Here is a 112,271-nt window from a genome sequence, read left to right as displayed (position 1 = left end):
CAAAGCAAAAACATTCACTGGTGACCTGTATCAAAAGAAGTGTGGATGTCTACAGATCTGCAATAACTACAATTTTGTCAGGTGGTGTTAATTTGACTCAGCCAATCCATAAGAAGTTTTTTTGTTTTGTTTTGTTTTGTTTTGTTTTGTTTTGTTTTGTTTTTTTCTGTCTCCAAATAGCCAAAGTTAGCCAAAAACCTGGCCTTTGCAGGTTCCCATTAAATATCTTTGATCCAATCCTGGATGTTACAGGGGATCATATAATCCCTCATCCCCACATGCAAGTAGATAGGGTGTACTTCCTGCCATTTCACCAAGATTCCTTTTTCTTAGTGCCATGCCTTAAAAATAAATATATAAATAAATAAATCACTCTTCCTTGCTCCCTTCTCTGGTCTTTCTGCTGATTTTTCTTTCAGACATGCAGCTGCCACAAGGCAGCCAGGAAGATTCCTGTATTTTATGATCTCTTATGTCTCTCACCTTTACTTACAGTGGCTGTAGTTGTTTCAGTACCTTGTTACATAAAGAAGCTTACTGAATTCTTTTTTCCTTTCTTAGACTTCAGTGGCCATGAAGAAATAACCAAAGCCTTTTGTTTAGCTGAACTAATTACATTATCTTTCCATTGTGGAATAGTCAGAAGAAGGTAATAGTGATGTTGTCACCTAAGTACCTACAAGTATTTGTTCATACGTGCCAGAAGCCTAGCTCAATTATGGCCTTATATACCATGAGCAGCTTCACCATGTTTCCTTGGGGAAAAAAAATAGAACACCAATTTCCAATTTGTCTCGGAGATATTTTCCTGGCATCAATTTTGCTATTTAAGGCCAAACATTGTGGACTGCTACTAGAAGACAGGTGGAGCATCATCTTTCATCTTTTTAATTAAATTTGCTGTGGGGAAAAAAAAAAAAAAAAAAAACTGTCATCTTACCATATTCAATTTTTTTTTTATGGTTGGTAATCACTGGACTTCAACTGAAGAGCTGAAAAAGCTAATGAATTATTTCAGAGAATAGTATAGAGTCTTTCTTAAACTTGTTTTTAAAGGACAGTTATTAGCAACTTGTTTTATATGGTCTTACAGAGCAGCAGCATCAGAAAGCCCACAGAATTTAAGCCTCCAGGTGATAGATCACATTACTGAGGAAGGAACTAACAGACTTCTCTTCCGCTCCTTTGGCATGACTTACCTTTGCCTACTACTTAACTAGGTCATGCCTGGGATATTTTGGGGAATCTTCCTATTAGAAAATTACACTGAAGGGGAATTTAAAGAAGAGCAATTAAAATAATTAAGGAGATTGAGGGGTTGATTTACGAGACAAGATCAAAAGGGCTAGAATATTAAAACAGGCTTCACCAATACTGTGGAGATTGGATGACATCATAGTGTTAAGATTAGCACAGGCTATATGGAAAGAGTTTATTCAGTGTAAGGTTACATGCACATTTTGAAGCCCGTAGAGACTGCAAAAGCAAGTGCAACATGGAAAAAAAACGGTCATGCACCAGTATTTGCCCAGTTATGGAATGCTTTGTTCTGAATAGCAATGGCAGAGGCCCTACCCTTTGCAGGGAGTTTTGATAGATAAGCTAAGGCACATCGGCTGAAGAGAACAATCTTGCAGTGGAAAAAAGCTGGGACAAAGACCTTAAATTGTATGCAATAATCTGCACTAGAGGTGCATTTTAGCCTGCATCGCCAGGTTCATCGCCAGCTGAAACACCCAAGTTTTTAAAGCAGAACGTAATATTATTTTTAATCACAGACTACCAGTTCATCTTCCCTGGCTACATCCACCTGTGTTCATTGGTCTGAAAATATTTCACCTACAACTACCACAACCTCAAGTTCACTTCAGGAATTTAACTATAATTATGAGGTTAAACAACTTCTTCATCATAGACAGCAAAGAAATAGCCTCTAAAAAAAACTTTTTCCTCATGTTGTTTGACATAGTTCACATTTTTTTTTTGTTAGTGCTTCTTTTCTCTCCCCAGACCTGATTCTTTATATTCAAAATAACATTAATCAATTCGTGCTAAGCAGAGTAATTCATACAGTACAATTAAATAAGCAGCATAACATGCTAGTGTGTAGCTCCATGCTGAAGTGACTGTTAGAAAGTAGTAACAAAATGGGAAAAGCAGGGACTAGAAACAAAAAGAAACTTAGAGTTTGATGCAGACTTCTAGAAACAGTTTAATTGCTTTCACTATTTTTGTCGATTTTTACCCCAAACTTTACACCAAAAACAAAACAAAATGAAAAAAAAAAAAAAAAAACACTGCCACAGCTCTAGTTATTTAGTATTTGCTTGTAATTGATAGAAGTAACAGTAAATTTGCAAGAGTGCGGGATGGAAAATAGAAACTAGATGGACACTTCCTTTTACAAAAGCACAACGGGGAAAAAAGGGTCTTGTAAGTTTGTGTCTGTTCTTAGAAAATGGCTTGAGGTAAGAATTATGATGAATGATGAAGTTCACCTCTTAGCAAAACGGTGTGTCTTATTATAAAGACAAATCAATGCTTTCAGGAGGTGAACATCTCTTTAATATGGCTAAGAAAACTAGAACTTACTATTCTAATGAATTTTCTTCTTTCATTTGTATTTCTACTCTTGTGTCTGAGCATGTTACTGTTTACTAAAACAAATAAAATTTATCTCCCTCTTCTTGGATGCTCACAATCAAATATGTAGACTTGCTAGGGCATTGCTCTAGACTTAAAAGGAAAGAAAAAAAAAAGCAAACTATTTCTTTCAAACTAAATTGAGGTACTGCAGAGCCTACATCTTACTAGAAACCATGAAAAAAAAAAAAAAAAGAAGAAGAAGAGTTTCTAATTTGAAAAACAAGTATGAGTTGAACTAGGAAACACATTCAAGTAGATTACAAGATGAGTAAAGATTTATCTTATTTTATTTTATTTTTTAAGTTATACAAACAAGAACATTGTAGTCAAATTATATCATAGGACGTAAGGCACCTCATAGAATAAGAGAACAATTTCAGGAAGTTTTCACAAATTCAGATAAGAGTTAATTGCTTAAATGAATGCTACCATAAATTGTAGCACCTATTATACTCTGCCTTTTGAGAACCCTTTCCTGGAGACCAGCCAGAGTGCTGTATTTGGACCCTTACGGTGGGATTTCCGTTGATCCAGACTCCAGTCTTTAGGGCAGAGACCGCTCACTTTGGAGGTGAGACCTCACATTCAGCAGCCCCACAGTCCTGGTCATCCTGCACACCTCTGTCTTCAGGGACACCTGGCCTGAGTTAGCACTGTGACGGTGTGCTCCCCTTGCTTCCCCCCCTCCTTTCAGTCTGCCTGCCTCACCCAAAGACCTTGCTCAGCATCTGAGGGATAATTGCAAAGCCTTTTCAGTGGCCACAACGCTGGTTATTGTCTGGCTCAGAACAGACACTGGAGGAACTAACAGGAGAGACTAATGTTTAAACATCTTGCTCAACAGCCAAGGGCTAATTTGAGCAACGCGCCCACCAAGATCGGCTTGTAAACAGTATAACCATAAGTCAGTCATCTTGCCCCATAAATAGCAAGCAGCCCAAGAGCCCTTTGAGCTCTCCTGACAAAACAGCAGGCTGCACGCCAGGATCTCTCTCCTGGGTCAGGATGGCTCTCAAGGTTACTTCCTTGTATTGAGGGGATTCTTATCGCTGCAGTCGGCATGTGTAATAGCATGCTAACACATTGTAATGGCGCTTTCTGATCACACTTTATAATCTTAGATAACTAAAAGATTTGTGTAATGTATCTAATCCTATAGGCATAACCCACTAAGTCTGGGATTGGGACAGAATCCCATCATATCTAGACTCCCTCCTCAGAGTCAGAGCATCAACAGAAACTCCACTCCGATTCTCATTATTCAACAAGAGGGTCTCCTTGGTGATAAGCCTTTAGGTCAGGATTAGGGTAGAATCCAGTCATATCTAGACTCCTCAGAGTTTGGAATGGGAAAAGGAGCTCCATCCTAAACTTCATGACTAATGACACTGTCAACCCTGCCTAGCGTAGTATGCAATGTCTTTTATGTAGTGTCTTTATATCATATTTAATTTCTTTTATTTATTGTCTTTATGAAGTATATAATGCCTTTTAAGTAGTGTGTGATTAAATGTATCAACCAGTTATAATCAGGCTTACCTTACCATCATCAAACCTTTAAGTCATGTAACCTTCATTAAATCATTATTCTATATCAATAAACTATATTGCTGTCTTCTGAATGAAGTGCATATTATTTCCATCCACAGCAAATCAGTGTAGTCAGCAGGATACAAATACAAAAGTGTGGAGTGAACCCAAGTCCCAACTTCTCAGAAGAACGGGCTCATGACAAAATGCTGAGTACCTGTTCAGAAGCTACATATCAGGCAAGGGAGAACAGAGCTAGAAAGGAGCAGAATATAAAGGGAGGAAGAGAAGGAAGGAAAATAACTGAGTTCTTACTGTCTTTAAGAATTGAACAGTTAAAGGAGGAAAAAGAAAAAGAAAAAGAAAAAGAAAAAGAAAAAGAAAAAGAAAAAGAAAAAGAAAAAGAAAAAGAAAAAGAAAAAAAGAAAAAGAAAAAGAAAAAGAAAAAGAAAAAGAAAAAGAAAAAGAAAAAGAAAAAGAAAAAGAAAAAGAAAAAGAAAAAGAAAAAAAGAAAAAAAAAATTTGGAAAAAAAGACATACAGATCAAGAAATTAATAGTATCCCCTAAGGAGTGGGATGGAGACATCTGGGTGTGTCCTGATGATAGCAAGCCAGAAAAAGATGACACTTCGTTCCCCTCAGATCCTCCTGAATATGAATCATGATTGATTCATCTTAGAACAGCTGGAAGGGACCTTAAAGATCGCCTGGTTCCAACCCTGCTGCCATGGGCAGGGATGCCACCCACTAGATCAAGTTGCCCAGGGCGTTGTCCAACCTGGTCTTGAACACCTCCAGGGATGGACATCCACAGCCTTTCTGGGTAACTTCTCCCAGTGCCTCACCACTCCCTGAGTGAAGAATTTCCTCCTAACATCTAATCTAAAACTCCCCTCTTTTAGTTTGAAACCATTCCCCCTTGTCCTATCATTATCTGATTGAGCAAAAAGTTGCTCTCCATGTCCAGGCTGTTGAGTCTCCTCGAACTAGTTGGGGGTGCACTCAGTCCCACTGTCATTGTCATTGATAAAGGTGTTAAACAGTACTAGAAGCTAGTACCCATTGTTAAAACAGAAAGAACTGAGGGATCTCAGGGTGGTGCTCTGCAACATATTATGCAAACCACCCCTGGGATCCATTGCAATTGGCAAATCTACAAGAAAAATATAGCAGACAACCAAGCAAAACTGGGTCTAAATACTCATGGCAAGTCTGGCTAAGTGGTGGTGACCAAATAATGCTAAGTGAGGATGAAGCAAATGGCTGCAGGCTCAGGAGTTGTCTTACATTTAGGACTCAACCCAATAGATGTGCCCCGTTCTCTCACCAGCCTAGTAGCTTATTAGGCTGGGGGAATAGACACCAGGGAGCAAAGAAAACCCTCCATAATCCCCATTAAATCTTTTAGTGAGCTCTACAGCCATCACAAAAGCTGCTTGCATACAAGCCACACATGAACGAGGAACCCATAGTTTCCCACTGTCTGCTACTGTAAATTTTACAATACTAAAACCACTGATTAGAGGAGCCCCAGCAATTCTTAAACCCTATATAGTTGCAAAACAGGATAAAACATGAAGTGATGGAATATAATGAAAAAGAAGGTAGTAAGCCTCCCAAGCAGCTCCCTACATGGGAAGTATTAATACGTGGCATTGTTAACTACAGCCGTGAAATGGGCTGGGACAATGTGCCAGCTGAAAACTGAAATCAGAAGCCGCAGGGAGGAGATCATAAAGTAAGACCCGTGAAACAAGGAACAGAAAATAAATTAAAGGAAAATAAATGTAAACCTATGCAAAGAGAATTTAAAAAATGGAGAGATGAATTGTGGAGAAAAGCATTATCCCTAGGCATTCACAGAGCTGCTATTGATGATCAGCTTACTGGCATTATCTTGAGTCTCATTGTAGCACTCCAGAAATGAGGTAACAATGAAAGGAAGAAGCATATGGAAAACAACCCCTCTCTTTACCCCAGGAAGTACTTGCAAGGCCTGAAGTAAGAACAAGTACTGCCCAGAAGGTATCAGGCCTGCCTATAAATATATTATATATATATAAAATTACATCTATATATACATATACATAAAATTACATAAGTATAAAATTCCAATTGGTCCTTAAGAACCAATTGACAAAGACTTTTTAATGAATAAGGAAGCACAAATGTTAATGTTAACACAACCAAGATGCCAAGAAGCTGAGCATGCAATTCACAGGACAAACAGTTAAGGTTCTCTATGTAATCTCTATATCAATAAACCTTATTGCTGCTTCTCTCTTCCGAGTGAAATGCATATTATTTCTATCTGCAACAAGTACACTTAGTAACTGCGGTTCAAGCTTGACATACTAACAAATTATTTTGATAACACTGAGAAGCAGCCATGGAGCTTCCTCACCTTTGCCTCCTCACCAGCATCCTCCTTGTCAGTAGATTCTACCTTAGCCCAAGGTCCAGCCTCTCACCCACACATAATATGTATTTTTTTTTTCCTAACTCCCCAAATGCCACAGGCCTGACACAGCTTCTTTCCATGTTTCTCTTGACTATACAATAAAATTCACCAGAATCCCAGCTAATATTTCTTCCCTCCCCAAACCAAACACAAGGAAGGGCTGGATGAACACTGCTTTTCCAGCAGTCTTGCCCCCAAACCATCACATGTCACAGCAAAATGGGATCAAGCTTTTCCTTAAGATGTGTCATCTCTCAGAACTGCCACATCCTATAACCAGTCCCTTTTGTAGTTTGAAAATAGACCCTGAGAAACCTTTTTATAACTTCTATCAGATGACATCCCCCACTCTGTCTGCATCCCCTGTCATCAGCTGATCCATAGTCAGCTCATCAAGTGATCCCAACTCCACATCAGATGATCGCTATCTCGGACAGCAATAAAAGGGCTTTCTTGACTTGTCCACCTTCTTCATCCTGTCTGTCACATATTCTAGATATAGTTCTTCTGACATCAGGAGGGCTTGCTAATGCTAGTCTTCCTCTATGACCTAAGTTACATTTGATAGCTGCATCAGTTAAAGTATCTTAACCTCTCCAAGCTGGTGACTTGTAGACCCAGCTATCTGTGGTTCACAGGCAAAAAGAACACAGAAGAAAAATGGATTCTGATTCCTGGTTTCCTTGCATGTAAAGCTCATGGCAAGCTCAGGGGAGGGCAGCAAAGCAGTGCTAAGGGTGGCTCTGTGTGCTACAGCTGCAACCTTAGGATAGTCCTCTACTGGTTTCCATCAGTGATAAAGTAATTTTTCTATTACTGAAAGCTAGTTCCTTCAGTTCTGTTCTGGCTTGCATTTCCTAATAATTACAGTCACAAAACCAGTAATGCTGTTTTCCTAATCCAGCCAAGTCACATCTTGTCTACCATTTTATCATTTCCTATTTTGTGCAGGTAACTTTAGTGAGAGGTTAGCTCCTGGTTTGCAAAATAACACACTGAACAGGTAAATCCCCTACGGTTTTTGTCACAGCACTCTGTGGTGAAGGACATTCCCATTTCTTTTGATCTAGATGAGCAGCTACAGCTGAAATGATGTAAAAATGAAATCAGACTAATGAAATCTTAAAATAATAATAGGGAGAGAAAGTTTCTTGACAGCTTTTATACCTTTAAAAACTAAATTACAGGAAAGTATGCATAACTTGATAATTTGTAACCCGAGCCTTGTATAATATGAGGGAAATATTATTTTTTTCAGATCAAAATGTTTATAAGGAAGGGAGTCCTGCACAAAGAATGGGTGACAGATTGATTAAAATAGGAATTATTTGTTCATCCACAGCCAGCACAGGAGGCAGTAAAATAGATGACCAAAAGAGAGATAGATTTTAAGAAAAGGGCAGTGGAAAATGTATTTTACCTGCAACAGAGACCAGTAACACTTACTTTATATACATGTTGTACAATACTGTTTCTCAGAAAGTTGTTCCTTCTAGTTATGCTTTCTAATTCCTTTTGGAGTGGTGATGCCTCAATGAGATTTTGCAGATGACTCCAGCTGAGTGGTGCAGTTGATACAGCATAAGGAAGAGATGCCATCCAAAGGGACCTGGACAGGCTGGAGAAGTGGGCCTATGTGAACCTAATAAGGTTCAACAAGGCCAAGTGCAAGGTGCTGCACCTGGGTCAGGGCAATCCCAGACATGAGGACAGACTGGGGGAAGAACTCACTGAGAGCAGCTCTGCAAAGAAGGACTTAGGGGTTCTGGTAGACAAAAAGCTTGACATGAACCAGCAGTGAGCACTTGCAGCCCAGAAGGCCAACTGCAGCAACAGAGGAGTGACCAGCAGGTTGAGGGAGGTGATTGTCCTCCTCTGCTCTGTCCTCATGAGGCCTCACCTGGAGTCTTGCATCGAGGCCTGGGTTCCCAGCACAAGAAGGATGTGGGGCTGTTAGAGGGGGTCCAGAGGAGGGTCACAAAGATGATCAGAGGGCTGGAGAACCTCTCCTATGAAGAAAGGCTGAGAGAGCTGAGAATGTTCAACCTAAAGAAGAGGAGGCTTCATTGAAGCTTTTCAGTACTTAAAGAGGGCTTATAAAAAACATGGAGAACAACTTTTTCTTGGTCAGATAATGATAGGACAAGGGGGAATGGTTTTAAACTAAAAGAGGGGAGGTTTAGATAACATTTTAGGAGGAAATTCTTCACTGTGAGGGTGGTGAGACACTGGAACAGGTTGCCCAGAGAAGCTGTGGGTGCCTCATCCCTGGAAGTGTTCAAGGCCAGATTGGACAAGGCCCTGAGGAACCTGATGACATGGGTGGTGTCCCTGCCTATGGCAGTGGGGTTGACACCAGGTGATCTTTAAGGTCCCCTCCAACCCAAACCATTCTGTGATTCTATGAAGTGCAGTCTGTAAGAAATGCTGGTAAATGATAATGTGCATTTTTTTTTATCATATCTGTGTTATGCACTGGATTTGGGGCTCTAGGTGTGAACAGCTGTTGCCACCAAAGACAGACTTACTGCTGATTTCAAGAGAGACAGAATTTCAGTCTTTGCCTGGTGCCCTGCAGGCAGGATTAAAGTTATACTCTTTTACGTGGCCATCTGACTTTCTAGGCAGAAGTGTACATAACTGCATTCAAAATATAAGACCAGGGAGAATGAACAAAGAGCTCAAGTACACATTGACAAATCATACTAGCTACAATTACAGCACATGCACACTGTCATAGCTCTATGAGGGGTATTAGTGTGTGTTCACTAGATCAGGTTTTTGATTATTAGCAGAAGTATTACCATCTTGCCTGTCACACTTTTGATTGCAAGTGCAATATAAGTTCTAAGTGACAATATGGTCTCTTCCTCAAAGTGATCTCGAGACTAAAGATACCTGCCTAAAAGACTAAAGGAGTAGTGCAGGAAGGCTGTTCCACATTAGAGTCTCCTGTGAGCTCTGTGAGTGAAGATCATCATTGTAGAGATTTTCAGGTGTCTACAGAGCAGAAGTCTATATTGGATCTGGTTGTCTTGACTGCCTTCACAGTCAGCAGAGCCATTTTTAAGATCAGATTCATCTCATCCTGCATCAGATATCTAAAACAGACCAAATTGTGGTATTCTTCTCTCTATTCACAGTTCAGGTGAATGCCAGTCCAGACACTGCTCTTCACAGGCTAAATTTATTTCCTTCTATTCCAAGATATTATTAACATGAAATAAGTATTGCCATGTGAGAGGCTAGAGCAATGATGATTTAAAAGTTTTCTCCTTAGCAGAAACTTTTTGCACAAACTTCTCCATTCACTTTCTATTGCAAATGAGAAACAGCATGTGCTTAGGAAAGAGAGATGACTTTTCCAAGGGAAAAACAATACAGTAAGATAATACCAATCAACTCAGAAGGCCATGATCTCAGTCTCTTGGCTGCCAGACCATTTTTGAGTTTATTAAAGGCATCACAGAAAGAAGTTGGAAGAACTATGGTTATTCACAGGCAGGTCCTCTAAGATGTTGCCAGGTAGCATCTAATTATAAATCTGTGTTTTTAAATACGAGGTAATTAAATCAAAAGATAGAGTCAGCAATATAATTGAAAGTGAATGATCTATATCTCACCTAAATAGTTTCACAATTAGAGCTACAATGAATTGACCAAATTTGGAGAAACACAGAGAAATGTAGTTAATCTTCCAAAATGTACATTAAAAGATACTAAACTTATTAATAAAGTAAAAGATGAAAGTAGAAGGTGTTTTGTTGTCTGATATCAAAATTCACCAGAACCCAATAAAGTAATAGTTTGCACTAATTAAGCAAAATGGCTTTTGGAATTAACATAAAAACATTCTGCCTAAAACAGCCTGTTGTCTTCAACATCAGAAAACTTATGTGTTCTTGCAACCTAGAAGTTTGTCAAATAACATGTCATTGATTGTGGTGTTTGGTCCCTGCTGGTGCATTTAATAAAATGTCTCAGTTGAAACTTTAAGAGAATGATCCTGTCTTCTAATTAGAGAGGAGAGTCAGATCAATGCTTAATTCTTAAACTGCTACTGATTATTCCACCTTGGATAATTTAGAGTCTTTCTGACACGTGGTGTTAATTACTTTCTTCCTCTACTAGTTTGTAAACCCATGAGGACACAAGCTGTTTCAATAGTGACTATAAAAAAAATACTAATTCAACAGCTAACTGTAAATTTCACTTGTGAAGAATATATTTGATAGTCCACCTGAATTTTCTATACTTGCCCTATATTATCTGAACAATTTCTCAGACATTCTATATGATATTCTCCTGTCAGTTAACCACTATGTTAAAAAATCTTTTTTTTTTTCCATTTTTTTTTTCACCATTCTGACATTTAATTTTTAACTGAAAGAACTTCTGCAGAACACAGAATGGCATGTGTAGCTATTTTTAATGACTGAGTAGTTTTTCAAAGGAGAACAAGAAGTTTGCTTAGAGGTTTTGACTGCAGCATTAATATAACGAATACAGTGCTGTCAATGTTAACCTAAAATACGAGAAAATCAGAAAATTAACCCGATAGGAATGCTTACCATATGCAAAGTTCAAACACAACATACTTTGGGTTTGCATTGTTTTTTGTTTTGTTTTGTTTTTGCTTCAGCTTCAAAATTCTGGAAGGCTTTCTTCAAAGAGATGAGAAACAAGCAACATTGTCAAATACTTAAAGGGATTTCCAATAGAAACTGCAGCCACACTATGCTGACAATGCCCGAGTAGAATTTTCAAAGGCAGGAATTCTAGGCTGAAAACAATGAGAGAAATGTAGACTTCAACATAGAGAAAGAACAAAATAATTTCTTATACAAAAATCAAACCATTGTTGATTTCCTCTGTCCGGACATAGTTAAAAGATAAAAACTTGTTTGATGAATTGTATGCCAAAGTACAGGCAATGAAGATGTCAGTTGCTTTAATAAACAAAGGTGTAGGATTGCTCAGCTATGTAAAGGAAGGGTAATTCTACAGTTTTGTAATTTAATAACTTCAAATATCTCACATGATAGCATGCAATTGTATTTTCTTTTTTAAGGTTATTAATTTAGACTCTTCCTTTGTGTGTGTATGAATCCTGAAAAGAGCACGTAGCTATTTTATTTCCCGTAAGCCCTCAAGTCCAGCTTTACCAGCATGACATGCAAAATTACAAATGTACAGGAACGGATAATCTTATAATTTCTGGTGTGGAAACATCTCGATTTTTCAGTTGTACTTGACAAAGAGGTTGCTTTTATTTTTAAAGCAAATGGCAGGCATCAGAAATAAATTAGGTTGGTCTGGCTCCTGTGTTTTGTTGGAATTGTTACTGTGCCGGGTTTCAGTTGTAAGACAGAAAGAATGTTATTGGTTCACACCTGCAGGGAATTAGAAATCGTGGTTAGTTTTGCCTTCTGATCTAGGCAGTGATACAGTGGCATTGAGTTTGTACTCTGATGAATTCAAGAAACAAGCTGCTCTGTTCTGAATGCTCACTTTTTCCTTACTTCTTTTTCTGCTTTGCCTTGTTTTAAAGGTCTACATCTGTCACAGTCTACAATACTGGCTCTCGTTATGCCTAAAGAGCTCAGGTTGGTGTCTCGCCAAATCCACACAATGCCAGAAGACATTGATTTGAAAAGACATTAGAGGCAGCTGAACTGAAACTTCTGGATTATATTTCCCTCTTGATTCCTATTTTAAAGTATACACTATTGTACTTCTCTTCATCACATACTCACACTAATATAGCCCCATGCAACAATAAACAGGAGCAAACTGCCAGCCTTTAACTTCTACTGTTTGCTTAGGAAGTGTGTGGGAGCTAATCTGAAGGAGTATTAATTCATTTTCTGACCAAATGTATGATGAATGATAGATTTTGCAATGAAAGTGGTTCAGGAAAAGGCAAGATGCATTCTCTCTGTAATAGCCATGTTTGACTATGTCAAACAAAGCCACATAACTTAACTCTAGCCTATATATTAAACAGATTTTTTGGAACAAAACTATGCAGTTGCCCGACTCCATTCTTTTAGAAACCTTTTCCACAGATTTCATTGCACTCTGACATCACTGTGCTATGCCACTGCAAGCTGATGACAAGAGGAGCCCAGGGCTTTCCTGGAAGATGAGACCAATTGTCCTCTGCGTTATGGGCAGCCAATGCAGCCAGGCCTTCCCCAGCTCCAGCCCTGTAGGAGGGCAGGAACAGCTTGCCACTCTGCTTTCCCATGTGCTGCCTTGCGTTGACACAATTCAGCAGGATTAAAGGACCTGGCCCTAAAAGACAAAAGAAAAAAAAAAAAGAAAAAAAAAAAAAAAAAAAAGCTTTTCCTGTTATAAAGTGAGCATGAACAATGGCATCAGTGCCTCATGCCTGTCTGATCTGCAGAGAAGCTATCCATGGCAGCACTTTCTGATGGTGTTGAAACACGTGTCATAGGGGAAAGCAGGGAGGATCCGCAGCAGAGTTGCAGGGGAAGCCAAGGCTGTCAGAAGAAATACTAGCAGGCACCTTACTCTTTAAGTATTCAGCTCCTCCAAAAATGCAGTCTGGTCAACCTTCCTACTCCTGGATCTTTCCTGCCAGTTGCGAGACCGCGTCATTATGATTTTGCACGGTGAACCTAAGGCAGTGTCTTTCTTAAATTTCTTGACAAGTCTATTATTACTAAGCATATAGGACTGTTTAAACTACTGACCACTTGGCAACAAAGTGGCTTTGTTTTGAATGAGTTTTATTGTTCTTTCATGGACAGTGCAAAGCTAAAATTACATTTTTTTAAAGTTTGCATGTGCTTTGTTCAAAACAGAAAAGATACTTTTTGATGGGGAAGAGCCCCTGCTTTTGTGCTTGTAGACAACATTTCTAGTCAAATTTATGTTGTTAGTAGCATTAGCTTGAGGCATACTTCTGGTAGTAAGCCTCATTTCTACCTTCATAATAATTCATGAAGCCTAACTCTTAGGGACTGGTTTCTGGAAACAAATGTCAGTGAATGTGTTATTTACAGACTAGTCCTGTTCATACAAAACACATCGTGCATGGCATATTTCATTGCCTGGATTATATGCAGGCTGTTTGAATGGTGACCCCAAGTAACACATTTACAGTATATCCTTCTGTAGATTGCAGCTGTTCAGAGTTCTATTTATAAGTTGTTTAGAAGTTAGATGTCTTGTAAATGTTGCTGTCCATGAAAGCAAGAGTTCCCACTTCAAAAGTAATACAGACATGTACACATTTATTCACAATCCAGACTCTGGACTGTTTTTATCAATCCTAGAAACCCACTAAATCAATGACATTTTCTCTCTTCATCTAGCTTGCAGTCAAGCCCACAATCACATTTCCTGAGTGCCTTGAATGTTTAATCAGTAAACACTTCAGGGAAATATTCAACTGCAAACAAAAATCTATCATTATGGGCATGTCATAAACACACAGGGAAATTCCTACTTAATTTTCTAAAATTACTTGCTTACACAACTAAATATGTGGGATTAAACTGACTTTAAGAAAACATAAACTGAGAAGCAATAAGATGCATACATATTGTTTTGGCCCTGTGCTTCTTCTGTAGGATTTGCAAAGATGTTATCATGCAGCATTTTGGTCATGGCAGGATTGAACTGGAAATTGCTTGAGAAGAGGTGTTGGTTTGGTAAAAGGTTGCTATAAAACCTAAGGTCATGTTTCAAGCTGCTTGAAATAACATCTGTTAAAAACAAGTCACACACCTGTGGTGTAAATACAAAAGTGCTAGCTAACAAGAGGGAGGTGAAAAGACAAAATAAGATGAGGTACCTCTGCATGAAGGAAAAGCAATGGAAATCTGTATGACCTTTCTTTAATCCTTATACACCTTCTGCAGTTCCAAGCCCCAGTCATCTCTCCCATTTCTCCTTTGAATATCGTGTCTTTTCAGGTCCATTCTCCTTTCTTCTGCACAATCACCATTTCACATGTTTACTGACTGGAGACCTCCTTCTTTAATGCTCTCCCATTTATTTTCTCTCCACCATCTTGGCTTTTCATGTGCCATATGCTCTTCCAGTCCTGCTTCTGTCTGTAGCTCTTTGATACCTAATTCACCTTATTATCTTTTGTTCATCTGAGCATCTTGAATCGTTATTTAGAAATCAGTGGAGCTATCTTGATTTTCCTATACAAACTTCAGTCACTTGCCAAGCTGGTTTGTGTGATGCACTGTTTGTTCTCAGATCTTTTTCCTTTCTTCTCCTTTTCCCAAGCCACACTTCATTTTTTTTTAATTTTAATTTTAATTTTTTTTTTTGGTACCAACCATTTGCATCCCTCCTGCTGCTAGTCCTTTTTCATCCCAGCAATTTGATTTCCCTGCTGTTTGCAACCTCTTTTTCCAGCTTTGCCTGCACTCTTGCTGACTTATTGACTGAATCAGTTTTCAAAATGTGTAACTGCTGTTTGGGTTTGGACTATGTGACAGAGAACATGTTTAAGAGGTAGCATCTCTTTTCCAGAAGCCTCTCTTTCCAGTGCACACCACTCTCAAACCATCCTTGCTCCATTACCTGGAGGGCCCACTCTCCAAACTGAGTTACACCCTCACATTGGAAGAAAGCCTTTCTCCCTGGAGAATTTACAGTCCAAATACGGCAATAAAAGGATCGGCAAAACATTATTGCTCCTGTATTACAGTTCTCTGAGCTGAGAGTTTAATTCAGACCTTGTAAAACGTAGTGTCAGTTGTTAATGGTAGAACTACTCTATTGTATGGACTCTCATCTCAGTGGTTCTCCTAGAAGCCAAACCAAGTCTGGGTGGATAAGGAGATTTTCTCAACATCTACCATAGCTATTCTGCATCAAAGTTAAGGTGCTGCTGTTTTTGGTGGTGGTTGCATTGCAGTCTTTACTGTGAAGTGTAATCAACCCGGAGAAACTGGTTCAAGAGCGTTAAAACAGGCTGCTGTTATTTCAGCTGTCCAGGAAGCTGATGGTAACAATATGGTCAGTGCCCTTATTGGCAACCTTTCTCAGGTTTTCCATCCTTTTTCATTTTCCTTTCAGGGAGTAGTAAATCCCAGACATTCACAGATATAAACAGAAAAGTGAATATGTAGTAAGGAAAGTTTCTGGTGTGCAAGTTGACTCTTTTTAAAGGCCCTGATTTTCTGCTGTGTTGTGTTGGAAAAGTAAATCCTTTAGAATGAAAACCTTAGAAACTTCTCCGGATTCAACGGTCACTTCCCAGAATCTTGACCAAATCTTTATATGATGCATCTAATGCTTATTCACTGCAAAATCTCCTTCTTCCTAAAGCAAATAACCTTTCAAGACAAATCCAGTTTTTACTCTAGCATCCCAAATATTCTCTAGGGAGGTAAAGCATTAAGGAATGTATAGTATTAAAATATATATACTGGTATATATAAGCTGCTGATAAACCCCAATCGGAAGTGCAGCTGTTCAAATAGATGCCACATCTGGCAAACTAAGCATATTTAGTCAGGGAGTCATAATTCTGTAAACACTCTGTCAAAAAAATATCCTCACAGTCATATCTTTTACAGAGATATAAAGAACAGAAAGGTCGACAAGTAAAACTCCTAAAAATCAAAACACACAGATGCCTTCCCTCTCCTTTCCTTCCTCCCTGACTTCAGGGGTTGCTGATAAATTCTCACTTTTTTATTAAAAAAAAAAAAAAAAAAGTGTTTTTACTGACTAAACAAAGCCAGTCAGATACTAATAACTCTGTGAAGTGGTTCAGGATTTGTTAGTGAGATGATGAAGTCAAGATGGGGAGGTGGAGGCGTTGCTGGAAAAGGCAGGAGGTAGAAGAAATACAGGTTGTGAATTCAGTGTCAAACTTGTAATGAATGTGGTAGTGGTAATCCGTGTTGGCAGGGAAGATGTATTTCTGAGTGGCTTTCCCTTTCACAGTCATGATCTTTGCAGAAAGATGGCTAAAAGGCTTGTGCGCTGTTCTGTAGACAATAACCCAACTATTCACAACTACAACAGAGTTGTAGAATGTGGAGAGTGGCCATTTGATGCCACACTTTTAACAAAGAGTCCTTGTCTTTAGGCATACATTTCATTTATTTCTAAATCTATCCTAGCTATGTTGATTTCTAAACCACTACCTTCATCACCAATATTTTTAAGCATTATTGTCTACTTTTCTGGGTCATTTTGTTGCATTTTTTACCTTAAGAATAAAAGAGACTGATAATGCCAGATACCTAGCAATTTTAAGTTGCTCATCATCGTGTTTCAGTGGTCTTAATGACATATATAAAATTTAATATTCTTTTGCTAGACAGAAGTATTTCAAATCAGGAATGATTCAGATACTTACCATTTTTAGAACATGTTCTAAAATGTTCTGTAGAGGAATGTGGTGTGCATGAATGAAGACCTTTTGAGTAAGGCAATCAGGCACAAACCAGTGATTATTTATGTGAACATCTATTCATTCACACGCCACAGACCACAGAAGAAATAAGACAGGCTAATACTCATTGGTTCCAAGTTGTTTGTATAGTTTTAGTGGGTAGTATTTTATCCCATTATACTACATACTACTGGTCTGGGTGCTGTGAGCAGTCACATTTGTTAATGTATTCTTTTTTTCAGCATCACAGCAGAGCAGGCTGCACCTGGGCTGTGTATTCAGGGTGCATCTATAGTATGTTGGGTGAGAAGCATTCCCACATGATTGCTCCTCAGATGGCTTATCTATGGTGGCATCTCTTTCTCTATTGGCTGCAGAGGGAGGAGAAGATGACTATCCAAATGCCTAAAGCAAGTGACTCAAGCCAGGTGCGGGTGAATCCCTGAATTCTTCTCTTGTTGCAGCACCCTGTTCAGAAGACCAGTAGCCCTGAAAACTTGCTAGAGTCCAAAGCAGAGAAAACTGCTTTGATTGCTTCATCCTCATGCTTCAAGATTAAATAACTTTTACAAATGTGCTTAGAAGTACAAACCAATGTTTTATAGCATGCAAAGTAAGGGGTTTTGCCAAACTGTTTAACTAAAGCAAGGAAAAACCTCCGCTTCAGTCTGCAGATAGAGGAAGCAGGAAAGAAAAGTGTTTTCCTGCCTTTATAGGTCCCATTTTGTCACTGTTCTTTAGTCTGTTAGTCACCTTATTCCACCATTACTTTACATTGCACTTCATGTAGGGACTGAATGTTTCCCACTGACTTCAGTGTAACCAGATCATCCCTGAGCATGGATGGAAGAAAGGAGCCCTTTTTATTTTCAAATTGATAACAGTCCTACTACTCATGCATAATTTGGTTAAACTTTCATGTGAGCATCATAGTCAGGGCTTACTTCACAGGTTCGGTTTGATTTGGACCTACAATCCTCTGATAGCAGGTATAATTGGCTTACTGCACTGTCGGATTTCACAGCAAAGCATTCCAAAGCCTGGGATGCACCAGCAGAAATTTCTAATTTCAGATGCCTGACTGGTTAATTATTTAGGCTGTTCTTAAGACAGATGGTTTTCCTTATGGCTGGAGAACAGCAAGTTTTTATCAGCACTGAACTTGCCACAATTTCGTCTCACTGATACATCAAGGTCAAACATTTAGAGTAGCTGAAGCCCATCTCAAAGCTCCTTTGTTCATATATTCCATATCCAAAGCAAAACCTTCTCTAAGCTGTGAACAAAGTTTAATTTATGGTATTTTAAAGGTAGAAAAAGTATCTCAGCGGACATTGGAAAAAAGCAAAATGGCTAATCAAATATTAAAGACCTTTTATTCTTTAAAATAATAGCAATCCTTTTATTTTAAATCACAATATCTTTTCAACATTCCAACAAGCTCATTCTTATGTGGCCCATACGTATCTTTAGAGGAAGCTTCCCCACACACGCTGCTGTGTGATATTAGAAGTAAAGGCCCTGGATACCAAACTCTGTATGCTCCAAAACAAATACAGCAAAGATTAAAAAGCAAGCAACAACCAAAAACCACACTGAATTTAAAACATTCCAGAAAACATCCTGGCTCTGTCCTTGAGCCAAGACCTCAAATTCACCTATGGTTTTATACAAACAGTCTGGACAGTAGGTCATCGGATAGTCATTGGATTGTGTCCAGAGTGTTTTCCTAGGAACATATCCTGTTCCTACCTGTGTAGACAGCATTTAAAAACGTGGATGTAACCACTGCTGCATTTTGTGGGATGCTCAATTTAAAGCTTCCCCACTGAAGCCAACTGCTTGATTGAGCCTCTGAGGTGAGAGGAGTGGTGTGCTTCTCAGCATGGCTGGGGCTGGCAAGGAGCTCTGGAGGCCACCTGCTCCAAACCCTGCCCAAGCAGGGACACCCAGAGCAGACTGCCCAGGGCAGCTATCTCCAAGGATGGGGACTCCACCACCTCTCCCTCACCAGTGCAGTCAAGAAGTGCCTCCTGCTTCACCCTCAACCCCTAGCCTCAGCATGAGGGTTCCACCTCAGGGCAAGCAAGGTCCTCACCGTAGGGCCTAGTGAGCTCCACTGGTCTACCTCTCTCTTTTCTACCTCCCTCTGTTCCAGGTCATAGAAACATAGAACCATGGAATCATCAAGGTTAGAACAGACCTTCAAGGTCACACAGGGTTTGTGCAGCACCACAGACTGCCCAGCTGGAGGCTTTCAAGCCCTAGGCCCACATATAGCTGCTGAACCACTTCTCTTCACTGCAAGTTCTTATTTGTCGATATGACGAAGCCATTTCAGTTTTCTTCCCTGCGGCTACAGCCTATGTATTTCACAGCTTTCTAAGGCCACCAACAATCATTATTTTTATCTAAGCTGATGATAAGTTCAGGTCAGCAAAAGTTAACTGAATGCTTATCAAATTAGCATCTGTTTGTATATGGAAATCTATGGCAGAAGAGATTTGTTTTGCATTTCAAAGCACCCTTTTGATCTAGAAGTAGGCCTTCATTTAAGGGACAAATTTTTATTATTTGCTTATTAGTTTGCAATTAATAATAAAAATCATTTTTAAAACCCTTATGATCACTCGTTTCCTGGATTCTTTTCTTGCTATTTTACCTCATTATATAACAAATTTGGTTTCATGATTTTCCCTTCTTAATCAGCTATATTCACTTTTTAGCTTTTTTCCCCTGTACCTATGATGAATAAAGCTCACCAAACCTGGACTCCCAATCTGGCTGCAGCATTAATGTCTTCAACTACACTGCACAGCTGTAAAAGCTCATGCAAATAACTTGCATTGAACTAGCATTTGACTTAGGATGGAGTACAGGAGAGGAACTGAAAGAATCACATATATGCAAACAGAGTAATTTATCACATTTACTATCGCACATGCTAAAAGTAACCTCCTTCTAAGTAACCCTGTAAGTGAAAGCTGAGATGTTTTCTTCAGAACTGCTTTTGGTATTTTCATGTCAAGATACAAAATGGAGGTTAAAAAGATTGTGCAGCTCCTAGTTAGGTGAAGTCTCAAGTTAACAATGGGCTTCTGCACATCTATGAAAAAATACTGGTTGGTAATATGCCAAAGCGTTCACAACTATTTCAGTGATATTTTAACTTCTGCCTCAGTTGCATTTAATTGTAGTTAAAGTGGTCTGTAGAGGCCAGTTAGGTTAAGTACTGAAGTACTCTCTCTAGTTTGAAGACAAATGCTGAAGATATATGCCTAACTCATCCATATCACTCCAGTAAATGAAATGGAGAATTTTGTCTACTTCCAAAAAGCATAGTATGCGTGTTTTATTCTGTTTTGTGTGTTTCTACCTTCAACAGCATTAAGCATAATAAATGCCCCACAGAATATTTACAGGGAATAAACTCAGACATCTAATGAAGAACAGTAAATGGTCGTCGTAAAAAAAAAAAAACTTAAAAAAAAAAAAAAAAAGTTTGTTGGTAATAAAAGAGGTAAGTACTGAGGAATGTGTGGTTTGCAATGCATGTTCACAATCTGACTTTGCTGATTTTGCAGCAGCGATAGAGATACAGGTGGTTTGGCCATGTTTATGCTAGCTATTCAAATAGCTGCAGGAATGGAAACAAAGCCAATGGGCAAAACATTATAAAAGTGGATTATTTTTTCTTAGTAACTGCATCTGTGAGGTCAAGTCATATAGGAGAAGGAATGGGGAAACAAAATGAAAGTTCTGACTTCACACACAAGCTACTGGAAGTGTGATCAGGCCTGATCCGTGCACAGCAAGCAGGGCACTGTCTTGCCAATATAAATGCCCTGAACTGCCGTATGAAAGTACAGACTTTCATTCTGTCTCTGATCTTATTTTGTGTAGAGTAACTATCAGCAATGGAAGTTTGTCAGTGTTATTTGAAGTTTAGCTCTAAAAATGCTTGATACCACACTCTATATGTGCTCTTTCTGATCCGGATTCTGTAAATGAACAAACAACCTCTCTCTTCTACACCTGTTCCCAAATTTTATCCCATTCCTAACTGAATCTCCACCTCTTCGGATCTGCAAGGGAGAAAAAGAAGCCAGGTGCACCACTGTGGCACTTGGATCATCATATTCCCCCTTGAGCAGCCTTGTCTCCACCTGGTGCCTCTCCATTGCCTCCCATAAATCTGTGCACTTCTGCTACCATCACTCCATACCCGGAGAAACATGGTATTCCTTTTGAAATAAACCTTTTTTTTTTTTTTTTTTTTTAAATGTAGTACTCATTGCAGTACTTGTATTCATTTCTACTGCTTCCAGTCCTAAGGTCCAGACCAGGAAGAGAGGGTGTGTTACCTGCTGCCATAACTTTTATAAAGAGTTATTCTGTGCGAAACCAGAAAGCTTGGATGTACTTTTATGCCGAATAAAACTCACCCCAAAAGCCCTATATTCCACTTTAATTCATGAGACAAAAAGAAATTCTAGGGAAGAGTAAGAGTTGATTTGTTGCCCACATGTAAGTATCTGGCATGATAGGAAATGCCCTCAGGTAGTCCCTCCTAGTATCCAGCTGCTGGTCCAGAATGTCTTTGATCTCCAGCAGAGCCTCATCTGCCAGCCCCATGGGTAGGTTTCAGAAGCCCTAAGACCTAAACCAACATAAGGCAAATGGAGACAAGCGGGGGATGTGTTTCAAAACTTAAACATTGTTCCAAGTCAAATTACTAACCTAAGGACACCTTAGGATATCTCATACCACATTAGATGCCTGTGTGGGTAACTGCAGCAAATGCAGAAGGTTTAGAGGAATTTATGCTTAAAAAATAAATGAATAAATAAATAGTCAGGTAATATTTTAACAGAGATCGTCACAGAGCTATGAAATGGACAAAGACACAGAGACTTTCCCAATATAATAGCAAGTAAAAAGGGTTGCAATTAATAAATGAGAAGTTTTCCTTTATTGTTTAAATGATTCCTTTCAGGGGAAATGAAAAAGTATGTACAACCATATATTTTCAAGAATGCCAGAAGTGGTGGTCAGATAGATGGTACTCAGCCACCACTACATTTGCAAACAACAAGAAAAAAAGGCAGATGCCAATAATTAATCAAAAATATAGAAAATGAGTTGCATAATTTGTAGGTACATCCAACTGTATTTCAACAACACTGCTGCCTTAGAAGTATCAAAGTAAGCACCAGATCCCACATCTGTTTGAGTTGAGTGACAAAGAAATTATTAGAGGCCTGAGTGACTCTGCTGCTTATGCTTCATGAATATTGTAGACTCTTAGTTTACCATAAAATTAGAATGAAATCTTAAATTGCACCACTTCATTGCGTAGTTCAAATCAAACGGTCACAAAAATCTTAAGATTTAAATGAGTTCACTGCATACAAACCTTATAAAGATGTTTAGGAATGTTTCTGTTTGGTAATTCAAATTGGCATACTCAGCAAAGCAAAGCCAGCAATGAGACACATTAATACAGTATACCTTTTTAAATGTTACCCTTAAATTATATGAGTGATTAAGTCATAATTCCTCATGACAACATGAGCATATTACTGACTTTTTTAGTCTAGACTACAGAACATACATAATTAGAATAAGGGATAACATTTTCCAAAACCAACTGAAAAATTTCAGGACCCTCTTAGAAGCTTAATGAAAATAAATAAATAAACTATTGTCTCTACCATATTATTTCATAAATATGAAAGCCATCTCCTCATGCAAGGATTCAGAAGAATGCTTGCATGCAGACCTACCTGGGAAATTCTCCCAATTTGTCTGTGGTCTGTGCTTTGTGCCTACTTCTCACAGTAATCTTTTATCTGGAAACAAAGCCATGCTTGCTGAAACAGCTCTGCTGGTATAAAGTAACAGCTTGTCCAATAAGCAACAAAGGACAATTTAGTTCTCAGTGCAAATAACCTGGATAACTTTAGATGAGTTTGCTCAAGAAACGTAGCAATAAAGCCTCATTCTCAAATGAGGCTAAACAGTCTGGTTACACCATACTAACAGCCACAAATTGCATCTAGATACTTAAGGAAAATTGTTTAGAACTACCTAGAATATATGCCCAGCTTTGTGCTGGCCTGTACACACACATTAAAGGTTGTAACACGTAGCATCATTTTGATGTCATTCAACAATCCAAACTTTAAGTTCCTCCCATAGCAGGAACTTAACACCTGGAGAAGTGGTTTCACTTACCTTGACTGTGGAATCCCATGGCAAATATTTCACTGCAAAATACGCCAACAAAGTCCACAATGCCAAAAGAGATTCACACATGAGATACTCCAAGAAGGTTGTGCTCCTGTAAGGCAGTCACTATGTACCTTTGTCACATTACAGTGACTGCTTTGACTACTACTTTGCTCAGGAACAGCATGTAGGTGTCTGTCTGGATGTACTTCTATTATAAATCAAACAATTACTGTGATAAGCTGGTAAATAAGAGAAAGCAATTTGTCAGTTATTATTAATTTTAGGAGGTGGTCAGATAATAAAAAGGGTAGTGGTAAGCTTGTAGGCACCTAGATAGATGATATAAATTACATATGAGGAGTGTGAGAAAACGAGATGGAATACAGTAATTGCCATAAACACAGGATTATGTCATTTTACCCTATTTTTAAAAACAGATTTAAACACATGAACAATCAAACAATGAATTTATTTGCAGGATATATTTATCATACATAGAAAACAATTCTTATTGTTTGGTTGATTAAATAGAGAAAAAGAGCACAACAAAAACACAATACATTATTCAAAGCGTTCCATATATTTGTTAACTGACATTTTCAAAATGAAGCTTTTTTCCCCCCTACCCCCTTTTTTCTTTTTAAAAAAACATGATCGTGAACAATACATAGTGGTAACAAACAGTCTAGAAATCTAACATTCCACAGCTGTGAGTCAGTGTGAAAAATAAGGCTACGTAGAGGGGAAAAAAAAAAAAAAAAGAATTTCAAAACAATACATATTCTATTGACAGGCTTCAGATAAGATTATCCAAGCAAATAAAATCTAAACATTAAATTATATAAGGAAAAGAGGAATTAAAATACTAACAATATTCCAACTTGGGAAGGACAAAATCAGATTTCTCCTACGATGGTTTGGAAATAGACTTTGAACTTTCAAACTACTAAGTGAAGGCCAGTTATGGTATGCCACAAAACAAATCCAGGATAAACACCTACAAGTGAGAAATATCCAAGTCCTTTTTAATATGTAAACTACAACTACCCCAACCACTTGTTCAGTACACATTCATCAGTGGAACAACAAAGTTAAAAAAAAAAAAAAAAAAAAAAAAACTTGGAGCATCTCCTTGAACGATTCAGTGAAGGGCTGGAAAATCTATCTGCATGCTCTTAAATGTTAATTACAAGTTCTTTTCACATTTCATGCTAATGTAAATGGAATGACTGGAATTGCAGTGTCATATCCTGCTCTTTGTCCCTATCTTTTCACACTAGGTCAGCAGTGTGAAGGTTTCATAAAGCTGCCATAAACTGAGGTTCTTCACTCCCTTAGTCCTTGCCATCTGCTCTTCAAATGATCATAGTGGATGAATCCAAGGAACATGAAGGATTCCCAGAGCTTCTGTTTGCTGGCAGTCCCTAGTACAATGCTCCACACATGCTTCATTGATATAGCATATGTACCACAGGTACATACAGCTACATTAAACAACATTTGTATGTAGCATTACATGCAGTTCAGGATAAAAAGGGTATAAAAACTTCTAATACTACATCTTACCTGAGTTAGATTGAGCTTCCTTACTCACAAGGTCACAAGAACAAAGATAACGCAAGACAAAAGCTGTGGGAACTGATCTGAATGCAAGTGTACACAATATGTATTCTACAAAGAACTATGGATTTCCAGAGTTAAAATCACAATTTCTAAAAACAATTAAATACTGTCTAGGCTACATAAACCTTCCAACCCCTTCTTCATCTGTCATTTCTTTTGTCATAAATAATATACAGATACAAATGCAGATCTTTCAGATAGAAAGAAGATAAACAGAATTTATTAAAAAAAAAAAAATCAAATCTATTTGTTACAGGGCACCCTTTGTCATCCTGTAAAGTGTATAGGAAACTACTGGGAAACTTGGATTGAACAAAAATCTATCTTGTAGCAAGGTATTCAAGAAAGCTGGAACACCCAGGCTGCCATGGGAAGGTTTCACCAGTATACTCTACACAGTCTCACTCATCCCAGTTACCATACAAAATTAGCAAAACCAGCAGCATTTAGATTGATAGATTCTGAAGTCAACCTCTTTTAAGTGCCCTGGAAATCTTTGTTTACTGTGCCTATAGCTGAGGCCTCTCAGAAGGCAGGAAATGTATTCTGAACATCAGCGGAACAGGACTCATGCAGCTGTGGTTACATTATGTCCATTCCACATCTTCTAATAAGAAATCCCTATAGATCGGTTACAGGAGGAGAACACAGCTGCGATTTTAAAATGTAGAGAAAGCCAAGGAATTCATACAGTGAAAGAAAAATGCCAACACTGCAGAATATAGAGGACTGCCAGAAGTTATCCCTAAAAAAGCTGCAATATAGGCTGTGGCTGTGTATGTATATATGTATATGTACACACACACACTCATATATACCTGTGTGTGTGTATATAGATGTATATGTACGTATATACACACAAAAAAATCAGAATCATCACACTGATAAATGTCAGTACAGTTGGTTGTTTCATTCTAAATTCAAAAGGATGAGTTAATAGATTTTTTCACTCTGACTCATAAGCTAGCAGATTAGTCAGTCTAAAGTTATCTGCAATTTTTCTAGATGTAGTCTCTTTCATTTAACATGTAATGAATCAAGCTGGCTTTCATTTCCTAAATTAACAATGACCGTGTAACATCATACATGCTAAGTTACCCATTATCACATCACATCATGCATTATCAGAACATGCTATGGAAGTCTTTGCTGATATAAAAAAACTATAAAACAAACAAATCAGAACAAGTGACTACACTTAAGGAATTCTGACAATTATCAAGTAAAAGCATACAACACTTCCTAATGTTACACATTATTTTTTCCATCTGATACAGATTTAAAAAGCATAGTATATACATATATAGTAGTATCAATGCAATCTTTTAAGAGCACTCTGTTTTACACTTCAGTCATTATCCTCTATAATGACATTGATAGATTCTGTATTAAAGAATAAGGTATATTCTGAGGGGCTAATTAGAATGAGAATTGAAAATATTTTATTTTTAAGGAAAGATTTCTTTTTAATTTTTACAAAAATATAAATAGAAGAAACATCGTAAATATCCCAGAGTAAAAATCAAAACCACACAAAAACATTCTGTGCCCTTCTGTAAAACAAAACAGCAATAAAACTCCCAATAACTAGATGTAAGCAAAAAACAGCACTTGTTTATCGGAATATAAAATGGAAAATATAAAAAATAAAATGGAACCACTGAAACCAACAACTTTTTCTGCAGAGAGTGGTCCAACTTAACTATTCCTGTTGCCCACAGGTAATCCAAGATATGTGCTGGGTCACCCTTCATACGAAGTGATGCCAGTTTGCTTAAAGCCTTGATTCAAAGCACCTATATGTACATAAACCCTTATTCAGTAGAATTCCAGTATATGGAGAAATGGACCCATGAATATTTTTAAACCTTTATAGTACTACCTCTACCATAGATGTTATCTAGGGTCTTTACAGTGTGCTAACTTGTCTGTTTTGGTGAAGCCATGACCAATGTGTCTTCTCCACTCTTGTTTTGATTATGAGGTCAAACACAGATTGAAGTTTTATTTAGCATAAGTGACTTTCTGTGATTATGTGAAGTAAAATAAATTCTTTTGGTAAAACATTAAATTTGGTAGCACATTAAATAACGAGGAACAACCTGCCAGCTTCTGTATAGTAGCTGTATCTTGTGTATGTTATTTATTTATTTTTTTCCCCATTGTCAGGAGGAGTACAATGTTAAACAGATTGTCCCAAGCAGCTGGAGTCAACATGAATATATAAAGCATCTAACTTGAAAAGTTTTCCACAGAGCACTTTTTAAATCATCCTAGATGCATTTGTTGTTCCTTTAGAGAGTAAGACAGCACTGCAACTCTGATACATAAATAGTAGCTTTTTTGAAAAGTAAATAACCTCTCTTACTAACTTGCACTTAAACTCCTAAAGTGCAAATTAATTTTGTGCACCATCAACTGGACAAGACGCAGAGGCAGAGGAAAGTGGCACGGTGCCTGGAAAGGAAGAGCTCAGATTAGTAAGTAGTTACTTAGGTGAGCGAACAGATTTCTAGAGCATCCATTCAGAGCCAAGCTTTGAGTAAGAACCAGGCCAGGCCGCTCATGTCACTGCTGTCCAAGGAGAGAGGGAAGAACAGCATATCAGAATGGGTACTCTGAAACTTCTGCAAGTTAGTAAGAGCGATGATGAGCTGACCTATACTATACCATGTGACTCCTGAAGAAAGAGATGCCTGTTGGCAGTGTCTGCTAGTTTATTTTTCCTTTCTTGCACTTTGTGACTTTTAATAGTCCCCACAGGGAAGCACTCCTGCTTGATTGGCTGAAGGATTTACTCTACTCTCTCTTACCAGGATCTGTGCTGAGAAGCCTGGGTTGAAATGATTGAAACTCAGAGGCACAGGCCTGCCACCCCACAGAGGCGAACTTCAGAAAGCTGAGCCTCTGACAGCACTGGAGAGAAGTAAACTAACACAGCAACAAACTAGCAAGTACGTCTCTCATTACTGTTTGTGTCATCTTAAGAGAACAGAATACATCTTAAGTAAGTGTGAAGGCTCCTGTGCAAAAATACAGTAATGCATCAGTGGCCAAATGCAAACATCGGAGTTAGGAATCCATGCAGCAGCACCAGGAATAGCACCCAACCCCGCTGTTGAAATTACCCAGGCTTCTACCTCTACTGCCAAGAGAATCTGTTTTAGATGATTGCGAATTGGCCATGATCAACCCAGTCATGAAGCACCAGTTTCATGGCTCTTTGCAGGCCTGTATCCATTAGCTTAGCTTCTACCTTCTTGAATGGAAAGGCCACCTCATTAAAGGAACTCTGAGCTGCTGCAGCTCCTGGTGGGAGCATTATACAGTTTACAAGTTGCAGAGTATTTTTCAAAGTTTCCCTGATTCAATTACACAGGATTCCAAACCAGAGCTTTTTCTTTTTTTCTTTAAAGCGTATAATCATATTGAGACTATTACAGACTTAAAGGGTCTCAGAATAAGTCAGACATACTTCAGTCAGCAAAACACTGGTCATTCTTCCATTGTTCTTTTAAAAACAAGTACAAGGTCCATATTAAGTTCAGAAAGCAAAGCCAAATCTTAAAGTAGATTCACAATCATATCAGAATCGTTTAGAGGAAGAATATGAGACCAGCTTCAACTAAGCTTCTTCAATTATAATGAATCTTCTATAAACTAAAAAATCTTCTATGAACTTATTATTATGAATTATAATGAAAACAAACCTTTGAAAGACAGAGACATGTCAGTGAGTTACTGGGCATATTGCATGCACAGAATCAGAAGATGGACACTGTAAGAACAGGCTTCACTTTTAACTGTAAACAGGTATAACAGTATTATTTTTTGAGTACATGAACCAGTACATTTACCACTTAGCAATAACTGTGCACAGCATTTTTCAGCACTCAGAAATTAAGTTTCATTTATTGTCTCACTATTGCTGAGAAATATTGACTTGAAATATTTCAATATTTCAATATTGAAACTTGAAATATGGACTTGAGATATTGAAAATATCTTCAGCCGTGTGTAGTAATATACAACCGAATGTGTAAGAAACATGTGGGCTTTGTTATCCTCCCACATACCTCATTCTCAACAGACATTGGCACTTCCAATCTACATCCTGAGGAGGCTTCGTCTTTTGGCCAGCTGAAAAGATACTAATCCATATGGCCTGTCTCCCCTCGTTAACACATGGTAATCATTTGCTTAGCTTTACACCATTTTGAGATGAGACTTAGGGGCTTCCTAGAGTGCAGTCTGCTACAACATCAGATCAAAATACAGAACAAAGACAATAAAGATTATGCTGACTGAAAAATGATCAGAGGCCATACATATTTTTTTTTTAATTGTTCAGATTATAAAATAAAACCTAAGTGTATTTTTCCTCCCACTTTACAAATGTTTGAGGCCAAATAATTCCCTTATTCTGAGATTTAAGTTAATAAATTAGGCTTCTTTCTGTGAAGCTTTAAAATGCAACTTCTCTAAAATTAGTGCAGTGCTTAAAGAGTACACAAGATTCATACTGCTTTTTCTTAGTCTTCCTATGATGACAGACACAACGTTGTACAGATTTAAGTTACAACAGCGGCGACCAGTGATTTTCTTTCAGTGTCATTTTAAGGGAATCATTTCAATCTCTGTACGAACATGTTTTAAAAGGCAATGGATTCATTCTCTCCGTGTACTGTGAGAATTGATGGATAACCAATGCTCTATCGTGCTGTCACCATCCAAAGTCCCAGTGCAACATTGGCAGCCAGAAGTGTACTACCAGAAAGCAAAATTAAAAAGCCAACAAGCTCTCTCTTTTGTTTTTCTACAATCAAGGAGCTCAGAGTGGCTTCCAGGAAAGAATTTAATATCCATTGGCCATCCAAAGCAAAGCAGGGTACAGCATTGATAACTGCCAATGCTCCTGACAGTGAAATTAGGTATCTGATTGACATTAGTTAAGGATCAAGAATAAAATCCAAGAAAATATAAATCCAAATTTAATATAAAATGTACCTCTTATTTCTAGTATGCAGAGAGAAACATGAGGGTTATTTTTAGGTGCCATTCTGTTTCATATAAATTATATATAATATAACCATAACATAAATGCCCACAGAACTGCCCTTATGGGTTCATTTACTTTAAAGTAATAAAAAAGCACTAGCATTTGATACTTTAACAATCTGTGCTCTTCATAACTCAGATAAAAGCAGGAGACAGCAAAACCACAATTAATACTGCCCATCTTCCTCCCTTGCCTCATGCGGTTTTGGAGCAAGGTTACAGCTCTGACACTACACCTGAAGTAAGAAGGTATTCTAGACCTATGACCTAAGTATGCAATAATGATTAGAAATATTTTCCAAACACTCCCTTACTGGTGTAGGCACACAGCTAAAATATGATTTGATATCTGGCCTCTTCTCCTACTTACCTGTTAGCCAGGAAGTGGAGTGCATTTCTGTGCGTGCATGTGCATGTGAGAATGAGACAAAGGTAGATCATTTCTATTGCTAGTAAAGCCTTGCAAACATTACTACTTACCTTCATCCTATACCGGCTGGACAAAAAGACACGATTCAGAAAGAAGCTGGACTAGTGTGAACCTTGGCATGTTCACAGAAAAGGGAAGTTTATAGGTAGCATCTTTACTATACTTTTATGGACAAATCTACTTAACTGTATTTTAACTACCCATAAACATTTCAGTTTCTAAGGTTAAGGGTCTTAGATTAGCCATATACAAGACCAAGTATATATATGATCTCACTCATTAATAAACACATTTAAATGCATTATCGTCCTAGCTTTTGAATAGGACAAGTTGTCTCTTGAAGATAAAAACACACAAAAACAAAACAAGCAAAAACAAACTACAACAACAACAGCAAATAAGAATGGAAGTGAACATCCACACACTGTTATTTAGTTCAGCATAACGGCTCAGAAACGGTGTTAATAAAACTCTAACATATCAAAGCTAGCAGTAACATTTGTCCTGCCATAAATTCAGGATTACTTTGACTTTCTTGTCAGAGCTGCTAAAAATCACCATCAAGAAAGAGTTTTTTTTTTTTTTTTTTTTTGTCAAAAAAAGATGACCAAAAATATCCTGCTAAGCACAAGGAAGTGGGAGATTTCATTCCTGGCTTGGCACATGGACAATAATCAATGCAGAGATGGGATAAAGATGTCAAAACTCTACAGAAATGTTTTTGAGCATCCTGTCTAAAATGATATCCAACTGAAATTTTGCTGGCTCACTAAATTCTAAACAGTCTCCTTCTTGTCTTAAAAGAACAAACGTACTTCAAAGGATACTTGCAAAATGTCTCTATCACCACAGGCAGATCGATGCTTAGAAAGTTATGTCGTGGTACAAAACTGCTGAGACTTACTGAAATGAAAACATAAAGGTAACAAAAAAAATCAATAGCTGTTGCAGAAATATAATATTACGAATTCGAGTTTTTTATTTTACAGAAAAAAAAACCAACACATTTTATATGACAGCTCTTCAAGCATGAATAGCCAATCTGAATATGGTTTTGCTTGGCTTGTTTTCAAAAGACACAGTGCAGCCATTAAATCTCTCTTAAACATGCTAACATAGTAAAATCATACCACAAAATACAACTAGTATGATTTTAGTAAATGTAGATGTATATTTTCAGAGACAACTGGACATCTGTAGTCATAAAGACCATATGGTGTAATTCAAGTCCTTTCCCAAAAAAAATCATATAAAATGAGATTATAGTTACCAGGCTTTTTCAACATATGTTGTCCACATGTATACATTCATACTGTGGGTGCACATGTGTACTTTCTCCCAGGGCCCCTGATTTTTTCTCTTGCACTACCTACAGAAGATTACTATATTCTGAAGTTTAGCTCATGTTGCATGGAAAGGGGACAAATAGGGAGGAGAACACCAGAGTAACTCTAAGAAAGCAAAGGCTGGGAAATGATACACAGGTACATTACACTTCTTAACACCAGTTAGCCAGTAGTTAAACAGCCTCTTTTACCTTCAGATGATACCTTAGGTGACACCAAGATGTAACTTACTGCAACAAAAAAGCCTGGGAGATGAGACTTAGTACCCTTTGTATAAATAAATACCTTCCTTCTGCACTGGGAGACTGAACTGTCAACTCCACATGACCTTGGAACACTCTTTGGTACTGTAACTTCTTTGAAGGTATAGATGAAATTTCAGCTGACCACATGTCAAATGTTTATGAGAGACTTTATCCTTAAAGAAAACTAAGTTAGCTTGAGATCTCCCATCCTGTTACTACAGGGATGCTCTACCTGGGTTGTCTGAGTCTGTCAGCTTCAGGGACTGTTTGAAACCCTTAGTTCTGTGATAACTGAAAGAGAGGCTCCTTTCCTACCATAAAGCTCCACTCCGAGCATGGTAGACTCTTATCCCCAGAGTAAAGAGGCTCAGGTAATTTCAGGTAGAATCAGAAAATCACCTTAAGAACGAGCTTGAACAGCAAATGCAGTAGTCGCTCTGTCCCTGAAGAACAACTTTGAACAGAGTTGAGGCAAGCCACAACGGTTTGAATTTTCCCTGCTTACATGAGGAAAAAAAATACATCCATAAGAAATACCGTTTCCTCAGAGATACATGAAAGCAAGAGTTCAAAGAACAGATTGACTAGAGTACTGAGCAGAAGAGTTACAATCCTACTCTAACAGTAACATCCCTTGGGAAAGGAACAGATTAACCTACCCGCTCAGAAATTCTAAAAACATAGGCTAAGAGAACATTGGAAATTGCAGCATTAATACGTAACACACCATTATTGCTGCTTCATGTATCTTTGTTAGCAGATCAGATTTCTTCAGGTTCAATGAATTGAAGAACAACAGAACAGAGGAGAAAGAACACTTCCAAAGGAACATGAGTCTAAGAACTGGTCCGCTCAGCTGCATTAATGTTACTTCTGTTTTTTGAGGCCCTTGTGATGAATAATCACAAAAGTGAAACAGTACAGCAAGTAAGCATACGGTGGGAAGGAGAAACATGGAAAGCAAGGGGTCCCAAAAATAAGAGTGGTTTTGGTGTGGCAACACAACAAGCACAGAAATTCCCAATACCAGAAGTGCCTCAGCAAGACTAAGATAGTTTGAAAACCATGTTCTCTCTTACCTTAGCTGAAGAAAGACCTTTAATTTAGGGGTCTGAGAGCAAATAAGTAAGTCTGTTGGACTACTGAGTGAAGAACATACAGTCAGAAATCCTGGGCACAATCCAGCTCAGAAAGCCAGAGGCATCGAAGTCAAATGATATCCAAGACAAACAACTCATTAAGCTGAAGGTTGGTATCAGAACATCTGATCAAACATCTTGTTCATGAGCTAAAACAGCAAAATGGCTGAGACAGCCATTGTATTCAAAGATTTCAAAAGACATACACTGCAATATATTGTAATTGCAAAACCTGATTGCTTCTTGACAAACACCTAATGGCTACTAACAAGTCACCATTCCGAAGCTGTGCCTACATTCAGAATTGTTCACCGATCTCCCTCCCTCTTTGATACGACAAACTACCTGTCCCTAAGAGCCTCCAGACCTGGATCAAAACTCCAAACCTGGCTGCTGAAGCAATCTCTCCAAAGCACCACAAAACTCTTCAGGAAGTTGCTGGAATGCTGTCTAGACTCTGAAATATGAGGCAATGAATCTAGTGGCTGTAATGGATCAAACCTAATGGCACAAGGCAAGCCTGTCCTTTGAGGGATAAGGATTATAGAAATAATGTTCTTCATACATGTCTTCAAAAGACACTGCTGACAAGAGGTGAACAGCAATGAAGCTGAGTGAGAGAAAACAGTCATTGTTTTCCCCACTCAAAGTGAATAATTCTTTGACCTGGAATTAACATTTACTTTGTTGGCTAATGCTAGATGGCATTTGCAAATATGAAGAAGAGTGCACATCAGACACAATTTTAATCAGAAGGGTTGATAAAATGATTTAGTGACTAGGTTGACCAACAAGATTTTTAAAATCTCTTAACGGAGGAAAAGACAACATATGCTACGGAGGAGAAAGAAAGTATGGCATGAGACATTTCTGTATGGTCTCCAGAAGAAAACGAACAGACCTTTTACATTTGGATAGAAAGAATTACTGTCCTCAACAATAACGGGAAACAAGTGTTAAAAGAATAAGAAACCTGACTCTGCCAGACAGACCTTCATCAGAGATTATGACTCTTGACCAATAAACTCCCCAGAGCCAGAAAGTGCCTTTTTTGGGAAAGATTTTGATAAAACAGAGATAGGATGCTGGTCCAGTTTTGTACTAGGTAAGTTCCATCTCTTTTCATGAAGAAAATCTTGCAACTTTTTGATCCCTCTTCTGATAGATGATGGAGGTACAGTAACATTGAGGGATATGATCTTCCCTCAAAGAGTGTGAATTCCAAATGTGAATGTTAGTCACCAGATTTTCCCAACCACTTACGAAAGGAAGTCAAGATTTTGCAATACTAGAAATTGCATGAAGGAATAATAATAAAAACTGACAACCAAAAAAAAATCAAAATAACTAAGAAATACTGCAAAGTTGCATAACAGTAATAACAGGGCACTCCATTTCAACCTTACATATATTCTGTCCAACATAAGGAGAGCTTCTAGAGTATAACAGGCCTGTAGTGAGAAAAGTCTGAAAGTCTTGAGTAATACCACATGAATTAAACCCACAGTATGAATTTACATTAGAATACATTAGAGACTTTTCACAGAGAGGATGCCAATTAAAAAGATTAATCAATGTGTCCATACTTAACAATGTACATTCCTAATCATTTCTTCTGCTTCAGTTTCAGTCATATCTCCAGCAGTGTAATTTCATTTAGTAGTGTGATTCTTTACTGTTATTTTAGACAGAAAACAAGAGCTAAATATAGATGTTAATCCACATTAACAAAAATCATTTTTGATATAATATTTTACTTCAGGGACTAACAGATTCAGAAAATCTCAAACAGTTAGTCGCACAGCCTATTTCTTATAAATAGCTAATATGTGTGTGTATCTATCTATATTTTAAATATCGTATCCTGAAATTGGCTTCAAATGAAAATATGAAATAATCTCTGTTCCTCCATAAACCAGGACTACCGTGGCAGCAATGTAAGCCTAAGCAGAAAATAATACATGCATAAACCTAGAACGTTTTTCAAACATAACTTAAGTGGCACTACTAGAGCAAGTACACACTCGTGCAACTCCCTTGTCAGGTTGCATGATAAATGTAGCGCTTCTCTAAAAAGTAATGTTTCCTGCAAGCAGGAAGGCTATGAAAAAGAATAAGGCATTATTTCCATTTATTTCTATTTCAAAATTCACATAGTAGAGAAAAAATATTTTCTCTTTTTTAATATATATATAGTTACCACATTCTGATTGTCACATCTGAAAAAAAAAAATAAAAAAAAAATCTGCTAGCCCCAACCCAGTATTGTACAGTGCAAAGTAAGTCTGAAATACATCAAAGTTGTTTCACTGGAATGCAAGGAACACTGCAGCTGGACTACCGGCTGCCCAGGCCAGGCTCCTGTAACTAACTTTAGCTCTGGTGTTTTTCCAAGGGGAACATAGAGCATTAGTTGCATGTCAGCAAATTCTGTAATAAAGTCAGCTTTTAGCTTTCAAACTAACACATTTGTTATGCAGTTCCCAGGGTACAGTAAATCATTTTAAAATTATATCCCTGCATATATGCTTTTATTTATTTATTTTCACACAGTGATCTCTTAATTTAGAACTACCTCTCTAGATAAATCCAATAATATTATTTCCTCATTTCTAAAGGAATGACAGACAGGTCTGACTGCTTTGCAGAATTACCACGTAGTAGGAAACACTGACTAAAATTCCAACATACTGAAAAAGAGAACAGTATCAATTGTTCTTGAATACCTAGAGTTTGTATTGTTAAGCTAGAGGGCTGAGAAAAGGAACTTAAAACAAGTATTGAAACAAATACTATTCTTACAAATTATTCTTGCATATGGAATAGATGTCACCAAATATAGAACCGTGTGTTAATATCACACAGTTGACCAATGTTTTTGTTCCTGAATGGCAAAAGGGCAGAAATAACAAGTAAAGAAATCCTGTTTTGCACTTATAAATGGCCTTATGGTGCAAAGAAGTACAAATAGATAACCTGATTTTTCAAGGAGTATCAAAATAAGACCAGCACAGAAAGATAAAGATTGGCAGATTAACAAAAGATATGTTTATGCAAGAACACTAGAGGATTTACACAACCAGATTTCATCACTGTTTCTAAAGCTCTTTTGTACTAAATTCCAATGCTAATTCAGAAAAGCATAATGCCTTGCTAAAGAGGTACTTCAGGATGCCTGAAGCAAAACCTCTCCCTGTGAGGTACAGCTGTCTGAGTAACAGACAAGTTCTTTACAGAAAGGGACAGTATGTTAACACTTAATACTTTTTTAAGCCCTTCTGAAGCTCATTTTCACCCTGCCACTCAAGCTACTAAGTAGGCATGAAGACAAGTTTGTTAATTCTTCCTGTACTTGCTCCAAAAGAATTACTTTTTCCTTGTATATCTGACTCAAGGATAAAATTTTGTCTAAAGGAAAGCCATAATCCATTTCAAAATAAGGAATTAAACTGCTATATGCTATTTAATTTAGGGCACTTAAAAAAAAAATTTTGGAAAAAACTATGTTGCGATTGTACTTGTGGTTTAGTAGTCATGGGAATCTGTCATAGGTACTTGGATATTAGGAGTGATTTAAGCAGTTGTGCTAATACTACAGGAAAGGCGTTGGAGCAAGATGCCCTGGAGATTTTGCAACAGCATTTTGAGAAGTGTATGTGTTAGCAAAATGCAGGTGCCTGTTTCCCATGACTAAGCTGAATGGTATCTTTTATAGAAACAGCCCTTTTATACTTTTCTGAATAAACAACTATCTCATATCACATATTGTTTCTATTACCTTTGTAACTCATTGCACTGTGCACATTTCATTTTAGGCCTGAGTAGTCCATGTCTCTCCACTGGCTGTAACAAGAAATGGATTCTGCATTAAATAAGTTAACTGATGAGTGCTCCAAGACCTTGTTCAAGCAGCCAGGAAAAGTAAACCATATTAGAACTTTTTTGTTGGACTGCTTTAATAAGTAATACGAACCTGTGTACTGTAGGTGCATAGGGTGTCCTACAAACAGCATGTCAATATGGGGTGGATGTTTTACCCTGATTAACCTTGTTTGATTTTCTAAAGAAGGAGTCACACAAAAGCTTGGAACAAAGTCCTTCTGGCAGTCCATGTTGGTTCGACAAACTTTGCTGGCCTCGATAACTTTTCGTGCTGGTAGACAGGCATACTGCAAAGGGTGTTTAAAAAGATTGTCAAATGTAAAGGTATTTTCCAACAGATCAGAAATAAAAGTACTATTCATTCCTTTTTAAAGCAAAGATCTCACTGATACGTTACTAGCCCACAAGGAGCTGGAATCTGATTATTTTTTTCCAGATCCTACGGAACCTCTACCTGATATACATTCAACCTGTCATTCCATTTTTAGTGGAATGTAGAAAAGATAGTGCATGTACCACAATAAAAGGTAACTTTTTAAAGAGCTACAGACACACACAACAAGTGTTACAAGGCATCTATATGTATGTCAGTGATTTCTAATAAACAGGGCCTTCATCAACGTACAACTGACTTACCTGTTTAAGAAATTTCAGCTTTCATTGATTAGGCTGAAGATCAGGTTGCTTTCATCGCTCAGGAAAGCAATCAACCACTCTGCGCTGACTGAGTGGTTGTGAAATGACCATTTTGAACTGGACAAATACAGCATCTGGTGCAGTGCTACGTCCCAGGTCCTACCTATGTAACACTCATTCACTCTCTGCAGGCTGAAAGACCAGATCTTTCTTGCTCCCCACAGGCCAAGCAGAGAACAGCATAAAGGAACAGGAAATTGTTTTCCCCCTCGTGTCTCTCGTAAAAGTTCCATGACAATTTTCCTTTTGTTCTTAAACACGAGCAAGGAAAGTTCTTCATCTGTTGTTTGCCTTAGGAAAGACAAAAGAGGATCTTCTTGCTTCTTAGCCTGACAGTTATGCTGCCTGATAGCTGCATGGGTGTCATACACTCCATTAACCTCAATACAAGATCTTCTATTCTAATTAGTGGGAGGGGGCACATTTTCAAATATTGCTGTGTAACACTGCATAAACTATTTAAAATAATTGTCCAAAAACTCACAGCCATGCCAAGGACATTTGAAGGTCACAGGCTTCTGGATGCTTTTATTTCTTCACTGTTCCTAAGTACCAGCTATGAGCTTAAGAATGTCAAAGCTCAGTAGGGCAGTGTTTATTAAACCTTGCTGAGCTCCAGGATGTTACCAGCCACTGTCATATTTCAAATGGACTGCTGGTCTGTGCTCAGTTTTCAGTGACTAAATACCACAAACTGGAGGTACCACAAATTGCTTTTTTTGTTCGTTTGTTAGGAGTATTTGTTACAGAGAATCTGTAACTATAGCAGATGTAGTAACAGAAGTTTCTATTTCTTTAGGTATCTATCCTATAGGTTAAAACAGTAACAAACTGGCACGTGTAGAAAAGTTTACACAGTTCAAACTTGTGCTCTTTGTTCTTCTAAACAGAACTATTAAAAATACTCCATCACTGTCAATACAGATCATGTGTTTTAAGAAACATTTGTATATTTTCCATGAGTGTAACACACAATCCTACTCTGTAACTTTGTATGTTTCTACATGCTAAAGAAAACCAGTGTGGTGAAAAAGGAATCCAATAGAGGCTTTACTGAAAAAAAAAAAAAAAAAAAAAATGGCATTCTCTAGGAACTTGTCTTGCATGGTTTAAGTTTTATCTAGTGAGCAGCACAGCACTGCTGACTTCACAAAAAATAACTGAACAGATAATCCGGTACTTTACTTTGCTTGTAATGTTCGTTACCTTTAAAGATTGAAATAAGGGAATTAAGCCATTTTAATGTCTTCTGAAAAGTGTTTTTTTTTTTTTTTTCCTCACCAATATTCTGCATCAAATAGTGAAGATGAGGAAAGTATCTTTCTGCCTAAAGAATGAGGGGTATAAAATCTTCTCTGGTTCTTCCAGAGACTCCTTGACTAATCATGGGAAAAATTATAACTAATATTTTGGCTTGTAAGCTGTAAATGGGAAAAGTAATGTACATACTAACCTTTAATACAAACTGTAGATATTCTTAAGCACTTGAGCATGCTGCATAAATGTTGGTAAATATTTCTAGTTTAATTTAAACAACTTCATATTTACCAAACAGCATTAGCACTTTAAGTAACTTACCAGATGGCTGTCCAAGCTATTGCTGTATGAAAAGCAAATGTCAGTGAGGCTGTTGTTACTACAACATTCAACTGTGCCGTCGAGTCTTCTATAAACTAAAGAACATAGGCATAGATAAAAAGAATGATATTATAGCATAGTAACTTCCTGAATTAGTCTCTGAATAAAAGAGACCAACCATTCTGTAGCTTTCAAGAATTACAGTGATTCACAGACTCTACTTGTGGTTCAGTCAGAACTAGAAATAAACTTCACCACTTAAAGAACACAGATTTCAAGCATGTCACATGCTGATTTCTTCATCTTTACAATCTCCTTGAGATCTGGCAGATCTATTACTTCCATGTTATGAGCATTATGAATTACAAAAAAAAAATAATTGGCTGTTGCCTCCAACTGCATTAAGCGCTAGCATAGAAATTTCCTGTTGTACTGACTTCACTGGCTGACTATTGAGATAACTAAGACTGAAGATGTCCTCTTTGAAACACAAAAGCCTTTACAGGATTCAGTTTTTGAAAGATTTCCAAGCACTGGAAGCTGCAGCAGTGAATAAATGATGTTTTAAAACCCAGTGAAGTAGTGCGGTGCAGAATCCTTCTATGGATACTGTTAGTTAATACAACCTAGCTCACTCTACAGCAACAGCTTTTTAAAACAAACAAACAAAAGAACAATTCAAACCAACAGTCACTGTAAGAATCTGTGTCATGGCAATATTGCAGTACCTTCCTTCGTTAGATCATGCTTGACATACTGGTTGCTGATTTATCACTGCATAAACTGCAGTCCACTAACATGGAGCTTTATGCCTGGGGCTTACAGGTGTAAGCACTGTGCCATATAATCCTTCCTTCAAGTACCCTAAAGCAGCCAACATATATTTTTGAATAGTGAATGACCATGAAATTAGTTCCCTTATGAACTGCACTGAAATTTTTTTTTATTTTTTTTTTTAATTTCAAGAAGATCCCCGGGGCATTGTTTTTTTTTGTCTAGCTTCATACTCAAATATTTTATTCTCCATTTATTTTATTGTCAAGTAGATAAGGTCCATTTGCTATATATATTTTTATTGATACTCTGCATTTATGTTAGTTGTTAACTGTCAAGATTTTGACAAATAACAGCTGCTAGAGATTGAAAAGAGTCATTTAATTTCAGAGGAATATTTCTCACTGCTGGAGGCTTATGGCTCTGAAAATGTAGGCAGACTGGTCTGATTAGAATGCAGCAGTGGGACAATGGGCTGCTAACACAATACAGCAAACCAAGCTTGGATGAAACATTAAGTCTCCTGTACTAAGTCCCTGGTATTCCAATCTAAATAGGACTGGTTCAGTTGCAGAATATGAAGTTTTATTACCTATGACTCTGAAATTACATATCAGAGAACAGCAGAATCTCAGAATATACAGCTATGGCATCTAAGAATAGGTTCTTACTTGCCATCCCAGCCCAGCTGTAAACATTTCCAGAGTTGCCCTCATTTTCAGAAGGATTATCCAAACTCTTAAATATCTAAAAGGCTCTTACCCATACTCCACTAGCTTCCAGTTTAAGTATTTATCTTAGTTCCAGCTATAAGATTACTTTCCTTACATATTAAAAAAAATCAAAATACTACCTTTTCAGTCTCACATGACAACTATAATGCATCAAAAATATAAGTATTTGAGCTGCCTGACCCATCTGTCCTAGTATAATGAAAAAACTGCATTGTCAATTTTCAAGCTCCAAGAATCATATAGGTTTTGCTAAGCTGCAGTCCCTTAGCTTTGGAATTCAGTCTCCATGGATGCTTGCATGAACCAAACTCTGGAAAGCTGTAGGGCATGTTGCAAGACATTCAGCCAATTTAACTTGACTGTTCATTTTTGTTCTACTTAATTTTTGTTTATTGTTATAGCTTAGTTCACTTTTTTTTTGTTGTTTCTCAGGGGTAAGTTGTTACAACAACAGCACTCTAATGTATAAATGAAAACAGAAGGAAACAGACTGATTTCTAGAAGCAATATGTGCGGTCCAGACAAAGCTAAGTTAACTGGCAAAGACATTGTGAAGTTGAAGAAGCAAACGAAACATAAAACCTCTTTAGTGAGAAACATCACAAGAAGTGGCCATAATAAAGCACATCATTGAGTTAAGCCACACAATTTGTAATGTCACACTAATCAAAGCAGTAAGGTGATGTGTGAATTTACAGCTGCAAAAGATCACTGACTTGATCCATGGAACTGAACTAAAAATAGAGAAGATAACTGTATTACTGCTAATAACCAAGTTATACAATATCTAAAAGAGGCAAGTTCCATTACTCGGATCATACAGAATATTTGTATAGGATGACTGGAAGACAAGAGAACTTCTATCCATCCCTTCCCCGCCTTTTATTTCACAAATAAGGAATGGCATATTGGTCACTGCTTAAGAGAAGACAGCAGACTCAACTTAATGAGAAGTCTGCCCCACTAACAAATCCTAAGTCCAAAGTAGTCTATAAGATGTGATAAAATTATAACAAATAACAAAGAGAGCACCTAAAATCATACCTCTAGCTGGAAAGCTTAATTGTTGTAGGGTGGCTGTATTTATACAGTAGCCAATCTGTGACTTCTGTGAAATATCTCCCAGACACGAATTCCAGTCTTCTACAGTATAGATTGGGCAGTCCTGTAGATTAGTGACAATATCCCCCACAAAGAGACCTCTTGGTCCATTGGCAGGAGAATCCTGAGAAGAAACACTGAGGTCAGTCATGTTGCTATAGTTGAAACTATAAGAATCTGCTTACAGTTGAATGGATGTTGAACATCCATGAAATGTTTAGGTTAGGACATTATTTTCAGAGAAACAGAAAAATTTAGGCTCCACTAGAAGTGATTATTTTCACTGATGATCAGAGTATCACAAAAAAAAAAACATACTCCATGAAGAATAATTTATTTAGTGCATAAAGGGAAAAAAAAAAAGGGCAAGTTTCCAAGCGTTTTCAAGGGACCTCGTCAAATCTGAGCAATTATTTTCATACAAGGTGATGTGTTTTTTCCTATCATTTCAAATTGAAGAAACATGAATTAGTACCCTAAACGTTCCAACAAAGCAGGGTGTACCTAGACTGTCGTAAGTATAAAGCACAGTAAATGTCATTCTTTTCCTGAGTTATAGCAGTTTGGTTTTAAACCCAAGAAAGACTGAGACCTTTCAGCTCTGCTCTTCTTCAACAGTTCCATATTTGATTAAGTTGGAAAAAAATCACTCCTTTCCAGAAACTCAGTCTACTTCTGCTTTGCTTCCAGCTGACCAAAGATGCATGAAAATCAAAATAATCTTTAACATTAAAAACAGATAGCAATAAGCTAGAGTTATAAGGCACATTTGAGTAGATTTACCTGGTGCCAGCACTAAACAAACCAAATAAAATCAAAAACAAATGAACAAAACAACCCCACAGAAATAAGCCTGCAAAGTTATCTCAAATATCTAAATAGTCTTATACTATGCTTAATAGTCTGTAATTATTCATGCCATGTCCATTCATTTACTACCACTAAAAAACATGACATCGAGAAGGCAACTTCAAGCAGACAAAAAGCGCAATATATTAGATTTTGAAGAGTGCTGCACTGACCAAATTTAATTGCGAAAATAAGAGACTCACGTACATTTCAAATCACAAACCATATAATATGAAATCAGTAAAGAACTTTTCTTACCTCTGTTACCTCTGTGACAAGTGCCCCAACACCCGTGTAATAGAAAGGGAAAAGAATGGCTGGCAGCAGAAACAAAACCATGAAACTTGCAACACCAAGAACAAAATTATGCCACACTCCTAAAAAGAAAAGGAAAAAGGTTTCTAAATAAAACATTAATATTAATAATAAAAAGGTATTTTTTGAAATGCAGGATTTTACAGTTAACTTCTAATTAACTTTTCTGAAATAATTACTATAAGAATGGATGAAAAATTAATTCACGGCAGAGCACCCTGAAGAAAATATGAGTCAATTTTAATCAATTTTAAGCTACAGCTTCTATCCACACAATTGTCAAGAACCATAAATATTAAAAAACTAGTGGAAAGAAAATGTATTACTTGTCACCTTCTACCCCAACAAACTGTCGAATTGAAGAATCTTAATAAACGGGCTTGTATATGAATGCTTTTTTTTTCTGTTTGTCAGTAAGAAGCTTAAACTTTAGTTGACATTCAATACTTTTTCATAGTTATTCCTGTTGTATCAATAATTACTTGTATATATGCCAAACAAGATTAGAAAATTATTTGAAAAATGGCTTCTTTTACAAGATAATCAGGAAAACCACACCATGAAACTAAGTTCACCAATCAGCAATTCCTAACATTATTTTTGCCAATGTATTTCTAATGGCAATCTTTACAGTATGCTGCTCTCCACAGGATGAAACAAACCTCTGTCATAAGGCAGGCTTGCTTTCCTTCAACATCTAGTACTATACAATTTTTTTCATTCCTTCTGTGCTCTTGGACAACCGTTTTGTATGACCTATGCAGGAAAACTTTTCAGTGTCCAAGACTCCTTATTTCCTTCTCACAGTGCTTCATCTTGTTAAGATGGTTTGATTCAATTCTATATTTACAGTACACTTACAGGACAGGAACTGAAATAAATGTATTTAAAAACATATTAAGCCTATCTTTCTTGCACTGTATACAATACAGCAGTCATAACCCATGACAGACTCTTATTTCCTCTGCTTATCTTTACATGCCACCCAGTCTTTTACATTTCTGATGCTGTAGAAATGAGAAACATTTTTAAAGTGCTTTAAATAAGAGTTTGTTGCTGTTTCCACTAATAGATACTCCTTCAAGTGATTTCTCTTTCTGTAAGTTTTTAATCGTATCTCACTGAAAGATAATTAGATAAAGAAAATTGAATGCTGAAAAACTTTATCTCACGCAAACGCATGCATGCGCACACAAACACAACAGAAGTATTAAGTAAATATTTGAACTTAAGTGTTTGAACCTTTTTATCTTAAAAATAAACTTTATTTTTTCTCCAGCTTAACAAAGTATACAAATCTAAGACAGAAACAAAATTGCCTTGCAACATTGTTGCCACTAGAGAGTGTAAGCTGGAGGGAAAAAAATAAATAAATAAAAAAGAAGTGATGGAACTGCTGGAGGGTGACAAAAATGCACTCTAATAGCTAGGAAAACATGGGCCTTAATACAATAATCTACACAATTTGCTGTGTGGAATACAGCAGGAAAGTCTAAAATAGAAAGGCTTGAAATTCATCCCAGGTGATCCCTAGAGAAATAAACAGCCTTGAAATGAGAATACCTATTGAGGCACACTGATGAGTATACCATCCATTTCATTTTGCTAGAACAGCCTCATCCTTGGAAACTTAATTCTTTATATTTAAAAAGGCACACTTCACACAGCCCTTAAAACACCTCAAAATATGCTTTGAAAATCTTTAGCTCTTTTTTCTGTTAAAGACAAAACATTTTGAAATAAATTATCTGAAAAATAATCTCAAAAATAACATATATATTTAAATTAATTATAAGCAAGGGCTGCACAGAAGCACGTTTTAGTTATTAGGTATGCAATGAAGGCTAGAAATATCACAAGTCTCATTCGCTATTCTTGAACTCATGATGCCATCTGCTGTACAACAAATATACTGTTTAAACTTCAGAGTACAGGTGGACTATAAAAGGAATATTTAGTGTGGTTCTCTATTCTAGTTCTTTTAGTTCTTTCGTGTAGCTACAGTAAAAAATCTAAAAATTTGCCCTGTAAATTAAGATCTTCAGAAGACTGAAGACCTGATAATTGGTTCATTCAACTGCTCTAGCAAAAAAATAAATGAGTACAGTTTAACAAATATCACATTTTATTGACATCAAACATCCTTGTAATAAACTACACATAGCACTAGCTATAAAAACCTGCATGTATTTGTTATACCAAATTGATCACAAGCCATTAACGCTAAAGAGCCTTGCAAAGTGCTTGTTCCTACCTTCCATTCCCTATGTCAGGTTTCCCCAAAATTATTATAGGTGTTTACTTGTCATCAAAGCCATGATAGCAATTCTTTTTTATTGCAGCTTATAAACTCATTTTTCTAGATCATTTCCCAGGAATGTAAGTAAACAACTCATTTTGAAAATTACGTCTTCTCTTCTGGTTTTGTTCACACTAGCTGAAAATGGAAATTAACTAATTTGAGAAAAAGGGCTTCATAAAAGTTAGCCTACTGCAGCAAATGATTTTGGTACATTACGGTATTTGGAATATAGATACCTTTACTTACCTAGCATTTACCTTCATTTACCTGATCTATGAAAACCTGAAAATAAGCTTTGCTAAATGCTTCTGTATGCCCAGTCTAAAATACTCTTTATAATTTCTCTTTATAAACAGTGTTACCACATACACAGTACTGCAGGCTGGCTGCTTTCTGCTGCCCCCTGCAACAGAAAATTGTCAGAATCAAGAACTAAACAAAAATGATATTTTTTCTGCCTTTATTTCCATAGGTTGGGAAGCCCCTTTTTCTCTAGAAGTCAATAATACAAGCAAACGAGGAAGCATAACACAGTCTCAGTCTAGCTTTGCACAGCAGTTGAGCTCTGCTTCACAATAGCCAAGGAATTTTTAGTACAAAAAGCATTAAATCAAAACCACTTGGAAGTTTATTTGGAGCTGTAAGCTGCAATTCTCTTTGGATGTTTGTGATTTATCTTTTATTTCCTTCTGATAGCATTGTCAAAATACAGTCACCTACATAACAACGTAACTCAGACTTTTTTGACAGTCGTTCAAGCTATTGTTGAAAATCACATAATAGATTGCTCCTATTGCAGAAGATGGTAGTGGTCGCTCAAGGGTATTCACCTGTGACAGCAAGTCATGTTCTCATACAACCAGTCTTCTGGCTGAGTATTTATTTATTTATTTATTTATTTTTTTGTGCTCCAATGTTTTACTATTTAAGCCATATGATATGCAAAGAAAGTTAAAGGAACTTCTGCACCTGAGCTGATATAAGAGCTTATAATAATGGGAAAAGGTGGTCAGAAACCACGTTTTTTCCCAACCATATGAACAACTATTCTGAGCTTGATTGAGGACAAAACATTTTTCAAGTCAGGAAATTCATATTAATTTATGTTCCTAGAAACAGAATTATCTCCCCCAGAAGACAGCACAATATGGACAGTGATCAAAACGATTTTCTGACATCACAATTCATGTTCAGAGCAGAAGGATCACCTTTAGGTGAAGAGAAGCTTTTATGCTTCTTCATTTTAAACCTTCAATACTCTATCAAGGATTTATAAATGATACCTGTAGAATAGCTGGACTTGAGTTGGATTTAAGTTGGACTTGATGATCCTTACGGGTCCCTTCCAACTCGGGATATTCTATTATTCTATGATAATAAGTAACTGTGCTAAGGAGAGATTTAATAAGAGCACAAACTATTACCTGCACAAAATATCCTTAATTGCTGTACTGGTGATATCAGCTGCAAGTGGGTTGTGAAGAGGTCCACAAATGCTCCAGGATAGACAATGAAGATAAAAATCCCAAATCCATTAAATCGTACTTGTTCTCTTAAAAAAAAAAAGAAAAGAAAAATGAAGAGCAGTTATTGCACACAACAAATGAAAAACTGGGAGGTTTTGCATAGTACACATTTTGGACTATGAGAATAATTAAAATTACACTTATCAAACCAACTTATTCCTCCTAACATGAAGGATGGAAAGATAATTAAACTAGAGGATATTTTCTCCTGTAATTGCCACTTTTAAACAACATGCATTTATGAGGCTGGTAAAAAACAAATGCTCAACTTCGACTTCTTTTCTGCCTCCTGGCAATAACACATGAAATATTAAAAAAAAAAAAAAAAAAAAAAAAAAAGTAAATTTGCTTTCAAGTAATATTTATTTTAGCATATATTTTAACATTTGGGGAGTCTATTAGGTAAAAAATGGCAACCTTTATTATTGAATTTCAAAATAGTCCATGAAAAATAATCTGGAAAAGCAATGCCTTTCCTTTAACAGGAATGCTTAGAGATTTCTGGAATTTATCATTTCTCTCTTTGTCCTAAGTGAAATTCAGAGTAAATTGTGAACGTACAAAAACGAGGGAAATGTCATCTGAAAGTCAATAGGGTAAAAGGACAAATGCTATTTAAATATGTTAGTAGCTGACACTGTCATACAGATAACAGTTTCAGAGTTTTCACAATTGCTTTTAAAGGGCACTTTTTGGAATATCTATGTGAAGACTTTACGAAGCTAGATATTTCAGAAGGGACTTGTAAAGGCATGACAATCACGTTTCAAGCCAATTATTGCAAACAAATCAGCTAATCTCATATCTTTTCTGTGACAGTACACTGGGCAAAGCATTATATTTAGTCACTTTTCATACAATCCCAGCTGCAAGAATGAAGCACATATACAATAAAAGGAGACAAAAAATTATGAGAAGACATAAAATTACACAAAACAAATCAGAACAAAGTAATACATGAATTCTCTGCAGGTAACTCATAAAAACTGCCCTTACTAAAGATTAGTAAGGGTAATCTCCTGCCCATGCCAGATTTCATGACTTGGGTAGAAGGGATAAAGAGAAGGAGAAAAAGGCTTTTTTGATACAAGCCTTGACAAAGCTAAGGCTTGAGTATTTTACACTTTTGTAGTTCATAGCCAATACTACCTTGAACTGAAGCTGGTGAAAGTATGTAGGGAGTCAAAATGATGTACCATAAAATATTATTATTATATACAGTAGTCATACAATTCTCCCATAGCACTGCTATTTAGTAAAGCCTGAGGATGGACCTTGATAGCACTATAGACCCAATCTGTACTAGGAGAAAAACAAAAACATAAAAACACAACACAACAAAAGGACAAGGAGAAAACAGCAGCAGTAAGTTGCTGTAAACGGAAAAAAAAAATTATCTCCCAAATTTTAATGGATAGTAATTTTACAATGGACAATCCAATTTTTTTTTCTCCTTGAAATAGATGGGAATCAATTTTTAACAAAAACATAACCCAAAGCTGAATATTCAGAGCCACTGCCCCAGATCTTGAGTGAAAGTATCATACCACTAAGGTATAAGAATTATTAATTCTGGTTAAAAACAGCTCCATAGTTACTCCTGGATTCTCTGCAGTTAGCCAGCAGCACATGAAGGCACTGTAAGAGAAAGGAAATTTTCTTGTCTCTTCCTGTCATGGGATGAGCAAGAGCAAAGAGCTTCATCCTTCACAAAAAAAAACCCCACTGGATATTACAGAAACCAAGCTTAAAGACAAACAGAGTATATGAAACACACAGGGTCCCACATCACTCCTTTGACTGAGAACTTTCATTGCTATAAAACAGGTTGTAACAGGTCCAAATGCAGTCACGACTTCTTATTCTCAAGAAAATTAGTGAAACAACTTAGGGCTTCATGCCCATGGGACAAATAATGCCTATGATGTCCCCAGAAAATGTGGAGGACACCTGAATATCAGTTCTGATAACCACCACTTAACCCTCTTATGGTGGAGTGTCGTTTAACAGTAATTGACTAATCATCAAATAACATCTTTGTGAAATAATCATCACAGTTAACAGTGACATTAAGAAATTCATCTGTGATCAAAATTAACACATCTCTGACATTAACAAGGGCAAATCATATCTGACTGAGTTACTGCTGTTCACATGCTACTCATGAGCTGTGTTTAAACAAACTAATTTAAAATCTATTTTAAAGTACCATTCTACAATAGCATGCAGGTCCTCTTCAAATGCCACAGCTTCAGAAATGAAATTACTGTATGAAAAACAAGATCAATTATGAGCAGAATTACTAAACCTGATGCAGCGTGGCATATTTACAAAGCAAAAGTCTTGTCTCATGATCAGTAGAATAGGCACTGTATTAAAACTCTGTCCTTTCTTGTACATCCTTCCAGACTTAAAATCTAAGGAAGCTGCTATGAAATACAGAATAAACAGACTCTCTAGATAAACTGAAGAAATGCTAACAATGTTCACCTGTAATTGGAATATTAGTCTTTCTTGGCACATAGTAAGAGAAAAGTAGTTTGTATTACCGAATAGCTGCCACCCCATGGCCGACTTCGTGTATCACACCACTGATGAGGATTGCAGAGAAGAAATAGGTCAGCTGGCTGACAGGCAAATTTACACCAGGCACCTGTTCATGTGGGCATGACAACAAAACAAAACACACTAGGAAACCAAGAGGTACAAAGACAAATCATCCTGCCTCTAACCTTGCTGCTCTCACTCAGCTTTCTCAGCCCACCAACACAGCAGGAGCCACACACACAGCACTACTGGTTTGTACCTCTTCTCTCTGTTTAGTCAATCTAGTTTAAAATACACTGAATATATATTCTTTTGTTGAAGGTTGAAAAGCTCTGTAGGTGAAAAAGCCTTCTCCCTCCCCTCCTCAGTCCCCACAACCATGACAGAGCGTGCCCTACTCTATATTAAGTTCCAGAAGTTTATAAAAAAAATAAAGACTTCAGCTAAAATGAGACAGGTTTGGCACTGTGAGCAATAGTTTACAATATCCTGTAGATATTGTATGCGGTTATTGAGATCTTTGAGACCTACCCTTCAAAAAAAAAAAAAAGTAATACATTTAAAACTGGAATTGTCAGTGTCTCTTCTCTCTTTCACCTTCTTGTCTCTTTCACGTGACACCACCCCAAATTGAAAAGATCAAAAAAAAAAAAAAGAGTAACTTCTGTCTATTGTTCAAGCTTTGGCAGTCTGCATATGGCAAATTAACACTAAAAAAAGCACTTGCAATGAAGATGTTATTTTAATTGATGTAGGACATAACATGCAGCCCCCCAGTTCTTCCTGTGGCTGTGGATTCCCACCGTTCCCAAGCTCTTCTCTGCACTAGTTATGAGATAACAGCTCCTTCCAGCCAGGCTCCAAAGCCAGTCAGGAGGAAGCCTCCCCTCTTTCCATGGGACAGGGATGAGGACTGCTCAATTCCCACCTTCTCTCAGCTGCTGTGGCTGCAGTAGGAAGACGTGCTGCTGACTCAGGCACAGTTGCCCTGTCTGCCCTGCTGCTCCCCACGCTCCTGGCATGGAGCACCCCAGGGCTAACAGCTGCTGTGCACATGGCATGAATTGTGATCCAACGGCAGAAAAGAGATGCGATGGGCAAACATTTCTGACCTGCCTGTAAGACCCTCTAAAAACGACCTCATGTGACACAAAAGGCTGCAGCTCCTGGCTGCTGTTCTCCAGGCATCAGATCCAACTGAACAGACCCTATCTAACCCTACCTTCATTGAGTCCTGCCTGTTCCTCAATTATGTGCATTCAGCTATCCATGAAGAACTCTGCAACAGCTTGATGAGACAATCTAGCTAAAATCCTTTGGAGAACTGTCTTCACTAGTGTTACACTGAATCATTTCACAACAAACGTTCAGTGTGACCATGACCAAGATATTTATCTTAACTGGCATGATTGTGCCTCACTGCATGAGGACAGCTGCTCTTCACTCATGAGGCTTCCATTGCTGGCGTTGAAGCATTAGCTGGTGGCACTACTGGATCAGTTAACTGGCATTCTCAGTGGTTCTTTGCTCCAGGAGCATGGGAGGACAGACAGCTATAGCAAAAGTTCCTATTGCAATACCACCGTGACTGTATCACATTAGAAAACAACACTGAGTGCTTTCCCATATCATGTCAAAGAAGCTAGGTTAAGATACACCTAAAGAGGGAGCTAAGTCTTGTGAAGAATTCACGCAGTATTTTGTTAACAAGCATTGTCACCTCATATTTCACAGTCTTCTGGAAATGCCTTTAGTAAAAAAAAAAAAAGGTCCTTTCCTAAAAACTGATCTGTTTCTTGCCCACTTTTGCTAATAGACAACCAACACAAGGGGAGGAAGCTAAAGAAAAACAACCCAGTTATCTACAGATGGGTACATTGGATAAAAATGGCTGAATAAAAAAAAAAAAAAAAAAAAAAAAAAAGGATGGGTCCAAAAATCTAAATCAATAAAACATAAGTGTAACTCCCTTTCTCCAAAGAGGAAGGATAAAGGCTAAGCAGATTTATGTCAAAGGCTGGCTAAAACACAGTTAAAAATTAAAATAAAATAAAAATAATAATAATAAAAAAACCACTCCTCCAAGGCAGTCAATTAATTATTAAATATATTGATGTCTGATTTAAATGATTAGAAGGTCCTCCTCACTTCTTCTTCACTTCTTTGCAACCACACGTGGGTCACTTTTAGTGCCAACTTACGCTACCACATTCCGGTCAATAGAATACTCAAACTCTTTGAAGGCAGAATTACAGAACTGTGATGGTTGAGAAACAAAACAAAAGGAAAAGAACCACACAGGTCACCTTAGGAGAAGTAACCTTATCTCCTTACATGACATTACATTATCTGTATACAATCTATCTTTTTCAGTACTGATCTCTGCTCTTGGTTTGAGAGTGCAGTAATTCTGCCAATGAGCAGTCATTGCGGAATCCATTCCACACTGAAACTGTTAGTACTTCTGCTTTCATAGTTCAGACCAGATTACTTGCTAAAGCTCATCTTCACTTTGCTCACCTTTTATTTATGTCACTTTTGCAGAAGAGCAGAGCATTGCAAACGACTACTTTACTTTGGCATCACAAAAGTGGATGGATTCATGCAGTGATCTCAAAAAATGAAAATATAAGAGAGCTATATCTTATTCTGGAATGCAAGACACATGTGCTTAACACAGACCCTGTTGGCAGGTAAGAAGTTTTCAGTCCCATGTTCAATTTGTGCTCTACTAGACACACAGCATACCACCAAGACTTCCCACTCTCTCCTGCCTGCTTCTGGAGATAATTCAGGAGCAGGCCGTGGACCAAGTGACTACAGTGGCAGTACCAGCAGTTCTCTCCCAGGTTACCACTTTTGCCAACACATACTGCATTTGCTGCATTCACCCTACATGTGTGAAACAAATCCAAACCATCCCAAATACACTGAGTTTATAATGCATGCTAACGATCAGGCTGCTCACGTTCATGCAATTTATTTAAGTCTAGTGGCATACGGTCAGTTTAGCACTTATGGGAAGGTCTGTCAAGGCAGCACACAATTCCCAACTGCTGTTTGCTAGACTAGCTGAGCAATACAATAGAGCAAAATGGTTGGGTACCACTGCTCTAAGCCATATGGTAGAAGGCAGAGCAATCTTATAGGACTTTTTGCTTTCCTGGAAAATGACCACACATTCTAGCCAGACAGCATTCTTGGTGAAATAAGGTTAGCTAGGAACCTTTCCAGGTTAAACCTGTTGTAAGGGTAATGTTACTTCTATTACTGCCTTATGTATTTTGATGCAAGATATAATGACAGTACTTGCAATCTTTCCTATTCTATAAACTACATTTCTTCCTAAAACAACACAATCTATTGTCCAGCATCAGAAATCAATTAAATAAATTATTAGGCCTTTGACTAGATACTGCCAGAAACAGAACACTCAATTTCACACTGTAAATTAGGCAGAGGTCCTTGAACAATCCAACAACACGCGATCTCCTCACTAATGAATCTTTGTTTCCACAATCACACAAAGCTCTTTCCATTTCTCTCCTTCTCCGCTGATGTTTTGTATTGTAATAAATGAGACCTCTTCTCTTCCTACGGTTTTTCATTTTGCAGATTTCAAGGCCATCACTGGCTGTACACTGCACAGCTCAGAGAAAGTAAATTCTTATTGCTGTTTTGTATTCTTAGTACTGTGATAATTTAAGACCTTTCAAAATTACCAACTAGTTCTCACTTCTGAGAATATTTAATATAAATTCTTTCACATATTTGCAATCATTTATCTTCCTCTCTCTTTACTACCTCCACCCTCCATTTTTAAGGCTGGTAACAAACCAGCAACGTTTTATTTAAACTAATATTAGCAATTAGGTTATTCTTGCATGGGAGGATTTAAGTATCATATATCCCATTAAGAAGTTGGTTAGTATCCGTTCACAGCCCTCAAATGAAGACCTGAGGAGAGAACACTTACCACAACTTGCAGCATACGATCATTCTGGGCTTTTGGTGCCTCAGTTAGCATCTGTGTCAGCGTCTGCATCAGTGTCTTTCCAAGAAGAATAACAGAGCCAAACATGGCAACTATACCAAACACCATTCCCATGCTGAACCTGCAAAGACAGGCAAATAGTTCAGCAATACATAGGCACAGGAAGCTCGTGCATATTTTCTGGATATTTAACTTCGCACATAAAGCTCATAGGGCAAAACTTACCAAGGGCCACTACTATTAATTCATCAACAAGGAAGTACCTAAATATGAGCTAAAGGAAACAATGACACTAATAACATATAGTAGTAACGTATTTAATAATACATAATATTTTCCTTGTTTAGTGTTTGACATCCAAATCACATCCCGATTCATCTTCGAATATTTTTATGCTGTTCTTATGCATTCTATTTTTTATTCAGTTACCCAACACATGTAACTTGCCATTAGCTATGAATAAAAACATAACTTTACAATGTATAATTTACCATGTTGCACCGCACCATCACATATTTAGAAATCTGGATCAAGTGATGGGGTGGCATACATATTTATATAAGCTTTTTCAATAAATTTTGCATCTTCCTCACCAGCAATAAAAAGTGCTAAAGAACAATAAATGAGACTCAAACTTCTTTAAAGAAGAAAAATTAAAAGGTACAAATGCAAGACCAGATGAAAATCGATTACTTAAAACACATTCTTCTTCTCACCCATTCACATTTCATTAAATCAGTGTGAAAAATCATTTCAATTTACTTTAGTTCACCTAATGGTGAATAAAAATTCACCATTATTATTATTATTATTTTACACAATTCAATAGTTGAAGGATGTGATAAAGTCTATTTTCTAGCTGCAACATTTCAATTTACTACCAGTCCTTCTTCCTCTCACAATCACGTACTTGTTCTCTTACCATCCTTAATAAGGCTCACTGGAAATTAGCAATTTTATTTTAAGCAATATGCACTTGTAATGCTAATTAAAGAGACCGATGGAAACATTATACTGTAATAAATTATACACATTAAAAAATTGTGATTGATACAGAACTACTTAAAAGCAAAGTAAAACCATTAGATACTAGAGAAACCAATATGAAGCAGACTTCTCTTTCACAATTATCTCACTAATGGTAGCAATACAGGAAATGAAAAGAAATTCAAGCCTTACTTATTTTTATTTTCAGAGTGGATATAAAACAACACTAGGGAGGCAATTCACCAATAATTTTCTGAATCAGTCCAAAAGCATCTATATTAAACACCCACCTTATTTACCCGTTACCAGCAGTCTGTGCAATCTTCGCAAGGAAAGGTGCAGGCAGGTAAAAGACAGAGCTAGAGCAATGTCCTTCTGAGTAGGTACAGTTGCTGAATGTCTGGGAAATCATTGGCAGCAGGGGCACAACTGTCTCTGGATAATTTGTAAACTCTAGTGATCAGGGGAAAGCTTGGTGTACAGTAATGGGCAGATCTGGGATATGAGAAGCTGCTTTCAGATCTACCTCTATAGAGTACTATATGTAATAGCTTTATACTTAAGACCTATGAATAGCTCAAACCACAGGTAAAAATACAGTTTATAGATGTCTTGTTTTACAGCATCCCCATATGTAATCTAGCTGTAGATTTTTTAGCAGAGGGCATAGAATTATGCTGGCACAATACCTTTACAGCAACCCTGTTTGGTTGGTTTTATCCTTAGCCTATAGAAATAACCACATCTAGGCATTCCACTTGTAAGGATGAAAAGCACAGATGTGGTGATAGTTGCTGCCTCTGTATTTGACAGAAAAGAAAAATCATGAATTTATACCATAAATAGAGAAATCTGGGTTTCCATCTCCCCCAGTTGTAGAACTGGTGGTTGAAGAGAGCTGTTTGCCATCGCATGTGAAAAGGAGAGATGCTCAAGCCATAGGTCAGCAACCAGTCTTCATAAGATGCCTTCAAAGAGCTGGATGACTGCAAAACAATGGAAAGTTAGTTTAACCCAAAACTTTCAGGAAGATTCTGTATCATGTGACCAAGCAGCAAATCAGACTCATTTATATAAAGACAGATGTATAACTTCAAGTACATGTCCTGTGCATTATTTATATTTTGATATATAGGTGTGACCTGTAATACAAAAAGGCTACACCACTGTTATGACGCAAATCACAAGTTTAGGATTTGAAGAGAGATCAGCCATCCAGTGTTATTTGGCAATTGCAACCTTGTATCATCTTTCCTAGCGTTAAATCACTTTCCGTAATTTTTACCTGCCTGGTCAGAAGGCTAAGGTATAAAGTGTTGATGGTATTTTTCTATGTGCAATTACATTTTAGTAAACGTAAAAGTTAAAAGATTTTAAAACTGCAACAAAGTAAAACACAATCTGTTGGCTTTCATTTGGCATTGGCTTGTTTCTAACATTGGTGAGATGTGGAGCAGAAACGTGGGTATTGTTTAGCAAGGGTCAAAATGAGGTCTATTTTTCAAACACTGTGACTGAAGAGACTCTGAAATATTTGATCACACCATCAAAAAGCCAAAAAGACTTTAAAAGTATCACCATGTATTGCAACAGTGATTTCATTCACTACGATCATTTTCCAGCATTTCGAGATACTGTTGGAACTCCTTCCTGCTAATTCCAAAGATTTCCTTCACAACTTGTCTTTGCAATGAATGCGACCTATGGACTATATAATTAATAGTTTACCACAGTAGCATCTAATATTATAGGCCAGGAGAAGTAGTTTTGCGATTGTTATTTTATAGTATGTGGTGTTGGTCTTCTCTCAACCTGCTTCGTGGAAGTTAGTGTCAGAAAGCCTGCTGAAGGACAGCTTTCCTTAGAGGTGAAGGAGGAATTCATAGCTGAGGAAAAGCGTGAGCCTTCTGACTCTGGGCTGTTCCCAGGGCAGGAGTGTGTCTGACATAATCCAGACAAGTCTTCAGAGCTGTCTGAACTACAGCATTGTTCCTGAATTTCCCTATGAGCAGCAGCACCTACTGAAGACATCAGGAATGCGCAGTTCACAAGGGGCTCCCCTCTGCCCCCCCAGAAGGAACTTCACAACTTTCTGGCTGTTGGTGAAACAAATTTAGAACTCACCAAGTTCCTTGCATTCCTCCTTTCCTTCCACAGCAACGGTGGGGAATAAGCAGCTCATCTTGCACAGCCATAGACTTTCTCATTTTATTGAATTAACTAAAATTCAAGCACTAAAAAGGCCTTCCACGATGCCAGAGCCACTTGCTCGTCGTTCATTTATTACCTATTACACCATTTTATCCTTCCTACCCATGTGTTTATGCATAAATTCCTTCTTCAATTTACTGGTTTCACTAAGATTTTTGTTCAGTCAGCTGAGGACAAACATCGAAGTTCTCATCATAATGCATCCCCTAGTCAGCACTGGTCTTACCCTACAACACCACTACGTTGTCCACAACCATATCAGGGCTTGCTAGCCTAGCTGTAACAGAAGAGACCACAAGGAATATTCCATTTTTACAAAGCATACGTAAGCCAGGGAAACAAGGAAAATGCCTCCTCGCATAATCTTGAATAATTAAGAGCAAAAATATGCACAACATTAAGTACATTCGTCTTTTGGGACTTAAGGAAACAAACATCCTATTCACACGGGATCCCCAAAACCAACAACTAACTAACCACCACCACCAAAAAACTCACAAATATTATAACTGGAAATAGAAATTTGGCACTTCAAAAATAGCTCTTATCTTTATCACATGCAAAATCAACCTAGAAACTTCTCCCCTAGAAATTCCACCAATGCATCCCACCAATTCATTGCAACCACACCACAGCTCCACTGTACCAGCAAGGCATAAACAAATATGCATTTTTTAATGAGAAATAACAAGATTACTGACTAATACTTTGGCCAAAAGACACCAAAAATAATTTTCCTTTGGGATTTTTCTCAAAAAAAGTTGAGTAAGTGGTGTTCATAACCATTAAATGGGCATCCCTTTAATTTAAAGGAGTAAATGACTGCATTCTTTTTTTCCCCAATAGGATCACCACGTTACCAGGTACACCCTCACACCCTGGTATGAAGTATGTTGGTACCTTAAATCTCATTTCAAGCTCCCTCCACAGACTTTGGCTCCGCTTCTTTAGCTTGAGCTCTAAGTGATCTTTGTTATATTAATTTCACTATAAAAGCAATACCCTTTTTATTTATGCAAGCTTTCAAAATAATGGATGTCTGCTGAATACTCCGGGAGCTCCACAACTATCTGCCAGCAAGCAGGAGCCCTTAACATTCTTTCGCGCTGACAAAGTCTGTTCGAGAGCCCCGAACCATTTCAGCTTCCTGACCTTAAAAGCTGAAGGCTAACCTTGACTGAATGCGCCTAATGCATCTTTTATTTCTGATAGCAGAAGGAGGGACAACCTTCCACCCTTTTCACATCCCTGATCCTTCAGGCAGAATGAAATGGGATGATTTAGCATGCTGGGGAGCAGGAATTCAGGGGTCTGCCTACGTGATTCCCTTTTTTAAGACCCAAACTTCGCTGGGAAACTTTTGTATCAGTGTTTCAGTAAAGAGCAACAAGAGGGGCTTACATTTCCAAGTCCCACATTGATTTCTTGCTGATTTGCTAATGCAAATACATCTTGTAATTCAAGCAATATTACGTGAATTTATTTATGCAAAAAGACATACGCACAGTTCCTCCTTTCATACTAAAGAGTTTGAAAGGGTTGAGACTGCCACCCAAAAATGTTGGAAATCAGAAAAACTGTATAAGAGAAAACTGAGCATGAGACATTCAACATTGAACAAATTTACACAGAATAAACATCAACTGCAAGTTATAGCACACATCCTTTTCTTGCCAAAAATATTTAAAAAAAAATACATTAAAACACTCTAATATTTTTAATTCGTGTTCTGTGTGCTGTTTTGGTGTACTTAAATTTTACGGAATGGGAGATCTAAGCTGGGACTAACTTTTGCTACAGTTGCTAGCAATCTAGGGTTATGAGTGTGGTGGGAGATTAAGCATACTAGCAATAGAACAAACATGAGTTTCCTGACTATATAAATCTGGTTATTTAATCCAAGTTCTATTTTGTTAGTGGTACTCACAATGAAACTTATCACTGAGATGTATTGACATCAGATCCATCAATAAATTCACAGAAACCCAACAGCTTCCACATCATTCCTGATGATTAATTACCTTCGTCAACTTCTAGGTAAACATCACAGTTAAAATTTAACTCCTGGACTCTCCTGCCTGCTAGAGCATTCTAGGCATTCCCCTTCCTTTTTCAACATAACACGTATTAAACTTGGTGTAATAAAACTTGAAAAGTCTTCAGACAAATTGTTGTTGTTGTCATTTGCATCATTAAAACATACAGACTAGTATTTGACAAGAACAGCTTTCATCATTTGCTGAGCTCCATAACAATTAGCAGCAGGGGGAGCCAAGTATCTTTCAAGTTCCCTCATCACCCAAAACTCAGTTTTCCTTATAACATTTTTCCCTGGATTTTACACCAGTGACAAAACGAACATTTGTTACTTTGCAGCAATGCTAAACCCCATTTGCACTCGGTAGAAGCAGATGCGGTTCATGGACTGCAATGCAAACTTCAAAAAGCGAAGGAATTAGAGATGGAGCATTTCCTTTGGTATTTTCCTCATATTTAACGATCACAAGTCCTGTTTTGAATACAAAGTTATCAACTCCATCCATACCTCACGCCGATATCGATCGTTAATACATACATATATATATATATATATATATATATATTATATAAAAGAAACTCATGCAGTGCACACATGCATTCCTGGATATAACGACACGCTGATGGCATATCTTGCTTTACGCATTCCTAAATATAATATCCGTGGCATATTTTGGTTTTAAACCTTTCCTACTCCATATGGAGGAAAAAGATGAGGCTGATAATGCTCTTTTAGGATTTATTTCTTTGAAGGACAGACAGCACCCTCTTACGACTTATTTATTTGAAAGGCAGCTCCGTAGGGCCCTGATATTTTTTTCCAGTGCACTAAGAGCCTCCAGAAAGAGACGTACGTTGCTTTTAACCCAAATTTCGGAGAAATGCCGTCAGACACAGGCTCTGCAGAGCACATTTATCAATTAAACGCGGGAGGGTCCCCGGGGTGTGGGGGGAGGGGGAAGGAGGGGACCCTCTGCGCCAGGCCCGGGGCTCCCGCCCGGCCGTGCGCCCGCAGCCCTCACCTTGAGCAGCGTGTCCGCCAGGTAGACGGCGCACCAGCCGCCCAGCACGCACACCACCACCGGGATCGGGATCATGGCGGCACCCGACGAGGAGGAGGAGGAAGAGGAGGCGGCGGCGGCTCGGACGGAGGAACCCCCCCCGGAACTAAAGATGTCCCGGAACTTTCGCGCACCGGCTGCGCCGCCCGCACGGACTCTTCCGGGCAACGGAGGAAGGGCGGGTGAAGGCGTGACGGCGAGCCCCTCCCGCCGCTGCCAGACGCGGGCCAGATGGCGCCTGCGTAAGGCGGGGGGCGGTGCCATGTGCTTTATAGGCGTGGCCTGTTGCAGAGTGGGCGGGGCTTCCCTTCCGTGGCCCCGCCCCTCCCCGCCCCGCCTGAGGGGGGACGTCCCCCCGCCCCTCCCCCCCAGCGCTGAGGGCTGTGCCCCAGCCGGTCCCGCCCACTCTAAATTTACCTCAGCTATTCATTTATTATTTATTATTTATTATTTCTTGTCTTTATTTGTTTTCATGAAGGGGTAGGGTGATGTGCTCGCATGGTCTCGTCACATTGCCTGTTGAAGGTCGGGGGTAGGCCACCCGAGCGCAGCTCCCAGAGAGCCGTCAAGAAAATGGCAGGGGACGGCAGACCTCCATCGTGGTGGGGTTCCAGGAGATCGTGGAAGCGTTTCCCTGATGAGGGAGTAATAAAGTTCACTTCAACTACTAAAGTGCCTCCAGAAATCATCTAACACAAATTTCACGACACAAATAAAGCTTTGTGTGAGGCTGGTTGTGAGTGCCTTTCAGCCAAACACCCTCCAGACCATTACGTTACTTCCCTGCCTGCCATCACGCAAATTCTCTCATTTTGTGCCCCTCTCGATCCCTCGCTGCTCTCAGGCATGCCTTCACTCTTACTAGGAGTGAGACGTGCCCTGAGGTCATGTCATAAAAGTTGGATTCTTTGGTTGAATCCTTTCCTAGTTCAAATACTCTTGAGTTTAAGCACCGAAGGTAAACAAGTACATGGATTCGGCAAACAATAAGGAAAAGATGTATTTATTTGCCTATACAAACTGTGAAATTGAACCTACCCCCCCTCAAAACAAACAAACAAAAAAAACATATCCTCAGTTTTCCCATTATTTCTAAAGATTTTTTTAGGAATGAAGACGCCAGTGGTGGGAGAGCCCTCTGCAGATGGTGGCTTCCAGTCCGCCTTTCCCTGCATGCTCCAGATAAAGTATCACTGGCCTCAGTTTCTCAAAGATTACTCTCTCTCAAAGATTATGCCTCTCTACTACAAATGCTTATTCCATCCATTCTTCAGCTCTAGTGCATTAATATGTGGGTTCACAGACTGTGCTGTGGGACAGCTGTTTTGAGGAAGGTTCATAAAACCAACCACAACCAGCACTTCAACACAGAAAGCTCTGTAGAAGTTGTATTTTCAAGAGCTGTGCCTGTGTCTGTGCTTTGAATCAAAATATAAGACAAGCTTTCCCTTTGCTAGAATTTAAATGTGTTTAATGCCATTTTTCAGTCACTTTTTCATTATTTTTCAGCTCTTTCTTTGTTCTGTACATGCATCTTCACCCTGTCCTTAACACAACTGCTGCTGGGAGCTTTACTTACCAATACCAGCAAGAAGAAAAGCATCTCTGCTCTGAAATTCTTGCTTCTCTTGCTTCCCTACTTTCACTGATAGCATAGCATTGCTGAGGGTTATGGGTAGGTCAAGCCAGCAAGTAAAGGGAGACAAAATCTAGATTTTGTTACATTTGTAAGATGGGAGTCCATCCCTGGACAGTCCCTTAGACTGCCAATTGCATGAGAACTGGTAATGCATATCTGGCTTCTCTTGCTATACTAGTGAAAGCTAGTAATACATACCTGGCTTCTCTTATTCTCTGTGTGGTGAATTTCTTTGTTGGTCAGCTTGGAGATGATTTTCCTACAAGCTCCAGATTTTCCATTGTCCTTAAGCCATTACACTTTGGTGGGAGCTGCTAACTGATGCCTTATGAGAACTTTGGAAAGGATTCTGTTCCAACGTAAAAGCAGAATTACACAAAACATATTCAGCCCTACATGCAGTCAAAATATAGTTTGTACAATGACATAGACAACTCTAGGATGTCCCCTGCATCTAAACGAAATCATCAACAAAGCCCTGGAATAATCAGATCTGGCTATGGCTCTTCTGCCATGGTCCCCAATTTATTATACTCAGCTGAAAATCATTGAGGAGCAATGCAAATATGGTTAATTCTAGACTTTATTGATTGAAAATGTCAAGTTTTTCCAAAGACCAACATGCATTTAATATAAATATACAAAAAATATATCTATTCTAATTGTGATCTTTGGAAGAAATAGAGGGCAATATAAGTTAAGAACATGAGTTCTTATAGTAGTGACATAGTCTCACTGAGAGCAGGCATAGTAAAATGGACACAGTGCCTCCTGTTTAACGGATCCAGTCCATAAACAGTTTTTGTAACATTATTAGATTTTTCTTCAGTGTTTATTTAGTATGCCATATAAAATAGAAAAAGTAATTTTATTGAGTTTGCACAGAAATTGGCAGTGCAGATAAAAAGGAATGCAACTAAAGAGTCCAGTCTATTTTATTACTGGAAAGCTCATCACAAGCAAGCAAACAAAAATTAGAATTTTCTGGAATGTGGAAGATACTTTGAGTGAACTACAGCACTGTCAGCCCCACTGTTTTCACTCACATAATTTCACTTGATATTTTTCTGGTGTCTGAAAAGCAAAATACATATTCTGACAGAATAAAACTGTTGCAGACTGTAAAGTGTTAAGGGAGACAATTCATTTTGCTATTTTATGATATTCATGATTAAAGATTCCCACTTGAAAATGGTTCAGGAGGTAGCAGAGATACTGATACATGCTTTTTACTACAATTTGTTCTTCCTCACACACACATACAGCGATAAAGTATTGACTAAAGCAAAACGTCATACTGTAGTCAGGTCAGTGCACAGTATCCAGAAGTTATGACAAGGCAGTCTAACTCACAGTTTAAGAAGTCACAGCTGAGGTGTGTGCTAAGGGGAGGGCACGGGTAGGCCTCAAAAGGGCAGATATCTAAGAATGTTGGAAAAGGATAGATATATCACACAAGTGGATCTAAGTCCATGCCAAAACTTTAAACAGAAAAAGAATAACCTTGTAAGCACAATAATACTGATTAAATGTAATTTGGCAAGTAAATACCAAACAGAATGTCTAAATAATACATGAGTGAAGAAACTGTCAAGTTAGTGGATTATTATCATAAGCATCTTTTTATAGAAATAACAAATATCTTCATCTAAAAAATTAATTATGAACATGTTTTATTGTTGATTTCTTCAACTTTCGCCTATTACTGAAGTAGCTAAGGGATTATAAGGGATTATTCAGATATTGCCATATGAGACACATGATGCATCGCAAACTAAAAATAAAATCAGTCTTAATGATTTCAAAAGCTCTAATGTTAGAGGGGTTTGCTGGGCTCCAGGGAAATTGCAACTTCTCACAGTTCATTTCAGGCTTTGACCTAAAACCAGCTAAGATGTGGAATTTGACAGTTTGAAGACAATACAATCAGAATGTGACTTGGTTGGGCAAGAGTTGAGGACAGCAAATGGGTTTTTAGGTATGTTTTGAGAAGTATTTGATATTAAGTTGTTGGGTGTTGAGATGAGCTAAGCAAAGGAAAGGAAGGCTGGAACTTCCTTGCTGTGGCCCTGATCCTACAAAAGCTCATGCGGTAGCTTAACCTGAAATGAAGGGGTGCTTTCATGGAGCAAATGTATGTCTGCAGAATGAGCACCCAAGTCTACTTGGAACTTCAAGCACAGAGAAGGATGCATGAAAGAAGAAACAGATAGCCAAAGATGAAATGTGTGGTCCATTAAGCACTTATGCAGGTTTGGATATTGCTTTCAGCACTTATGCAGGTTTGGATATTGCTGCCGGAGGGAACAAAAAGATCAGAGTAAAGAAGAAATCTGAGGCTCAAGAGAGATACACAGACTGAATCACTCAGAGATGTGTATTGCGTTGCTTATTGAGTGTTTGAACAACAAGTGGCCATCTTTTTGGTTACCTTACTAGAATTATTATCTAAAAATCTCAGTATATGGAAAAAAATCAGGTAATGAGAATTATGGAGACATGGAGTTTTAAACAGGGTGCTTTAAAGTGAAACCCAAAGAAAGAAAGAAAAAAAATCTTTGATGCTTGCTATGCCTAGAAAACAATAGCAGCATGTTTTACAATTTTCTTGATCATCTGTGTTCCAGTTAAAGTACGAAACAATCTTCATTTAAATTCAACTGAGATCAAAGTATTCTGTTAAGTTGCATGATTTGTTTGCCTTAGTTTACCTGGTTACCAAAAACATATGCTGAAAAGGTGGGATTTTGACTCTTAACTGAAATTTGTTCTTAAGTCACTGTTCATATAAGCAATGTAAATAAAAGCACAAGTGTTCATAGAAATATGCCTTTATTAGACTCATCTGCTGCAAAGAGTAGTAGTACATGCTTTTTGTTGAAAATTGTAGTAATTGTTGATTACTAGTGCTTGATCTATGACAAAACAAATTACAGGTCTTTCTTAATTGCTATCAGTGCTCAGCATTTAGTCTTCTATCAAAATTCTATAAGGAACATTACAACTGAAATTACATCTAAAGGTCCTCTGAAGCTGTTGGACTCCAAGGAGACAAGCAGAAAGAAAAGAAAAACGAAAGAAAAAAAAAAGAAAAGAAGAAAAAAAAAAAAAGAAAAAAGAAAAAAAAAGGAAATGTAGAAAGTTGAGAGGCTTAGATGTTATTCTAGAATTCAGTTCTGTAGGAATATTAGTTTTGTGCTTCCGCTGCTCATTTTAGCTGATAGTCTTGCTTGCTAGGCTGTTTGGCTTTGCATCCTCTGCAACTGTTTATACATGAGAAAAAGCATCTTCTGCAGAGTAGCTATTCAGCCTTAGCTCCTGCGCTTGGATATTTTTACAACATTAGGATTCTGTCCTTGCAAATGGATTTATCAAAACTGCAGAAAACAAAGAGCTCAGTCAGTGCAGGAGGGGAGCACACAAGGGAAGATGATGCCAAACAGCTGTTCTGCTTTTCTGCGCTTTAAATTACCTGTGAAGTCCCTAGGTACACAAACCTCTACTCTACAGCAGAATGCAAAATAAATAGTTTCCTTCTAATGGGTATTGTTTCATGCTCACCATAACCTGAAATGAATGCACATGATAGCATTAGACCTATCTATTTTGAATCCCAAAACCTGGAGGGCAGCTTTGAACCCTTAAGAAAAAAGTGCACTTAGCTTGAGTAAGTCACAGTGAGATAACACTTTGAAGAAGACAAAGCAGGTTTTGGTTTATTGTTGAGCAGACTTACAGCCTGTAGCACTTTTATTCTCCTCTGCATATACGGCATTTAGCTGTTCTAACAGGAATGGTTTGCACAGGAGGAGCAGGTGAGGTTATTGCTGTAACTGTCTGCCCTGATAGTACAGAAGGTGAAGCAGCTCCTGAGGTGCTTCAGCATACAGCATAGCAGTGGGCTACACCAGCACTCATTCTGTTTTGCCTCTGGGACTGGGCTGTAAGGAGCAGCTGCTTCATGTCCACCTAGCCCTCCAGGCAGCAGATAAACTGAATCCTCACTGGTGTCCCAGTGCTACAAATCCCCCCTGCCCCTTGTCAGTCAGAGTGCCTGGGGACTATCCATAACAAAACCACATTTCTTTTTGCCTAATGTTTATCTATGTTAGGAACATAAAGAACATCTCTTTTTTTCCTAATAAAAATAAATGATCAGTTTGCAAGTCAGCTGCAAGCATCTTCCTGTATACTCTAACCAGAATACAAAGATTTATGTTCCACCACCTCACCAGTGGTTGGTGGGCACAGGAGATGCAGGGCGGCTGGCAGTTCTCAAAAGTCACTTTCAGGACAGATGATTTTCAAGCACCACTGTTAGCTTCAGCCTCCAGCTCTTGAGAACTGAACTGCACTTCAAAGGGCTACCCCCTGTGTTGCTCAGCCTGATCTGATTGAATAAGGCAGCTTAATATTTATAGTTTCTTTTTTGAGGTTCTTTGTTACCCTTGGATAGAAAATATTGCTAGGCCACAGCCTTACTTCATATGGATGTAAAATAATACCTGAAGGCTTTAAAAATACTTTGTGTAATTTCCTAACAGAAATTGTTTATACTATTTTTAACACTTGAGATTTGATACTGTGTTGAGAAACATCATTTAGAAGTTAGCAGCTGGAGGACTTTAGTGGTCTGCCTGTGCCAGCACTGATTTCTATTGACAATTTCTCTCTGAATGGGTCCAATATTTGCATGGCAGGAGACCACAAATGATTGAAAAATGTTCCTATAGCCGATCTGATTCAATAAAAGAAAGGTTTGATATAGATCATATTTGACTCCTTGATAGATAGGTATGACTAGTAGATTTATTCATATCTTCGCTGTAGAAAGCATTCATTCTTAGTTGTCTTTTTTTTTTTTTTTTTTTTTTCCTGAACATTGGAGCTATGAGAGTTAAGGATTTTTTTTTCCTTATGACTCATGGAAACTAAGATAAGTGTCTTGATATTGATTCAAACTTCAAAATTCTTCACACCCACAGTTTATAAATCTTCATCTTTTATTTTCTGTTCAGATACAAACCAAAGATAGCAACTGATCAATTATGTATGACTCAGCAGGTTGGTGCAGTTGTCCTTGAATTTGGTCATTGTTTTAATCTAGCGGTATTAATTTCTTTAACTTGTCCTTGATGTTCTGCTTCTTCCAACCCATTGCCTTATCTCCTACATTTTGTGCCCATCTTTCTAGCCAGGCAGATCTTTCATGTCCCAGCCAAACCTTTTTTCCTGTTAATCTGCCATTTAGATGAAGAATAATCAGAAATTAGTCTTTCTTCTCTTTTTAGACTTTGGCTAATTGCTGTACTCAAGTCTACTACATTTGCTCCCATAGCGGGATCATAGCTGTGTGTGAGCTGAACACCTGCACAGCTGCAATTTAATTTCATGCTTTATTGTAGGAGATAAATACATTGCTTTGTCTGGTGCTAAGCCCCCAGATCCCCTGGTATATCACCTCGTTCTTGTTCATCTTTGGGCCAGGTGGATACAACGGCAAAATTCCTTACCGTCTGTCTGGTGAGGCCTCTTCATCTGACCATTGAAGGCGAGATGTAATATTGTTCAGCAGATGTAATTTACTGATGGGGGTGGCCTTCATCAGAAGAAACCTGTTGTGAGAGTAAAAAAGGTAATAGTTCTCGATTTGAATTACCCTGATTTGTGAAAAAGATGGATGGTCTTCTGTACAGAATTTCAGTAATGATTCGGTTTGTCACACTTGTCTGCCCAGAACAAAATCTGATGGTGCGATGTCATGTTTTTCATATCTTTTCCAACTTTGCTGAATCATTATAGCAGACAGGATGTTTACAAAATCAACATGTTGCTTAAAAATTCATATTGCCTTCAAAATCTGCCAGTACTTGTGCTCTTTATTATGATATCAGCTTTGCCAACTGTAGTGGCTAAAATTTCCCAGGAGGAAAGTGGAAACAAATTTGTTATTTTTATGTCACCATCACGTTTTATTTAGTCAAAGCATGTAAGTAAGAATTTTACAGAATACAAAGCAACAGAGAATACGGCTTTTGGGTAATTCAGCGGTTAAAGCTATGATGTTCTAATGTTTGTGTGGGTTATATTCATAATGCAGGTTTTAGAACTTAATACAAATTCTTATGATGCTAACAAAGCTATTAAAAGATGCTGGAACTCTGAAATTTAGAACAAGGTCACTGGTAGCCTCTAGTGAGACCATCTTCCTAATACAAGGCTAATTATTTCTTGATGGAAAAGTCAGTGATAATAATCACTATGCTTTTATATGGAAAGAGAGCATGCAGAAGCTGAATTAATATTTAGCAGCTCAGAAATGTCACAGAAACAAAACCAGCTAATTTAGATATGTTTGTTGATTTCCTGTGCATTAGATAATATCAAACATTTTTACATGCTATTCCCTATTGAAACAGACTGATGTCATTGCTGTAGGTATAGCTGTACATGTAGAAACTCAAGAGAAAGTGATTAATTTTTTTCTTGATATTAAGAAACGTATAGATTGGGGAAAACTGGGAGAAACAATCAAAGAGTAGATGATACTTCCTGAGGTCTGTCAGTCTTTCTAAAATCTATGATGCAAAGGTATTTTTATTTTAAAACAAGAGTGGGAATGGGCTCCAATGCCTAGTGATTGCTAGCTCTGGAGTATTTTAATTTCTTTTGTTGTTCTGTCTAACCTCATATGACCACTGCTAAAATTCTCTCTTTCATCAAGCCTCTGCACCAAATAGTTATTACCTGCAGTAGACACATCCTTGCTAAGGGAAAAGAGCCCAGACATACAAATAAAATTTATGTAAGTTAGAAGATAGATGGTGTTCTTTTTTCTCCAGTATCCTCTAGGTTAGTCCTCAGATAAATCAGTCTGATAGCAGGTTTCTTATTTTTAAACCTTAGTCATAACTGTGATTTTTTAAAAAATATCAATAACTTTCAAACCTAAATGTATTGAATGAGGAGAATAGTTTATCTTGCACTGCAGCCTAACTTTTCGTATTCTTTGCCAAACAATTCAAATGAAGATAATTAATTAACCACATACTTAGTATCCTTAGCCCACTATTTCACAATTTCAGTAAGAAACTGTATTTTATAGAGCTAAATTTAATATAAGGATGCAAAATTTTGCACTGCCAAACATATTACAATATGTTGCTATTACCTGGTAATTTGAAGCAAAACTCCGGGAATGTATTTTTTAACTTCTTACTGTAAAAACTGGTCTTATTTCAAGCTAGCTGAGATTGTAACCACTCCTTTGTTGACTTGCAGTTTCAATTGTGTTACATTGTTTGCATTATGCTAAAGCATTTTGATCCATTATAGAAAAATATTTTTCTTTTAGGAGCCTGAGGGAAGTTATATCTGTGCTCATGAGGTTTCTCAAAAAGGAAAACATTTAAGTAAGCATTGACAGACTAAAGAAACAATTCTGACATTATACAGTGAAATATCCCAGTCAAGAAGTAAGATACATGCATGTTTCTGTTAACCATCAACTTCATTTTCTAAACTAATAAGCTGTTCCAGGAAGCATGTTAATTAGACAAGCTTCTAGAAATGCAGCAAAAGTATATTTTGGACTATATTGGGATTTTCCTACTTTAAATATATCATTACTATTTCTTTTGGATCTTTGTACACAAGACAATAATTTTATACATTGTGTGACAGTGTACAGCTATCTGGACCTAACACCATGCTTTTAGTCTATCATCTGAAATGCACATATGTCTCATGATTTACTTATTAAATCATCGGCTGCATGCATTTAGCAGATGAATCTGCAAGTCATGGGGCTGTGCATCCTAATGGTTATTCAAAGCCAGTGTTACTCTGCAAAATTATTGTAAAACATATTTTTCCCTTTAAAATCTATGCAGAGCTACATTTTCTGATTTTAATGATAAAATATGGGCTTTTCCTTCAAGTCCATCAAAATTTAGTACAGCTTAGGTGTGATAGTTTATGGGTGTTAGGTGAGTGACATAGGTAGATTCTCTTCCTATCTGCACATCACTAAGGTTACCTATTATATTACTAAATTATGAAAATATTGCAGGAAACAGTGTTGACTTGATCTTCTACATGCATATCTGTAAAACGATGGGATTATAAAATGGCCTGGTTTGTATTACAAAACCTTTGTTAATTTAATGGCATACGGGAAAAAGAACTGCGTATGCTTCTTGTATCCCAGAGCTGATTTGTAATATAACTATTTATAATACAGTTTGAAATAAATTCATGTACAAGACCATGTTACAAAAATATGCCACCTCTTTCATCGCCTTCTAGAATCTCTGTTGTAAACATGAACCTTCACAAAAAGGCAAATAAAGTCACTCATCTGGCACCAACAATACTTCAACATGGTCTCAGCCACCTGGAAAGCATGACCTTAGACTGTGACAGAGCAAACTCCTTCATTCTAGGCAAAAGATAGGACTGTGAGCTCTCTTATAAACTCTGCCGTGTTTCAAGAGCTATAGTCTTCCACCCCTCAAGACATTTTATAGCAGTCATGTCCAGTCTTTTTAAGGAAGGGCCTGATTGCCATGTGTATCTTCACTTGTGTTGACCTAGCAAAAATGTATGTGCCTGTGGCATGCCTACCTGTGTGTCTGTGCTGGAAAGGGGCTGGCCATGAGTAGCTACAAGCTGTTGGAGCAAGTCACTACCTTAATAAGCTGCTACCAGATGGCAGCACTCTTGGGAAGGAGGAAAGCAGAGAGTAAGTCAGTCACAGGCTTGTTGAAGTGGTCTGGGAGGTCACCTTCCCCTTGGAGGAGGTACTTGAAATAAAGAGTGGTAGGTGAAATAAATTAAAGTCAAGGGAAATCCTCCCTGAAATCACTACCCCAATCATTATTATTTAATTGTTAGAAATGCCTGTGGCAGCAACTTTGAAATTGTTGAACTTAAAAATTGTTGAACTTAAAGGTTTTCTAGTCCTTCTCCAGCAGAGGCCTGTGCAGCATTGCCAACAGCGACACTGCTGCTGCCGCAGTTAGTGTTGTGGGTAAGTAGTAAACAGGCACAGCTGAGGCAGGGGACCCAAGAGGAAAGTTCTCTCCTCTGAAGCTGCAGTGAATGGGAGGCTGCATTTCTGGGAGTGGAAACATGGAGTTGTGCCCCATGTGCAACTTGTGTCAGGTATCCTTCAATAGCCTTCACTCATGGATAGCATGAGCACAACTGTATAAGAACGTTTTACTTCTTTGTTAACTATATCAACTCCCCTCGCCCTTTAGCTTCATCCACATCCCCTGTTGTCCAACAGCTAGCAGCCATGGCCTTACAGCTTCAGGAGCGCTGCTCCTCCCTGCCGTGATGGCTGTCCTGCTCACAGGAGCACCACGCCAAGACCCTGAGGCAGCTGCCACGCGAGCTCGCTCCCAACCCAGCAGCAATACAGTCGCACTGGTGTGGCATTCACCTCCCCTAGACAGTCCCACCGAGGTGAGTTCTTCGTAATTATGTCTCCATAATTATTTCCTTCTCCAGTGAGGCAGGAGGGAGGCACACGAAGCCCCATACGCCGTGGAGGAGGTGTGCATTACCTCCCACCATCATATGCCTCGCTCTTGGGTGACAGGGAGAGGGGTCAGGAAAAGGACCCAAAGGTGTGTTCCTTCAACACCTACTGCTTGACACTTGAGCCCTGGTTTTACGACGGTCAAGTGTCACAGGGGACTGAGCTGCAGGGTGAATCAAACGCTATATTTAGGAAGAACAACTGGAAGCTATGACAGGAATTCTCTTTTACACTTTGCTTCTCAACCAAGTTCCACTGCAGCCTGGAGCAGCTCTCGGTGCCGGCCAGGCTGAAAGCATCGGAGCTATTTCAGACACATTGAAAGGATCACAGTCAATATCTCAGCTGGTGGAAGAGGCTACCTCTTTTGACATCGAAAGGAGGTGTATATACTCACTTGACGGTTTGGAACTTTTCTTATATAAGTAGATAAGTAGATAATCTTGAAAGGGTCAATTAAAAACTCAGAAGACTTGTGAAAACTCTTTAGTAGCCGGCTGCGAGGTGACTGCAGTAGTTCTGTTTTTCTTCCTGTTTTAATGTCTTGTGCGGTGTATTCAGAGCAGATTGTTATAGTTATTGCTTCATAGTCTATGGGGATCTTAAAAGATTTAAAACAGAAAGTCATTTAAATACCTGCTGACTCATAAGAAGCATAACTGCATTAGCTCGAACGCTAATTCAAGCATGTACAGAGGTACATGCTTATTGTTTTCTATATGTTTATCGGAGCTAGTGAAATGTTACATGGGAGATTTGATGTTAAGAATGGTGCTCTTTTATTGTAAGCTTAACAGGTAACAGTGGTGGAAACAACTGCATTATAGGAAATATTACAGTGTTTGCCTACAGCATGTAGTAACAGTCTGGAAGCTGCAAAGTGGGGGCTTCTCTTCTATATTTGTGCTAGCTGGGTTTCACAGTGCTGTAGTTCCTGTCAAAGCCTTTTAATAAGATAATACACTTCAGTTCTGTGCCCAATACACCCTTTGTGCTTGGTGCAGGGCAGAAAGGGGCAGCTTTCAGCTGGTGTGCATGTGTGTGTGTGTCCCTCCTCGTGTGTATCAGCTACTGTACATCTCTTGTACAGATTACAAAAGATTGCATTATGATATCAAATCGTCTTTAAAGCAAATTGAATCAGTCAGCTTATTATCTTTCTGCAGCCCTGTCAGAAATTATTTTTAGCTGATGGACAGTAGATAGGTCCTTTGTTTTTTAAAGGGTCTTTTCACAATCCAGCTTTATGTCGCTCTGCAAAAAGTAGCAGTTACTTTCACTGGGAAGTCAGGAGAGCACGGGAACTGGCAGGGGCAGCCTGGCATAAAACAGCTTTGAAATCCTGTTGCCATTGCTTCCTAAGTTTGGCTCGGCATGCAGACCATAAAAGGTAAGAGGTGAGGTGTGGGGTGGCCAAAAAAACACCGGGGCATAAAGGCTGCATGTCTCTGTGCTTCTCTGGGCATGCACGTGGGAGATTCGGCTGGGGAGGAGACTATTTGTTTAAGTTTGCAGATCTGGTTGGGATGCCAGAAATAACGCAATCAGTGCAGCACGCTGGACTTTCTGATACACCTGGTGAAAGAATACAGAAATTTATAAAATTAAGTAATCTCTTCAGTACTAGGTGCATCTGCAGTCTGGGGTTTATTTTCCTACAGCTAATGGTCAGTATTGTTCTGGAGGGAAGCTCAGGAAAGGGAAGGAAGGGGACAGAGCTGGGGAAGATTGTCTATTTTTACTCAGTGATGTGCTGTTGTCCTGATTTCTTCAGCAGTAATGAGGACAGCACAAACTAGTAAGGAAAATCACCTCCTCCAAAAGCAGTCCTACACAATTGTATCATACGTCCATCTTTAGGAACTGGTGTCTGATTGCAGTCGTTGCAAGTGCAGACTTCTAGTGAATCCAGAGCACCTCACTGAGTAGCACGATTGCTTTACTTCTTTTGATAGTAGAGATCCCAAGTAAATCCCTGCCCATTTAGCTCAAGGTGGCCAAAGAAGCACAGAACAGTGTTTTTGCAATGCAAAATATGTAGAACAGTACATCTTGGCCTGAATTTCATTGTGACTATGTTTAGAAAGTAGAAACACAGTGTTTTTAAATGCTGTATATTCATTTCCTATGCTTTTGTTTCCATTTTTCATTCTGATTAGAAAAAGGAAAAGATGATAAGAAAAATTAATTAAACTTTTATGTATTATAAGCCCTATCTTTCCAATAAACTGGTGGATTATTTTGCATTTGTCTTTGGAATACAACTGCTGCTTAACAGCACAATGCATCAGTATAAGTTGTGTGGCAATCCTGAGGAAATGCTTATTTCCATTCATAGCAAAGATTTTGAAGGAGTGGAATAAATTCTTTGGCTGAAATTTTGGCTTATTGAAATCTGTGCAAGTGTTGTCATCAACTCCAATGGCCAAGATTTCATCCCATAAACTGAATCCTGGGGTTGTTCTACCTGTCTCAGACTACAAAATATTGCCACAATGTAAAATTATCTGGAACGGTGCTGTTTCCATTTTGCACAGTGGGATTTATTTTTTTTTAATTGATTTACTTATGTAGCTTAACCAATTTAACCCTGAAGCCTATGCCCTCTGATGTTGCCTCTGATGGGGTATGTTTTGGTTGGCCAGCACTCTTAGAGCTGAGTGTGCAATCAGAGAGAGACCTCTAATGGCAAGTCACTTGCACTTTAAGTTCTGCTCTGAGTTAGGCACAGATTTAAAGCTGATGTGAGAGTAGGCAAGAGCAAATCTTCCATGCAGCTCCAGGGATACAGTTTCAGACTGATATTCTGGGCTGAAGTCAACCTACAAGTGATCTATACTTTCCTCTGATACTGCCTCCACGGGACAGTTATGCTCTTTGGAATACCAAAGTCTCTGACCCACTTGTGACTTCTTGGTATACTTCTACTCTTCTTTTTTTACATCATTTATTCCTTTTCTCTGTATATTGTTTCCAGTCTCAGGTAAAATAATGTAGCCAAAAAATGTTATAATTTGGTTGTTATCAATGAATTCTCTGATGGATGTATACTTACTTACCACCTTTTAGTATTACTTTCTTATTTTGCATTAAAATGAGCTGGTTAAAATGATCAGACTTTGATAAAGGTCTAGTCCAGTTAAAGTTGTAAATCTTAGTGAAGAGTAAAAGGCTGAGACGATATTGAAGTTAAAGGGATATTAAATTTCTTTCTTGCCTTTTTTTTAACCTTTACAAAATCCTTTGACTTTGGTGTGTTTCTCTTTGTTATTGCATATTAATTTTGTACCAGTCCATATCTCTACACATGCATAAAGTTATATGAAAAATTCTTCCTTTTTTGCATTAGTGCTAAGAAAAATAATACATCTAAAACTTGGAAGAGAAATTACTTTGTGCCCTAGCAATTCTCGAAGAAAATTTATAATATAACCATCTTGATCGTTTTCAGTCTATGTGTATTAAAGACTTACAATAATGTGTGAGTCAGAAAATGGTTATGTCTTCATTTATCAAAACTTTGTGGCGAGTTATGTTTTATTTGAAGGAAGGTTTAAACTTAGAGTTCTAATAATTCTGTTGTACATACCATGACAGAGATAATCATGCATTGTTTATCCTCAGATGCTTCCTTTAATTCTTGCTCATTTTACGATGCCATTAAAGGTTTGAGAGATTCCTTATCTCTACTCATTATTGTTTTTAATGTGAAAGAGAGAGCTCCATTTGTGTCTATGAAAGATTAATTGGAGAAGCTCAGGTGTTCTGCCTCCTGCTATTCAGAAGGAATACCTAAGCAACCCTGAAACTGAGACAGAAACAGGAGATGGGCAGGTGAAATGGATGCCTGTCAAGAGGCAGCATGGGTTAAGTTCTAGTTTATCTCCCCTAGCTATCAGAATGTCAGAGCCTGTAACACTTTCCCATTTTGCTTGCAGGGATAAGACTCTGTCTTAAACATGTCAAAGCAGCCAGCGTCACATGTCAAAGCCATTCAGGTAAGAGACAGTATTTATGTTTCTAATACAATAAAATAATAAATCTCAACCTTCATTGTTTGAAAAACTGCATTTTGATCATACAAAACACTGCAAAAGTCCTAACTGGGGATTATTCTTTCAAAGTGAAAAGCTTGGTAGTTATGAAGGCACTGAAAAATGTTGACCTGAGGAGCATCTTATGATCTAAGCTGAGAAAAAAGACCAATCAGACAGGCTGTTTGCTTACTTGATTGCTTCTCTGTTCTTTCCAATGTTAGCTTATGTCTGTTGGTGTATCAGCTAAGTAAAACATGGTGATACTTTTGCAAAACCAATCAGCATTATGAGTAAAACTAATTCTTGCAACTATTGGATTTTCCACGGAATTTATGTGATTTTGGAATAACTGAAGACTAAAAAGATGGTGTAGCTAATTAAAGTTTTTCATTTCTGCATTTCATCAGTGAAAAAAAAAACAACACTCCAATATTTATTTAAAAACATTTTAGAGCCAAAATGAAATGGGAGAAAAGTTGATGTTTTCATTAGAAAAAATCTTGTATGTCACATACCTCCTCAAATGGCATATGCTAGTTCATTGTTACATGCTTATAAAAGAAACACCTGTAGAATTATCCCAGCATCATCATAAAGTAGCTAAACTGCATTGAAGTCATGCTATCATTGATTCTTTTCTAAAAGCAAAGATAATTAGCGAGCTGCAGAATTGTGCAGAATTTTCATGTATTCTGTAAAATACACTTGCAGTCAACTTTTTCCATGAGTTCAGGTTCCTTTGAAAATCTGTAAGAAGCACAACACGGAATTTCTGACCTAAGCTCTGTTTCCCCAAGGTAATACTAAATTAGTGGATTGGGGCATCAAGACTAATTACCCAGTGGCTAGACAGCATACTGAAGTGGCAAGGCAACGTAAAAATGCTAATTCTGACCATCATCATCATCGAGAGTACTGAAAGAGACATTCAAGCTACCATACTAATTCATTTGAGATTAGCAGAAGCCATTGATTTCACTCACTTGAAATTGTTGTTCCTCATATAGAGACTATGGAAATGTTTGTATGAGTAATGAAAAATTGTAGATAACTTCTAGCTCAAAAGTGTTTACATTTTCCATTTAAACTTCATAGGTATGTACAACTGTTTTTAAGGAATGAATTAGGTTTACTCTTTTCCTTTAAGTAAGAACTCCTTTTTAGTTTTCTGATGACCTTCCAACTTTTAAATGTAAATAAATTCTTCTAGTTTGTCTCTAAGGAAAGTACATTAAGTTTAAGCACTAAGTTAAATATTTTAAGAAACTTCAATTTTTGCAAAGACAATTTGAATCCCAAGGAAAACTACTGCACAAACTTAAATAAATCTATTAAACATTGTGTCAAAGTTTGCTCCAGCAGAGAGATTTGCCCTGGAGTTGATACCTATCTCTCTTTGAGCACTTTGAGAACTGTAACTCAAAATGTCACATTACTTTTTTATATTGCGATTCATATATTAGGATCCTTTGCTATTAGGTGCTAGTATAGTAGGACCAACATCCCCTGGAGAATAAACATAGTGCTACAGCGATGGAAATGTAATGCCACCTTACTGACTGAAGTATCCGATGTTACTCCATGTCAGAAGTGGCTTCTTTCTGACTGTACAGGGCATACACTAAAGGTTTCACATGCCCACAGCCACTAAATACAGACATGAGAGAGCTAAGGGTAGCAGCTGGTTCCCAAGAGTAGTTTGGGGTAACAGAAAACCAGAGTCCCTAAGCTCATGCTTGGCTACCAGTAGTGTAAGATCCAGAAGTTCCTAATCTAGATGCCTTCTCTCTATAAAATAAAAAGAGAGACAAACCAACAAATCACTAAATATCAGTTTAATCAAGACAAATTATAAATTTATATTGTATTTCATGCTTACAGATATTTTTCCTTAAGTTCATTCAGAAAGATCTTAGCAGAGTAGATGAGTACACATTTCCACTCATGAAAACTACAATGACATCCAAAATATGGTAGGCACTTTCCAGAAACAAAGAAAGATGCAAGCCCAATAAGAATCAGTGTGATTAAAAATAATAACCACATCTACAAAGTCTGTCTACAGCAATTATAATTTACAGTTTCAGGAGTGTGGAACAAAAAATGTGCTATTACCAGATGGGGAAGTGGGCAAGGAAGAGGTCACTAAGACTTGTATCTCCATCCCAGCAGCCACATGGCAAGAGCCCTGAAGAGGATTTAAAAAACACAACAGCACACTTGTGCTGATCACAGCACAACACAGTCCTTGCAGAGCCGCACTGGCATACAGGACTTAGTCTATCACTCACCCATAACACAGCTGCTTATCCATAGGAATGGACTGGCCTTGGATTAAGAGGGAGATTTATGGCTCAGGATTCTGGTATCTCTGGTCAGGAGCTGCTAGGAAATTAGGCACACTTTAATTTTGTACTAGAAATATATATTTTAATTTATTGTGTGTTATAGTATGGGGTGTTACCAGATCCAGACAGTGTTAAACTGTATTTTAAAGGCTGCTCATTTTACCAAGTTAATATTTCATGTCTTGTCCAAACTCAGAAGTGAACGCACTTTGCAGATAAAATAGTTCAAACCGCTGTAGTGTGACACAGAGCACTCTGAAAATGCTGAAGCAGAGCAAAGAATGGCTTATTTAATTTAATTAGCAGTCTGGCACTTCGTTCATTTTTATTCCTGAACCATTTTTAGTCACAGTAGGAAATGCAAGGACCAGAATTAGGGTTTTGTGGTCAGCCTCAGGTGGCAGTGGGAGGCTGACTTCTGCTTTATTGACTCCAAGGGGAATGGATGCCTGAGTTCAAAACAAGCACCAGGAGGAACGATCTGTCTTGGGAATGGTTCTGATATTTCAGCTCTGCAAACCTGTATGGCCACGCTCTCTGTAAAGCACTAAACTGTTTCCTATTCCAAAAAAAGCAGCTGACTGGAGATACCAGCACCTGGCTGGGGAGATGCTTAAAATTAAAAAGAGCAGAGCAGGTTTTTTTTCCACTCATAAATGAAATAATGGGTTAAGTACTGTGAGGCTGAAAATGCCTTGTCTCCTGGGAACTTAATAAGTGCAGCTGAAAGGTTTTGCAATATATAAACTAAAGCTCAGTGAAAAAGCATATGAAATGAATGCCCAGTTGTCTATAAAATACACAGCTCTACAGACATCTGCCAGCCCCACTGAAGTGGTAACATCACCACGCATAAACAAAAGTGAGAAAAAAATGAAAAAAATGAAAGGTGTTTATTTTTTGGCAAATGGATTCTTAATTTGTTTGATGCTGTATTGCTGCTGCCAGAACATTTGTTGGTACTACGAAGAGTGGGCTGTGTTCCTGTGGCTACCCAACCTGGGGCATAATCTGCAGGGCCAGGATTTGAGCAGAAGGAGGGGATTGTTCATCTTCATTTTGTGCAAATCAGTCAGATGGTAAATGACAATAAAGCAGGTCGCTGTTTGAAGGTTCTCTGTTTACTCTCAACAGTATTACCGATTCACCCGCTGGTTTTACAAGTGGGAGTCATGATATTTTGATGACATTTCCTACGAGCAGCTTCTCGTCTGAGATCACGAGATAAGAATAGGTATAATTTGTGCATTTAGTTGATCACACCATTTGACTTTTAAAATAAGCCAGGCTGGGTCACATGAGGAAACAGATACAATTTAGCTGTTCTTCCATAGGCAATGTTTTCTGCTCTCACCATGGGAGTATTGTGATGATGCCATAAGTGCTCAGAAACCACAATAATGTCTGTACCCTCTTTGCACCCCTTTGGAGTTTTGCCACTGACCATTGTGCATCTCTCTATCAGTTGCTGTTATATGCATACTCATTTCCTTTTCACAGGCTAATATTAACATCCCAATGGGAGCATTTCGACCTGGTGCAGGCCACCCTCATAAAAGAAAAGAACTAACACCTGAAGAAGTGGATGAGGTAAGAAAAAAGGGGGTTTTCTGATTTTTATTTTTAAAGGAATCCCTACCATTGATGTAAGAAAGCCTTTAAATCAACCTTAGAGCACTACCTACCAATCTTAGGTACCACAGCTGACATACAGTGATCATTTATGGGAGTAAGTGGGCATTTATCAATGACTTCTTATATATACCATTCTGTTTTTGATGCTGAGGTCTCTATAGGAACTGTTTCAAGGGTATGTAGTTCTACCTAAGCAATAGGATGATATCTGCTGCCAGGATTTCATGAACAGTATTTATCTAGACTGGAATTGGTGAAATACAGCAGGAAAAGCTATAGGAAGGCTTTGGAAGGGTTTATTACTACCTGCTGCCCTGTGGTGTAATTTATTGTTTCAGCTTATCAATATTGGACAGGTTTTCAAACCCATCATTTGGAGACCTTTTGAGATTATTTATTAAGAAGTAGAGATTGAGTGTGAAGACTATACATTTGCAAATTAAAACCAGAAATTGTGAACCTGCAGAAGGGTGAAAATACTTCCTGACAGATTAAATTATGTGCTCTGATGCCAGTAGTTTATAGGGAGTATTTAACATTGAGTTTTGAATGTGGAGTTAAATTTATGCTTTAGTCAACATTGATCACAGATATCATGTTTCTGGATGATATTAAAGCATCTTATCTACTAAGAACTTCCATAACAAATAAGAACTAAAACCAACAGTGAAGAAACAGGAATAGTGCAAATAAGAAAAAGACATAAGTAAGATGATGCTTATCGCTTCTTAGCCAGGTGGCTTAGTCTGGCTGCATAATCCCCATTTCAAAACTGGTCTTGCTGGGCCAGAGCTGCTGATGCTCCTTGGAGACAAGGGCAGGAGAAGCTCAGATCGACCCATTCAGCCAGGCTGGCTCTGGCAGGACTCTACTGGGCAGACTCTCAGCCATGCTCCGGGTGAAGCAGGGCTGCTGTGGTTAGAGGGAGCCTTGAGCAGAGCCCTGAGGGCCAGAAAGGAGGGAACTAGCCACTAGCCAGGCACACAGTGACAGTGCTGGTGGTGCAGCCCTCAACTAGAAACAGTCAGGTTTGCTTTGAACAAATCACCAGCTTCTTCCAACCTGGTACAGACACTTATCAGTGACGGTTTTTGGCTGCATAATAGCTAATTCTTCCTTTTCAGTCTAAATCAGACAGGTTTGTTTTCTGAATTTCAACATATTTGATATAAATAGTGCTCTGCTTACAGAGAATTACTCTGAAGAAAACAAACTCAGCCCAATTTAACTCCTTTTTAAGAAGATTTAAAAGAAAACAAAACAAAACAGAACGTGACCTTAAACACATACTGTTCCCCTGAAAGGAATCGAGCCACATTCTCTCTGCAGTAATTAAACTGGTGAAGGAATGCATGTTATTAAGCAGAAACTAATGTTTGAGTGAATTCTGGTGGTATTTGAGAAATAAAATAAATGACAAGTGCTGATAATTAGATTTGGTTGGGTAATTGAATATTGCTTTGCTTTACAATTATGTGAACGCTATCCATGAGACAGATATTATGGAATAAAAGTTCTTGGTCCCAGTTATATAGCCAATATTCAACCAAACCAGTGGGAGCAGAGACTACAGAGACAGATCTTCTCATATGAATAGAATAAAAATGCTACCGCCTTGTTAAGCTTTGAGATAAAGCTTGTGAGTCCTTAAAGCAGCCTTAGATTAATACACCTTTTGCTAACAGTCCTTAGCATTCTTCTCCATATTTTAAAACTCTGGCAAAAGAGATGAGGGAAATATGGCTCTTACTCAATGGGTTGGTGTGGTCAGAGGGGACTACATATTTCTGAAGGTCAAAGGAGAGGATATCTTAACATGGACAAGAAATGGGAGGTAGGAATTTCAGAATATAACTTTTCTTCAGTCAGAGCATTTCCATGCATGTATTTGTTAACTCTTGTCATACATCTAAATCAATCTGCAGACTTTCTTCAATAAAACTGAAGGCTGAGGTCTGATCTCAGCAGTTCCTTGTGCACAGAGTGAGTGATCTAGGGAGAGATGCAGTCATAAATATCACACACCTGAGATTGGGATGGAAAACTAACGTGGATTTATGGAGTGCAAAATCTCCAAAACATCATCAAAGTTTGCACTATTTGTACTATGAGAAGGAATGCTACAGCAAAGGACTTTAAAAAGTCTTTTTAACATGGTGTCTGCTATGTACTAGTAAGAACAGTGTTCTTTTTAGGATGGTTTAGGATTGTTTTGTTTTGTTTTTAGCAAGCTGTGCAGGAAAACTGTAAATGTAAACAAAACAAGCTCATGACACCTCTGACTACTGATACAATTTTGTGCATCCATCTAAACACCTTTTGTGTCAGTCTAATTATTCTCGTGTTGTGCTTTGCTGCCATTCCCAGATGTCAGATCATTAAGCTAGATAACAGTATGTGTGGTGGCTGGGGCAGGACTCCTGACTGGGATCTTAAATTATCAAAACAGAAACAATAGTACAATGGTGCTAATTAATAGTAGCTTGTATTAACTAACATCATATTAGCTAAAAAGTGGGAAAAGATAATACAAATTTAATAAGCCAAGCAGCATAATTGTTGCTGCAGTTTTCTTTTATATGTTGATCTATAGAAAGTTCTGAAAGATCAGATAAGAAGAAACTGTCAGTTTTCTAAAATTCTTTGTTTATTTGCTACTTGACATTGTAAAAGTCTGCTTCCTTATTACTATGTAGTCCTTCAGTCAATAGCAAAAAGGGTTTTTACTGACCAATAGTAATCGACAGATAACTTGGAAATTTTAAAAATGAAGTTAAATATTAGGAACCGACTGATCACAGGCTAATAAATCTAAATACTAAGTTAACTCCAAACTACAAAGAGCCTATCCCAAGTGACATTCACAGAGTAAATAAAATAAAATAAAATAAAATAGAATAAAATAAAATAATTGTGCAATTACTGGCAGTTAAATATTCATTCACCTCTAATCCTACATGACTCCCCCTGTATGTTAGCTGTACAAAATACAGAATAGATTGGCTAGACCTTAAACTCCCTACTAGAAAACTACTCCTTCAAAACATTGCTCACTGTAGAACAGAAATAGTCTAAAATATGCTCTACCTCACCTAGGAGCAATAGTACATCAGAGGAAGTACCAAGGGGTGAAAAACTGTGGTCCATCAGGAAATTAGCTGAGATGATTGCTGTTGTGTTAAGTGCTGTTGTTAAGTGCTGTTATTTTTACAGTGTCAGCAAAATAGCCATTAGGGACTACCTTAATTGAAATATAGTGACAATTTTTTTTTCTGTTTTTACCAATGAGGTTAAGAAAAATTAAACATAAACTCAAGCTGAGCTTAGATGGAGCTTCTGGGGTCCATAACCTACTGTAGCTGGTCTCCAGAGCTGGGGAAATGTGTGACGTTTTTCCTCCCCATTTGGCTAGCACCTATGAGGCTGTAAGAAATTGGATAATAAAAATGGTTCTTCAGCTTTTTTTTTTTTTCTTTCTCTAAAAAATGAAAGATCTGGGAGCTGTCTTTAATACATCACTCAGTTGTTAATTTTATGCTAACAATCTGACACTGTAAATTCTTACCCATTTACAAAAAGATCCATATTCCTCTACACCGAGCACCTTCTAAATATATTTGTAAGGTGTTTAGACATTCAAGACAACAACCAACAGGATTATCCATCTCTTCCTGCCCCCCTCCCCTCAGAGGTTTCCATTGTGATTGAATTTAGTATAAAAACATCCTTTTCTGTTTCTCAAATAACTGACCTATGCTCATGCTCAAGAGCTTTCTATTGCAGCAGCAAGGTCACTGATATCCTTTCGTGCAGAGTGTTCCTGCTACAGAGGAGGAGAAAGAAAAGAAACATCTCCCAGGAGCTAAGAAACTTCCAGGTCCTGCTGTCAACTTATCAGAGATTCAGAACATAAAGAGTGAGCTGAAATTTGTCCCCAGAGCTGAACAGTAGTTGGAACAAGCAGGTGAGTAAGAGAGGTTCTTTGCATGGCTCTAGGAAAAGCAGGCTGGTCCAGAAACATTTTTATGTCAAAAGATGTCTTTTCAAAAAATAAAAAGGACCTGGAATCACATTCCATCTTTCAAAGATAAAATATGATGTGTAGAAGAGATCTCATAATCCTTGGAATTCTGCTTTATTTCAAAAAAGGAGCATGCAGGAGACTGTATCTGATGATACGTGTTTAACATACATGCACCCATTAACCTACCTAACAAAAAGTGTATTTGGCTATTATATTGAAGCCAGCTAACAAATACCATCTTACCATCTTCTTGCTTCACAAGCACAAGTTCCAGTTCTACTGAATACAGAACTTGTATTTCAGTACACTAACTACAGATAAATATATTACAATGCAAATAATTTTATTCCAGTGAGGGACAAGTAGGTCAGTATTTTTAAAAAGTTTCTTTAGAACACTAGAGATTGGATATTATTTTATTTCTGTAATTCAAAGCTAACATAGTAATGGCTCTATGCATTTGATCACACAAATGCACCCAGTACTACTTGCGGCACCCAAGGACGTGCAACATATCTTTGAGGATCACCTCTCTCAACCTGCTAGCTACACTTTTGATGCAACCCAAGATAAAGCTGGCTTTCTGGACTCCAAGCATACCTTGTTCATGTTGAGCTTTTTGTCCACCAGAATCACAAGCCCAACTCCACGGAGCTTCTCTCTATCCATTTGTCATCCAGCCTGTAATCATGTTTGGGATTGCCCTGACCCAAGTGCAGGGCCTTGCATGTTAACACCAATTTCAGAATTATTTTAATCTGATTTCAGTCAAGGCCAATAAACCTCTGTTGTTTGACATTCTGAGCCATAAAATAATTAATAATATTTTCCATCCATGAAATTATCATTTTATTTTCTTTGAAAAGCCTGAGTCAGTAAAGATGCAGTTATAATGAAAGTTCAGCTGTATAGAGAAGTTTCAATACAAAACAAAACAAACAAAAAAAGAAACACAAACAACTACAGTAAGAACAAGATATTTGTGTCACAGAGTAGTCATCTGAATTGCCAGTTGTGCCTGATACAAGTCCTTTTTATCATGAAGAGAGACAGAGGAGCTAAGCTGAGTAAAAGAACATCGTCTGGAATTTACTGCACAGAAACATTAAAGAAGAGAAAATAAAAAGCAGTGCAAAAGGATTCTGTGAACACAGAAGTGCTGCGGTCCAGGAATCTTGAAAGAAATGGCGTATAATCTGAGTGAATTGTCCCAATACACACTGTACATTAATTTATTTTTTATGTGCAGCATAAATATGCCATTTAGAAGGAAAATATATATTTTTTTTCTTACTTTTAACCAGCTCTGCCATAATGTGCATGTTATTTTTGAAGCACAACAGAATCTTTCTCTTCAGGAAACTTGGGAAAAGGAAAATTAACATTTTGTAAAATGTAACATTGTAGTCATTGCACTAAAGCAGTACCCAGAGAAATATGAGTTTTTAATGTGAGGCTTTAAAGATTTTTTTTTTTTTTTTTTTGTGTAGGAGATATTTAGATAGAAATTTTACCCCATAGTTAGTCTCAGGTGATTGCTATTTTCAATGTTTAAAATTACTATTTTGTAATTAGCTTACTGAGAGTCTGACAAAAACATTTAGGGCACATGCAGAGATTCACTGTAAAGAAAAGATTTCTACAGGAAGATCAGCAAAGTGAAAGTGAAAGCTATGAGGTCATTATGAAGTCATTTCTGTCTCTGTCCTTCTTGTGATGTTGTATTTGATTATCAGGTCCCAACGCTGACACAGATGGGATGGCTGATCACATCATTCATGGAAAGGGCAAAAAGGAGCAAAGGGTGAGGGGACTCTGAAATACAGGAGGGTGGCAAGAGGGAATGGTTGTGTGAAATAACATTGTCCAGCTGGGAGCAGGAGGTGGTCAGAGGTTACACGCATTCAGCCATTAAGTGTAAGTGCGTGTGATTGATTGGAGGTGTCTCCCCCAGGAGATAAACAGTGGAGTGTTTCTGATCCCAAATATTCCTGCAATGATGCTAAACATGATCACCATTTACCTATTATCTGGCTAATGTGAGAAATACTGCTTTCTAGATTTTGGGTAGTACAGTCACAGATCACATCTGAAAACTTAATTTCTAGAAGATTTTCAGACATGGTACTCACTAGAGACTAGGAGTTCAGTTTTAGTTGAAGTGCAGGACTAAGCATATGCATGAATTCTACATAAAATTGAAATGTAAATCAATCACTTGCCATATCCAGCAGCCTGGAAAGGTACTAAATCTAAGGACTGTCTCCCATAGAGGATGTTCATCAGTTCCGTTGTTTTAGGCATGGCCTGCAGCCTTATATAAAATGTGGTGTAGTCAGTGAGTTGTTTTATGACTGTCCATTCCAAGCCAGTGAAGATAATCTTTTTTTTTGCAACAAGTCCGTACTCACATCTGCCTGATACGTCACTTCATGTCCAGGAAGGGGTTACTGACCATCCTCTAAATGTGATACTCTCTAAAGAATGCTACATTGACTGGTCAATAGAATATGTCTGTGCAGAGTGCATACTGATAAATGTGTGCATTCTTTGGATTTCATTGTTTGGAAATGAATTATCTCTCACATCAGTACAATAAACTCTTCAGATATTCACAGTTGAGGGATTTCCCTTTGTTGGTATTTTTTATGTTTCTCATGGTATGCTGTAGGTACCCACTGAAACTGATGGAATAACTCCAAATTCTCTAGATAATTTCCAATATGCTGTGATTCTATAATAAAATATAAAAGTATCAAAAATATAAAAATGTCAAAAATATCAAGGGCTTTATAACTACAGCAATTATTTTTAACACTTCCTTTTAGTATTATCATTTGCCAATGAATAGTTTCAGTAAATTGCAAGTCATCATGGCCAATTTTGTTTAAATGTTGATCCATGTTTTCCTGCTTGGTTTTAGAGTGCAAACCCATCAGCAAAAATAAAAAATGAATAACAGTATGTTGGTCCATTATTTACAAATCTACTCCTGCATAATTTGTAGTTTAGAGTAAAGAGTAACTTCTGTTAAATATTTTTGGTTTTGCTCTTTCACCAAATTAGGGAATATCGAGAGACTTATTAAGATCATAGTTGTGAGTCTAACAGTTTGTGGGAGGGATATAATTAGTAAAATGTCGTAAAGCTGGATCCAGTGAAGGTCATAAAGTGCTTATCAGTTAAGATATTCCTGTAGTCATCCCTTACTGCTGGTCTATCATCTATAATTAACTCATTAGCATACTCTGCTTTGTCGTAATGATTTTTTTTTCTTCCACAGAGCTGTAGACGATGAGTTTGATAGAGTCAGTTTTAGTATACAAATGAGTTGTGATTCATTTTCATTTTCTCTATCTACATTTTTTTTCTGCTCCCTTTGTACATGCACATTTCTACATGCATAAGAATGAAACATACACAAAATAAAATAGCAACACATCACACACTAATCAGCTAAGTATATGTCCTATTGAGAAAGCCATTGTAGGAAGCATTTAATTTGACAGAAGGAGCCTGCTATGGCTGTGATTTGTTACCAATTGTTGTGATACCTTATGTGTATTACCACTAGCATGGTGATTGCACAAGAAAATAATGATTGAGCAAAAATTGTCATTTCTCTTAAGTATAGTTTATATTAATTGCAGCCACTTAGTACCGGAACTCATAGAATATTTGGATTCTTTCAATATCCTTTACTCTGGCATTGTCTTCTGGACATGTTTGGGGAAAGCTCTCATTTCGATCCCGATTACAAACGTACTCAGAATTTGGTCAGACAAGGCTGTTAAGCTATGCCTGGGTTGTTGCCCACTAACAGGGTGCCTGTCCTGTTCATGGTATGAGAAACAGCCAGTACTTGCAGATAAGCCCTGGTCTTTACCTGGAATTCTCCTGAGCAGAACTGATCAACAAATGTTAGTTCTGTTGTCAGCATGGGAATTGTGTTTTGAGGGCATCAGAACAAACAGCTCCCCAGGTCAGCTTAGACTTGCAGCATTACCTCCTTTACAGCATATTGGGAATCCTGTCTCACAAAAAAGAGGAGTCTTGTCAGCAGAGCAACCTCTGAAATTGGCATCACTTGGAGAAGAAAGAGAGAGGAAAGGAAAAAAACAGAAGTCCCTTAGAGGATAGAGCTCTTATATCTATACTAAAAGATGTTCCTTGGTGTCACTATTATTTGCAAAAAATGTCAATTACCCTGGTCTAAAAATACACATTATAATTTTGCCCACTGAGTACGGTGGATGTTAATAACAGTTTCATGCTATGTACTGCTTTTAAACTGCATCTCACTAGAATGGTAGCCATCTACCTCTCCTTATGTTACTGGGGTGATACACTTTTCAGTGATTGCGTCTCAGTCCTGTGCTCAGGTAGACCAGAAGATCATGGCTAAGCTGCTGTACAGTAACAAGCAAAGTTAGTGATGTTTTCTCCAGCAAACATAGCCAGTGTCTCGCTAGTAGAGGACCTCTGACATACTGTAAGCTCTTGGAACAACCCCACGATTTTAAGAAATTGTGTTCATGTGATTAAGCCCAATTAGCCAAAGCTTGTGTGAGAAATGGAAATTCATCCAGAGGGTGTTGGGAAGTTCTGATCAGAAGGAGTTCAGATCTCCTTCCTTACCACAAGTGGGAACAACAGGGTGAAGAGAAAGAATCTGTTTGCAGGAAAATGTGCCAGCCTCTCTCTGTCAAAGTCAGAGAAGGCTTGGAAGGGGATCCCATCACTGTCCATAAATACCTGAAGGGAAGGTGCAAAGAGGTCAGAACCAGGCTCTTCAGTGGTGGAATTTCCAGATTAGGAGTGCTTGGGGATTTCATGGCCAGTCATCAATTTTGCGAGGCAATTTTCCATTTATAAAATTTTCTTAAGAAACTAAGTTTCCAAGGTTTTTTTTTTTTTTTTTTTTTTTTTTTTCTTTCTCCCCTGAGTCTACTTATGTCATCCTTCTGGACTTTAAAACAAAAGAGCTAGAAATTTCTGTTAAAAGAGAAAACTGGGATCCCCAGTGACATGAGAAGAGCCTTTGGAATCATGTTATCTCCTCAAGAAAAAAAAAAAAAAAAAAGAGAGAGAGAGCGAGAGAGAAAGGAAGAGTTATGTTTTATTTCCCAGAATTTCTGTGTTTAAAATTAAGGAGTTAGGTCATTGTCTCTAACATGGCCTGCAGATGTCCATTATGAACTGAGGGCCTCTTTTCTACCACTGCTGAAATGCTGCAGTAAGCCCCAGCATGTGGTTCCCTGGGCCTTTGCAGATCAAGGAGAGTTTGCCTTCACATTCACTTGTTAAATGATGGAAGTGAGCAGGTAAATGGGCTGGAGAGGCTGCTTTCTAAATGCCTAACAGGTATAAGGTATAAAGGTATGCATTTGGAGACTGATTTTAGTGAGTAAAGAGCAGGGAATGTTCTTCTGAACAGCAAATGCTTTCCTGTGAAGTAGTTACACAGAAAAAAAAATATTTTGTGGTTTTGAAAAGTAACTAATAACTTCAAAACAAACCCCGTAAAAACAGAAAACATTTTGCTCCAAAGCAAGCTACAAAAATTGATTTTTTTTTCCAAAACATTAAATATGCAAAACAAGTATATTTCTTTTCCAAGCTATGTCTTCAAACACGGTGTTTTTATTACTGGAAGAGACAAGCACAAAGTAGTAACTCAAAGTGCTCTCATTTTTCCCAAGAGCCCGAGTGTGACAGAAAGCCTCTATTAATTTTTACAACGTGATCGTGTTATTTACTACTCTGCCATTGCCATATTCAGGGCTCACTCAGAGAGTTTGCAGACATGTAGAGGTCAACAGGCCTCAACAAATACACAGAAGAAATTTCTTCATTGAGCCTCTCACTTTGACACATTAATGCTCTTAAAGTAACAAAATACTTCCCACACTGGCAATCTGGTCTCACAAATCTCTTTTCCTTTCTCAGATGAGAACCATCAGTCTTCAGGGTGGGAGAAAGGTCCAAGTATTTGGTTGGAAAGCTGAAATTAATTTTTTTTAAAATGAGTCTCTGCTGTCAGTACTTGCTTTTGTGTGATCCCTCTGTTGATCAGTTAGCCGTGAACTTCTGCTGTCACACTCCCTTGTAGATAATCCCATTTCCATCAGTGCTGCTCCTGACAGATTTTGTAAGAACTAAACTTTTCAGTGAATTCCTGAGTTGGACACTATTGCTGGCTCCACACTCCTAAAATGAAACTTAAAAAGGCAGGAAGCTCCCTGAAGTTATCAGATATAGAGAGACTGGTGAAGTGTGAAGATGGGTTACAGTCAGTAGGGTTTTTTCTTGCTTCTCTCTGCTATATGTAGTAAGAGAGAGTATGAATTAATCACAAAATTAAAAAATAAGTATGACTGGCATGTATTCTACTTGGAAATCTTAGAAATCCCTAAGGCCTTTGGCCTCAATTTGGGTTATTGGAGAACAGACCCTAGTATTTGGAGTATGCCCTCTGACTTAGATGGAGCTTACCCTGAGGCACACACACAGGAGACCATGCAGAGCTAATGAGGAACCACGGGCGTTAGAAACCATTTGGACAGCAGGAAAGAGATGGTACTGAACAGTACAAAAGAGTGAGATGAAGGCAATGCTCTTTCTGTGCACCTAGAAACTGTCCTGCCAGCTTTCGGTATGTGTGGAGCCCTCAGACATTGTGATGACAGGTGTCATATGGAACCCAAAATAACAAATAATTCCAGTCACTCACCTTACGGGTTAAAACTGGGCACAAGGGTTTTCAAGTGCCTCCGTCAGAGTAAAAGGGCTAACTGCTTTTGAATACATGAAGTGCAACTTCCTACATTATTAACAGCTCAGCTGGTTTTATCAGACCTACATAAATTGTAGCCAATTAAGCTGACAGTATGATCTGAAACATCATGGCTCTGATGTGATAATCAAATGAATTTTCTCCCCCTAAATTTAGTGCCTCATCATTTTGTTTTATAGCTTTTATTCGTTTCATTTGATAAGAGACTACCTAATTATGTTTTCACAGCCTTGTGCTCAAGAACCACATAAATTACTGCATCACCATGCTTTGGAATTTTTGGCATCTCATTCAGGATTTTGGCTCAATATTGCATGAGCCTTGTCATCTGCGTCGGGGAGCAGACCATCTACAAGTGCCTTATTTTGAAAAAATACAGCTTTTTAATGTCAAGGCTATCTCAATTCCACACTCGGTTGCAAATTCCTTCTGAGAAAAAATAGCATCATATAATGGCAGCAATAGGTAGAGCTCACCATGACAGTAATTCCAACTTCTGTTGGCTATTGGGCAGCACTACTGAGGAAATATTATTCTGCAGATTATTCTGTAGATATCTGGTTTTTGCTCTCCCTATCTGCTCTGGTTTTAACCACCTAATTCCCCCTTAACCTGCTGCAGCAGTCTGAAATACAATGTATTTCCATGCACTAGGAGAACAAACTACACAACATAAATAAACATTTCCCATGAGTCATACTTTGTTTCTCACATTTGATTTGCTGCAGCTTGTAGCTACTTGAAATGAAACTTAGCTGAACTAACCTCTACTTAAACTTGGGAACAAGTATAAACTCTGGGATTTTGTCTCTCCATTTAGTGGTTAAATTAGTGTGGCTGTGCTTGTTTCTTGCACAAATGGCTGAGCTCCATATAGGGATATGAATTCAATAAAAGCAGAATAAAACCCTCAGACTTGGTGCTCAGACCTCACGCCCCCACTTTGGTAGAGTTGTCATAGCATTGCTTTTAATTTAATAATGCAGTTATTCAATTGGTTAAAAAAATAAATCGAGTCCTTCATCTATTAGTTCTCCTGGGTCTTTGTTCCTGTTTGCTGCCTCAGAGCAAACCCTATCTTGAAATTGCTGTTCCTCCTGCATGGCCTTACAGAGTCTTTCACCATACAGAAATGTAATCTTGGCATGAACAATTGCTGCGACTGAATGCACTTAGGGAAGAAGTGGGCAGTAGCTGTACAGGGCAATAGCCTTGCTTGCTCACAAATGAACCCAGGGAGAAGCAGGCTAACTGGCCCATGTCAGCTGCTGTATGAGTGCATTTTGACAGCAGTGTAGCAGTAGTACTGGCGTACACAAGCAGATGGCAAAATTGCTTTTGCTGAGGAAACATCAAAGAACAAAAAGCTTCCCCCAAGCCAAACTGCTCTTGTTCTAAGGGAAGGACGTGATGACAGTAGCTAGATGGTGTTATTTCAAGGCTCTGAAAGGTACAGCCTTTGTGTATGAGACAAAACCAACACAAAGTGTGTGCTGAAATGGAAGATAATACAAATCTGAAGACTTGAAACTGAACATTTGAGCTTAAATAGGGAGAACACAGGGAAAAGCAAGCCTCTATTTGTTTCTGTGTTTGCAAATCATGCTGTTCTTGAGTGCAGTACCCTTCCAAAAGACTGTCAAATACTGGGATAGAGTATGTCCTCTGTTGAACAGAGCATCTACTTAAGGATCTCAGATCTTACACTTCTGTATTTCTAAATTTCCTTGATTTTGTAGTTTTGTCTGAAAATAGTTGAATTGATCTGTTTCTTCAGGGTTTGAATAGAAGCTTTTTTTTTTTTTTTTTGGGGGGGGGGAGGAGGGAGGGGAGGGGAGAGAAATCTTCCTCTCTTGTCCTTAAGACAAGAAAGGCTTTCCCTTTGAAGAAAAACAGCATATTTGCAGGTTTTTGTTGTTGTTATTGTTTGTTTGTTTGTTTTTCAACTCCCTTTGCTGAAAATAGAGTTAATTTGGATGGGTGTACCTCACATATTTCTTTTAAAGTTTAAGCCCATCATTCAAAAAGTACCAAATTAGGCAATGACATAGATTTTATAGAATTATAGAACCATTTGTAATCCTTTCTGCTCTGTATATTCTTTTATTATTTTACATCTGTGCTAAATGCATGTCTTAGATTTCCTTTTAGATGTTTGAACAATTATTTCAGGGGCAAATCAGTTGCCTGCCAACTTACTGCAGTTAAACGCATTAGTAAACAACACCTGAATCGCTGTTGAGCATGAAACCTCGGTGAGGATGTACATGTTCAGCTTAATGCACGCAGTGAATAAGAGGCTGAGCTTGGCCAAACAGCACTGCTCAGTTGCTTGTCAGCTTGCTGAGCTGCAGGGTGACATGATCACATGTCCAAGTGTGAAGTCATTTGCAGTTTGGTTGAAATTAAAGAAATCTATTTCCCTAAGGCAAGATGAGAAGTAGACCAATTAGCTCCAACACCATAAATGCCTTACCTTAATAGATGCTATGGAGGTGACTGAAGACTGGATCCCTGAGAAGCTTGAGCTGACCTGAGGCTAAAGGCCTCATTCTCGAGCTGAAGTTTCATTGTCCTGCAGTGATCTATGTAGGCAGCAGTTTCTGGTAGCCATGGAGGATGGCAGAACTACGTACCACACTGCTGTGGACCTATTTCCTTCAGAGAGACACTGAAAGCTCTTCATGTCCCAAAGTCTCTCTTTGCCATGGAGGTGGTGCTCTTGCATAATGGTCTAGTGGACAAAACTGCCTGGATGCTAGCTACCCTCTGTTTAACACCTACTGCTTGGCTGCCTGCACCATTAAACAGGGAAGCCAATGGGGAGCTAATGCCCCATACATACACAGGTGATGGGGCAGATATGAGTGGAGAGTAGATGTCCCAGAGCCTACAGCACTGACCTGGCAGAACCAGGCCACTCCTGCCTTGACTGCCGTGTCTCAAGGCCTGGGGGAAGGCCATCCTTGTCTTCTGCTGCCAGGTGCACTGGTATTGCTCAGGGCCAAGTCCTGGCCTCTCCCAAGAGGCAAGTGGCCATAAGGAGACATAAGAGGTTACAGGATAGAGTCCCCAGTTCTCACCCAGAGCCCCTGGTGTCTCTGTTCACATAGGTCCACTCGGAAACCTGCCCTGCAGAAGCCTACACCCCTGCCAACTCAAGGAGATGTTGCTGCATACACTGTTAAGAATCCTTGAGCCACTTCTGCAATCAGCATCTTGAGGCTTTAGGGAAGAGCTGTTTAGATACAGCTAATAGAAAAATAATTGAAAACAGTCATATTGTCTTCTTCTCTGGGGCTTCAGCAACATCCTGAGTCAGGAGCCATTAACCCTCACACTGGGTTGGAGTGTGAACCATCTCCTCCAGGTTTGTACCTGAGTACTTTCTTTAAAATAAACAGAAGAACAATTTGAAAGCACAGCGAGAGAAGGCATGTGCTGGTAGCCCCTCCCTTCTGCGTTGGCTCAGCGATTATCACATGCACCCAGGATGAAGGAATAAAGCAGTTCAACTCCTTCTTCTCCTCAGAAGGATTAAACCCCACATTTCTTGCCTCCGTGGAGACTGGAGACTACCTTGGCAGGGGGAGCCTTTTCTAGACTTTGAACTAAAGCAAGACTGCTGTGCAGAAATGAATTAAAATTAATCTGTAGACTGTGAGCCTGACGGCAGCTTAACAAGGAGTTCATTTGTCAGTAGGGAAACCTGCTTCCCTGTGCCTTAGCATGTGGACTGCTGTATGCCTTGTCTTAAGACTAATTCATGTAGCAACAGTTTCCTCAAACTGTGCTTTAAAAGAAGCCAGGGTGGCTGCTGCTGCGTTTTGTACAAAGCCTGATGCAACAGGTTCGGTGTTGAAGAGGAAGGTCTCTGTGGGAACCCACCACGCTTCTGGGTGCTGCTCAGTGTTACATGTCTCCCCATTACTCAGCTGAGCAGGTTTATGAAAAAAAATAGGTATCTGTAGACAAGTTCGAGCACAGTTTGAGATTATGGTATAGTTAGACCACAGTTTTGAGGAACACAGTTTTGGAGGGAAGCACCTAGGTCCCTGTTGCACCACAGGCAGTTAAACCACTAAGGTTCTGGCCCCCATTAATGAAGAGCACAATCCCATTGCCACTCAGTGGGAGCTATGCTCTTAAAACACTTAAGTGTGTGCTTCTCAAAATCCCACTCCAAATTTGTATGTGCGAATTGCATATTGTTCATTGTTAAGAGTGAATGTGCCTCTGTGTCTTTCTGCAACCCGATCCAGGACACATACTGATACAGCTGCATGAATGCTCCAAAAGGAACTGTTTTATGTAAATCCTGAGAAAAGCCTGTCTGCAGAGCTAATTGAGCAAAATAAATCTTTTCCACAGAAACTGTGGATCACATTGGTAAAAATTAAAAATCAAAAGTTAATCGGTCTTAGAAGCCTGTTTTTAATAGCAGCTCATTCCTCTCATCTTTTCCTTTTATTTTCCTGTAGAAAAAATACTTTTTTTTTTCTTCATTTTGTTTAGCCAAAAACAAATTTTGTGTTGTGAAACAGGATGTCATAGAAAATTTTAGTTTTACTGTATATCTTCCAGTCAATCCTAATACCTCATTTCTAAATGCTTGCCTGTTATAGATGGCAAAATCAAAAGGCATATTGTCAGTACAGTCTTGTACAGAAAACATGCTGCAATGCCTTCATTTATGTTTTGGAGTAGAAAACAAAAGAAAACATGTAATATTTCCAATACTTCCAATTTCCAACATTTCCAATTTCCAACATGTAATATTTCAAATATTTCAAATTTTCCAAAACATGTAATATTTCCGATGAAACATGTAATATTTCCAATAAAACATGTAATATTGGAAGCTGTAATAAATAATGAAAAACTATAAACACAACATGCATATATATATCTTACTGACGTGAAAGAGCTTCATATGTAGTGTATCTGTATGCATAAAATATTAACTATAAGCTTTCGAAAGAAGAAATAATTACCACATGACCTGCAGTAGCTTTAAGGAAACAAGATAATGCAAGGAATTAAGCGTATACTGCATAGACCAAGTGTCAGAATACACAGTTTTGTAATACAGTCAGTTTAATGCCAAATTAAATTAGCATAATTAGTATGATGTCATGGCTTCATGCCTATCCATCTCTGAAGAAGTCCTGTGAGTTGTGTCTAAGATGGCTGTTAAAGTTCACAAACCTGTTCAGACCTCTCTCTTCCCTATGGCAAGGGGGCCTCAAAATTCAGAACAAGAGCGTTACATACTCAGAAGAGGGTGCAGAGAATGTGGGTTAGAGAGACTGTTTCCTGTTTTTTGGCAGCTAGCAATCACTGTCTTATCACACATCCTTTTCCTTCTGTTTGCTCTACTTTTTAATTGTGTTTTGCTTCATGCTAAGTGCTAAGCATTAAAAAAAATAAAATAGTATTTGCAAAGTGCACAGAAACCTCCCAGTCCTGATCTGATATTTGATAATACCATACCTAACTTCCATTTCTTCTGTAACTATATTTGCAGGGATAGGACCATTGTCTCAGCCCCCTTTTTATTGCACATGCTAGAATTATATTGAAGTAAAACAGGTGGATGAATAGTACCATGATTAATCATAGTTCAGTCGTGCTGTGATATTATCTGTAGACATATCAGATGTGCACTATATTTATATAGAATGACACTGACACATTATGAATTCTGTTGAGAAGAAGCCATATGACCAGGAGAAAGCAGCATTTTTAGTAACTGTAAGTAGCACAGATAGTCAAATGTGGGCTATCTGCATTACAGCCTGGGTAAGGTGACAGAAGAGGCAGAATTCATGACGAATAAATTGGATATTGCTGCCCAGAGATAGAGAAGGCTGAGATTTCTATTTCCTTTTTTTGGAGAGAAGCCCCTTCTCAGTGTCTCCAAGATCAAACAACTTGCTGCTCTTGCATTAACAGCAACAAAATCAATCAAAGAGAGCTCAGTGACGAGTATTACTTCACAAGTGGTGGTGCTTGCCTTGCCCCAGCCCTGACACCCCCGCGTTCCCCATCCTTGGCCCTGCAGCATTGCCACATTGACAGGGCGAGACACATGGCTCCACACCAGCCTCCCATTTGAGGCCACTCTGCCCTGGTGCCTCAGGAAGGGCCACTGGGAAGAGCTTTAGCTGACAGGTCTGGCCCTGTCGTTGCTGGGCACATGTTCCCATTTAGTTGTCGCGCAGCATGGTGCAGTGTGTTGGGCCATGCCAGGTTTCACCTGTCTGAGTGCTGGTGAAATCCCTTTAAAATAAACCTGGATCTTGGCAGAGTGCTTGCTGCCCTGATGTCTGCCTCGGAAACAAAGCAATCCACCTGCAGAAACAACTCCATTGTAGCTCTATCTGTTGCTGCGGCCTGGCTGGGCAAGCATGCTGAGGCTGCAGGCCAGAGGACAGCAGGACTGCTCTTTGACAGCCCTGCTGGGCACTGCACTGACTCCGGGGCTGTTATTTTGTTATGGTGATTTTTAACTGCCAGAGAGCTTTCTGTGCTTACCAACACAGGCAGCTGGGCATTTCTTGCCATCTCTCTCTGTCCTTCTGGGAAGGGGATTAGTACAAGTTAAATGCTATTTCCCACCCTCCTCGGTAGTAATGTACATGAGAGGCATACCCTGCTGCTCCTTCAGCAGTCAGAAGTGCTAAAATGCAAAAGGCTCTTTTCTGACAGTTGTTTCTGTGTTTGTGCTTGCTATGTCATTAATAAAGGCTGTTTTTCAAAACATGAAGTTGTGTTTTTACCAGTGCTACGTTATGATTATAGTGCAAGACATTGCCCAAAGGGTTAATGCTGAATCGAGGTGCTTTACACCATGTATTGCTGGCGATATTTTTTATTTTTAGTTTATCATTAAATTAAATTAAACTTAAATTTAAATTAATTTATTTTAATTTAATTTAATTTTAGTTTTATTTTATTTTTGGTAGAGAAGACGAAATCATTGTTCGTGAGAGGTTAATCACAGTTAAAACAGTTACGTAAATAATGCATTGTGACCAGTAACTCTTATAGGCAACTAGAGGGCAGACTTCTAAAACAGTTCAAGCTAAGAAGCAGCTAGGTGTACCTTATGGTCTTCCCCAAAACATGCGAATTGTCTAACTCGTGGGGGTTTTGCATCTTTAACTGGCTAAATACTTTCAAAATACTGTCCTAATATGGCTCAGGAAGCCTATTTCATAAATAATAACAATAAATATTCATTGTTATGTGTCAACAGCCAAGTAGTTGGTATTCTAAGTCTGCTAATTATTATATCCAATAAATCTGAGTTGCTGTTTCCTTATCCCTCCCTATGTCTCGAAGTGGTTGTTTTCATCAATTGTGTTTTATTGTGTACTGGAAATCACTTTGGACTGAAGAAGCTTTTTTTAAAATTAATTAATTTATTTATTTTTATTACATGTGTCAGTATTGCTTAGCATCTGAATGGGGCTTGGCTTATGACCCATTCATTGTGGGATGTTTACAAAGACCCTCGCAGTGGCAGAGGAAAACAGAGAGAAGTGAACCCATGCGGCCGAATCACCAAGAAGCAAACTAAACAAACAGAGCCCCACCCCACCCACCCCTGGTTTTAACCTCTGGTGATCTAGTCTCACAGTCTGGGGGAGATGGGGCATACATTGTAATTTTTCAGAGCTTGGAGCTGTCAAAATGAATAATCTTGAAGAGCAGCATTTAAATGTTTTGCATCACACATCTGAATGAAGCTGTAAATCAATGTAGCGAGAAGCAGAGATGAGGCGGGGGTTGCGGGGCCAGTTTGGAAATGCCAATTTTATGTTATTCTGCAGAGCTGGGCCCTGCCCTCAGCAGGACCACAAACACAAGAACAGCTGGGGTTAAACCAGAGATTTTGAAAAAGAGACTATTTCTCCCCTGATTAGCAAGACTAAACTGTCTCCAGCAAATTCTGGGCAGTAGGAGTGCTGAGCAGGAATTAGGGTTTGGGAGTCTGGCACGCCAGAAGTTGTCGGTCCTTGGAAGCCCACCTCGAAGAGTTGCGCCAGCACCTTGGCAGGCTGCCGGAGAGCCAACATGGGGGCCGATAAGAAACTGCCCAGCCCAGTCATGCTCAATGTTCCACGCTGCATCAAGAGAATTGCTGAAAGCAAGATGTTTCCATAAAAAGTTACACTTCCAAAGCATAAACCTTTCCCAGTGGAGAAATGTTCCATCAGAAAATATTGGACCAGTTTGACTCTTGGCATACTCTAAAGTACAAAAGCTCATTGCATTTTAAATAAACTTCAACAGCTTCAGATCATGCCAACTCTCAAACAACAAATCAAGCAAACTCCGCTTTTTCTCCTGTAATTATCCAACCTAATAATTCTCTTGCCATTTTCCCCTTTCGCTTCACTGAAGGAAGAAAGGTTGTGTTTGCAGTACACCAAGATGCTGTTTGCTTCTAGTTTCATTGCCTAGGAATTTGAAATTCATGAACAGTCATGATATAAATACATACAGCTTTAATCCCAAATTATGTATGTACAAATGGCACTAAAATTCAATTACTCTCAGGACACACATGATCAGACTTCGTTTTGTAAAACATTTTTGTTTGCTTGGAAATGTTGCTTTCTAAAAACAGCATGAAGTGCACATTTTCTTCAGGGACATATGAAAGGCAAAGTCTGCCATGCAAAGGTTCAAACGTGGCTTTTGAAAGCCTAATGAATTAACGTCTAATGCTTAGACCTTTCCCCTCAAACATTAAAGTTCCATGAGAGATGGAAAGTGTCTGTGATGAAAAATGAATGGCAGAACTAGCATCCTGGAGGAAATGTGAGTCCTGAAGAACAATGAAATAAAAATGTTCAGACAATGTTAAAGTGTGGTAGGAACTGAAAAGTCAGGAAGCTAAGGGTGCGTGTTTATGTGTTCACTGGTGCAGATGAGTTAACATCCTGTACAGCCTTATATAGAATTATCTGAAGACTACAGCTTAAAACAATTTTCCTCTGACCATCTCATATCTGCAAAATTTTGTGTGGCTATGAAACTAATGCAATAATGCAAATTCACCTTGTGTACATACCAGTATTTCTCTGAAATAAATGACCTGACTATACACTTGAAGTGCAGATGAGAGAAAATTTGGTACCTATATCTTAATTTCTGAATACAAATCAGCACTATTAGGCTGTGTGTTCAGTCTTAACTGATTAGCTGATGCTTGTGTGAGTCATTTATCAACTTAATACTGTTTTAATATGTGCTTATTATTAAGTACTTTCTCAGGGTTTTTTTGAAAAGGAAAAAGCCACCAACTCCACAGCGTCATTAGTGAAGGGATCTGCTGGAGGACTTTATGGCAATCCACAGCATGCCAGTTTTGTCACTTTCCACAGTTTTGCCCCTGCAATTCTACCACTCCCACAAAATAAAAATACATTACCTCTTGCTTACAAATTTGTATTTAAAAATACAACTAATTTTATAACCCTTCTCAGCATGTGAAGACCATGCAGATACCAAGCAGTGTTCCTTACCACTGGGCATGCACTCTGAAGAAAATCAGCCAGCTTACATGTGGTACTAAGTGGCAGCCAGTGTGACAATAACAAATGCCATGAGCATTCAGGTGTAAAATCGGAGAACCTTTCCAGCAGCAGCATTTTGCTGGGTGATACATTGCATTTAGAGTAGCGAGAAAGTTTTGTGTATAATTTAAAGTTTAAATATTTGATTGGAGAGCTAGGACCAAATGAAGTGCAAGCATAAAAGAAGTCTGAGGCAAGTGCCTCAAACCATTGTTCACCATTTAACTATACAGCACAGTTTTGCAGTTCAGAGTTCATATGGCATGAAACAGCATACTCTTGAGGCTGATAACCCATCCCTACAAAACTTTTATTGCACTGTTTGACTATGATAAAACCACTGAAAGGATTTAACTGGAACAGTCATTATAAAACCATAAAAATGTCAGTAAAAATACAGTCACCTTTCTCAAAATTTCAGCCCCCTCAAATCAACCTTTTTTTTTTTTTTAATTTATTTTATTTTTTTTTTAATTTATTTTTCTAAAAAAAAAATAAACAACATAACTAGGTGGCCTGAATTTTCAAAGAAAAGCACAGAACATCTGAGGATTTTCAATTTCCTGAGACAGAATATACATATTTTTAAAATAAATCAGGCGCTTTCCACTAGAAGCTTTGTTTTGTTAGATTTCCAGCTTCCTGCCCACCCTGAAGAAAAGGAGTATAAGTTCTTCCAACACTTTCCATGGCAAAGTCAATAGAAGGGCAGCATGAGCTTTCAGCTGTGCTGGAATTGGCATTTGTCGTGTAGGGGCTTCAAGCCCATGACACTATGGGTTTGGTGCAAACAAGGGCCATTAAGATAGTTGCAAAATGCCAGAGCTACTACTGGCTGAGGATTTCCAAGGCTGCCAAATGTCCTTCTTCAGTGGGACAACCACTCCCTTTACTTTCAGGGGTGAAGCTATGACTAACGTGAGCAGGGATGCCATGAGAGCAGATGACAAGGTTTTGAGGAGTGCAAAATGACTTTGGTCCCACAGCTTGTGCTGCCCTATGTGGGCCATGAGAGAGGTTGGCTCCTTAGAGCTGTAGTGCTTGTGGTGGGTTATCTCATGAGGCTGCTTCCCCAAAGGCTATGCCCCCCTAATCATTAGTTGCTTTTGAAAACCGTGAATTCTGTTTTTTAGCTTTATAATAGTTTGGCCGTGGTTAATCCAGTTTGCATAGCACAGTATCAGTCATTATGTTCTTGCCTCCTCCTCCTGTACTTCACCTGCAGACACCTGTGAGGAATTTCCCCCCAGTTATCTCTGTGGTGGGCGACCAAGAGCTGACTGTAGGGAGTCCGTACAGTGAGAGTAGTCACCACCATATACATTTTCTCCTAGCTGGAAGCTTTGCTTTCAGAGACACATCCTGGTTGAGAAACCCCAGTCATGTAATTAACTCTCAGTAGGTGCATTTCATATTGCATCAATGAGTGCCTCCTTACAAAGCCTTCATCATTTTCAGCACACACAAAAAAAGATGTCCTGTTGTTTCAAATAGCACCACTTTTTCGGACTTTTTCTTTTAGTAGTTGGTTTTTATTGCTGCTTTTTACATACTTTGCCAATTATTATTTTATTCCTTATAGTGCTTAGCCTGGCTCCTGTGTATATCTTCAATCCAAAGGCATCACAGTTATGAGTCTTTTTTTTTTTTTTTTTTTTTTAATTTTATTATTTCTTAGCGGGACCTAGCAACTTCTTTTTATTTTCATGGTGCACCACCACCCAGGTGCTTTTCCACTGTCTGTTTTTCACCTGTGCCTGAAAGCTGATAAGTGGTTTTGGCTATCACTGGAGAAATCAATAGGCTTTGTAGCACCTCAAAGGAGGTAATAAGTATTTTGTGGGTTCTGTTCTTAGACCTTTACTTTCTTACTGATAAATTTGCTACAAAAATAATTCCTGAACTTTTATTGTCTCTGTAAGGCTTTGTCTTGAGAATCCAAATTGCTATTACAGGGAATGAAAATAAAATAAAACTAGACTGCCCTGGAAATTCCTTTCTAATCTTAGTGCTATAAATTTTTTACTACTTAAGCCCTTTAAGTCACATGGCTTCATTAACAGGCTGTTTGGACATACTTGCTCGTGCAATCAGGATGATACCTTAAAGGGGAACAAGCCCTTGAGCGATCCTACATAGAAAACTCAAATGCTTTTTTAAAGCAGAGGTGGTATAGGTGGATGAAAATAGCTTAACATGCATTCAGAGAACAATTTCCTCCCTATATTGATTAATAATTACAAAGGATAGTAATTATAGGTGCACACTTGCATGAACCTAACAGGTCTTAGTAAAGTGCCACAAAGGAAAAGCTGTATTTTTCCATTCTGAAGGTATTAATTTCAAAGGTAGTGAGTACTGCAGCACAGTTCTCATTGACAGAGGTACAAAGAGCTATTGCAGCTTCTCATCAACAATGTTAATCAAAGTATTTAGTATATACAGCTCGGTATTTGGTTCCCATTAAAAATCATAAATGACCTCATGGACTTACAAAGCAATTGAAATTGAGTCTGAAAATCTTTTCATAGGGATGACATTTTAGGTTAAAAGATGTCAGAGGGTAAACATTAATGAAAATCATAAAATTGAAGCAAAAAAATGAATTTAACATGATGCTACAAGCACTGTTTTTTTTTTTTTTTTTTTTTTTTTTTTTTTTTTTTCAGACATATAAACTGTGCAGAGAGAACATGAAAGGTAGTTCCAGTGAAAGTCACAGCAGAGGTAGAAATGACAATAATAAAAACTGTATCAGAGCTTGTATGTTTTCTTTGTAATACCATTTTGAAATGTTATGCATAATCAGTCCTCATCAAGTTAGTTTCTATTAACTGCTTCCCTATGATAAACCTCAAGATATGCTTTCACAATTTTAAGAAACTGTTGATTTTCATCCTGAAAACCAACATATTTATTGCAGCAAATTTGCTGTTGTGAATCATTAAGCTAAAAAATGTGTTCAGTAAGGTGCTACTTCATTTAAATAATGATAACTAGCAGCCCATGTTGTATTGCTTTAGGTGGCTTTCTGATCTGAGCCAAGAGCTGCCCAAACAAAAGAAAAAAAAAAAAAAACAAAAAGAAACAAACAAACAAACAAACAAAACAAAACAAAACAAAAAAACCACTACTGATACAACTGAGTAAATGATAGAAAAGTTCAGAGCACATTTCCATGATCTAGAGTATAATGTTTGTGACATGATACAAACACTAAACCTTCTAAATTAGTACTAGTCATTTGTTATGGGAAGAATTTCTTTCTTTTTCCCTGGAAAGGCTGAAATCTGGTCCTTGGCCTTTTAGGAACTGCATATGATATGTGCATCATTTGCATCTTGGTTCTAATAATCAAGAGAAAGGAAAATCAGTGTAACTCCATGAAGAATCATAGCAAATACAAATATTTCAATTGTATATTTCCCAAAGACTTCAGCGGTCTTTGTTCTTGGGCATGTCCTGCTATGTGACGCACTTCCCAGGTGTGGGGTGGCTGGCCTGAAGCTCCTTGCTTTGGACACAGAACCAAGGAGCTCTGAGGGCTCTAGCTCCACCTACAGATTGGAGGGCTGCCCAGCTCCTTACTGCAAATCCACAGCTGGGCTGGGAGCTTGGAAATACCAGAAACCTGGATAAGCCCAGAATTTCTGTGTGATTCAGAACCTCAACATGTAAGAAAGAGCACTGAAGTCCCTAGACAGAGGAAGGACCTCAGTTTCCAAGTTTGTGGGACGCTGTCATGGCTTGGACCCTCTAAGAGCTGCCATCTCAGTTTGGCTCGCCAGTCCATGGCAGGGATCAAGGCTTGAGGAAAAAAAAAAAAAAAAAAAAGTAACTTGAGGAAAACTTCAAGATGTTACACGCTGGGCGAGCCAGCTGCACTGTTGTCTGCTTGATATGAGATGCCTGCAGCTGAATCAGTGAGGAACAAATTTTCCACCTGAAAAATTCATAATGGATTGTTTCCTTCTGAATAAGAACTGTTCCCAAAGAACAACCAATCCATCTTTTGTATGACTAAGATAGCATAAAAGATTCCTTAGTATTCAACTAAAATCACGGATTTTACCTTTGTTACATGATTAATTGACTGACAACTCATTGAAAATATTGGTCATTCAGGGAACTGATAGGATTCTGTGCTTACACAGTACTTGATTGCTTTAGAAAGTTAAAAAATATCTGATGTATAGGAGGTAAAAAAGCCTAGCTGCTTCTTCATCTGACTTAAACCGGGAATCCATGCACAAACCTCACCATAAAAAAATATTCACGTCTATGATTTTGTGTTTCTTGTTCATGCTTATTAGCTCTCCGTGAACTACTTGCATAACACAGCCACTGTGCCCAAGTAGTTGCAGTCTCCAAATAACTAAGGGAACAGCTTGGAAACCATGCACAGTTTAATACAACTGCGCTGAGTCAAAAATCCTCCAAAGAGCTTCCAACACATACTGTTATCTAATCTGTCTTTTTTACCACTTAAACTGTTATGGCAGCCATTAGGTCAGTGCAATGCCATTCTTCTTAATTGTGTTATGTTGGCTAAGTGCCCAATTTATACCTTTCAAAAATGTCAGAGATTTGTTCCTTACTTGGCAGGAGATAAATTTGCTGCCATAACATATTGATCTGAATGACCTCCATTCAATAGCTGTCACTTCAGAGCCACCACATTGAATTTCTCTCTTTTGCAAGTTTCTTTGCTGACTAAGCTTTGTGTCAGTGTAAGTAACAAGATATAATGTGTGGAATGCTTTTGCTTGGCTTTTATTTATTTATTATTTTTGCTGTTGTCCTAAATGAAAAGGTCTATTGTTATTGACTGAACGTGGTCTTACACAATACTCTGCTACAGCTTCCTTGTGTACATACTGAACTACAGAGAGTACAAAGGGTCAACATTGCCTTTGGCTGCCCATCCTACACTGTCTGAAGACAGACGTAAATTAATTGGAGGAACAACACGTGTGAGAAAGCACATATGGCTTTCAGGATTTTTTTAATGACAAAGATAAGAAAAGCTCATTATCAAAAACAAGCAAAAAAAAAAAACACTTTCATATTTCAACACTTGTGTCTAACATTCTTTGTCAGATAAATCTCAAAAAAAAAAAAAATCTGACCCTCTTTGTATTGAAACTCTGTTTGTATGTGTGTAACCTGAATCTCTATTTTTTAGCTGCTTCCAATATATTTCATTTTACTGTAGGTAAGATAAAGAAAAAAGGGAGAAACTGTTTAATGTTTTCAGTATTTCACAGAATCACACAGTGTCAGCATGGCAGAGGTTGGAAGGGATCTCTGAAGGTCATCTGGTCTGACCCTCCTGCTCAAGCACTGCCAGCTAGAGCTGGTTGCCCAGGACCACATGAAGAAAAGATACATATCAGAGACAATATATTTGAGATGTATGAGAGGTGCTCAAATACGTGAGATCACTACTTTTATCCTGACAGAAACTTAACAAATAATTGAAATAATTTGCAAAAAGCATGCAAGAAAGCAAAACATGTTTTAATTTAAAGTAGACTTTTTAATTTAGTTGACCAGCTACCACTGAGAGGGATTCAAATGATGAACCCCCCCTTTGCAACCTGAACCCTCTTTCTGATGCCCCGTCACAGTACAAGTATGTTCACCTGGAGCACATTTGACTTCCTATTGCTTCTTCCGCTGTCCATACGGACAGTGACCCAGACATGATATAAATATTGAAGCAGTTGCACAGGAGAAGATGATCTTTGCAAGTGGTGCCCACTGACGGGAAGTGAGGGCAGTTGAGTTAAAGCAGATCCTTTGGCACTTCAGGTTACTATCTCAGGAAGGACAAGGCTTTTATCAGCTGAGAAATAGAACTGGGGAGTCAAAGAAGATAGTCCAACTTTATTTCACATTCCAAATTCCCTAGAGTAATCAGAGAAAGCATGTTGGTGTATATACCTTCTTTTCACAAAATTTTCCTTCTGAAGAGTGGTGTGTTGGGAATTCTAGGCTAAGTCTGCTCCACACTAATAAAAGTTCATGACCTCTGTCCCCTTCTTACCTTACTGAAATGAATACCCTTTTCATTCCCAGGGTGCTTATTCACCAGGAATGCCCAGATGTCACTTAAAAGTTGTGGGAATGAAAGCCTTTCCTGGGTCTCCTAACTCCAGGAAGTTGTTACCTTCATTTCCCACTTGCACTTTTGAAGAGACATTTTTGATCCTTTTAATCAAAATTTTCCTGTGCAAAATTTTCTCCAAGTAGTCATGCTTATTGACAGTATGTATAGCCCAGGGTACGTAATGAATGCTTTCAGATTATTATAATCTTTAGAGTTTATATGTTTTAAATTACGTTTCGCTGCTTGTTGAAATAATATTCTAAAGAAAAGACCCAGTTCTCCCACTGTAACCCCCCATCCTCTCCCAAATAAATAGAAGACTTCTTGCTGTCTTTTCTTAAATATTGCATGTATGACTGTGATAGTGGTGAGTAAGAGATCTATAAATGGGTTCTGGTGAGGAGTAAACATCATGTGGTCGTTCACTTTGGAAGCTTGCTGAGTGGGAGGCATTTACTGAACCTTTGTGCACTTGCTATAATCACTGATTTTCTATGAAGTGCTAATGGTATATGTCTGTTTTCTCCTTTGTAAGGGAACTTCTTATAAAACCAGCTGCATTACCAGAATCTTAGGGTTAAGCATATAGGGCTGGAAACTGTTCAGATAAAGACAAATTTTACTTAGCCTTCAGGTGATTCATGTTCAGTCTTTAATTACATAATATTAGCACTGAACATGGTCATTTTATTGCATATATGGAGATATAGCCAAAATCTGGATTTATTTCTTATTTCTTCTACTTTCAGCTAACATGTTGCAGAAAATACCGACAGTTTGAAATTACTGGTGCTTTTTTTTAGAGGAAATCTTTTATCTGTTTGGAGTTAAGTAGTTTGGGTAGATTTTCAGGGAAAAAAAAGAAAAAGAGATGCAACATGAAAAACTATGCCTTTGGGAAAAAAAATGAGCTTTTAAAATTCATTAATTTATTTAGATATTTGTTATCAAGTTGCATCTGTGTTGAACAACATATAAATTAAATGATTTCTTACATAAAAATAGTAGCACATATTCCCGTGGTTGGAAAATGCTGGGACCCAACATTTTTGCCACAGAAGCTAGCATTGGCATCTCATCAACTGCAATCAGAGCCCTGCAGATTGTCAAAATGGGAGTGAAGAAAGTCTCTAGGGCTGAAAAAAAGCCTCTTTCCATGATTTAAGAAAGCTCCAAAGCATGTGCTTAAGTCTGTCCTTAATCACGACAACATTTAAGCTTGCATTTGCCGTCAAGTACATACTTTCCTATTTTCTTTAAATGGCAGAGTGTTGTTCAGTAGAATAAGGTTGATTGGAGTGGCAAGAGAGGCACTGGTAGATAAGCTGCAGCGGCTGAAAGAATAACCAGGGAACATAACTGTGAGGATTATTAATGTACCATAAGCAACCTATTTTTGAGTTTACAGACTCCCATTGATCTCTGGAGGAGTTTGAGCTCTAAAAATAACACACCTTTGGGAGCTGGGAGAGAGAGAATTGTAGCTGGCCAGAGGGAGGTCTGAATGGATTGGAGCATCACGGGGAGATAATAGAGGGTCCACTGACTGCCAAGGGAGTTCAGGTAGCAATTATAAGCAACCAGAGAGCGGGAAGTACACCTGAGAGAAAGATAATATTATTAGCAGATGTTAAAATAGCACTGCTTGCCAGCAGTGTGCTTCATACAAAATTTGAGAACAGTGGGCTTGATTTTCCTCAGCACCTGAGCTCTGAGGCAAGGCTTATCATGACAATTTGTTTGGTCCTGCATTTGGATGGCAAGTGGCAAGGTGCTGGTGGCTGTAGTATTTTTTGTTCCTTCTGTTAATTAGTCTTCCAGGTGAATGGCCTCCAAGAAAACTGGGTTTCATTGGATGAGAGCCACTATATCTTAGTTGTGACTGAGAGGACCAGAGACATCAGACCTTTTTAGGGGATCCAATGCCTAGTGAGAGTCCTGTGCCATGGGAGGGGGAAGAAGAGAGGTTCTTGTTCAGCTGGATGGGATGTTGTGCCAGCTGGGAACCTTAAGGCCTGAGGTCAAAAAAGTATTAAGTGATATCGAGATCAGCAGGAGCTGGGTGCCAAATGTCTGTGAGCCATGAGAAAAGGAAAAAAAAAAAAAAAAAAAAAAGGATTGAAAACTGGGGAGGGAAAAGGGAGTATTTGATGTAATAGAGCCTGAGGCTAAAAGTAATTTAAGTAAGTAGCCAGCTTACTTGTATTGTTAACCCCACTCAGTAATATGGCACTTAACACATTTTTATTTCAGTCTGTTAGCACTGGCAAGCCCACAGAGAAGCAGGGGCAAACAGGGACCTTGCACCTTGCCCACAAAACCATCCTGACCCTCACGAGCAGAGGACAAGTTCTCCTGGGACCAGCAGAGGCTCTGCCCAAATTCACAGACCAGCTGAGGGTAGAGATCACCTAGTGCAGCCCCTGCTCAGAGCCGTGGCAGCTCCAGCAGGCTGCTCCAAGGTGTGTCCCAGATGCTGGGTTTCTCCAGGGGTGAAGACTACCCAGCCTCTCAGGGCAACCTACTCCAGTGCCTGAGCACTCTTACAGTTGAAAACAAAACAAAACAAAACAAAACAAAGTTTATTTTCCTGTCCATATTAAATTTCTTGTATTTCAGTTTGTGCCTGTTATATCCTGTCCTGTCAGTGGGCACCAATGAGGAAAATCTGGCTCTGTTTTCTTCATACCCAAGATCTCTGGGGTTTGGTGCCTGGGTGTGCATGGCACAGAACAGTTGGTGCTACAAGCTCAGGAAATAAGGAAAAGCTAAACTACTTGGAAAGTAAGGTAGGGGAAGATGAGCATGGTGCTCTTCTGTGCAGGGCACACATCTTCTACAGGTTAACACCTGCATGAAACACAGCCTTTTCATCTGAGGCGATGAATCTGCTGGAAAGGTGTAAAAAATGTTACATAACCCCATAAAAGAGAATGTTGAGTTACAGCTGTCATTCACTCCATGAACCTGCCCACAATATATTTAGAGATAGAGCATGGCATTGGCCTATTTTGGTGGAAGAATCAGGAAACCCTTGTGACACCGAATGCCCAATTATGCTTCTGGGTGCCCACTGCGTTATGCACACCGGCGCTAATAGATACCCTGTATTCTGAGACCAGGCTCGAGCACTTGTGTTTAATCATAGCTAGTAATGTTTTATCCACCCACCACTGCAAAACAGTCACCTTGTGATATTCAGGAACAGGCACGGCACAGTTTGAAAGAGAAAGAGAATACTGGATTGAAACGCAAGGAGAACGTGTGTAGGCAGGCGGTAATTATACAGGACGGGATTACACGTGCGTGCATATCCCGGGGAGCCATCAAATACAGCTCTAAGGTTTGATTTTGGTTTTGAGATCTGAAGAATAAGTACATAAAATTACCTGATTGGAAGGAAATTTCAGCTGAAGCAGACTAGCACATTGCCTCACTGAGTCAGGTTAAGAGATGATTAAGTTTGATTGCTAATGGCAGGAGTGTGCCAGTAGCACTGTGTTGTTTTTTGACCTCCTTCCTTAGGACATCGACACCCCCTCACTTTTCTCAAGCCCAGTTAATTAACTTTTAACTTCTTTATTCAAAAGTCACCAACACTTTCAAGGAGTTTGTATAAACCATGAAGAGTTCTTCTGAAGAGCACCTCTTTTCTCCAGTGAAGTGTTTCTTATCAAAGCTTAGCAGTCCCAGCCTTTTGAATGTCCCTCCAATATTTCTTCAAATGTGTACAGCTCCCAGCATGTTCAGGAGTGGCAAAACTCCAATTTATGTAACACATCATCAAATATAGAAGGTTGTAATTTTTCACTGCCCTATGACTTTTTCTTTACTTTCTGAGCATACAGGCTCATGAGTTCAAGAAAATTTATAAGAAATTAGAGATAATCTTTCACCCCAAATATTTACATCCTATTTAATTAAACATATACCCTATGAAAGGTAATGTCTTGAACTTTTCACAGTTACTTTCAAAACCTCTTTTCCTCAGTATTGAACCATCTGGAACCACCGATATCAGCAGCAACCACTGATACCTCTTAACTTCAAAGAGAACAGGAATAGACCCTATGCTGGGTTTCAAATTAGCTGTGGCAACATCGGGAAGAGTCACTGCAGACAGGTCAATGGAAATTGCTCATTCTCCAGACAGCAGCTAAACACCCCTCTATGTTGCTTCACATAAGTAAATAAATGAACACTGATAGGATATATAAAATTAGGACAGAAAATACTGTGCTGCCACATCCAGAATACTGTGTTCAGTGCTGGCAACTCCTGGAAATTAAAGCAGGAGGGGAGGATTGAAGATGTGACAAAAGTAGTTACAGGGACAGATAATTTCCAGAAGAGAGGTTGAAAAACCCTGCGACTGTCCAGTTTGGAAAGGAGACAAAGGAGACTTGCTACCATTCAGGGGTCAAATGGACAGAACAGAGAAAGCAAGGGAAGAGGATAATCAATGCAGTTGAAAAAATATATATATATATATTTATATGCATCTTAAAATATTTGCATGTGCCACGGATAAAAGTAAATACTGCTTTGATTTCTAACTGGCTGATATGTCCCTACTAAATCCTAAATCCTGCCGTGCCTTGCTGCAGGATTTACTGCTTGCACTTGCAAAAGCAGTGCAGGAGCCTCCCAGGGTTGATGCATGGCTGGGGCTGGGGCTGGAGCTGGAGGAGTTCAGAAGTCCTCCATGGCCCACCAGCCAGCTGGGGGCAGCAGGGCAATGGGATGGGGCAGGAGTGGCAGATACCCTGTACTGAGGACAAAACGTAACTCTGTAAGGAGATCATGAGCTCTTAAGTCATGAAGTTTCATCAGATGGAGATTTGGAGAGTGGGTGGAAATAGCTAGTGGATCAAAACGATTTGTTTCACACCCACTCTGTATTCCCCAAGCTCAGGTGTAAACAAGTACACTCAGTGAAAGCAAAATTGCAGGTGCTGGTACACCCCCTCACAACTTACGGGTACTTCTCTGCATTCTCTCAAAACATCTGTTAGTTCCCCAATAAATTATTAATTTCTGGTCTTGTATTTGTCACACAGGTCTGACAAGAGAAACCGAACAGATTCCAATGAATGGAGATCGTCTGAAATGTTTTATATATCTGTATGAAGACTATGAACTTCCTAACTCTGCAATACCCCATAGGAAGCATCTTCTTTGTACATTTATGTCAACACTTTCTTCTTCTCCATTTTGTTTGATATAGAAAAGTAATGATAAAATAAAACAGAACGCAGTAACTAATACTGAATGTGTATATATTTAGGAATGATTTTAATCTGAGAACAGGGAATAGTGTAATTAGAAGTTTGAGCAAAAGTGGAATAAACACTTTTTAAAAAAAAAAAAAATCATTATTTGCAATTAATTTGGTTTCTTTCCTTTTGAAAAAAATCAACATGGAAAAAAAAAAAAGAGTTTAAAAATGATTTCACAAAATGCAGAATGAGTGAGGAATGTAATGTCTGATTTCCAGTTTTGTATTCCTGGTTTTAGAATGAGAATCATGACTCCTGTGTAATGGGAAGATAAAATATTAAAAGGGGTGGTCTTTATAGTTAGTTTAGTTAAACTCTTCTCTCATGGCAGAGCCGAAGTATTTCTTTTTCCTGGGAATTTAAAAATGCGCTGATGTTCTGGTATTTATGCTTCACCCTTACATTGTACAATAAAGGTACACGACATGAACTAGCTGACAAAAAACCTGCAACCTTTATACAAATAAACAGGTCAACCGCCTTGAAGGAACATGTTCCCGAATGCAAGCTCAAGGATCACTATCTTCAAAAGCACAAATAAAAGGGGGACATTGAAGTACTGATGCTAAGTGAAAATCATGTATGATCACACCAACATATAAAGAATAGTCCCTGACACTTGTTTTATATGGAACTGTACATAAATGAAGACTGTTCAATGCAGATTCTATTTTTGGAAATGAGATCTTATTGTTAGAGAAATTTAATACACTGTGTCTCCTTGGTCTCTCCTGTGTTGTTTACTGTGAAGGGATGAGAGGAGCTGTTTTGTAATAATATTCTTCTACCATTGATTGAAAATATTCTACATGCTCTGAAACTCTGCCTGGCTCTTGTTTATTTAGTTAAAATAAAGAAGATTATTCTGGTTAGAAAACAGGTTTCAAGTTGAATGTTGCTAACAATGACATACATTTAATTCTTGTCTGCTACATGACCAAATACAAAAATTGACTGGCAATATTTTTATATTTTAAGTTATATAAGTCTAAATGCATTCCTTGGAGGCAAACATCCCCAAAAGACAGGTTGAAGTGAAAGTGTCAAGAGGCAGAATGCCTCAGGAACACCTTTCATTTACATACTGATGAGATTAACATGTCTATTCAATCAAAAATGAACAATTTTCCCACACACTGCACTATTAGTCACTGATATTGGACTGCAGTGTTCCTGTCAATATGGAAGTGATAAAAAGAGCAGAAAACACAATCCTTTGAGCCAAAAGCATGTTGAAGGCGAGATGAGTCAGGGACTCAGCTTTTATTATGCCTTACTTCCTTTAAAAATACTTCAAAGAACTGCAGGAAGGTAAAGCCACATTTTCCCTCTCCTTTCACAACTAGGAACATTCATAACTGAAATTGCAGAGCATGGGAAGAATTGGGAGCGATGGGGAAGCCCCATTAAATAAAATAAAATAAAATGAGTAACTGTTTAGTCCTGTCAATCCAGTCTGAATTTTCTTTCCCATACAAAAGGTTTTACTTATCATTGTCCCTGAATTGTCCTTTGGTTAGTAGATGCCTATTGTTTCCTTCCATATGTTAGTAGTGCAG

General features: G+C 38.2%; 2 protein-coding genes across 6 annotated transcripts; one reads left to right on the top strand and one right to left on the bottom strand.

The window, feature by feature from the left end:
• Nucleotides 1-23,750: 23,750 nt before the first annotated feature.
• MBTPS2 (membrane bound transcription factor peptidase, site 2) lies at nt 23,751-59,791 on the bottom strand. Its single transcript, XM_084282547.1, has 11 exons — nt 59,667-59,791; nt 55,234-55,382; nt 53,392-53,530; nt 49,418-49,521; nt 46,767-46,894; nt 42,984-43,102; nt 41,820-42,000; nt 39,268-39,362; nt 37,085-37,280; nt 31,209-31,284; nt 23,751-29,828 (listed from the first exon to the last, which is right to left on the bottom strand). Exons 1-11 carry the CDS (start codon nt 59,739-59,741, stop codon nt 29,606-29,608), a joined length of 1,485 nt encoding a protein of 494 aa, XP_084138673.1. The 5' UTR covers nt 59,742-59,791; the 3' UTR covers nt 23,751-29,605.
• An 11,346-nt stretch (nt 59,792-71,137) lies between these two features.
• SMPX (small muscle protein X-linked) lies at nt 71,138-111,439 on the top strand. 5 transcript variants are annotated; one of them, XM_084306604.1, is made up of 5 exons: nt 71,138-71,274; nt 74,830-74,889; nt 78,777-78,866; nt 82,725-82,875; nt 110,494-111,439. In XM_084306604.1, the coding sequence occupies exons 2-4, from the start codon at nt 74,851-74,853 to the stop codon at nt 82,860-82,862; spliced, it is 267 nt and encodes an 88-aa protein (XP_084162730.1). In that variant the 5' UTR covers nt 71,138-71,274; nt 74,830-74,850; the 3' UTR covers nt 82,863-82,875; nt 110,494-111,439. The 5 variants fall into 5 exon arrangements, with proteins under 5 accessions (XP_084162730.1, XP_084162733.1, XP_084162732.1 ...); XM_084306607.1 differs by lacking the exon at nt 110,494-111,439 and adding an exon at nt 83,981-85,792; XM_084306606.1 differs by lacking the exon at nt 110,494-111,439 and adding an exon at nt 83,927-85,792.
• Nucleotides 111,440-112,271: the final 832 nt, after the last annotated feature.

This window comes from Netta rufina (assembly GCF_964035555.1).
Source record: "Netta rufina genome assembly, chromosome: 1".
NCBI lineage: Eukaryota > Metazoa > Chordata > Aves > Anseriformes > Anatidae > Netta > Netta rufina.
This window is presented reverse-complemented; position numbering and strand designations above follow the sequence as displayed.

What these genes read in the sequence shown, in the direction of transcription:
- MBTPS2 (XM_084282547.1), bottom strand. Translation starts at nt 59,741, where the DNA reads ATGATCCCGATCCCGGTGGTGGTGTGCGTGCTGGGCGGCTGGTGCGCC. An exon ending in ATCGTATGCTGCAAGTTGTG is followed by an intron (nt 49,522 to 53,391) that starts GTAAGTGTTCTC and finishes CCACATGAACAG; the next exon opens with GTGCCTGGTGTAAATTTGCC. An exon ending in ATTAAGGATATTTTGTGCAG is followed by an intron (nt 43,103 to 46,766) that starts GTAATAGTTTGT and finishes TTTTCTTTTTAG; the next exon opens with GAGTGTGGCATAATTTTGTT.
- SMPX (XM_084306604.1), top strand. Translation starts at nt 74,851, where the DNA reads ATGTCAAAGCAGCCAGCGTCACATGTCAAAGCCATTCAG. An exon ending in CACATGTCAAAGCCATTCAG is followed by an intron (nt 74,890 to 78,776) that starts GTAAGAGACAGT and finishes TCCTTTTCACAG; the next exon opens with GCTAATATTAACATCCCAAT. An exon ending in CACCTGAAGAAGTGGATGAG is followed by an intron (nt 78,867 to 82,724) that starts GTAAGAAAAAAG and finishes CCTTTCGTGCAG; the next exon opens with AGTGTTCCTGCTACAGAGGA.